General features: G+C 43.4%; 2 protein-coding genes across 6 annotated transcripts; both read right to left on the bottom strand.

Annotated features, from left to right (window-relative positions):
- Positions 1-31,143: 31,143 nt before the first annotated feature.
- On the bottom strand, positions 31,144-100,637 carry LOC124001362 (probable E3 ubiquitin-protein ligase RNF144A-A). 5 transcript variants are annotated; one of them, XM_046308096.1, is made up of 8 exons: positions 100,523-100,637; positions 66,858-67,008; positions 64,348-64,452; positions 52,713-52,773; positions 48,137-48,356; positions 40,369-40,516; positions 39,710-39,799; positions 31,144-31,567 (listed from the first exon to the last, which is right to left on the bottom strand). In XM_046308096.1, the coding sequence occupies exons 2-8, from the start codon at positions 66,990-66,992 to the stop codon at positions 31,301-31,303; spliced, it is 1,026 nt and encodes a 341-aa protein (XP_046164052.1). In that variant the 5' UTR covers positions 66,993-67,008; positions 100,523-100,637; the 3' UTR covers positions 31,144-31,300. The 5 variants fall into 5 exon arrangements, with proteins under 5 accessions (XP_046164052.1, XP_046164053.1, XP_046164050.1 ...); XM_046308097.1 differs by lacking the exon at positions 100,523-100,637 and adding an exon at positions 99,878-100,046; XM_046308094.1 differs by lacking the exon at positions 100,523-100,637 and adding an exon at positions 72,801-73,039.
- An 11,700-nt stretch (positions 100,638-112,337) lies between these two features.
- Positions 112,338-118,519, bottom strand: LOC124001864 (radical S-adenosyl methionine domain-containing protein 2-like). The gene is made up of 6 exons (XM_046308991.1): positions 117,912-118,519; positions 117,597-117,758; positions 116,354-116,583; positions 115,863-116,012; positions 114,266-114,298; positions 112,338-113,764 (listed from the first exon to the last, which is right to left on the bottom strand). The coding sequence occupies exons 1-6, from the start codon at positions 118,255-118,257 to the stop codon at positions 113,600-113,602; spliced, it is 1,086 nt and encodes a 361-aa protein (XP_046164947.1). The 5' UTR covers positions 118,258-118,519; the 3' UTR covers positions 112,338-113,599.
- Positions 118,520-144,179: the final 25,660 nt, after the last annotated feature.

Genomic DNA, 144,179 nt, shown 5'->3' with positions numbered 1-144,179 from the left:
AAACTCAATTCATCATCTCCATCATTCATTGAAGTTGATAGGTCATTTATAACAACAAAAAAACAGCCTGAAGGAGTGTGTGTGTACACAGGCGTGGAAGGAAATGGAATTAATTCCACTGTCTAAAAATAGTAAAGCACCCTTCGCTGGCTCTTACAGCAGCCCAATCCGTTTGCTGCATATTCTTAGTAAACTGATGGAGAGTATTGTGTTTGACCAAATACAATGCTACTTTTCAGAGAACAAGTCAACTACTTCAGCACGCATATACACTGAGTGTACAAAACAGTATGAACACCTGCTCTTTCCATGACAAGGACTGACCAGGTGAATCCTGGAGAAAGACAGTACCTCAGAAAGGCATTCTAAATAGTGTTGTTTTACAGCCTGAAATTGATTGACAAATTGACAATACCACATAATGACAAAGTGAAATGTATTGAAAGTGAAGTACAAACATGTAATTTGCATAAAAACATATTTAAAAAAGGTTTTATTCAATAACAAAAAACACATTTATTCAGCCCTGAGTCAATACTTTGTAGAAACACCTTTGGCAGAAATTACAGCTTGTGAGTCTTTTTGGGTAAGTCTCTAAGAGCTTTCCACACCTGGATTGTGCAGGATTTGCCAATTATTATTTTTAAAATTCTCTAAGCTCTATCAAATTGGTTGTTGATCATTGCTAGATGATCATGTTCAGGCTTTGCCATAGAAGTATACTGAGCAAAAATATAAATGCAACATGTAAAGTGTTGGTCCCATGTTTCATGAGCTGAAGTAAAATATCTCAGAAATGTTCCATACGCACAAAAATACTATTTCTCTGAAATTTTGTGCACAAATGTGTTTACTTACCTGTTACTGAGCATTTCTACTTTGTCAAAATAATCCATTCACCTGACAGTTGTGGCATATCAAGAAGCGGATTAAATAGCATGATCATTACACAGGTGCACCTTGGGCTGGGGACAACAACAGGCCACTCTAAAATGTGCAGTTTTGTCTCACAACCCAATGCCACAAATGTTTCAAGGTTTGAGGGAGTGTGCAATTGGCATGCTGACTGCAAGAATGTCCACCAGAGTTGTTGCCAAAGAATTTAATGTAATTTCTCTACCATAATTCACCTCCATTGTAATTTTAGAAAATTTGGCAGTACGTCCAACTAGCCTCACAAACTCAGACCACATGTATGGGGTCATGTGGGCATGCAGTTTGCTGATGTCAACGTTGTGAACAAAGTGCCCCATGGTGGTGGTGGGTTTATGGTATGGGCAGGCATAAGTTACGGACAACGAACACAATTGTATTTGATCTATTGCAGTTTTAATGCACAGAGATACCGTGACGAGATCCCATTGTCGTGCCATTCATCCACTGCCATCACCTCAAATTTCAGCATGATAAAGCACGGTCCCATGTTGCAAGGATCTGTACACAATTTCTGGAAGCTGAAAATGTCCCAGATCTTCCATAGCCTGCATACTCACCAGACATTTTCTGGATTGGGATGCTCTCGATTGACGTGAATAACAGGGTGTTCCAGTTCCTGCCAATATCCAGCAACTTCACACAGCCATTGAAGAGAGTGGGACAACATTCCACAGGCCACAATAAACAGCCTGATCAACTCTATGCAAAGTAGATGTCACTCTGTATGAAGCAAATGATGGTCACACCTTTTAAAGGTATCTGTGACCAACAGATGCATATCTGTATTCCCAGTCATGTGAAATCCATAGATTTGGGCCTACTTCATTTATTTCAATTGACTGATTTCCTTATATGAACTGTAACTTCAAATCAAATCAGATTTTATTTGTCACATACACATGGTTAGCATACACATACATATGGTAAAATCGTTAAAATTGTTGCATGTTGCATCTCTATTTTTGTTCAGTCAAAACTAACGCGGCCACTCAGAAACATTCAGTGTCTTCTTGGTAAGCAACTTCAGTGTAGATTTGGCCTTGTGTTTTAGGTTATTGTCCTGCTGAAAGGTGAATTCATATCCCACTGTCTGGTGGAAAGCAGACTGAACCAGATTCAGGATTTTACCTGTGCTTTGCTCCATTCTGTTGATTTTTTTTATCCTGAAAGACTCTTCAGTCCTTAATGATTACAAGCATACCCCTAACATGACCACTATGCTTGAAAATATGGAGAGTGGTACTCAGTAATGTAGGATTTGCCCCAAACATAACACTTTGTATTCAAGACTGAAAGTGAATTGCTTTGACACATTTTTTGCAGAATTACTTTAGTTTTTATTCTCTACAGGCTTCCTTCCTTTGTCAATTAGGTTAGTATTGTGGAGCAACTACAATTTTGTTGATCCATCCTCAGTTTTCTACCATTAAACTCTGTAACTGATTTGAAGTCACCATTGGCCTCATAGTGAAATCCCTGAGTGGTTTCCTTACTCTCCGCCAACTGGGTTAGGAAGGACGCCTGTATCTTTGTAGTGACTGGGTGTATGTTCTCAAAGTGTAATTAGTCATTTCACCATGCTCAAAGGTATATTCAATGTATTTTTTTAAATGTTTACCAATCGATCAATAGTTGCCCTTCTTTGCGATGCATTGGAAAACCTCCCTGGTCTTTGTTGTTGAATCTGTGTTTGAAATTCACTGCTCGACTGAGAGACCTTACAGATAATTGTATGTGTGGGGTACAGACATGACGTAGTTATCAAAAAATATATGTTTAGTCCATGGAACTTATGTTACTTGTTAAGGACATTTTTTCTCCTGAACTTATGTAGGCTTGCCAAAAACAAATGGGTTAAATACTTATGTACTCAATATGATTCCACTTTGACATTATGGGGTAGTGTGTGTAGGCCAGTGATATATATATATATTTTTTTTTTAATTGAATCCATTTTAAATTCCGTCTGTAACAACAAAATGTGGTAAAAGTCCAGGTGTGTGAATACTTTCTGAAAGCACTTTATGACCCCTTATTGATGTTACTTCAATCAGTTTAGATGAAGGGGAGGAGACAGGTTAAGGAAGGATTTTTAAGGCTTGAGACAACTTAGACATGTATTGTGTATGTCTGCCATCCAGAGTGTGAATGGGTAAAACAAAATAGATAAGCGCCAGGCGCTCCCGTTTGTGTCAAGAGCTGTAACTCTACTGTGCTTCACACGTTCAACAGTTTCCCATGTGTTTCAAGAATGGACAACCACCCAGAGGACACTCAGCCAACTTGACAACTGTTGGAAGCATTGGAGTCAACATAGGCCAGTATCCCTGTGGAACGTTTTTGGCACCTTGTAGAGTCCATGTGCTGACAAATTGAGGCTGTTCTGAGGGAATAAAGGGGGGGGGGGTGGTGCAACTCAATATTAGGAATGAGTTGTTCATGTTTTGTACAGTACACTCAGTGTAGAGAAGGGAACTCAACTTGTACTGCACTGACTCAGATGACAGATGATTGGTTAATATAAATGGATAATAAGATACCAGCTGGAGCTGTATTGTTAATTGGCATTCGGTCCCGAGTTATTGGCCACCTTACTATTTTGTTAAATTACAAGATATGTCCGTTTAATTTTGTTTAAAAAAATAGACACCAACCTCTTATCCGAATGTTTACTAGATAGCTGACTAGTTGGCTAACTTCCAGGAATAGACAAACACTTTCCTGTCAACTTTCCATTGCATAGCCCGGTGCGCCCTCCTGTAGACTGTTAAAAATGGTTCATCACCAACATCTTCAGTGTTGCAAACTAATAATGTCTCACTACTTGTTTTACAGATTCATCTTATGTTTTGAGAAAGTAGATAACAGTTTAATAATTTAGGTAAAACGTTGGATATTAAATGATGTGTGGTCTGTCGCGCAGTCAAATTTGACAATATACAGAGTCCCACAAAATGTGAACATATATTACTTTTTTGAAAACTTAACTTAACTTATATAAACTGCAATGAAAATCGGGGGTCAGCTAGCTAGAGGGTGTCTTTAGTCGCAAAACATACCATTATTTTCCAGTCCCTTTAAATGTTGAGCTGGAGGAGATTTAATCCTCCAACCGCAAGAGAGTATCCGAAGTTGGGGGGTGTCCGATGTTGGGGGAAAATGAGCTTCTGTAAATAAATGTACACTGATCATGCCAACCTGCCTTCTGCTGATGTCATGCTCTTACAACTGATACAAGGTCCCTATTTTACAATTAGCCTACCCAGGCTAATCCAAATGTATGTGTTGTAGACAAAATTATAAAAAGGATTGTCTGGTAGCTTCAATGAATAGACAAAGATTTGAAGATTTGAACAAGTCATTGTTTTTACTTGACTTGAGACTTAACTTGAAAATAATGTATGACTCGACTTGCTCTTAGAATGCAAGACTTGGACTTGACACATTCTACTTGTGACTCGACTTGAGACTTGGACCTTGTGACTTGACACTTGCTTGTGACTTGAATAATAGTGACTTGGTCCCACCCCTGACTGTCTGTCACCTTGATTACTCAAAAATTCTCGACCTGTGCACCTACGTTGTCAACTTTCATTCATAGGCTAGGTTGCAGCAACCTTATGATGGGTACAGGAGAAAAATGTATGTAGTAAGCTAAACATATCAACAGTACATTGAGCTGGGTCAATGGTATATGAATGACAGTCATCCAATAAGCTGTAATAGAAATAAGGCCATAAACAAAATGATCATCCTCCCTCATCTTAAACGGCATTGACCGCCACTGATTTAGTTTGGGGGAAAAGTCAATACAAAACATTGGAATAATAGCTGCTGATTCTGCCATAGCTAATGGGGATTAAAATAAAGAAACACACACACACACACACACACACACACACACACACACACACACACACACACACACACACACACACACACACACACACACACACACACACACACACACACACACACACACACACACACACCCTCCTGTCTGGCAAAAGCCAACATTTATAGAGAGTGAGGGGAGGGACAGTTGGGATTTGCACATGGAGAAAGAACTACAAGTCCCAGCAGACTTGGTGGTGAAAATTAACCAGCTGTCCATGGTTTGTAGATCAGATCCCATCCCCTTGGTTACCATCTCACAAAATAATGAGGACCAAAGTGGTAGGCATGCCGTGGTTCTCCTTTGTTGTTTCCCTGCGACAGAAGTTATTTTTCTTCCATTGCCTCCGAGCTGGGTTTGGTTTGTGCCAATAATTGGTGTGCTGTGCTACATTTGTTCTCTCTCACACACACACGCTCAGAAAAGTAGAAGACTTGTGCCCTGCCCCTCTAAAGCTGTCATCCAACTCCCGCCTTTTGTTTCATTTACACTTGAGCGTGGTCCATAAATTCTACTCACCAACTGGCTTTATCAAACATGCATAGATCAGACACATTTTGGGGGTTGAGGAACTTTTTTTTCAAAGAAATTTTGGTTGCGCCAACATCTCACATGTAAGGCCCGATGCTATGGACTGGTTCATAGGATTTCTTGATTTACTTTACAGGGTAGGAAATAGAATTATGTTCCACTCATGTTACCCACACACCAACACAATAACACGTATGAAATGAAGCACAGCATGTTAAAAAAACACTCCTCTTTTTAAACACATTCTACAGAAACAAAGTGGGTAGCAACACATACCTGCTGCCTGCCTTTCAGTGGGTTGAAACTACAGGCCTGCCTGCCTTTCAGTGGGTTGAAACTAGAGGCCTGCCTGCCTTTCAGTGGGTTGAAACTAGAGGCCTGCCTGCCTTTCAGTGGGTTGAAACTAGAGGCCTGCCTGCCTTTCAGTGGGTTGAAACTAGAGGCCTGCCTGCCTTTCAGTGGGTTGAAACTAGAGGCCTGCCTGCCTTTCAGTGGGTTGAAACTAGAGGCCTGCCTGCCTTTCAGTGGGTTGAAACTAGAGGCCTGCCTGCCTTTCAGTGGGTTGAAACTAGAGGCCTGCCTGCCTTTCAGTGGGTTGAAACTAGAGGCCTGCCTGCCTTTCAGTGGGTTGAAACTAGAGGCCTGCCTGCCTTTCAGTGGGTTGAAACTAGAGTCCTGCCTGCTTTTCAGTGGGTTGAAACTAGAGGCCTGCCTGTCTTTCAGTGGGTTGAAACTAGAGGCCTGCTTGCCTTTCAGTGGATTGAAACTAGAGACCTGCCTGCCTGCCTTTCAGTGGGTTGAAACTAGAGACCTGCCTGCCTGCCTTTCAGTGGATTGAAACTAGAGACCTGCCTGCCTGCCTTTCAGTGGGTTGAAACTAGAGGCCTGCCTGCCTGCCTTTCAGTGGGTTGAAACTAGAGGCCTGCCTGCCTGCCTTTCAGTGGATTGAAACTAGAGACCTGCCTGCCTGCCTTTCAGTGGGTTGAAATTAGAGGCCTGCCTGCCTGCCTTTCAGTGGGTTGAAACTAGAGGCCTGCCTGCCTGCCTTTCAGTGGGTTGAAACTAGAGGCCTGCCTGCCTTTCAGTGGGTTGAAACTAGAGACCTGCCTGCCTGCCTTTCAGTGGGTTGAAACTAGAGACCTGCCTGCCTGCCTTTCAGTGGGTTGAAACTAGAGGCTTGCCTGCCTACCTTTCAGTGGATTGAAACTAGAGGCCTGCTTGCCTTTCAGTGGATTGAAACTAGAGACCTGCCTGCCTGCCTTTCAGTGGATTGAAACTAGAGGCTTGCCTGCCTACCTTTCAGTGGATTGAAACTAGAGACCTGCCTGCCTGCCTTTCAGTGGGTTGAAACTAGAGGCTTGCCTGCCTACCTTTCAGTGGATTGAAACTAGAGGCCTGCTTGCCTTTCAGTGGATTGAAACTAGAGACCTGCCTGCCTGCCTTTCAGTGGATTGAAACTAGAGACCTGCCTGCCTGCCTTTCAGTGGATTGAAACTAGAGGCCTGCCTGCCTTCCTTTCAGTGGATTGAAACTAGAGGCCTGCCTGCCTGCCTTTCAGTGGATTGAAACTAGAGGCCTGCCTGCCTGCCTTTCAGTGGATTGAAACTAGAGGCCTGCCTGCCTTTCATTGGATTGAAACTAGAGGCCTGCCTGCCTGCCTTTCAGTGGATTGAAACTAGAGGCCTGTTTGCTTTGTGTGTGTTTTTGTGAGAGGCATCAGTCTCTGTGATTAAGAATAGCTCTTGTCAGGACTAAAATAAATCAACACAATCAATGACATAAAAGCTTTAACAGATATGGATTGAGGTCGTTATGGCAGGAGTGTAGTGGCAGGCACTACTGTATAATAACTATATTGTGTGTGGGTTTATGTATGATGTTGTGTTCAACATGTTCTATAGGTCCATTGTGAGGTGACTGTATACAGTAAGTCTGTATACAGTAAGTCTGTATACATCAAACCAAACTTTGTCACATGCGCCAAATACAAAAGTGTAGATCTTACCCTGAAATGCTTACTTACAAGCCCTTAACCAACAGTGCAGTTCATCCAGCTGGATGGTCTTGTGTGAGGATGAATTTGGCTAAAAAAAATGTTGAGTCATTTAGCAGACGCTAAAGCATCTTACAGTAGTGAGTGCATACATCGTTGTACTTCTACATACTCGTCCCCCATTGGAATAAAACCCACAACCCTGGCATTGCAAGCCCCATGCTCTACCAACTGAGTGCTGTAGGCTAAAGATGAATGTCTTTCAAAGCCTCCTCCTCATATTACTGTTGACTGGGAAACAGTGATTTCTGCACCAGTGATGTTGTCAACTCATTAGAACAGGTTAGAATGTCTCAGACTCATTAGAACAGGTTAGAATGTCTCAGACTCATTAGAACTGGTTAGAATGTCTCAGATTGTTACTGTACTTAATTTTGAGCAAGTGATGCACTTTTGGCAGGTCTCAGGTTGTGATATTCTCAGATTATACTTTTATTTCACAACATTTCATTTCACACATCCTACTTTCATACAACTGAGATACAGTGTATGATAATCAACTAACTTTTCACACCTTTCCATGTTACGGGGGACACAAAATGAGCAAACAGCAGAGTGTGGTTTGAATGTACTGCAGGTGAATGAAAAAAAGATGTAAAAAGCTGACAAAATTAATAGGAGAACCAAAAGTAGAGTGCAACCTGGCAGTCAGTCAAGTCCTGCACCTGCACTTTTCCCTAACAAGCTCTCCTGTGATTATCTGGCTCCGACTCCCTCTGCCATTTCCATTCTCCTCCGTGTGCTGTGGCTCGAGGGCGTTGTCATCGTTGTGGTGACCTCCGTGTGCTGTGGCTCGAGGCATTGTCATCGTTGTGGTGACCTCCGTGTGCTGTGGCTCGAGGGCGTTGTCATCGTTGTGGTGACCTCCGTGTGCTGTGGCTCGAGGGCGTTGTCATCGTTGTGGTGACCTCCGTGTGCTGTGGCTCGAGGCGTTGTCATCGTTGTGGTGACCTCCGTGTGCTGTGGCTCGGGGCGTTGTCATCATTGTGGTGACCTCCACGTGCTGTGGCTCAGGGCGTTGTCATCGTTGTGGTGACCTCCACGTGCTGTGGCTCGAGGCGTTGTCATCGTTGTGGTGACCTCAGTGTGCTGTGGCTCGAGGCGTTGTCATCGTTGTGGTGACCTCCGTGTGCTGTGGCTCGGGGCGTTGTCATCGTTGTGGTGACCTCCGTGTGCTGTGGCTCGGGGCATTGTCATCGTTGTGGTGACCTCCGTGTGCTGTGGTTCGGGGCGTTGTCATCGTTGTGGTGACCTCCGTGTGCTGTGGCTCGAGGCGTTGTCATCGTTGTGGTGACCTCCGTGTGCTGTGGCTCGAGGCGTTGTCATCGTTGTGGTGACCTCCGTGTGCTGTGGCTCGGGCGTTGTCATCGTTGTGGTGACCTCCGTGTGCTGTGGCTCGGGCGTTGTCATCGTTGTGGTGACCTCCGTGTGCTGTGGCTCGGGCGTTGTCATCGTTGTGGTGACCTCCGTGTGCTGTGGCTCAGGGTGTTGTCATCGTTGTGGTGACCTCCGTGTGCTGTGGCTCGGGGGCGTTGTCATCGTTGTGGTCACCGCCATGTGCTGTGGCTCGAGGCGTTGTCATCGTTGTGGTGACCTCCGTGTGCTGTGGCTCGAGGCGTTGTCATCGTTGTGGTGACCTCCGAGTGCTGTGGCTCGAGGCGTTGTCATCGTTGTGGTGACCTCCATGTGCTGTGGCTCGAGGCGTTGTCATCGTTGTGGTGATCTCCGTGTGCTGTGGCTTGAGGCGTTGTCATCGTTGTGGTGACCTCCGAGTGCTGTGGCTCGAGGCGTTGTCATTGTTTTTGTCATCGTTGTGGTGAACTCCGTGTGTGTTCATTGTGTGCGTGCGGGGGGGGGGGGGGTGATGCCAATGAGGAGGACCTGCTTGAGAGCAGTCATGCCAGGTTCTACCGATGACACGGTGTGGAGCTACAGCCACCTGGTCTGCCTGAAGGGCAAACGGAAGACCTCCCTCTCCATCTCCCTTTCACTCTTTTCACTAGGAGAAAACAGCTGCTGTTCAGCCGCTCACACACAGCTATCCCTCCATACCGTCCTAACATATCCCATCAACCCCTCTGCTGTGGATAGTGGCAGATAGACCAGTGGTTAGGCGTGTTGGGACAGTAACTGAAAGGTCACTGGTTTGAATCCCTGAGCCAGCAAGGTGGAAAAATCTACCATTCTGCCATTGAGCTAGACAGTTAAATAACTGGGCCATGGGCATTGATTAAGGCAGCCAGCCCCCTGCACCTCTGATTCAGAGGGGTTATGTTACATGAGACACGTTTCGGTTGAACACATTCAGTTGTGCAACTGATTAGGCATCCACTTCTCTTAAAGTTAAAAAAAAATGTGTGAAAAGTCATTTCATGAACTAATATATGGAGGACTTTTCCGCTACATTTAATTATTTTTGTGATAGAAGTTGAAAAGCCGTGAGCTAGTGACTGGATGGTAGTTATAACTGAGGCAGGAATGGTTTGGCTGTATCTGTATCATCATCCACATCATCAAATACTCTGGTCATTCAACCATCTACGCTTAGGGACAAATCTAAGATCAGCCTACCTTCCTCATATCCCAACCGTTTGGGGAAAGTACACTAAAACTGACCTGGGTTTATTGACTACAGCAGAGCTGGGCAACAGGTGACTCTTTTTGGGCTATATCGAGGTTTCAAAATTCAATGGAGAACAGATTATTTGGTCTTAGACGATCCTGCAGGTGAAGAAGCCAGATGTGGGGGTCCTGGGCTGGCCTGGATACATGTGGTCTGCGGTTGTGAGGCCGGTTGGATGTACTGCCAAATTCTTTAAAACGACGTTAGAGGAGGCTTATGGTAGAGAAATTAACATTAAATTATCTGGCAACAGCTCTGGTGGACATTCCTGCAGTTAGCATGCCAATTTCATGCTCCCTCAAAACTTGACACATCTGTAGCATTGTAATGTGTGACAAAACTGCACATTTTAGAGTGACCTTTTATTGTCTCCAGCACAAGGTGCACCTGTGTAATTATCATGCTGTTCAATCAGCTTCTTGATATGCCACACCTGTCAGGTGTGCTTTGGGTCATTGTCCTGTTGTAGGAGGAAATTGGCTCCAATTAAGTGCTGTCCACATGGTATGGCATGGTGTTACAAAATGGAGTGACAAGCCTTCCTTCTTCAAGATCCCTTTCACCAAATATAAATCTCCCACTTTACCACCACAAAAGCACCCCCAGACCATCACATTGCCTCCACCATGCTTGACCGATGGTGTCAAGCACTCCTCCAGCATATTTTCATTTTTTTCTGCGTCTCGTGAATGTTCTTCTTTGTGATCCAAACACCTCAAACTTAGATGTATCTGTCCGTAACACTTTTTCCCTCTCTTACTCTGTCCAGTGTCTGTTCTTTTGCCAATCGGAGTCGCCTCTGCTGACGTTGAGACTGGTGTTTTGCGGATACTATTTAATGAAGCTGCCAGTTGATGACTTGTGAGGCGTCAGTTTCTCAAACACTCTAATGTACTTGTCCTCTTGCTCAGTTGTGCACTAGGGAGTCCCACTACGCTTTCTATTCCATTTAGAACAAGTTTGCGATGTTCTGTGAAGGGAGTAGTACACAGTGTTGTACGAGATCTTCAGTTTCTTGACAATTTCTCGCAAGAAAAAGCTTTCATTTTTCAGAACAAGAACAGACTGACAAGTCTATAAAGATATTTGTTTCTGGACATTTTTAGCATGTACTCAAACCCACAAATGCTGATGCTCCAGATTCTCAACTAGTCTAAAGAAGGACAGTTTTATTGCTTCTTTAATCAGAACAATCAGCTAACATAATTGCAAAACGGTTTTATAAAGATAAATGAGCCTTTTAAAATGATAAACTTGGACTAGTTAACACAACGTGCCATTGGAACACAGGAGTGATGGTTGGTGATAATGGGCCTCTGTACACGTATGCAGATATTTCATTTAAAAAAAAAAATCTGCCGTTTCCAGCTACAATAGTCATTTACAACATTAACAATGTCTACATCAATTTGATGTTATTTTAATGGACCAAAAATGTGTTTTTCTTACAAAACAAGGACATTTCTAGGTGACCCTAAATACCAAGTCCATAAATTAGTATTTGGTAGCATTGGCTTTAAATTGGTTTGACTTCAAACGTTTCAGGTCGCCTTCCACAAGCTTACCACAATAAGTTGGGTGAATTTTGGCCCATTCCTCCTTACAGAGCTGGTGTAATTGAGTCAGGTTTGTAGGCTTCCTTGCAGGCACACACGTTTTCAGGATTGAGATCAGGGCCTTGTGATGGCCACTCCAATACCTTGACCTTGTTGTTCGTAAGCCACTTTGCCACAATTTTGGAGGTATGCTTGGGGGTCATTGTCCATTTGGAAGACCCATTTGTGACCAAGCTTCAACTGATGTCTTGAGATGTTGCTTCAATATATCCACATAATTTCCCCACCTCATGATGCCATCAATTTTGTGAGGTGCACCAGTCCCTCCTGCAGCAAAGCAGCCCCAAAACATGTTACTGCCATCCCCAGTACTACACGGTTGGGATGGTTTTCTTCGGCTTGCAAGCTCCCCCTTTTTCCTCCAAACATAACAATGGTCATCATGGCCAAACAGTTCTATTTTTGTATCATCAGATCAGAGGACATTTCTCCAAAAAGTACAATCTTCGTCCCCATGTGCAGTTGCAAATCGTAGTCTGGCTTTTTTATGGCGGTTTTGGAGCCGTGGCTTCTTCCTTGCTGAGCGGCCTTTCAGGTTATGTCGATATAGGTTATGTCGACTCGGTTTACTGTAGATATAGATACTTTTGTACCGGTTTCCTCCAGCATCTTCACAAGGTCCTTTGCTGTTGTTCTAGGATAGATTTGCACTTTTTGCACCAAAATAAATTCATCTCTAGGAGACAGAACACGTCTCCTTCCTGAGAGGTATGACTGCTGCATGGTCCCATGGTGTTTACACTTGCGTACTATTGTTTGTATATATGAACGTGGTACCTTCAGGTGTTTGGAAATTGCTCCCAAGGATGAACCAGACTTGTGGAGGTCTACAATTTTTTTTCTGAGGTCTTGGCTGAATTCTTTTGATTTTCCCATGATGAGTTTGAAGGTAGTCCTTGAAATACTTCCACAGGTGCACCTTCAATTGACTCAAATGATTTCAATTTGCCTATCTAAAGCCATGACATCATTTTCTGGAATTTTCCGAGCTGTTTAAAGGCACAGTCAACTTAGTGTATGTAAACTTTTGACCCACTGGAATTGTGATACAGTGAATTATAAGTAAAATTGTCTGTAAACAATTGTTGGAAAAATTACTTGTGTCATTAACAAAGTAGATGTCCTAACTGCCTTGCCAAAACTATAGTTTAACAAGAAATGTGTGACTTTTAATCACTCCAACCTAAGTGTATATAAACGTACGACTTCAACTGTACAGTATTTACATATACAGAGTACCAGTCAAAAGTTTGGACACACCTACTGATTCAAGGATTTTTATGTTTTACATTGTAGAATATTAGTGAAGACATCAAAACTATGAAATAACAGTTATTATAGAATCATGTAGTAACCAAAAAAGTGTTAAACAAATCTAAATATTTTAGATCCTTCAAAGTAGCTACCCTTTGCCTTGATGACCGCTCTTGACATTCTCTCAACCAGCTTAATGAGGTAATTACCTGCAATGCATTTCAATTAACAGGTGAGCCTTGCTAAATGTACAATGGTGGAATTTCTTTCCTTCTTAATAGGCTTGAGCCAATCAGTTGTGTCGTGACAAGGTAGGGGTGGTATACAGAAGATAGCCCTATTTGGTAAAATACCAAGTCCATATTATGGCATGAACAGCTCAAATAAGCAAAGAAGTGCAGAAAATGTGAAGAACATTGAAAGTTTCTTCAATTGCAGTCGCAAAAACCATCAAGTGCTATGATGGAACTGGATCTAATTAGGACTGCAACAGGGAAGGAAGACCCAGAGTTTTCTCTGCGGTGGAGGATAAGTTCATTAGAGTTACCAGCCTCAGAAATTCCAGCCCAAATAAATAATTCACAGAGTTCAAGTAACAGACACATCTCAAATCAACTGAGGAAACTGCAAGAATCAGGCCTTCATGGTTAATTGCTTCAAAGAAACCACTACTAAAGGACACCAATGAAGAAGAGACTTGCTTGGGCCAAGAAACACGAGCAATGGACATTAGACTGGTGGAAATCTGCCGATTCCAAATTTGAGATTGTTGTTTCCAACCGCCGTGTCTTTGAGACGCAGAGTAGATGAACGGATGATCTCTGCATGTATGGTTCCCACCTTGAAGGATGGAGGAGGTGGTGTGATGGTGTAGGGGTGCTTTGCTGGTGACACTGTCAGTGATTTATTTAGAATTCAAGGCACACTTAACCAGAATGGCTACCACAGCATTCTGCAACGATACGGCATCCCATCTGGTTTGCACCTCCAGGCTGTGTAAGGGCAATTTGACCAAGAAGGAGACCTGGCCTCCACAAATCACCCGACCTCAACCCAATTGAAATGGTTTGAGATGAGTTGCACCGCAGAGTGAAGGAAAATCAGCCAACAAGTGCTCAGCATATGTGAGAACTCCTTCAAGACTGTTGGAAAAGTATTCCTCTGGCTGAGAGAGTGCCTAGAGAGTGCAAAGCCAACAAGGCTGCTTTGAAGATTCTAAAGTACGAAATATATTTTGATTTGTTTTACACTTTTTGGTTACTACATGATTCCATTTGTGTTATTTCATAGTTTGTCTTCACTATCATTCTATAATGTTGAAAATAGTAAAAAATAAATAAAGGAAAACCCTTGAGTACACACACAAACCTCCCACAGGCCGGATTGAATCAGCTCTGATTCTGGCTCAGTTTGCCCACTCCTGGTCTCGAGGCAACTTCCTCCAACTCCAGCATGCAGTCAAACATTTAGACTTAAGTCAAACAACAGCTTGCCTTCTACTTTTAACTCCCATCTCTTTTCCTCTAAAACACACGGCCTTTCTAGTCAACTCCTCAACTCTCGCCCATATATGCACATAGAGGTTGAGCGCTGAGAGAAAAGTTGGTGTTCCAAATTCACGTCCCTGACATATTGAATAATGGAAAGTTGCTCGTGGAGTGCTTCTGGGCAGAGCCAGTGACATACGGGCATACACACACACACACACACACACACACACACACACACACACACACACACACACACACACACACACACACACACACACACACACACACACACACACACACACACACACACACACACACTTGGTCAGCACAGATGCGTTCTGGGAAAACAAGCAGCTGCAGGAGGAAGAATGGACCATAAGGTTGGATTGCTTGCCAAATTTCATCATCTATTATAGATTGCCTAAGAAGCACAGTCCTCTGCGACCGGGGGCATGATTCTGAATCACATGCAATCACAAATGTGTATACTTCGCGCAGACAACCAGTCTCTTTTTGAACAAAACATTTCATTTTTAATTGTATTGTATTTTATTTTGTATTGTGTTGTTTTATAAAGGAATATGCTGGCAAGTAATGTATACCCTAATGTAATTACAAGTAATTAGAGAGTATAAAATTGGGAATAAATGACTACCATTATAATCATAATGGATCATGAATAACATATCAATCGGAGTGCATCATATTTACAAAATAACAACCGTTATCAAACCATGAATTCATAACACAAATTCCTTTAATTGTTTAATTCCTTTAAACAATGTCAATTTCAACACAGAGCCTAATATCAAGAGAAAGTTCAAAATGTCTGTGGATGGCCCTTGCATTGGCCGTAAGGTAATGGTGCCTCCCTCTTTGGGAGGCACCATTACCACTCATCAGTCAAATGCATTGTAAATTACAGGGCCCGGGTAATAAAACCAGATTTGTACATCACCAGGACTGGAGACTGTCCATCTTGTAAATTTAATTAAACAGCAGGTGCAAAATCAGGTCATATGGCTTTGATGTGTCCCATGTGAGAATGACAAGCAGACAAAGATTCTAATATGGGAAGCATTTACATATTTTTGCATGTGCACGCGTGTACGAGGGGAGCTGCCGTCACCGTGTAGAGTATTCCAGTTCGCCCAAATTAAGAGAGATTCAAATTAGCTGTCACCTTCAATTTCAATAGCTCGTCGCCAAAATAAACGGTTAAGCTCTTCAAAAGCAATCCCTGCTCGTCAAATGCAGAGTAAACACACATATTACCAACAGCTTGTCGAGACGGGAAGATTTGCACTAATCAGGTCTTATAGCAAATAAAATAAAATGTTATTGGTCGCATACACATATTTAGCAGGTGTAGCGAAATGCTTGTGGAGCCATGAACAGGACGACCATGTCAATCAGTGCCATCTTGTCAAGTCTGTGCACGACAACACAGAAAACCTACCTAAAGAAAACACAGTATAACAGTATAATCACATTTGATTTTCCAACCTACTAGTCAGCTCTTAATATAGACTTGATCCAGAGTGATGCGCATCCTCTTATGGACGAGTGTGACCTGTGACACCGTTCTCTCGCCGTCTCCATGGCAGAAGACAGACATCGATTGAAGTTGACCAGCGAAATGTCAGCTGCCTGACCTGATGGCAACACCTTTGCTTGTTTTTGGGAAGAAGTGGTTGATAATTACCACCTAGAATGTAGCCATCTGTCCCGCTCTTTCATGACCTGTTAAACTCGCTTTTCAAAAAGTGAGTGTGCACTCAAGCCAGAGCGAAGGAGCTCGTAGAACCTGCTGTACTGTAGATACAGCAAACGGCTCTAAGACACTTGAAGTTATTTTGGGAAAACAAGGAAAGCAGAAGAGGAAAGAAAAGATGTTAGAAAATATTAAATGTGAATTTGAAGTAATATGCTTACGGGAATAAGAACCTAATTCTGTTGAACAGAACAAATAACTCAACCAAAGCCAACAACCTATTGTCACCATGAGTTAATCATGGGTTGCTTTCAATTTCTCCCACACATTGCCAATAGTTTGACATCTACTCTCATTCCAGAGAAAGTCAGCGATTTTGCAACTTACATAAAACCGACTATCAGCATTGTCAATTACATCTGGGTTTTTCCCCTAGTCTTCAGAGACACCTGTGTTTTCACAGTAAGGAATCTGCTATCAACAACATGTTTGTCCAACATGTTTGTCTATTTATCTGTCTTTGTGGAAATCCTCACTTGTCAGAACTATTTCTCTCACGTTTCACTGAGTTTTTAATGAGAAACACCAGGCAAAATCCACAAGCAACACGAGAGCAGAAGGGGTGGGACAGGGGACAGGTGAATAGCTGGGAGCTTCGGTATAACTGAACATCATGTGGTATACATCTCTTTTGATTACTGCCACATCCAATCACACTAATCAAACACGCATCAAAGAGCAGAAGTTATAGAGCGATGACTGAATGACACAATGTAAAGACTGGTGCCGTGTGAAATCTGCCAAGACTATCACTGGTGGTTTCAAAACCATGCACAGTGTCCACCCACTCTGCCAAGACTATCACTGGTGGTTTTCACAGTGTCCACCCACTCTGCCAAACCATGCAAAACAGTGTCCACCCACTCTGCCAAGACTATCACTGGTGGTTTCAAAACCATGCACAGTGTCCACCCACTCTGCCAAGACTATCACTGGTGGTTTCAAAACCATGCACAGTGTCCACCCACTCTGCCAAGACTATCACTGGTGGTTTCAAAACCATGCACAGTGTCCACCCACTCTGCCAAGACTATCACTGGTGGTTTCAAAACCATGCACAGTGTCCACCCACTCTGCCAAGACTATCACTGGTGGTTTCAAAACCATGCACAGTGTCCACCCATGCACAGTGTCTGCCAAGACTATCACTGGTGGTTTCAAAACCATGCACAGTGTCCACCCACTCTGCCAAGACTATCACTGGTGGTTTCAAAACCATGCACAGTGTCCACCCACTCTGCCAAGACTATCACTGGTGGTTTCAAAACCATGCACAGTGTCCACCCACTCTGCCAAGACTATCACTGGTGGTTTCAAAACCATGCACAGTGTCCACCCACTCTGCCAAGACTATCACTGGTGGTTTCAAAACCATGCACAGTGTCCACCCACTCTGCCAAGACTATCACTGGTGGTTTCAAAACCATGCACAGTGTCCACCCACTCTGCCAAGACTATCACTGGTGGTTTCAAAACCATGCACAGTGTCCACCCACTCTGCCAAGACTATCACTGGTGGTTTCAAAACCATGCACAGTGTCCACCCACTCTGCCAAGACTATCACTGGTGGTTTCAAAACCATGCACAGTGTCCACCCACTCTGCCAAGACTATCAGTGTTTCCACAGTGTCCACCCACTCTGCCAAGACTATCACTGGTGGTTTCAAAACCATGCACAGTGTCCACCCACTCTGCCAAGACTATCACTGGTGGTTTCAAAACCATGCACAGTGTCCACCCACTCTGCCAAGACTATCACTGGTGGTTTCAAAACCATGCACAGTGCCAAGACTATCACCAAAACCATGCCACTCTGCCAAGACTATCACTGGTGGTTTCAAAACCATGCACAGTGTCCACCCACTCTGCCAAGACTATCACTGGTGGTTTCAAAACCATGCACAGTGTCCACCCACTCTGCCAAGACTATCACTGGTGGTTTCAAAACCATGCACAGTGTCCACCCACTCTGCCAAGACTATCACTGGTGGTTTCAAAACCATGCACAGTGTCCACCCACTCTGCCAAGACTATCACTGGTGGTTTCAAAACCATGCACAGTGTCCACCCACTCTGCCAAGACTATCACTGGTGGTTTCAAAACCATGCACAGTGTCCACCCACTCTGCCAAGACTATCACTGCCAAGACTATCACTGGTGGTTTCAAAACCATGCACAGTGTCCACCCACTCTGCCAAGACTATCACTGGTGGTTTCAAAACCAAAACCATGCCAAGACTATCAGTGTCCACCCACTCTGCCAAGACTATCACTGGTGGTTTCAAAACCATGCACAGTGTCCACCCACTCTGCCAAGACTATCACTGGTGGTTTCAAAACCATGCACAGTGTCCACCCACTCTGCCAAGACTATCACTGGTGGTGGTTTCTGCCAAACCATGGCAAAACCAGTGTCCACCCACTCTGCCAAGACTATCACTGGTGGTTTCAAAACCATGCACAGTGTCCACCCACTCTGCCAAGACTATCACTGGTGGTTTCAAAACCATGCACAGTGTCCACCCACTCTGCCAAGACTATCACTGGTGGTTTCAAAACCATGCACAGTGTCCACCCACTCTGCCAAGACTATCACTGGTGGTTTCAAAACCATGCACAGTGTCCACCCACTCTGCCAAGACTATCACTGGTGGTTTCAAAACCATGCACAGTCCACCCACTCTGCCAAGACTGGTGTCCACCCACTCTGCCAAGACTATCACTGGTGGTTTCACTGGTGGACTTCACTGGTGGTTTCAAAACCATGCACAGTGTCCACCCACTCTGCCAAGACTATCACTGGTGGTTTCAAAACCATGCACAGTGTCCACCCACTGGTGGTTTCAAAACCTGCCAAGACTATCACTGGTGGTTTCAAAACCATGCACAGTGTCCACCCACTCTGCCAAGACTATCACTGGTGGTTTCAAAACCATGCACAGTGTCCACCCACTCTGCCAAGACTATCACTGGTGGTTTCAAAACCATGCACAGTGTCCACCCACTCTGCCAAGACTATCACTGGTGGTTTCAAAACCATGCACAGTGTCCACCCACTCTGCCAAGACTATCACTGGTGGTTTCAAAACCATGCACAGTGTCCACCCACTCTGCCAAGACTATCACTGGTGGTTTCAAAACCATGCACAGTGTCCACCCACTCTGCCAAGACTATCACTGGTGGTTTCAAAACCATGCACAGTGTCCACCCACTCTGCCAAGACTATCACTGGTTTCAAAACCATGCACAGTGTCCACCCACTCTGCCAAGACTATCACTGGTGGTTTCAAAGCCATGCACAGTGTCCACCCACTCTGCCAAGACTATCACTGGTGGTTTCAAAACCATGCACAGTGTCCACCCACTCTGCCAAGACTATCACTGGTGGTTTCAAAACCATGCACAGTGTCCACCCACTCTGCCAAGACTATCACTGGTGGTTTCACAAAACCATGCACAGTGTCCACCCACTCTGCCAAGACTATCACTGGTGGTTTCAAAACCAAAACCATGCATCAGTGTCCACCCACTCTGCCAAGACTATCACTGGTGGTTTCAAAAAGCCATGCACAGTGTCCACCCACTCTGCCAAGACTATCACTGGTGGTTTCAAAACCATGCACAGTGTCCACCCACTCTGCCAAGACTATCACTGGTGGTTTCAAAACCATGCACAGTGTCCACCCACTCTGCCAAGACTATCACTGGTGGTTTCAAAACCATGCACAGTGTCCACCCACTCTGCCAAGACTATCACTGGTGGTTTCAAAACCATGCACAGTGTCCACCCACAGTGTCCACCCACTCTGCCAAGACTATCACTGGTGGTTTCAAAACCATGCACAGTGTCCACCCACTCTGCCAAGACTATCACTGGTGGTTTCAAAACCATGCACAGTGTCCACCCACTCTGCCAAGACTATCACTGGTGGTTTCAAAACCATGCACAGTGTCCACCCACTCTGCCAAGACTATCACTGGTGGTTTCAAAACCATGCACAGTGTCCACCCACTCTGCCAAGACTATCACTGGTGGTTTCAAAACCATGCACAGTGTCCACCCACTCTGCCAAGACCAAGACTATCACTGGTGGTTTCAAAACCATGCACAGTGTCCACCCACTCTGCCAAGACTATCACTGGTGGTTTCAAAACCATGCAGAGTGTCCACCCACTCTGCCAAGACTATCACTGGTGGTTTCAAAACCATGCACAGTGTCCACCCACTCTGCCAAGACTATCACTGGTGGTTTCAAAACCATGCACAGTGTCCACCCACTCTGCCAAGACTATCACTGGTGGTTTCAAAACCATGCACTCTGCACAGTGTCCACCCACTCTGCCAAGACTATCACTGGTGGTTTCAAAACCATGCAGAGTGTCCACCCACTCTGCCAAGACTATCACTGGTGGTTTCAAAACCATGCAGTGTCCACCCACTCTGCCAAGACTATCACTGGTGGTTTCAAACCATGCACAGTGTCCACCCACCTCTGCCAAGACTATCACTGGTGGTTTCAAAACCATGCACAGTGTCCACCCACTCTGCCAAGACATCACCAAAACCACTCTGCCAAGACTATCACTGGTGGTTTCAAAACCATGCACAGTGTCCACCCACTCTGCCAAGACTATCACTGGTGGTTTCAAAACCATGCACAGTGTCCACCCACTCTGCCAAGACTATCACTGGTGGTTTCAAAACCATGCACAGTGTCCACCCACTCTGCCAAGACTATCACTGGTGGTTTCAAAACCATGCACAGTGTCCACCCACTCTGCCAAGACTATCACTGGTGGTTTGCCAAGACTATCAAAACCATGCACAGTGTCCACCCACTCTGCCAAGACTATCACTGGTGGTTTCAAAACCATGCACAGTGTCCACCCACTCTGCCAAGACTGTCCACCCACTCTGCCAAGACTATCACTGGTGGTTTCAAAACCATGCAGAGTGTCCACCCACTCTGCCAAGACTATCACTGGTGGTTTCAAAACCATGCACAGTGTCCACCCACTCTGCCAAGACTATCACTGGTGGTTTCAAAACCAAAGTGTCCACCCACTCTGCAAGACTATCACTGGTGGTTTCAAAACCATGCACAGTGTCCACCCACTCTGCCAAGACTATCACTGGTGGTTTCAAAACCATGCACAGTGTCCACCCACTCTGCCAAGACTATCACTGGTGGTTTCAAAGACCATGCACAGTGTCCACCCACTCTGCCAAGACTGGTGGTTTCAAAACCATCACTGGTGGTTTCAAAGCCATGCACAGTGTCCACCCACTCTGCCAAGACTATCACTGGTGGTTTCAAAACCATGCACAGTGTCCACCCACTCTGCCAAAACTATCACTGGTGGTTTCAAAACCATGCAGAGTGTCCACCCACTCTGCCAAGACTATCACTGGTGGTTTCAAAACCATGCACAGTGTCCACCCACTCTGCCAAGACTATCACTGGTGGTTTCAAAACCATGCACAGTGTCCACCCACTCTGCCAAGACTATCACTGGTGGTTTCAAAGCCATGCACAGTGTCCACCCACTCTGCCAAGACTATCACTGGTGGTTTCAAAACCATGCACAGTGTCCACCCACTCTGCCAAGACTATCACTGGTGGTTTCAAAACCAAAGTGTCCACCCACTCTGCCAAGACTATCACTGGTGGTTTCAAAACCATGCACAGTGTCCACCCACTCTGCCAAGACTATCACTGGTGGTTTCAAAGCCATGCACAGTGTCCACCCACTCTGCCAAGACTATCACTGGTGGTTTCAAAACCATGCACAGTGTCCACCCACTCTGCCAAGACTATCACTGGTGGTTTCAAAACCAAACCATGCAAGACTATCACTGGTGGTTTCAAAACCAGTGTCCACTCTGCCAAGACTATCACTGGTGGTTTCAAAACCATGCACAGTGTCCACCCACTCTGCCAAGACTATCACTGGTGGTTTCAAAACCATGCAGTGTCCACCCACTCTGCCAAGACTATCACTGGTGGTTTCAAAACCATGCACAGTGTCCACCCACTCTGCCAAGACTATCACTGGTGGTTTCAAAACCATGCACAGTGTCCACCCACCTGCCAAGACTCACTGGTGGTTTCACTGGTGGTTTCAAAACCATGCACAGTGTCCACCCACTCTGCCAAGACTATCACTGGTGGTTTCAAAGCCATGCACAGTGTCCACCCACTCTGCCAAGACTATCACTGGTGGTTTTAAAACCATGCACAGTGTCCACCCACTCTGCCAAGACTATCACTGGTGGTTTCAAAACCATGCACAGCGTCCACCCACTCTGCCAAGACTATCACTGGTGGTTTCAAAACCATGTGCCAAGACGCACGTTGGTGATGAAATTTCACTTCCTTATATTATCAAATACATTCTACCAAAACAAATATGATTATTCATGTCTGAATCATTCAGTGGGGTCTTTATCATATCATTAGCATTATATCCAAAAAGTTGGATTTTGTCATCTAATACATGCGCTAATAAGCACCAAGATCTGTTGACATCGTGGTACAGGTTTCTCATAACTTCTAAAGATGTTACATTTTGAGGTCATTGTCTTCCAAGTAGTTAACAGGTCGCAAAAAGCAAATTAGAAATGAATTAAATGTAAAAGACTTGGTTAATAAAAAGCTTGGAATGCTCAGCGTTCATTTTATAGAGATTAAATCATTTCTTACAAACAAGCATAAAAGAACAGGAATTTCCAATTAATATGAAAAGTGTGTACTAAAATATGAAAATACGTCATGTCTCAAAATCGATATCAATCTAGCTCTATATTGTTTTATGTCCTGCGGGTTCGAGAAGAAAGATGACAAGTTCAATAGGGAAGTGAGCCTGTCAGGTAGCCAATAGCCTTAATTCTTCCACAGAATCCAGCCTAGTTGACACAATGCAATTTTCCACATTTTTTTACCACATTTTTTTTCTCCGGCCTCCATTGATTTAGTCACCCAAATTCTGACCATCCCACAAGGGTAAAGACTCCAATAACTTGAACGGATTATGATAGACACGAGGTTTGGACCGTTGGAATTCATAGAGGATTATCTACAGAATTAACATACTATTTAAAACACTGCTTGAAAGATACATTTTTGATTGGAACTTGTGTGATTTTTTTTTCTCCAGTGCCTGAATATCACGACCCAGGATAAGACCCATATGCAGACAGTTCGAAACACAGATATTTATTGACAAAACAGGGGACAGACAAAAGACAGGTCAAGGGAAGGCAAAGGTCAGTAATCCAGGGCAGAGTCAGTAAGGTACAGAACGGTAGGCAGGCTCGGGGTTAGGGCAGGCAGAGGTCCGTAATCCAGGGCAGAGTCAGTAAGGTACAGAACGGTAGGCAGGCTCGGGGTTAGGGCAGGCAGAGGTCAGTAATCCAGGGCAGAGTCAGTAAGGTACAGAACGGTAGGCAGGCTTGGGGTTAGGGCAGGCAGAGGTCAATAATCCAGGGCAGAGTCAGTAAGGTACAGAACAGTAGGCAGGCTTGGGGTTAGGGCAGGCAGAGGTCAGTAATCCAGGGCAGAGTCAGTAAGGTACAGAACGGTAGGCAGGCTTGGGGTTAGGGCAGGCAGAGGTCCGTAATCCAGGGCAGAGTCAGTAAGGTACAGAACGGTAGGCAGGCTTGGGGTTAGGGCAGGCAGAGGTCCGTAATCCAGGGCAGAGTCAGTAAGGTACAGAACGGTAGGCAGTCTTGGGGTTAGGGCAGGCAGAGGTCAGTAATCCAGGGCAGAGTCAGTAAGGTACAGAACGGTAGGCAGGCTTGGGGTTAGGGCAGGCAGAGGTCAGTAATCCAGGGCAGAGTCAGTAAGGTACAGAACGGTAGGCAGGCTTGGGGTTAGGGCAGGCAGAGGTCAGTAATCCAGGGCAGAGTCAGTAAGGTACAGAACGGTAGGCAGGCTTGGGGTTAGGGCAGGCAGAGGTCAGTAATCCAGGGCAGAGTCAGTAAGGTACAGAACGGTAGGCAGGCTTGGGGTTAGGGCAGGCAGAGGTCAGTAATCCAGGGCAGAGTCAGTAAGGTACAGAACGGTAGGCAGGCTTGGGGTTAGGGCAGGCAGAGGTCAGTAATCCAGGGCAGAGTCAGTAAGGTACAGAACGGTAGGCAGGCTTGGGGTTAGGGCAGGCAGAGGTCAGTAATCCAGGGCAGAGTCAGTAAGGTACAGAACGGTAGGCAGGCTTGGGTTTAGGGCAGGCAGAGGTCAGTAATCCAGGGCAGAGTCAGTAAGGTACAGAACGGTAGGCAGGCTTGGGGTTAGGGCAGGCAGAGGTCAGTAATCCAGGGCAAAGTCAGTAATCCAGGGCAGAGTCAGTAAGGTACAGAACGGTAGGCAGGCTTGGGGTTAGGGCAGGCAGAGGTCAGTAATCCAGGGCAGAGTCAGTAAGGTACAGAACGGTAGGCAGGCTTGGGGTTAGGGCAGGCAGAGGTCAGTAATCCAGGGCAGAGTCAGTAAGGTACAGAACGGTAGGCAGGCTTGGGGTTAGGGCAGGCAGAGGTCAGTAATCCAGGGCAGAGTCAGTAAGGTACAGAACGGTAGGCAGGCTTGGGGTTAGGGCAGGCAGAGGTCAGTAATCCAGGGCAGAGTCAGTAAGGTACAGAACGGTAGGCAGGCTTGGGTTTAGGGCAGGCAGAGGTCAGTAATCCAGGGCAGAGTCAGTAAGGTACAGAACGGTAGGCAGGCTTGGGGTTAGGGCAGGCAGAGGTCAGTAATCCAGGGCAGAGTCAGTAAGGTACAGAACGGTAGGCAGGCTTGGGGTTAGGGCAGGCAGAGGTCAGTAATCCAGGGCAAAGTCAGTAATCCAGGGCAGAGTCAGTAAGGTACAGAACGGTAGGCAGGCTTGGGGTTAGGGCAGGCAGAGGTCAGTAATCCAGGGCAAAGTCAGTAATCCAGGGCAGAGTCAGTAAGGTACAGAATGGTAGGCAGGCTTGGGGTTAGGGCAGGCAGAGGTCAGTAATCCAGGGCAGAGTCAGTAAAATACAGAACGGTAGGCAGGCTTGGGGTTAGGGCAGGCAGAGGTCAGTAATCCAGGGCAGAGTCAGTAAGGTACAGAACGGTAGGCAGGCTTGGGGTTAGGGCAGGCAGAGGTCAGTAATCCAGGGCAGAGTCAGTAAGGTACAGAACGGTAGGCAGGCTTGGGGTTAGGGCAGGCAGAGGTCAGTAATCCAGGGCAGAGTCAGTAAGGTACAGAACGGTAGGCAGGCTTGGGTTTAGGGCAGGCAGAGGTCAGTAATCCAGGGCAGAGTCAGTAAGGTACAGAACGGTAGGCAGGCTTGGGGTTAGGGCAGGCAGAGGTCAGTAATCCAGGGCAGAGTCAGTAAGGTACAGAACGGTAGGCAGGCTTGGGGTTAGGGCAGGCAGAGGTCAGTAATCCAGGGCAGAGTCAGTAAGGTACAGAACGGTAGGCAGGCTTGGGGTTAGGGCAGGCAGAGGTCCGTAATCCAGGGCAGAGTCAGTAAGGTACAGAATGGTAGGCAGGTTTGGGGTTAGGGCAGGCAGAGGTCTGTAATCCAGGGCAGAGTCAGTAAAGTACAGAACGGTAGGCAGGCTTGGGGTTAGGGCAGGCAGAGGTCAGTAATCCAGGGCAGAGTCAGTAAGGTACAGAACGGTAGGCAGGCTTGGGGTTAGGGCAGGCAGAGGTCAGTAATCCAGGGCAGAGTCAGTAAGGTACAGAACGGTAGGCAGGCTTGGGGTTAGGGCAGGCAGAGGTCAGTAATCCAGGGCAGAGTCAGTAAGGTACAGAACGGTAGGCAGGCTTGGGGTTAGGGCAGGCAGAGGTCAGTAATCCAGGGCAGAGTCAGTAAGGTACAGAACGGTAGGCAGGCTTGGGGTTAGGGCAGGCAGAGGTCCGTAATCCAGGGCAGAGTCAGTAAGGTACAGAACGGCAGAAAAAAACCCGATGGTATGCTTGACGAGACAAGACGAACTGGCAACAGACAAACAGAAAACACAGGTATAAATGCACAGGGGATAATGGGAAAATGGGCGACACCTGGAGGGGGTGGAGACAAGCACAAGCCAAGTGAAACAGATCAGGGTGTGACACTAAGGCTATGCAGCAGTTTGATAATGTAGAATGTGTTTGTTTTTTAAAACTCTTGAGATCAAGGCCACATAGATCCATAACCAGGTGTGGTGTTTAGTGGTGTTTCGGGAAGGTGGGAGCTAGATACAGTCTATCCAACATGCTTTTTTGTGACTATGAACATTAAGGTGTAATTGAGCTTTGCAATGTAACTCGACCCCTTTAAAGAAAAATACGCAAATGTTGAGAACTAAAGCTAAACCAGTCAAAATCCCTCTACTGTAGTTACGTCATTTGCCTTATCACACATGCAGTAGTTACAACATCTGCATTATCCCACATGCCTTCTCTTGTCCTACATTCTTGTCCTACATTCTTGTCCTACATTCTTGTCCTACATATAATCAATCTTCCCTTGAAACAATCTAAGTCATAAGATATGAGTTTGCTGATTGACTCTCCGATACACATTTCAAACATGTTTGTGCATCTGCATTCGCCTGCATTCACTACCAACACATTCCTCGAGCCTGCTCAGGTCTGAGGGTGTCAGAACAGATACAGAGAAACAGCTATTTCTTCACCTGCAGCAGAGAACATCTCCACGGAGGCCAGCAGCAGCAGATATGTCATAGCGAGAGAGACAGAGCAGTTGAGAAGGTGAATGACTGCAGGCGGTCCTCAGAGGGAGAGGTGGAGGGTGGAGCCCCATGGGTTGGAACAACCCCATGGAGAGTAGACATACCAGCACTATTGAGTTGTTACACATCTACTGTAGGTCATGAATGCACTACCTCTGGTATTTTAACATGAACTGGAAAGTTTAGAGGCTCGGTATGAGGTTGATATGAGGTGATTTTGGTGCAACACAAAAGCAAGAACTTTACAATTTAGTCATTTAGCAGAAGCTCTTACCCAGAGTGACTTATAGGAGCAATTAGTCTTAAGTTCCTTGCTCAAGGGCACAACGAGAGAGCCTTGTTGGCTCAGGGATTCAAACCAGTAACCTTTCAGTTAATGGCCCAATACTCTAACCACTACCTTCCCCCCCAATCAATCCAATCAGTACTTGGACTGGTAACTGGAAGTTTATGGCAGTAAAACATACATTCGTGTTTCTCTGTCAGAATATTCAATTGAATTACTAGTTAATAACAGTCTTGTAGCACAGGAGCATTTTTACCTTAATTTATACATCAATCCCAGAATTTAACGATTGGTGTGACGTGCAGAATATCTTGTCAAGGGCGCAAGAAGACGTTTGTAAAACCACAAATAAGTGCATCCTTTGTCAGTCGGAGGCCAAAGAGCCTCTTTTTCTTCTGCTAGTGTCACACAACGCGGGAGGACCAAGGCCACATCAAACCACAGGAAGTTAATAGGTGTCATTGGTGGTGTGGACAAAGAGCAGCACTGTAGCATGCTGGGAGAAAACTGATGTCAACTGATCACAACATGTCAACTGATCACTTAGTGATGCACAATGGCCTCTGGTCACAGCTTGAGTCACATCACCGTTCTCATTATTAACCTTTCACCTTTAGGTGGAATCCCCAATGGCAACATGTGTTTGCTCCATTCATCTGTGTGGGAAACAAACAACCCCTGTCAACGCATCATAGAGGCCTGTATGCCTCCAGTGTGTTGGCTGTGGATACCGAGCAATATATGGGTATATGGTTGAGGAACGTTGAAGCGTTACCAAATGTTTCTCAGTATGCTGTAAAAGATAGCTCTTGCCACGCAGAATGAGAAATCATTATCAGCTCTATATGTTGCTTGTCAATATGAAACGCTGAATGTTAGACACTCCTAAATAAGCCATTTTGCTATGAGTCGTTCACCTGAAGTACCTCGTGGTCAGGTTAGGTTAGCTCTGTATTCAGATTCTCAGTCACATAATGTGTGTTACTGTGGAACAGCGTTCTGGGAGACGGGGTGGTGGTCGGCATGTTGTCTGAGTCCTGGGAGGTCGGCTGGGTGGTGGTCGACATGTTGTCTGTGTCCTGGGAGGTCGGCGGGGTGGTGGTCGGCATGTTGTCTGTGTCCTGGGAGGTCGGCGGGGTGGTGGTCGGCATGTTGTCTGTGTCCTGGGAGGTCGGCGGGGTGGTGGTCGGCATGTTGTCTGTGTCCTGGGAGGTCGGCGGGGTGGTGGTCGGCATGTTGTCTGTGTCCTGGGAGGTCGGCGGGGTGGTGGTCGGCATGTTGTCTGTGTCCTGGGAGGTCGGCGGGGTGGTGGTCGGCATGTTGTCTGTGTCCTGGGAGGTCGGCGGGGTGGTGGTCGGCATGTTGTCTGTGTCCTGGGAGGTCGGCGGGGTGGTGGTCGGCATGTTGTCTGTGTCCTGGGAGGTCGGCGGGGTGGTGGTCGGCATGTTGTCTGTGTCCTGGGAGGTCGGCGGGGTGGTGGTCGGCATGTTGTCTGTGTCCTGGGAGGTCGGCGGGGTGGTGGTCGGCATGTTGTCTGTGTCCTGGGAGGTCGGCGGGGGCGGGGTGGTGGTTGGCATGTTGTCTGTGTCCTGGGAGGTCGGCTGGGGGCGGGGTGGTGGTCGGCATGTTGTCTGTGTCCTGGGAGGTCGGCTGGGGGCGGGGTGGTGGTCGGCATGTAGTCTGTGTCCTGGGAGGTTGGCTGAGGGCGGGGTGGTGGTCGGCATGTTGTCTGTGTTCTGGGAGGTTGGCTGGGGGCGGGGTGGTGGTCGGCATGTTGTCTGTGTCCTGGGAGGTTGGCTGGGGGCGGGTTGGGGTGGTGGTCGGCATGTCTGCGTCCTGGGAGGTTGGCTGGGGGCGGGTTGGGGTGGTGGTCGGCATGTTGTCTGTGTCCTGGGAGGTTGGCTGGGGGCGGGGTGGTGGTTGGCATGTTGTCTGTGTCCTGGGAGGTTGGCTAAGGGCGGGGTGGTGGTCGGCATGTTGTCTGTGTCCTGGGAGGTTGGCTGGGGGCGGGTTGGGGTGGTGGTCGGCTTGTTGTCTGTGTCCTGGGAGGTTGGCTGGGGGCGGGTTGGGGTGGTGGTCGGCATGTTGTCTGTGTTGTAGATGATGGAACTCTAGTTCCCTCTCATGGCAAACGGATCTATAGCATTCACCTTGGAAGGCTACATGTCCCTTGAATTAAAGCCCAAAAATATCCAAGAAAGACAGAAAAACATAAGTATCAAGTATTTACTGATTTAGATAACATCAGCTGCGTTTAGACAGGCAGCCTAATTCTGATATTTTTTTCTCCACTGATTGGTCGTTTGACCGATCACATCAGATCTTTTCACATCAGATATTTTTCAGTAAAAAAGATCAGAATTGATCTGCAGAAAAAGATCAGAATTAATCAGAATTGAAACACAGCCATCCTAACATTTACCAAGACCAGTGAGGTTAATAACTGAGATTAATAGAACATTTGAATCCTGTTCGATAAAAAAAGCTAAATTCAACACCATCAATTTGTCCAGATGATGACAATATACTGTTCAACAACAGAAAGTGTTAGTAATATCCTGCTGATATTATATGCATTTCTTACAGCTCACTGCTCTGAATCTAATGTGTTATAGGAGGTGGTAAAAATAACAGATCCATGTTAAATTAAACAAATTAGCGAGTTTAAGTGATAATGTTAATTGTAAAAGTTGGATACTGTAAGTAAAGGGACTTTTCATTGCTGAGTTCTGCACCCCTGTAAGTAAAGGGACTTTTAATTGCCAGAGTGCTGCACTCCTTAAATCTTTCAAAGTGAAAGTGGGAATGACAAAAATAACCACTTGCTACTTGTTAATCATATTAATTCATTTCAATACACATTATGGACAATTAAGAAAAACTAAGAAGGAGAAATGGATCATCAGCAACACCTTGAAAGTGAGAACTTTCCGCATTGGGTAATTGATTGAACCATGTGGTGTGAATATGAGGGGGTGTAAAATTATGAACTACTTGCATTGCAAAAGTTAAGTTGTGCTTTCTCACCCCCTTGAATCCTGAAGGCACTGAAACTGTACATGAAGTTAAGGCCTGAGTAAGTAATCAACTAATAAACTGTCATCTGTGTTATTCTGACAGACTTTAGTTGAGGGAGAAAAACATTTTAATACAGTGTATTACTTACCCATTACATTTCATGTAAATCATTCATTGGTATATTCAAATCAGTCATCACTGACAAACACATTGCCTGAACATGGGTTGACAATTAACTGCCATTCAATGTGACATTCTTATCTCAAGTTCCAACATAACTCAGTGCCATTGATGACCAAAAAGGAGCTCTTTGCTTACATTATTTTCAAATCAAAGCTTTGCTCATAGGGTTCACATCTCCGAGATGGGCTCACTCAAATACCAGCTGGGCAGCACCTGGGGCCTGTTTTACAATATCAAATCGCTTTCAAGACATTTTAAGGGCTACCCCTTCAAGTCGCAACTTGGAGAAGATGAGAAATTCCAACATCATACCATCACCATTCCAGTCCAGTCCCTAAACAGCCAGGTCTACAGCTGCCTCCCAGTCCCAGCAATCTGTTACAAACCACGGAAGAGGACCTCTGAGAGAACAGGCAGGTTCTGAAGAGCATCATATCTAAGGTAATATGCACTGAGTGTACCAAACATTCAAGGACACTTTCCTAATATTGAGTTTAACCTGCCTCCTCAACTTCATCTACACTGATTGAAGTGGATTTAACAAGTGACATCAATAAGGGAACATAGCTTTCATCTGGATTCACCTGGTCATTCTATGTCATGGGAAAGAGCAGGTGTCCTTAATGTTTTGTTTACTCAGTGTAAAATATATCAGGGATATGAAGAGGTTTGGGTTAAGTACATATGTGTGTACATAAAAATATTTAAAAAACAAATTAAGACCTTAGGAACCTACCTGCCTGTAAATTAGCACATTCCAATTACTATGCAGGTTCACTCTAGAGACTGTACAGCGTTTTATTAGTGGAACATTTCACAGAAAGACACAAGGACAAAGAAGTCACCTCTCTTTACACCAAAGATTAAGTACAGGCGAGAGCAGAGGAAGGCCTTGGCAGAGCAGTGGGTAAACCCCAGCCCTGCGGCCCACACCTGTGATGTTAGGACTCTGTGTACCATACAGTACAGGTGTGAGGGCCTGGCTCTGGCTTCCTCTCTTCATTCGCTCCAGATAACCCATCAGCCTCAGCACCCGGAACCCTGTCGCCATGGAGCCCACAGATGGTGCTTCCTGCGGCCGGACCCTGCGATTGGCGGAGACATTCCAAACAGAGAACAGCTGCTGGGGGATGATATATCACTGGGTTGTTATTTGGCGTTAGCGCTTTCATTTCAGGCTCGTCTGCTTGACACTCCCAGACCCACATCTGGCAGGAAATGGAAGCACAATGAGAGAGGGGGAGAGAGAGAACGAGAGTGATTAACAAAGAGCTGAAGAGCAGGTGTTGGTTTGACAGGGCTACAATGTGTGAAGAGAAGTAGAGATTGATGCAGAAGGCTTTTCAATAGCTTTAGTGAGCATATACAGTGCCTTGCAAAAGTATTCATCCCCTTGGTGTTTTTCCTATTTTGTTGCATTACAACCTGTAATTGAAATATTTTTATTTAATTTAATGGACATAAAAAAAAGTCAAAATTGGCGAAGTGATAATTTTTTTTTTGTATTCACCCCCTTTGCAATGAAGCCCCTAAATAAGATCTGATGTAGACAATTACCTTCAGAAGTCACATAATTAGTTTAAAAAGTCCACCTGTGTGCAATTTAAGTGTCACATGATCCCAGAATGTATACATACATACACACACACATAGACATACATATAGATACACACATACATTTATAAATATAGATATACACACACACACATATATATATACAGGGTAGCCTAGTGGTTAGTGTTGGACTAGTAACCGAAAGGTTGCAAGTTCAAATCCCCGAGCTGACAAGGCACAAATCTGTCGTTCTGCCCCTGAACAGGCAGTTAACCCACTGTTCCCTAGCCGTCATTGAAAAAAAGAATTTGTTCTTAACTGACTTTCCTAGTTAAATAAAGTTTTAAAAAATATATATACACACACACATATATTTAGAAATATATATATGTACACAAACACAGAAAAAAATACATACACATACATATGTACACACACATAAACACACACACACATCAAACGTACCATCCATCTTTCAACACCAGTGGGTGCACTTACACCAGTCATGTTCCTGGGACTGATGAGGACTAGTGAGCACTTCCGTATGAGCAAGACGTTGAAAATACAACTTTCTGGTTAAAAAGAAGTTGAAAATACCACTTTCAAACGTTGTGCTCATCGTATTCCCTTATTCACATCATACGGCCAAACCAAGTCAAGTTGTACTGGTCTGCTTACACGTCCCTCATTGTTGCTGAAAAGGACCAGCGCCGTACGATTCTGGATGACCATACTGTGAATCAGACAATGTGAATATGCTTGACGCATTTATGTCCAAAGGAGACACGAGTCACAAAAAACAACCACATTTATTCCATGTCACAGTGTCAGTGAAACTGTAGATACATGGGAGAAGTACAATGTTGCTTTATGGAAGGACATCCACACATGCCAATTTACAAGGTACCATCTTTTGAAAAGTTGAAAATAGTTGAAAGTAATTAAATGTAAGATTAACTGCATCAAAGCCAACAGAACAAGTATAACACAAAGGTAACCTACATACAGTGTCTTAAGTGTAAAAGGCAAACTTCAAAAGCCAGGATAGAGTATGTCATGACAGAAATTTAAGGACTTGTTTCAGTCCCTAAAATGAAGAGGCATAGTATGGGTTCTTAAAACGCATAGTAGTGGTAGAGTACAACATGCATTTTAAAAACAAGAGCAATGGAATTTTTTGGACAACCTACATACATCTCAGTAGAAATGTGGACAAAGCAATAGAAGTATCAAATCTTAGAAAATAATTGTGCAACATGCATGGCATCACCTCAAGGTGAACGGTCCTTGGGAGTTTGATTGGTAGATACTGTGTAACCATATGAAAAGCCAGCAACCTAAATCAGTTGAGTCAGAGGACAAATATTCAGGATTTCTTCTCAGCTCAACATCCCAACTATACCAAATGGATGATAAGAGAAGTGGAAACAAGTTGAGTGTTACATTTCCTATAGTCCTGCAATGCCATCCTTCCAAGTATCAGAGTTGAGGAAATCTGGAAATAGCGTCTACATTTCTTCTGATCTCCAAACCCATTCAAAAAAACTCAACAATTCCAGAAAAACTACAGTATTTAATGAACATACTACATCTTGAAAACCAAAATAATAGTACACGTCACACCATAGAGTATTCTAAGGCTCAACCTCCAATATAACACCCACACCATACGGAAACAAGATCGCAGATTTTATTTTTTAAATTCTTAAGACGCTTCAAACTATTCACTCTCTACACCATTCAATTTCACCATTGCCACACACGAGAGACCTTCTTGGCACGATTGTCATACAAAGACATGGTCAGCTCAGTGATCCACATGTTCAGTTGAAACAGGCTTTGATGCATTAAGGGTTAGAAGAAAATGAGGCTACAGGCGAGGTGTTCAAACATTTAGGCTAACGTCATCTTTGTTTTTAAAGGAATGGCTACCATGAGGTAAGGTGATTGCTGATGATGGTTCCATTAACTGCCATAGCCCCTATTTGAATGCTACGAGGAGAGCAACATTAAAAATCAAGGACTTCTGAAGAGTTTCTCAGTATTCTGTATGTGTTCCAAAGTAGCTAACTGATGGACGTAGTGATAATGACTCATCTCTTGAGTTTAGGGTCAATCTTCAGTTCAAGCAATAAAAAGAGTGGGCACCCTGCCACTGTTTTGGTAAACAATAGATGTAGAAATTCATAAAACAGCTATGGATGCAAGGACTGACCATCCATTAAATATCAAAAGTATAGTTAACCATTTTGAGGCTATACAATTATTAGTGTTTACAAATGAGTAAAACAAGCTTATAGTTTGGTTTCTAATGAGTTTATACAGCTCATGAGACCGTTATATTCTTCATGAATCAATGGCTATATATTATGAATTTAAAAGTCAAAAAATGGATGCAGCAGATTGCCCTTTTCCATGTGTTTGAGTGAGAAACGGTGTAGCTATATGCATCCTCAGCACACAGTCTAATGGAACAACATGAGGACAAATGACGGTGATTAACTCATGTATGGCTTCTCAGATAGCTCAAATCAAACCCATGTTACATCTGATGCAAGTCAACCCCCCTGTTGTAAAACACTACCGCATGAAGAGATGGCACAGGGAATCTGGTATAACATACTGGACCACTTGATATAATATGACCACACTATTAGCAAGACCTAGTAAGATTGGAAACGCACAAACTTGCATAGATACAGTGATGTGTAGAGCAGCTTTGGGATGTGTCCAAAACAGTCTAGTGAAGTTCTTGACATTTTGATAGCCCTGCAAAGGTTAGCTGCATGTAGAGAGAGTGAGCTCTCGACTTTCTCCCAATGAAAACATTGACAACCATACCACTAACATATGCAAGTTTTCCACTAGTTCACACAACAAAAAACATTTGTATAAGATTATTGTTCATTACAGTAGTTGGATATATATGACCAACATCAATGTGATATGGATGATATGAAGAGACATCTTTTATCAGAGAGACATGAATTCATCTCTTATGTTCTACCTGACAATACACAGGTTTTAATGATTGATTGTGATGCATTAAACAAATTCATTATTTAAGTGTGCTTTCACAAGGACGGAACTGGACAAAAGCCATGGTTTTTTTTCTTCTTCAGGAAACCAAAGGTGGCTTTTTGGCTACTTTTCAAATTTATTTAAAACCATTTGTTCTATTTGGCTAAGCAATATGATTATCTGAGTTCAGAGGAATTCGGAATGAAAACGGCAGGACATCTATATTCAGGTATTCCATTTGACAACAGAAGTCTCTTCTATTGATTCCAAATGGTTTGTTTCCGTCTGTGTGGATGACGACACTAAGGATCAGGGCCTGTATTCACAAAGCGTTTCAGAGTAAGAATGCTAACCTAGGATTCGTTTAGTCTTTCCTAGATCAGCAGTCCTACTCTGAGACTGTGTGAATACAGGCCCATGATTATCTTATTGGGACGTGAGAGTGAGTTTGGGACACCGTCACAAATACCTGTAGACACATAAGAGTTCAAATTCAGTTTGTAAAATTAATACTTTCTTGCTGATAGTTGGAACAGAGCGAAAGATTACAAAAACACTGACATCAACAAGAGAACGTGCTGTACAGGGGAGTGAGAAAGAAAACGTCCCAACTCTCACCCTGGTCCTTAAAGTGACAAACTGGAGTCTCATGTGCAAACAGAGTGAACACAAAACGTGGGTCATCACGTAACTCCAGTGCTACTTCCTGTATGTTGACAGCTACACAGAGAGTGCTACTTCCTGTATGTTGACAGCTACACAGAGAGTGCTACTTCCTGTATGTTGACAGCTACACAGAGAGTGCTACTTCCTGTATGTTGACAGCTACACAGAGAGTGCTACTTCCTGTATGTTGACAGCTACACAGAGAGTGCTACTTCCTGTATGTTGACAGCTACACAGAGAGTGCTACTTCCTGTATGTTGACAGCTACACAGAGAGTGCTACTTCCTGTATGTTGACAGCTACACAGAGAGTGGGGGGGAGCTTTGTGTTTGACAAATGAACAAAACTTGATTAAAAGTGAGTTCAAGTGAAAGGTCCTCTGATTCAAGCTGTTCCTGCATGAAAATGTCCCGAGGAGAGGATCTAGAACAGGGAGGCTCAACTCAAATTGAAGGCAGTCAATTCATGGAAGTGGAAGAAATTTAAATTCTGAAATGTAAAAACTTTTGAAATAAAAAGTTTACAGTTAAGTTTATTGAGATGTAATTTAAAATAAATGCAATTTTATCAATTATTTAATTTTAGTTCAATTCCTAAATGGACTGCCTTCAATTAGAATTGAGCCCAACCATGACCAAGACATCCTAATGTGTTTATCCTTCATCTTGATAAAACACCCTCCTCCTGTCTTGTACTGCCTGAAGCACAGCAGAGGCCTCAGAGTGGCCCTGCTACAGTATACTTACACAAGCCCCCAAATCCACAGAGGGGCATCATTGTCCTCCTCAAAGTCTGACCTGTGACCTTTGATCGCGTCTACCAGGCCAGTGGGCATGGGGTCAACTCCTTCTCCACTCCCACCATGACACTGTGGAGTGATGGATTGGGAAGTGGCTAGGCCTAAGTCTCATTAAATAAAGCAGCACTCCAAGGTTGGAGGGAGGCAATAGAGGAAAAAAAAGAAAAAAAAATGGTCCATGGCGGGGGAGGGGGGGGCGGACTCTTCACCCGCCTGTGTTGGTGGGGTGAGGTTTAGGTGGGAAAGGGGTCATCATCTCCTTTGCTGCACTTGCACTTGCAGCAGAGGATGAATGGTGTGGCCAGGAGGAGGAAGGGAGAGGCCACCAGCAGGAGCAGGCCAAAGCCAGCGAAGATCCCCACCACCTGGAGAAACAGAGGGGGAGAGAGAGAAGAGAGGAGGGAGCGAGAGGCGGAGGAGGAGGGGGAGGAGAGAAAGTAGAGAGGGGGAGAGAGAAAGTAGAGGAGGAGGGGGAGGAGAGAAAGTAGAGGAGGAGGGGGAGGAGAGAAAGTAGAGGAGGAGGGGGATGAGAGAAAGTAGAGGAGGAGGGGGATGAGAGAAAGTAGAGGAGGAGGGGGATGAGAGAAAGTAGAGGAGGAGGGGGATGAGAGAAAGTAGAGGAGGAGGGGGAGGAGAGAAAGTAGAGGAGGAGGGGGAGGAGAGAAAGTAAGAGGAGGGGGGGGGGAGAGAGAGGAGGGGGAGAGAGAGGGGGAGGGGGGAGGAAAGAAAGTAAGAGGGTGAGAGAGGGTGAGAGAGGAGGAGAGAAAGTAAGAGGGTGAGAGAGGGGGAGAGGGGAGGAGAGAAAGTAAGAGGGGAGGAGGGTGGGGGAGGAGAGAAAGTAAGAGGAGGGGGAGAGAGAGGGAGAGGGGGAGGAAAGAAAGTAAGAGGGTGAGAGAGGAGGAGAGAAAGTAAGAAGGTGAGAGAGGGGGAGAGAGGAGGAGAGAAAGTAAGAGGGTGAGAGAGGGGGAGAGGGGAGGAGAGAAAGTAAGAGGGTGAGAGAGGGGGAGAGGGGAGGAGAGAAAGTAAGAGGGTGAGAGAGGGGGAGAGGAGAGGAGAGAAAGTAGAGAGGAGAGAAAGTAGAGAGGAGAGAAAGTAAGAGGGTGAGAGAGGGGGAGAGGGGAGGAGAGAAAGTAAGAGGGTGAGAGAGGGGGAGAGGGGAGGAGAGAAAGTAGAGAGGAGAGAAAGTAGAGAGGAGAGAAAGTAGAGAGGAGAGAAAGTAAGAAGGTGAGAGACTGCAACAAGACCAAAGCACCAGCAGATAAGACACTGTTTGTTTAGATACATAGCAAACATATCAAAAGGACAACACATGCCACACTATAGAGAAACCACTTTGAAGAGGATCTGCAGAATCCCTTAACATGATAATTACACTTCAAGCCATTTCCACTTTTCTTCTCAAAACATTTTCTCGTTTGGCCTTATTGAACATAAACCCCTGTGTGAGTGCTGGGCATCCCTTTTATTTTCAATCTTTGTTGTGCAAGTCACCTATCCCACCACATGGTGGCATCTGATTCCAGCCCAACATCTCCTCAGCAACAAAATGGCATACAAAGCATGCATTTACAGGGAAGACCTCCTTAGAATAACATAATGCAATTCTGCCAGTTTCAGAGCAAGAGTCATTTTGGGGATCACCTCAGGGTAGGTCTGTGAAGGACAAGACGGCAGAGAGTGAGATATAGATATATCTAAAAATAACTGCAAACGGACCATTTTGACAGTCAGCTAGATGGTTTAACATAATATAATAAACATAATAAACATTTTAATTAAATACCACCAAGCATGGATAAATATCATAGTTGAGATCCACTCCTGGGTGTTTCAGTTCCTCTCGTGGAGGTATTAATATTTACATGAATTCCCCAGACTAGCACCACAACCTTTAGTTGTGCCGGTATACCTGTATGAACATGATATCCTGTGTGCCCATATGAACAAACCCTGACAATGCCATCATATAGAATATACCATGTCTGGTCTGAGAACAGTAAGCCTGGAGAGGTGACCTTCATTCCTCTTATGGCATCCCTAGTGGACACAATCCAATAACTGATCTGAAGTTAGAGGCTGAGCTTTCATCAAGGCAGGATTTGCCTTATCAGATCAGGGCCTTTATTCATAAAAAGTGCTGATCTATGATCAGTTTTGCCTTTTAGATCCCAAGATCAGCACCCCTTTTGTGAATAAGGGCCATGTGTTAGGTATTCATGAGGAGTTCGAGAGAGCGACAAGGTCCTTGGAAGCAGTGAGGTTGTACGGGCTGCGTAGGAAGCAGTGAGGTTGTACGGGCTGCGTAGGAAGCAGTGAGGTTGTACGGGCTGCGTAGGAAGCAGTGAGGTTGTACGGGCTGCGTAGGAAGCAGTGAGGTTGTACGGGCTGCGTAGGAAGCAGTGAGGTTGTACGGGCTGCGTAGGAAGCAGTGAGGTTGTACGGGCTGCGTAGGAAGCAGTGAGGTTGTACGGGCTGCATAGGAAGCAGTGAGGTTGTACAGGCTGGGTACAGGAGGTGCAGTACACGAGCTGTAACCATGCTCAAATGATTCAGCCTGTCCCACTGGGCAACAGATGTCAGTCAGTGTGTAAGCTAGCAGTCACAACACTATTAAAACACAGGAAACATGCTCGTCTATGAATAGATATGTGTTTGAAGTTACTGTACTTATAGCTGAAAAATGACTTGGTGATGTAAGATGAAATTGTTTTGTTGTTGCATTAAATGAATATTAAAATAACAATTCTAAAGGACGCATGGACTTTCATTTGATTTCCCAACGTATGGCAAGTGTTATGTTTCAACTTTTATTTAACTAGGCAGGTCAGTTAAGAACCGGTCATACCCGGACGACCCTCGGCCAATTGTGCACCGCCCTATGGGACACCCGATCACGGCGGGTTCTGATACAGACTGGATTCGAACCAGGTTGTCTGTAGTGACGCCTCAAGCACTGAGATGCAGTGCCTTAGATCACTGCGCCAGTCGGTTACAACATGGTTATGCATGTTGTAACGCAAGATATTAAGCAGCCGGTCACATTTGTGCCAAACTAAAAGCTTTACTATTACCCATTGACTAGTAAATGTACACATACAAAGGAAATTACCTAGAAGACAGCAATGTCAGACATGTTCTCACAACATCTAGAGCACATGAACCAACCTGTGCTCTCCTACCGACCAGTGTTTTTACATAGCACCGTCCATGTGTATTCATGTTGAACACGTGAAGTCCAGTGTGTGAAAGAGAGCAAGAGACAGAAAGCTATGAAGGAGAACAGTGAGTGTGCTAACATACTGTAACTCACCTGTGTTCTGTGCCAGATGACAGACGACCTGGAGTGGCCTAGTTTGTTTCGACAGGGTCCTTTGTCAAAGTGGATCAGGAGGAAGTCATCCTGTCACACACACACACACACACAAAACATGCAGACAGAGAGAGAGAATAATGATCTATCATTAGTACTCAGAGGCAGCTGCTGAGAGAAAATTGCTTTTAAATGACCACTGCAGTCTAAATTGCCTGTGGTCTGAAATTAGGATTTACTTAAGACACTGCCAGTAAAGCCTCCTAGCTTCCTACAAGCACAGATAACACATAAATAAAAACTGTTGTTTCAGTTCCATTGCCTTGTATCAAACGTCATGGATTTGGAAAGACATTGGTCTGCAGCCTTATCACTCCTCCTGTAGTGCTATTACTCCCCATGTAACACATTGAATCACTGCTAACACCAAACGGAGTGAATTCTACGCAGATTTCAGACTGCTGTATTGCAGTCAGGTGCAACATTCTCTGTACAGCATTCTATGTTGTAGCAGCATGCGCGCAGAGGTGTTTCAGGCAAACATTGAGACAACGTTCTTCTCAAGTCCAGGAACTCTAGAAAGTACCAGCAGAAAGGTGTGTGTGAGTGGGTGAGTGGGTGAGTGAGTGAGTGAGAGAGACAGGGTTCTTTATACTCACGTCCAGTGACTCCAGGCAGTACCAGCAGAAGGCATGTTTGCAGTTCTTGCACATCATCTGGGCACAGCCCTCGTCTCTCTCGATGTACACCTTACACTTGGGACAGCGCTTGATGGGAACGTCATCGTCGTCACTCTTGTAAAAGGAGCTGAGGAGACAGTGAGAGCAACGTTCAGTGTGTGCTACATTTCTTAAACAAATTCTGTTTGAAACAAGTGTTTATTCTGAATAATGCTTACACAAAGACCATGATACATCAGAGACCCAGAGATGTTCCACCCATACAGTTTATCATGCCACAGAGCTGTTATAGCCTTTGTAAGTGCACAATAGACCCAAGCTTGCTATAAACTGGACACAGAACAAGCACATTAATTTCTTGAGCCAATTATCCAGCTATTGATCACATACAGCCAGAGTGAATTAAGGCACACCTCTTACTTCCTCCTTAATTTGATACCCTGACAGCCATTTTGTAACAAAAAAGGGCTTTTGATTCTAGCATCCACTTTGGAAGGAACGTGATGGAGGCCTTAATGTAATGTAATACAGGTGCAAGATCAGAAGGTAAAATACATGGATCGCTGTGAGGTTAGAGGAGAGTGTCTGTTTCATATGAGCAATGGCAACAGAGAGAAACTAAAACAAATATCAGTGAAAGGCAGAAAGCTCCGTGCAAAATGGGATCGGTCCACTGAGGATAACATTTGCCCTTTGTGATAATGCCTTCATATGTCAGCTGGTTGCAGAACGGGCTAATAGTGTAAGAAGAGGAGGCCATTCAAATAAGGAGACTAATTTCCCCTCCCCCACTATTCAAGGAGAGAGAGAAGGAAGAATGTACTCCAGAGCTCTCTGTTGAGACAACTGAAGCATCACAGTAAGAGCCATACAAGCCATAATTGAAGTCTTGACAGTGGGGAGAGAGGAGGCTACAGAGTAAAGGGGCAATCTGCAGCTCCTACATCCATTTTGGGATGTAGAAATGAATTATATGTACCCCTTTGAGTAATATGAATTATAAATGCCTCATGAAATTAGTACCCCATGAGAAACCAAAATATGCCTGTTTAACAATGTAAAGCCTCAAAACGTTGTTAAAACTTCCATTTTGAAATCATGGATGGTCAATCCTTGCATCCATAGCGCTGTCTATGAATATGAGAGTGGCTAAAGGTCTCCAGCCCCATTCCTCAGCTTTTTACCCAAACAGAGGCGGGGAGTACGATTTGGTATTATTCAACAGCTGATTGCCACGTTAAAAGATTAATTGTTCAGGATTTTACAACTGGATGTTAGTAGGTTCCTCATCCTTAAGTCCATGGGAAACTGTAATCCATGGTTTTCCTTAAACAGACAATACAAACAATACAACCATTAGCTGACTAGCTAACAAATGGTTAAATAAAAGTGTGGCAAATAAAACATACCAATTTCATTTAAGGACCAAAAAACTGACAGCTGTATAAATTGCAAAATAGTTGGTAAGAGATTTGATGTACCCATTCCATGGCACATGGTTAAATGAATTGACACACAAAACGGCGGATTCAAAGCCTCAAATTACAACCAATAGAATAGTCCAGGAATGGCTGAAGCATTGCAACATTCGCTTAGAACTAACGCTGCAGATAGCAATACTGGGTGATTTCAAAAGCCATAATCAATCAATAAATAATACAATCATTATTTTAGCAAAAATGTTAATTTACAATCTGTAGAAGCTATGAGAATAGAAAGGTTCAGTACTTTTGTGAAACATCACGTAAAAAAAAATATATGTCAAATTGAAATCCAAAATGGATGGTGTTAAGAGATAGGAGGGGTTGAATGGAGCTGAAGGTTGGGACTAATAACAAGATGTAAAACATACGAGGTCTGTAAAATGTACATAGGTTCAGAAATGTTGTGAAATAGTAGTTACAAATAGAAATCAACTGGATGGACATCAGAAATAGAGGTAGGACAAAAAACAAACAAAAAAATAACTATTGTAAAATGTGTACAAACTGAAGGTAGAAGCCTAGGTGTAATTGTTAATTAGTTTACTCCAATTGGGGGAAGGGTGGTAGAATTTGCAGGGAATAATAAAGGTATAATCTAAAAAAAGTATGTATGTCTATATAGGTACGTGTGTGTATGTATGTGTGTATGTATGAATGTTTATGTATCCATATGTATGTACGTGTATGTACAGTCGTGGCCAAAAGTTTTGAGAATGACAAATATTAATTTTCAAAGTTCGCTGCTTCAGTGTCTTTAGATATTTTTGTCAGATGTTACTATGGAATACTGAAGTATAATTACAAGCATTTCATAAGTGTCAAAGGATTTTATTGACAATTACATGAAGTTGATGCAAAGAGTCAATATTTGCAGTGTTGACCCTTCTTTTTCAAGACCTCTGCAATCCGCCCTGGCATGCTGTCAATTAACTTCTTGGCCACATCCTGATGGCAGCCCATTCTTGCATAATCAACGCTTGGAGTTTGTCCGAATTGGTGGGTTTTTGTTTGTCCACCCGCCTCTTGAGGATTGATCACAGGTTCTCAATGGGATTAAGGTCTGGGGAGTTTCCTGGCCATGGACCCAAAATATTGATGTTTTGTTCCCGAGCCACTTAGTTATCACTTTTGCCTTATGGCAAGGTGCTCCATCATGCTGGAAAAGGCATTGTTCGTCACCAAACGGTTCCTGGATGGTTGGGAGAAGTTGCTCTCAGATGATGTGTCGGTACCATTCTTTATTCATGGCTGTGTTCTTAGGCAAAATTGTGAGTGAGCCCACTCCCTTGGCTGAGAAGCAACCCCACACATGAATGGTCTCAGGATGCTTTACTGTTGGCATGACACAGGACTGATGGTAGCTTTCACCTTGTCTTCTACGGACAAGCTTTTTTCCGGGTTGCCCCAAACAACCGGAAATGGGATTCAGAGAAAAATGACTTTACCCCAGTTCTCAGCAATCAAATCCCTGTACCTTTTGCAGAATATCAGTCTGTCCCTGATGTTTTTCCTGGAGAGAAGTGGCTTCTTTGCTGCCCTTCTTGACACCAGGCCATCCTCCAAGTCTTCACCTCACTGTGTGTGCAGATGCACTCACACCTGCCTGCTGCCATTCCTGAGAAAGCTCTGTACTGGTGGTGCCCCAATACTGCAGCGGAATCAACTTTAGGAGACGGTCCTGGTGCTTGCTGGACTTTCTTGGGTGCCCTGAAGCCTTCTTCACAACAATTGAATCGCTCTACTTGAATTTCTTGATGATCCGATATTTAGGTGCAATCTTACTGCAGCAATATCCTTGCCTGTGAAGCCCTTTTTGTGCAAAGCAATGATGACGGCACTTGTTTCCTTGCAGGTAACCATGATTAACAGAGGAAGAACAATGATTCCAAGCACCATCCTCCTTTTGAAGCTTCCAGTCTGTTATTCGAACTCAATCAGCATGACAGAGTGATCTCCAGCCCTGTCCTCGTCAACACTCACACCTGTGTTAACGAGAGAATCACTGACATGTCAAGCTGGTCCTTTTGTGGCAGGGCTGAAATGCAGTGGAAATGTTTTTTGGGGATTCATAACATTGATGGAAGCAACAATCTTCCCGCAATATTGAGCTGATCCACCCCTAAGAAGAATAAAAAAAAAACATTAACTAACTTTAGCCACCACTAGCTAACAATCAATGGACGTGATGGGGCATGTTTTTTATATTTTTTATTGTATGGGGAAATGATGTTTAAGTAGCAACTAAATGTGGAGTTGATGAGAATTGATTTGGCCATGGCGAAAGTTGGTTGTGGCTGTTAAGAGAAAATCGAACCATGGATCAGTTTCTCCTGGCCCACAGACTAAAGTTGTCAAATCCTGAACAGTCCCTTTAACACTGGGGCCTTTCGTGACATCTGAGGACAACTCAACAACTCTCCCCTTCACTCTACTTTCAGATGGCTTTAATACTGGGCCACCATATCCTATAATTTCAAGTAGACAACTCATCCAAATTGGCTATGAGTTACGATCATAAATTGATCTACTTGCTCCCGGTAGAACTTTCACCAGGTGACTTTAGTCAACCCCGGCTAGCCTTAACTGACCCCATGGGTCCCAGCACTACCGTCAGGCAATCTGCTCCAGCCAATACACTCGGTCATATTAAATACCCACAAAAATGTACTAGATGACTAGAGACTACTACATGATTCATGCCATAGTGTTACGCATGAGAGCAGCAGGCTAGGCTGGTATCCAGAAACAGAGCTGGCTGGATTGTAAATACAGGTTCCCACAGGGACCAGAGGTTGTGTCCTCACAGTGTCTTCAGTAGAGAGGACAGAGGCTGTGTCCTAGGTAGAGGACAGATCATCAACATGAGATACAGGGACCAGAGGTTGTGTCCTCAGTGTCTTCAGTAGAGAGGACAGAGGCTGTGTCCTAGGTAGAGGACAGATCAACAGCATGAGATACAGGGACCAGAGGTTGTGTCCTCAGTGTCTTCAGTAGAGAGGACAGAGGCTGTGTCCTAGGTAGAGGACAGATCAACAGCATGAGATACAGGGACCAGAGGTTGTGTCCTCAGTGTCTTCAGTAGAGAGGACAGAGGCTGTGTCCTAGGTAGAGGACAGATCAACAGCATGAGATACAGGGACCAGAGGTTGTGTCCTCAGTGTCTTCAGTAGAGAGGACAGAGGCTGTGTCCTAGGTAGAGGACAGATCAACAGCATGAGATACAGGGACCAGAGGTTGTGTCCTCAGTGTCTTCAGTAGAGAGGACAGAGGCTGTTTCCTAGGTAGAGGACAGATCAACAGCATGAGATACAGGGACCAGAGGTTGTGTCCTCAGTGTCTTCAGTAGAGAGGACAGAGGCTGTGTCCTAGGTAGAGGACAGATCAACAGCATGAGATACAGGGACCAGAGGTTGTGTCCTCAGTGTCTTCAGTAGAGAGGACAGAGGCTGTGTCCTAGGTAGAGGACAGATCATCAACATGAGATACAGGGACCAGAGGTTGTGTCCTCAGTGTCTTCAGTAGAGAGGACAGAGGCTGTGTCCTAGGTAGAGGACAGATCAACAGCATGAGATACAGGGACCAGAGGTTGTGTCCTCAGTGTCTTCAGTAGAGAGGACAGAGGCTGTGTCCTAGGTAGAGGACAGATCAACAGCATGAGATACAGGGACCAGAGGTTGTGTCTTCAGTAGAGAGGACAGAGGCTGTGTCCTAGGTAGAGGACAGATCAACAGCATGAGAAGGAAACAATGACGGCTAAATACAATGCATGTATGTACGTGTATCACCAGGATTTCCAAAATAAGAACAAACTTATGTTCATGCTCTCAACAAAACAATGCTTACAGTGTCATTTATTGGGGAAAGCCAGTTAACCTCTTGAACCTCTGGGGGAAGTATTTCATTTTTGGATGAAAAACGTTCCCGTTTTAAACAAGATATTTTGTCACGAAAAGATGCTCGACTATGCATATAATTGACAGCTTTGGAAAGAAAACACTGACGTTTCCAAAACTGCAAAGATATTGTGTGAGTGCCACAGAACTAATGCTACAGGCGAAACCAAGATGAAATTTCATACAGGAAGTGAGCCAGATTTTGAATGCGCTGTGTTCCAATGTCTCCTTATATGGCTGTGAATGCGCAAGGAATGAGCCTAGACTTTGTCGTTTCCCCAAGGTGCCTGCAGCATTGTGACGTTTTTGTAGGCATATCATTGGAAAATTGACCATAAGAGACTACATTTACCAGGTGTCCGCTCGGTGTCCTCTGTCGAAACTATTGTGTAATCTCCAGGTGTGTGCATTTTTCCATTTTGTTCAGAGGACAAACTAAAACTGCCACGAGTGATTTATCATGGAATAGATATGTGAAAAACACCTTGAGGATTGATTCTAAACAACGTTTGCCATGTTTCTGTCGATATTATGGAGTTAATTTGGAAAAAAGTTCGCCGTTGTAATGACTGAATTTTCTGTTTTTTTTTCTTAGCCAAACGTGATGAACAAAACGGAGCGATTTCTCCTACACAAATCATCTTTTTGGAAAAACTGAACATTTGCTATCTAACTGAGAGTCTCCTCATTGAAAATATCTGATGTTCTTCAAAGGTAAATGATTTTATTTGAATGCTTTTCTTGTTTTTGTGAAAATGTTGCCTGCTGAATGCTAGGCTTAATGCTATGCTAGCTATCAATACTCTTACACAAATGCTTGTATAGCTATGGTTGAAAAGCATTTTTTGAAAATCTGAGATGACAGTGTTGTTAACAAAAGGCTAAGCTTGTGAGCCAATATATTTATTTAATTTCATTTGTGATTTTCATGAATAGTTAACGTTGCGTTATGGTAATGAGCTTGAGGCTATAACTACGCTCCCGGGTACAGGATTGCTCGTCGCAACAGGTTAAGCAGGTTTATTGAATAAGGCCCCATGTGCTGCTTTTTGGGATGAAATGTCATTCAGTTGTCACGACTGTAACCCTATTCAACTAGTTTGAGGTGATGGGAAGGAGAGTAAGTTAAAGTGGCACTAGTCTCTTTTTCACTTCATTTAACATCCGATTTACTTAAAAGGCGGTCCAGCTAAGTCATGACAGAGCAGGGGGGGGGGCACGAGCCTTCCCTCTTTTGTTCTCGATTGCTCAAACAAGGGGAAGGCTGATGACATCACGACTTGCCATCAGACCAACTCAGGCTTGAATGCCCTATACACCTTGAAGTCTGCCGTAAACCTTTTGCACAAAACAGTTTTTTTTAACCCTTTAGTGTATGTACTTTAATGTATTTATACTTGGGATATCACTTTTCAACAGTAAAAAGTTAAGATGGCTGGAGGGCATCTTAAAGATGGTGAAAACAGGAGGAAGAGGACAAAACTCCAGCTCTATACCTGGTCTCTTACGGGTAGGAAGGATGTGTCCAGGAGGATAGGAAGTGATTGAGATGAAGAAAAAAAGAAGACTCTTGGGTGGTATCTAGATGGTCATACCTTCATACAGACTTTGTGCCATACTGGGATATTCAGTAATACCGGCACTGAACACAAGGTTCACTGATATTCTGTAATCCAAAAGGTTAGCAATGCTAACAAGCACATGTCAAATTCCATAGAGAAGGTTAACTACATGCTAACAAACACATTGCAAACACTTTGTGCAGTTTCTGACCTAAACGAGTAACAAACAAATTATACTCAGTCTTTTAGCACGCACAAAACAAATATTAGCCTGCAAAGATCCTGATCAAGGAGGGGATTCTCTGCGGTTACCAAGCGAATGCTTAATTTTGGAAGAAGCTAACCACTTAACGTTAGCTAGATAGCTAACTACCTACTAAATGAGCAAACCAAACGCACAGCTGCAGAGCATTTATCACATTTTAGACAGTTAACTTAAAATAGTTAAGATTTCTAGCTGGCAAACATTTAGTTGTGAATTCCATACCTTAACTAGATCACCTGGTGCATGCCGCACAACAATTAATGACTCAAAAGGCTCTGGTCTACCGTCGTTGTGTGCTTGTAAACAGGCGCCACGTGACTGGAGTCTACCATAAGCTTCCTAACAATGTGACAGGTGAAATGAAGAACGCGATGTTCTTTATCTCCGAACATATTGCACAAGTTGACATCATATATTTACTTAAAAAGCAGCAAAAATTCCCATTTATTAAAACGGTATTGACAAATTGTAAAAGCTTCCCGTGGCTTCTTCCAAATACGCTGGTACACCGCAAAGGCTAGAGAAGACCGTCTAGTTCCATACCTGGTCTCTCCAGGTAGGAAGGCAGTGATGGGTAGGTTGTTCTCCGGTGGTGGGCAGGCCTGCCCGGGGTGCCAGTTAGCCTTGCAGGCAGAGCAGAACTCCAGGGTGCACACGGCACACTGCACCAGCTGGGGAAGCGCCACCTCAGTCTCCTTCAGCTTGCACACTGCCTGGCACGACGACGACGGGCACCACATCAGACACGGGTCCAGAAGCACCTCTGTGGTGGCACAAAACAAGGTGTCACCAAAAGACTGTACTGTAACCCCAGCCCGCCTGTGTGGTAGTGGCATGGTGACCTGAGTTCTTAAGTGATTGTAGTGCCTATGTCATTACATGTGGTAACACACATTCAATGCAATTACTTTTTGCAGATATTAATGATAGCAAAAACAATCCAAATACTATAATTCCATGTATTTTTTTATACTTTACTATTGACTGTCATCTTTCATGTGTGTGTATAGTGAGATTGTATGTGTACCAAACCAATCGCAATTGTGACTGATGTAAACAAACTCCCAATCATGTCTAATTTGACATTCACAAAATCACCTTCAGTTGGTCCATAACAGGGCAGATAAATGCACTTCTATTTTTCTCTATTTAAATGAGCATCTACCGAACAAAACTGGCAGATGCTCAATGTTTGGTCTGTCGCTACAAAACAAACCTGACCATCCTGTCCCAATCAAAAACACACAATGCTTGTGTCCAATGCAACAGCCTCTTGCTTGCACACAATTCCACATACAGTCTTAGGCTCTGCCAAATATGGAACGGTTTCAGACACTATTCTGACTCGCTGGCCTGGAACGTTGATGAGATGGCTGACTGCCTTTACCCACTTCTCCCTGGCTTTTCTTAAAATATTTTTTACCCATTTATGGGGATCTAATGTGGCCACGGTCACCATATTGTGTGTGTGTTCTTGTATGTGTAAGCATGCACACTAGGGTTGAATATTCTCCTGACATTTTACAAAGTGTTCCATCCTGAGAAAAAATCCCTTTTCTCCCGAGTATTTCCAGACAAAACCGGACGTGTCATTCCAAAGCAATGGAGGACTTATGTAATTGTAAAACATAAAATAAAACATTTACTTTGCTCTGTTCATCTTTCCCTTAATCTGGACTAATCTCCCAGTCCCTGACAATATGTTTTTGCACTAGTTGGCTGTACCTGCACAAAAACTAGTTTTTTTCATTCATAAGTTTTCAGCCAACTTGTTTATAGCACTTTTATTTTGATGACTGATCAAAACTCATTTTCACATGTCTCTCGTGTCCCTCTGCAGCACATACATTTGTAAAAAAAAAAAAGTCTAAAAAACGTTTTTCACTTAGTCATTATGGGGTATTGTGTGTAGATTGATGAGGAATATTTTTTATTTAATACATTATAGAATAAGCCTGTAACGTAGGACCGGACGATATGGAAAATAACTTATCACGATATATATATATATTTTTTAAATTCGATAACGATAATTATCACAATAATCAAATAATGTTTAAAAAAGGTTCATATCTGCTTCAGACTTCAGAATGCCTGAACAAACCAAAGGCTTTAATGTTTCTTATTTATTGTCAGAAGTAGAACTCACAAATAACATTTTAACTCCACTTTTTCAAAAGTTGTAAACCCTTACAAGACTTGAGAAAGAAAAATACTGCAAGTCAATATGCATTATAACTGTTAGCCTAATGGCACATCACAGTTGATGTTGGGGTAGTTGTTGTCTTACAAGTTACACGCAAGAAGGACAAGTCTGTCTACGGTCTCTGGCTTTAAAGCTGCCTTATGGCAGGTCACTGTTTCCACCGGTGCTAAAAACACGCTCTGAGGGGGGAGCTGGTCGCAGGAACGCACAGGTAGCGCTTTGCCAGGTGACTGACTTTGGGAAGGTTTTTTGGGTGGATCTTCCACCTGTCCAGTGGATTGGTTTCACCGTCAGCATTAGGAGACTGAAGGTAGCAGTTGAGTTCCTTTTCCACCAGCTGGATTTCAGTAAAAACCTGTGGTGGTGGAGCATGGCTTTTTGAAAAAACTTTTCAGCTGGCAGTTGTGGTGAAGCAGCAGCAACGTCTCCCTGTGCTGGGCTTGGGTTTTCATGTCCCTCATTGACCATCTCTGAGACAGCTCTTGCTTTTACGTGGCCCACCTTCTCCTCTTTGATGTAATGCATTTTAAACCGAGGGTCGACCAAGGAGGCCATGTCCAGGAGGTCATCTGTGGCTAGGTCATCATATTTCTCGTTTCGATGGTTTGGGTGAGCTCTGTTTCACCATCATCAGGTTTCATGACCTCTGTATTGAACAGGTGTAGTACTGGCTCCAGGTAAGACACACTGACATAATACTCCCCAGACAGAGCGGGGTCAATGCCTGGTTGATGGACTCCAGAACATCTATATAGGTGGAAGTTAAGTGTCGGGTGTTCTGGTCACTGGACATGACCTGTGAAATGTCTTTCTCCTGCTCCAGTACTCTTTGCACCACCTTTTGACGTGTCCCCACCCGGTAGGCAACTCTGTCACCAACTTGTGCTGGGTTAAGTCGTGTTCTTTTCGAGCAACTGTCAGGTCTCTTCTTTTTCCATGAATAGGAAAAGAAACCTACCACTTTCCTACACACTCCAATTGCTCAATCCACCCATTTGTCTCTACCCACTAAGATAAATCAAATGTTAAATCACAATAATCCCTTTAGCTACGTACAAATGTAATATTTAACTTAATCAGTTGATGAAAAAAAATGCACATTTAGTTTCATCTAACCAATCATGCCAATATACACAATTGACAAGGTTACTTAGGAATGGCCAAGTGCAGACGATGTTCAAAACATTGCAGTCGGGTCCATTTGTTGATCTGAGCGGCCTTCACCACATTCGCACCACTATCCGTTGTAATGCAGAACTGTCTGTCTTGACTGAGTACCCTCTGCTATATGAGCCCCGTCAATGAGCCACTCTGCTATTGCTTCACCCGTGTGGTTGTCGGGAAAGTATGATGTTTGAAGCATTTATTTGGAAGATTCCAGTCTTTGTCAATATAGTGGATAGAGGAGGCTATTATAAGGCTCTGACGTGCGACTAGACCACAGATTGGTAGAAGTAGCAAAATACATCAAATCGGTCTTGAGCTGTTCCTCAACATTTTCTCTACACTCAGCGTCGAGTTTAGGCAGTGCTGTGTGAGAGAAATGTTTGCGGCCAGGGGGCACGTACCTGGGGTCCATTAAATTGATAAGCCTCTTGAAACCTTCCTTTTCGACTGCGCTAATTGGTCGCATGTCCTTGGCAATGCAATGCATAAGAGATTTTGCGATGTCCTTGTGTCTTTTAGATGTTTGCTCGTAGGGCATAAACGCTGTCAGTGTTGACTGCTTGGACGAACATCCCTAGATTGGCTGATTCTTGAGGAGTTTATCAATCCGTGGCGCAAACTCAAACTTTCTGCATGTGCCAAAGAGTGATTTTTCTTCAGATGGTGAATTGGCAGCCACCTGTCTACGGCACAATTGCACCGAACATTGCTCTGCTCTTCGTCGGACTTCAAAAAGCCAAACCACTTCCAAATAACTGAAACAGTTATTTGGAATCAATCATTATCAATCATTTCTATGATGGAAGCTGTTCCTTCTCCATGGCTATCACTGCCACTGTTTTTGCCTACATAACACATTTTGTGGTTAATAGTGGCTACTTCATCACTCCAGGTGCTAAGTGGTTTTTAGTCGGCGTACACCTCTACGTACATAGTCACTTCTCCGCCGCATGTTCCTGCTGCGTCAGAGGTGAAATGGACTGCTGTACCTAATTATTCTATATCAATATTATTTAAAAAATTATCTAAATGTTTTTATATCGTTAGAGGGATGTAATTACCTCGATAATTATTGATATATCGCCCAGTCCTACTGTAACGTAACAAAATGTGGAAAAAGGAAAGCGGTCTGAATACTTTCCGAAAGCACTGTAGCCCTCTCTTTCCTCTCTTTGATAGCGGCTTGTGTTCAACTGATTGGGACAGAGACAGGCTCGAAGCCAGGACACGATAGGTCAGCCAACAGGACAAACATACACACACTCGGCCGGGCGGGCGAGACACACACACGCGGCCGGGCGGGCGAGACCGACACACGCGGCCGGGCGGGCGAGACCGACACACGCGGCCGGGCGGGCGAGACCGACACACACGGCGGGCGGGCGAGACCGACACACACACACACACACGGGCGGGACCGACACACACACACACACACACACACACACACACACACACACACACACACACACACACACGGCCGGGCGGGCGAGACACACACAAATGGCCGGGCGGGCGAGACACACACACACACGGCCGGGCAGGCGAGACACACACACACGGCCGGGCGGGCGAGACACACACACACGGCCGGGCGGGCGAGACACACACACACACGGCCGGGCGGGCGAGACACACACGCGGCACACACACACGGACGGGCGGGCGAGACACACACGCGGCACACACACGGACATCAGGCTATGAGTGGTGAGGCGGTCACAGATCGTTTCCTCTCCCACTCACCCCTTTCAAACTGTAGCTTCTTGTGTCTCTGCATAACCTCTGAAGCCACCATGCACTCGATCTGAATGAGGAAGAGAAGATGAACAGTTAGGAACACATGCTTTTGATAGCGAATATCAGACAGGATGCTTTCAGTTAGACCACAATATTTTCAATTACTAAACCCCACTCAATTCCAGCATCATTAGAACTAGCCCACCTGTTTTAAAGAGGAATATATGCATACTGGCTAGCTATATGGAGAGTTAAATGTGGTCATTAAAAGATTATGAAAATAACATTTGGTGGTGGGGGGGGGGGGGTTATCAAAGACGTAGCTGTCATAGCAGCTGGATGAGTACACAGTCTGACTTGAGTTACAAGCCAGGTTCTATTAAAGGGCCAGTGACTGATTGATTGGAAACATACAGCCGTGCCACCAACCTCTGAGACAGAGTGAGTCCATCAAGCAAACTACCTGGAGAGGCGAGGAGCGGTGCCCTTGGATTGACCTCAAATTGGAGGGATGCAGGAGAGCAGAGCCCATCCACTTTGTATAAGCACGATGACACGTTTAGAGGGGGAGCAAGAGCTAGGCCAGATGATTGCTGTGGTGCGAGGGAGCCGGAGCTAGGGCAGATTGCCGTGGTGAGAGGGAGCCGGAGCGAGGGCAGATTGCCGTGGTGGAGAGGGAGCCGGAGCGAGGGCAGATTGCCGTGTGGAGAGGGAGCCGGAGCAGATTGCCGGAGCGGAGCGAGGGCAGATTGCCGTGTGGAGAGGGAGCCGGAGCGAGGGCAGATTGCCGTGTGGAGAGGGAGCCGGAGCGAGGGCAGATTGCCGTGTGGAGAGGGAGCCGGAGCGAGGGCAGATTGCCGTGTGGAGAGGGAGCCGGAGCGAGGGCAGATTGCCGTGTGGAGAGGGAGCCGGAGCGAGGGCAGATTGCCGTGTGGAGAGGGAGCCGGAGCGAGGGCAGATTGCCGTGTGGAGCGGAGCGAGTGGCAGATTGCCGTGTGGAGAGGGAGCCGGAGCGAGGGCAGATTGCCGTGTGGGAGAGCCGGAGCGAGGGCAGATTGCCGTGTGGAGAGGGAGCGGAGGGCAGATTGCCGTGTGGAGAGGGAGCCGGAGCGAGGGCAGATTGCCGTGTGGAGAGGGAGCCGGAGCGAGGGCAGATTGCCGTGTGGAGAGGGAGCCGGAGAGGGCAGATTGCCGTGTGGAGAGGGAGCCGGAGCGAGGGCAGATTGCCGTGTGGAGAGCGAGGGCAGAGCCGTGTGGGAGCGGAGCGAGGGCAGATTGCCGTGTGGAGAGGAGCCGGAGCGAGGGCAGATTGCCGTGTGGAGAGGGAGCCGGAGCGAGGGCAGATTGCCGTGTGGAGAGGGAGCCGGAGCGAGGGCAGATTGCCGTGTGGAGAGGGAGCCGGAGCGAGGGCAGATTGCCGTGTGGAGAGGGAGCCGGAGCTAGGGCAGATTGCCGTGTGGAGAGGGCAGATTGCCGTGTGGAGAGGGAGCGCTAGGGCAGATTGCCGTGTGGAGAGGGAGCCGGAGCTAGGGCAGATTGCCGTGTGGAGAGGGAGCCGGAGCTAGGGCAGATTGCCGTGTGGAGAGGGAGCCGGAGCTAGGGCAGATTGCCGTGTGGAGAGGGAGCCGGAGCTAGGGCAGATTGCCGTGTGGAGAGGGAGCCGGAGCTAGGGCAGATTGCGTGTCGAGACAGCTTCGGGGAAGGCTAATGTCTGCTCAGCAGGAAACACCAATTAAACAGTCCTTCTGCAGCTTCAGATCTTAGGAATGGATGTGGAGATCTTTGAAAGACATGTGAACAAATGTAATTAATCCAAACTCACATACTTATCTATGTTAATAGTAAGTGTTGTTCAAAAGGACTAAATATCAATAAAAGTTGGGCCATGAAAGAAAACAATTTCAGTGCCATTTAAAACCTGTCCCCTTCACATCCAAGACACCACCTTCACTTCCATTGTTTTTGATCAATGCTAATATCAGCAGTTAGCAGGAGTTACAAAATCAAGTCAAAATCAAGCAAAAAGTTGCTTGCCCACAGGCTAAGTGTCAAGGTACAGAGACATTAACTATGTGAGTGAGTGATCGGTATCTAAGAAACATTATCTATAAATGCACATCTTACCTGCATGCTTATATTGTGCTTTGTTACTTTATTTTTATTGCATACATTTTTATCTGTGCCAACGTACTCTGTGCATGTGGCAGTCATCTTTGCTGGAATTCCCCTCCCACTTCCTGCTTTATAAATCGAAATGCAGTTCCCCATTAGGCCATAATCATTCCTGCCTCAAGAGTAAGGATGTCATCTCTGTCTGTGGCAAAAAGGTTTTCCTTGGATCTCTTCCCAGTTGAGGGTGACATCCATCACAGGTTCAGAAAACTCTTGTCTGTGCTGAACAAAGGAGGGAGCCCCATGTGCACGGAGCCTGGCTTAACGCCTGTAAGGAGACCAGTCTGTAAGGAGACCAGTCTGTAAGGAGACCAGTCTGTAAGGAGACCAGTCTGTAAGGAGACCAGTCTGTAAGGAGACAAGTTTGCTGAGGCATTTCTCAGTGAAACCAAGTAGTACAACGGTGCAGAGTTGGAGTCTGTCACCTTCAAGTCCAGTGCAGAGACTGCTAGGGTGAACAGCTAGGTGGAGAAAGAGGGGGAAATCAATAACATGGTGGGAGGGAACTGTAAACTAACACAAATAGTGTTGGTGAGTGCCATCTACTTCAAGGGCCAGCGGAAAGAGGAATTTGAGTAGGCCAAAACCAGAGAAGCTCAGTTCAAAGTGAGCAAGATTGCCGTGGAAATGATAACACACTCAATGTACAATTTCCAATTGGCAGTCATCCCTGAGGCCAACTGCCAGACTCTGAAGATTCTCAGATCATTCCCATCATAGGGCATGCTCATCATGCTCCCTGATGAGGGCTGAAAAAGCTGGAGTTTCACCAATGGGGTTGAGAAGCTGAAGAAGAATCTCAAGAACTGTGAGACGTGGACAGAGCCAAAAAGGATGCAAGGGGTAAATCTGCCAAAATGTACCTACAACCTGAAAGTAGTTAAGTCCAGCATGTGCATAGTGAATAACTTCAACTCATCCAGGAGCGATTTCTCAGGCATGTCGCCCAACAACAACTTGGATTTGCCCAAGGCATTTATAGAGGTGCACGAGATGGGCGCCGAGGCAGCTACCACCACCACGCTTGCAGAATATGACTTCATCTGCTCCTTTTTGCAAACCTAAAAACACACCTTCAAAGCGGACTACCCCTTTCTGTTCTTAATCCACACAACAGCACCCAGGACATCCTCTTCTGTGGACGTTACTCCGCCTTAAAGGGATAGTCCACCCCCAGAAAAAAATTATCATGAAACTTGTCAATTTAGTGAAAGCCTATTTTCTATCAGTGGGTAAATAAAAATCTCCCCCATGAATTAACTTCTACGTGAGCCATCTGTGAAAATCTGGAAATCGCGTAGGAATATGTCAAAGTGCATTCAGAAAGTATTCAGACAGCTTGACGTTTTCCACATTTTGTTTCGTTACAGCCTTATTCTAAAATAGAGGTTTTATTTATTTTTATAATGCCCTTCTCAATCTACACATAATACCCCACAATGATAAAGTGAAAACCGGTTTCGAAATTTTGGCTAATGTATACATTTTGTTAAATTAAAAAATAGTTTGTATTCACACTCTGTACAGAGACTCGAAATTGAGCTCCGGTGCATCCTGTTTCCATTGATCATAATTGACATGTTTCTTCAACTTGACTTGATTTGGAAAGGCACACACGTGTATAAGGTCCCACAGTTGACAGTGCATGTCAAAGCAAAAAGCAGGCCTTTGGGTCGAAGGAATTGTCTGTAGAGCTCCGAGACAGGATTGTGTCGAGGCACAGATCTGGGGAAGGGTACCAAAAAATTTCTGCAGCAGTGAAGGTCCCCAAGAGCACTGTGGCCCCCATCACTTATAAATGGAAGAAGTTTGGAACCACTAAGACTGGCTGGTGCTGGCTGCCCGGCCAAACTGAGCAATCGGAAGAGAAGGGCCTTGGTCAGGGAGGTGGCCAAGAGCCCGATGGTCACTGACAGAGTTCCTCTGTGGAGATGGGAGAACCTTCCAGAAGGACAACAATCTCTGCAGCACTCCACCAATCAGGCCGTTATGGTAAATTGGCCAGATCCTATGTAAAAACAAAAAGCCACTATGTAAAAACAAAAAGCCACTATGTAAAAACAAAAAGCCACTATGTAAAAACAAAAAGCCACTATGTAAAAACAAAAAGCCACTATGTAAAAACAAAAAGCCACTATGTAAAAACAAAAAGCCACTATGTAAAAACAAAAAGCCACTATGTAAAAACAAAAAGCCACTATGTAAAAACAAAAAGACACTATGTAAAAACAAAAAGCCACTATGTAAAAACAAAAAAAGTAAAAACAAAAGCCACTATGTAAAAACAAAAAAAGACACTCCTATGTAAAAACAAAAAGCCACTATGTAAAAACAAAAAGACACTATGTAAAAACAAAAAGACACTATGTAAAAACAAAAAGACACTATGTAAAAACAAAAAGACACTCCTATGTAAAAACAAAAAGACACTCCTATGTAAAAACAAAAAGACACTCCTATGTAAAAACAAAAAGACACTCCTATGTAAAAACAAAAAGACAAAGACACTCCTATGTAAAAACAAAAAGACACTCCTATGTAAAAGGCACATGAATGCCCACTTGGTGTTTGCCAATAAAGCACCTAAAGGACTCAGACCATGAGAAACAAGATTCTCTGTCTGATGAAACCAAGATTGAATTATTTGGCCTGAATGCCATGCGTCACGTCTGGAGAAAACGTGGCACCATCCCTACGGTGAAGCATTGTGGTGGCAGCATCATGCTGTGGCGATGCTTTTGAGCAACAGGGACTGGATGATTAGCCAGGAAAGCTGAACGGAGCAGAAATCCTTGACGGAAACCTGCTTCAGAGCGCTCAGGACCTCAAACTGGGGGAAGGTTCACCTTCCAACAGGACAATGAACCGAAGCACACAGCCAAGACAACGCAGGAGTGGCTTCGGGACAAGACCTTGAGTGGCCCAGCCAGAGCCCGGACTTGAACCCTTCTGGTCCTTCTGTAGCTCAGTTGGTAGAGCATGGCGCTTGTAACGCCAGGGTAGTGGGTTCGATCCCCGGGACCACCCATACGTAGAATGTATGCACACATGACTGTAAGTCGCTTTGGATAAAAGCGTCTGCTAAATGGCATATATATGAACCCGATCGACTTCTCTGGAGAGACCTGAAAATAGCTGTGCGGCAACGCTCCCCATTCAACCTGACAGAGCTTGAGAGGATCTGCAGAGAAGAATGGGTGAAACATCCCAAATACAGGTGTGACAAGCTTGTAGCGTCATACCCAAGAAGACTCAAGGCTATAATTGCTGCCAAAGGTGCTTCAACAAAGTACTGAGTAAAGAGTCTGAATACTTATGTAAATGTGATAGTTTCTTTTTTTTCTACAGTACCAGTCAAAAGTTTGGACACACTTACTCATTCCAGGGTTTTTATTTATTTGGACTATTTTCTACATTGTAGAAAACTATGAAATGACACACATGGAATAATGTAGTAACTGTGTAAAAAGAGTTAAGCAAATCAAAATATATTTTATATTTGAAATTCTTCAAAGTAGCCACCCTTTGCCAAGAGTGTGCAAAGCTGTCACCAAGGCATTCTATCAACCAGCTTCATGAGGCATTTCAATTAACAGGTGTGCCTTCATAAAAGTTCATTTGTGAAATTTCTTTCCTTCTTAATGCATTTGAGATAATCACTTGTGTTGTGAAAAGGTATGGGTGTATACTGAATATAGCCCTGTTTGGTAAAAGACCGAGTCCATATTATGGCAAGTACAGCTCAAATAAGCAAATAGAAACAGCAATATAGTATTACTTTAAGACATGGTGTTTTCAATTCAGTCTCCTCCAGCTCCACTAACTGAAACTAATTGTATGGATTTTTTTCCTAATAATAACATCTGTACAGAAAGACTCATGGCCAGATTACAGAGGCGGAACTTCTTGATGCAATTAAAGACTTTAAGGCTGGGAAAACTCCAGGGCTGGATGGCATACCAGTGGAAGTATACAAAACTTTTTTTTATATACTCAGAACACCATTATTAGCATGTTTTAACCACTCCTATATAAACGGTAGCTTATTGGACACTCAACAAGGTCTGATATCATTATTATTGAAACAGGACCCTAGTGGTATATATAAAGATCCAGTCCATTTAAAAAATGGGAGACCTCTTACACTTCAGTGTTGTGATGCAAAAATCCTGGCGCATAGAATTAAAGTATTGTCAGATATTATTCATCTTAATCAGACAGGTTTTTTACATGGACGATACATTGGAGATATTATAAGACAAGTACTGGAAACAATAGAACACTGAAAACCCGGGGACACCAGGCCTGGTTTTCATAGCCGATTTTGAAAATGCTTTTGATAAAGTACGACTGGCGTTTACATATAAATGCCTAGAATATTTCAATTTTGGGGAATCTCTTATAAAATGTGTTCAAGTATAGTAACCCTAGGTGTAAAATAGTAAACAATGGCTACATCTCAGAAAGTGTTAAACTATCTAGAGGAGTAAAACAAGGTTGTCCACTATCGGCATGTATATTTATCATTGCTATCGAAATGTTAGCTGTAGATCAAACAATAATATTAAGGGATTAGAAATCAGTGGCTTAAAAACTAAGGTGTCATTGTATGCTGATGATTCATGTTTTCTTTTAAAAACACAATTAGAATCTCTCTACGGCCTCAGAGGATATAGATACTTTTGCCATCCTCTCTGGATTAAAACCAAATCAAAATTAAGTGCACTAGATTACATATTGGATCACCAAAAAAAATGCCAATTTTACATTAACGTGTAGTTTACCAATTAAATGGTCTGATGGATATGTGGACATAGTCGGTATACAAATCCCAAAAGAAATGAATCATCTCACTCCCATAATTATTTATAGAAAGTGAACAAAAATAGGTAAGATCTTGCAACCATGGAAAGGAAAACACCTGTCTATTTGTTGAAAAATAGCCTGATTAACACTTTAGTCATATCACAGTTGACCTATTTGCTTATGGTTTTGCCTACACCTAGTGACCTGCTTTTCAAATTATATTAAAAAACATATTCAAATTTTATTATTTGGAATGGCAAGCCAGACAAAATCAAAAAGGGCCCATTTAAAATACAATGTGATTTTCTGGATTTTTTTCCCTCATTTTGTCTGTCATCGTTGAAGTGTACCTATGATGAAAATTACAGGCCTCTCATCTTTTTAAGTGGGAGAACTTGCACAATTGGTGGCTGACTAAATACTTTTTTGCCCCACTGTATATTCAAGAATGGCCTTTATTCAAATTACTTCTGCTGAAATAAAAATATATCTATTTTTTTAAGTATAATTTTAGCGAATGATATCATAAATAGGACTGGTGGAGTTGTCACACATGCAGCTAACACAGACATATGGAAATGTCTGCTCTACCCAAGATTACAACCAACTAATTGCAGCATTACCACAAAAACGGAAGAGGCAAGTAAGAAGGGGAAAAAAGTAAGGAACGTGTCTGTCGGCCCTGTATTAAAAGAACATAAATGGTTAAAGAAAAGTGTGGTAAATAAAACATATACCAATTTAATTTAAGGACCAAAAAAACTGACAGCAGTATAAATTGGAAAATAGTTGGGAAGAGATTTGCGATGTACCCATTCCATGGCACATGGTTTATGAATTGATGCGCAAAACGCCGGATTCAAAACCTTAAATTTTTAAAGTACTATACAAAATTCTTGCAACCAATAGAATTGTATATATAAATCCAGCTCTGCAGATTTTCCTGTGAGAAGGCAGTCATTAGATCCTTTATTTTGGTACTGTCCATATGTAGCTCGTTTTTGGTCACAGGTCCAGGAACGACTGAAGCATTGCAAGATTTGCCAAGAACTAACGCTGCAGATAGCAATACTGGGTGATTTGAAAAGCCAAAGTCAATCAATAATATATATATTTTTTATTTATGCCCCCTTTTCTCCCCAATTTCATGGTATCCAATTGTTAGTAGTTACTATCTTGTCTCATCGCTACAACTCCCGTACGGGCCCGGGAGAGACAAAGGTCGAAAGCCATGCGTCCTCCGAAACACAAACCAACCAAGCTGCACTGCATCCAACCCGGAAGCCAGCCGCACCAATGTGTCAGAGGAAACACCGTGCACCTGGCGACTGCGCCCGGCCCGCCACAGGAGTCGCTAGTGCACGATGAGACAAGGATATCCCTACCGGCCAAACCCTCTCTAACCCGGACGCCGCTAGGCCAATTGTGCGTCGCCCCAGCGACCTCCTGGTCGCGGCTGGCTGCGACAGAGCCTGGGCGCGAACCCAGAGTCTCTGGTGGCACAGCTAGCACTGCGATGCAGTGAAACTAATACCAAGATAACCAATGTAAAACATACGGGGTCTGTAAAATGTATATAGATTCAGAAATGTTGTGAAATAACAGTTAGAAATAGAGGAAGGAGATAAAAAACAAAAAATATAACTATTGTAAAATAGATTGTCTGTAAAATCTGTATAAATCTGTATAAGATGTTTGAACTAAAGCCTAAGTGTTATTGTTTATTAGTTTTCTCCAATTGGGGGAAGGGTGGTAGGGTTTGCGGGGAAATAAAGGTATAATACAAGTATTATCTAAAAAAAATGTATGTATGTATGGCTATATAGGTATGTGTATGTATATATGTGTATGCATACGCATATACATACATTTACCCCCCAAAATATATGGGAGATTGGAAATGATGCTGACAATTACATTGTTGCTTCTATCAATCTTTCCGCAATACTAAGCTGATCCACCCCTTAAAAAAAAGACATGAAGGTCAGTCAATTCAGAACACTTCACAAAAACCATCAAGCGCTATGAAATGGGCTCTCTTGAGAACCACCACAGGAAAGGAAGAGCCAGAGTTACCTCTGCTGCAGAGGATAAGTTCATTGTAGTTAACTGCACCCCAGATTGCAGCCCAAATAAATGCTTCAAGGAGTTCAAGTAACCGACACATCAAGACCAACTGTTCAGAGACTCAATGAAATCAGGCATTCATGGTTGAATTGCTGCAAAGAAACCACTACTAAAGGACACCAATAATAAAAACATGAGCATGAGTCCAAATTTGAGATATTTGTTTCCCACTGTGAAGCATGAAGGTGTGGGGGGGCTTTGCTGGTGACACTGTCAGTGATTTATTTACAATTCAAGGCACACTTAACCAGCATGGCTACCACAGAATTCTGCAGCGATACACCATTCCATCTGGTTTGTGCTTTGTGGGACTCAAATTTGGTTTTCAACAGGACAATGAACCAACACACCTCCAGGCTGTGTAAGGGCTATTTGACCAAGGAGGAAAGTAATGGAGTGCTGCATCTGTTGACCTGGCCTCCACAATCACCCGACCACAACCCAATTGAGATGGTTTGGGATGAGTTGGACCGCGGAGTGAAGGAAAGGCAGCCAACAAGTACTCACCATATGTGGGGACTCCTTCAAGATTGTTGGAAAATAATTCCAGGTGAAGCTGGTTGAGAGAATGCCAAGAATGTGCAAAGCTGTCATCAAGGCAAAGGGTAGCTACTTTGAAGAATGTCAAATATTAAACATGTTTTGATTTGTTTAACACTTTTTTGGTTACTACATGATTCCATATGTGTTATTTCATAGTTTTGATGTCTTCACGATTATTCTACAATCTAGAAAATAGTAAAAAAAAAAAACTTGAATGAGTAAGTGTGTCCAAACTTTTAGCTGGTACTGTACATTTGAAAAATGTAAAAAATAAATAATAATAAACTTTGTTTGGTCATTACGGGGTATTGTGTATAGATTGAGGGGGAAAAAACAAATTTATTCCATTTTAGATTAAGGCTGTAACGTAACAAAATGTGGAAAAATTCAAGGGATCTGAATACTTTCCAAATGCACTTTATATATTTATTTTTTTACTCGTCAGACAATCACAATTCATAAAGCTTTTAAAACAATTACTGCACACCAGATCACTTTGGTATTATTGTATGTTGCTATGTTTCTAGCTAGCTACCTAGCCCAGAGAGGGCGATAGAGAACATTGCATTGTGGGTTTTGTAGTAGACTTGAGCTGCAACAGATTTCCCAAAAAGATTTTCACATTTCTACCAATCTCTTTTAATTTTGTCCTTATAACATTAGTTCATAAAAAAAATTTTTTTTAAATACATCGGTTTCACATAGTGTTATTTAACACTGTTAATAATAGGAATTTGTGTTTTGGACTTCCTTGATGATCTTTTTTTATTTTTTATTTTTTTATTTCACCTTTATTTAACCAGGTAGGCTAGTTGAGAACAGGTTCTCATTTGCAACTGCGACCTGGCCAAGATAAAGCATAGCAGTGTGAACAGACAACAGAGTTACACATGGAGTAAACAATTAACAAGTCAATAACACAGTAGAGAAAAAAGGGGAGTCTATATACAATGTGTTCAAAAGGCATGAGGAGGTAGGCGCATAATTACAATATTGCAGATTAACACTGGAGTGATAAATGATCAGATGATCATGTACAGGTAGAGATATTGGTGTGCAAAAGAGCAGAAAAGTAAATAAATAAAAACTGTGGGGATGAGGTAGGTGAAAATGGGTGGGCTATTTACCAATAGATTATGTACAGCTGCAGCGATCGGTTAGCTGCTCAGATAGCTGATGTTTGAAGTTGGTGAGGGAGATAAGTCTCCAATTTCAGCGATTTTTGTAATTCGTTCCAGTCACAGGCAGCAGAGTACTGAAATGAAAGGCGGCCGAATGAGGTGTTGGCTTTAGGGATGATCAATGAGATACACCTGCTGGAGCGCGTGCTACGGATGGGTGTTGCCATCGTGACCAGTGAGCTGAGATAAGGCGGAGCTTTGCCTAGCATGGCCTTGTAGATGACCTGGAGCCAGTGGGTCTGGCGGCGAATATGTAGATCTGATAGTATGCATGCAATGCATTTTGCCTCACTTATGAAATAGTCAGTTTCCCTACTTTGTAATGTCACCATAGACAGGTGCCAGATCAGTTTGTTCTTGCCAACTTCATTGCTCATTGTCATAACAATGAGTGATATAGAGTTGGAATGATAGCACAAACAGACTGCCATTCCGTCTAGTTTCCCCATCATCCATCACGACTGAGTTGTGTTATGTCTGTGTAACCTACCTTTTGTCTTCTTGATATGAACACATTTTACTTAAGATACTTCTGTCAATTCTGCATGTATTCTATTTTGCTGAAAACAGCAAGCAACAAGTCCAGTAAAATCAAATGGCATTATCAACTTACCACAACTTTGATCTTGAATTCACTCACATGAATTCTGGTGTGTGTAGATGTAATATCTTATTCTTAAAAGTAAGCAACTGTACACTGAAAAGTACAAGCTGAAAGATCATACAATACATTAGGCTCTGGCCCCTTCAATATCTGAATTGCATATGTCCCTGATACAAATTATACAATTAAACATTTTTGTAAATAATACCTCATTTTCCAGTAAGTGTCCTCTTTCTGGACAGGCAGAGTCTGGACAGCTAATAGCAGTTTCGAGCCCCTCTTTGATAAGGAGTTCCACATACTGCTTCAGGCACTGAAATAAAAACCAAGAGTATGAAATTGACCTCACTTCTTGGCCATGCAGTCAATCAGAAAATGTGCAGGCATACTGTAGGGATGGGCAACTCGGGTCCTCAGGGCAAAAGTGCATCATCAATCAGGATCCCCGAGGACTGGAGTTACCCATCCCTGGCATACTGTATGGTGTGACAGTATGCCAGGGTGTTGGGGAATAATCAGAATGTCTACAATTCTTTTCTGAGGTCTTGGCTGATTCCTTTTGACTTCCCCATGCTGTCAAGCAAAGAGGCACGGAGTTTGAAGGTAGGCCTTGAAATACATCCACAGGTACACCTCCAATTGACTCAAATTACGTCAATTAGCCGTATCAGAAGCTTCTAAAGCCATAATTTTCGAAGCTGTTTATAGGCAGTCAACTTAGTGTATGTTAACTTCTGACCCACTGGAATTGTGATTCAGTGAATAATAAGTGAAATAATCTGTCTGTAAACAATTGTTGGAAAAATGACTTGTGTCATGCACAAAGTAGATGTCCTAACCAACTTGCCAAAACTATAGTTTGTTAAAAATAAATTTGTGGAGTGGTTGAAAAACAAGTTTCAATGACTCCAACCTAAGTGTATGTAAACTTCCGACTTCAACTGTAGGTATGAACGGTAGCTTTGACATCGGTTTTTAACATCACCATTAAACTTGACATCGATATGTTCACCGATATATCATGCATCCCTAAGACAGCCAGACAGTTATTGTTCCCACTGTTTAAATATATGAATGATAGCGGACTGGTTTGAGATCCCCTACCAAACCATTACAGTACATTCAGTCTCTTGCTACTGAGTTTATATTCAATATGTCAATTACAGACAAAACACAATACATTTGATGTCGGCCCACTGACTGGAAGACACCTAACTAACTAAGATATGTTGCAGTTATTTACTTTTAATGCATCATTTTCTATGGTTCGGCAAACAAATTGTTTGCCATGTTTTGACTTTCTCTCACTCCAAAAATACTGAGGGGCGAGTTGGATGCTGCTGAATTTCTAAGTATCCTCAGGCTTTCACATGCTGGGAAAGTCGTGGCCGTGGTCCCAGCTTGTGGAGAGGTCAAAAGGCAATGTGCCTCTCCTCTGTGAATTCAAGCAACTGGACAGTAGTCCACAATGACTGTAGGATACATTTGTTAAGTTAAATTACGACCAGTATCGTATTTCTGTAGATACATTACAAACAAAATTGCAAGATCAAGAAGGGAGTTGAGGTCTCATTGAGGTTTCAGTGTTTGACCCAGGTAGAGGAATACCATGGACTGACATGTATAAGAGTTGCTCACTCCTAGATCTAGGTATGCAATGCATGTGCTCACAACCTCCAGCCATGTAAGAATTCCTTTCACTTTGTTGACGGTTATATTGTTACATTGATCTGTGCATTCAAAGGCAGTGGTAAACACTGGATCTATATGGAAGAAACAATTGCATAGTATTCACTGCAAGTACTTCACTATCCACATATTGAGGTAGAAAGCACATGACTTCTTAGGCATAACATCGTGGGTGAACAAACACTATTCTTCAGGACGTTAACATGTGCAACACGGATACGGCTCTTTCACAGAGGACATATTGACAAGGACGGTGTAAAACACAACACATACACACTACGGTGCACACAGAGGACATATTAACAAGGACGGTGTAAAACACAACACATACACACTACGGTGCACACAGAGGACATATTGACAAGGACGGTGTAAAACACAACACATACACACTACGGTGCACACAGAGGACATATTCACAAGGACGGTGTAAAACACAACACATACACACTACGGTGCACACAGAGGACATATTGACAAGGACGGTGTAAAACACAACACATACACACTACGGTGCACACAGAGGACATATTAACAAGGACGGTGTAAAACACAACACACACTACGGTGCACACAGAGGACATATTAACAAGGACGGTGTAAAACACAACACACACACACTACGGTGCACACAGAGGACATATTAACAAGGACGGTGTAAAACACAACACACACACACTACGGTGCACACAGAGGACATATTAACAAGGACGGTGTAAAACACAACACACACACACTACGGTGCACACAGAGGACATATTAACAAGGACGGTGTAAAACACAACACATACACACTACGGTGCACACAGAGGACATATTGACAAGGACGGTGTAAAACACAGCACATACACACTACGGTGCACACAGAGGACATATTGACAAGGACGGTGTAAAACACAACACACACACACTACGGTGCACACAGAGGACATATTAACAAGGACGGTGTAAAACACAACACATACACACTACGGTGCACACAGAGGACATATTGACAAGATCGGGAACAGATGATTTAAGTGCACTCACCAGTGTACAGAAGACACAGTGACACTGAGTGATGGTGGTCATCTGCTCCAGGGGAAACTCTCCAAGGCACAGTTTGCAGGAGACCAGCGGGTCCAGTGCCAGGTCCCAGGTGGGCCGATACCTGGCTGTGGTCATCTTGCCTGGCACAGAGCTGAGAGCAAGAGAGAGGAGCCCTGGTTAAAAACATTTCCTGAGATGAAGCAGAGAATTTGATGCTCTTCCAGCTCTGCAACTGGTATTTTTAATGATAGGTTTACGACACAGAATGGCTAATGTTTGTCATTTCACAGACAACAGAAAACTGATATTGGATTCAATGTGTGAATGAAGATAGCTCAGTAATGAGCATCTACATGATCTGTCCCCATGTCCCAGACATGCAGTTATTCGCTGTGTCATTCTGCATTGGTCAGAAAGGCTGTGTGACACAAGCTCGTTGCCTAAACGCACCTTGTCAGTAACAATCACTTCCCTTCTGGATGCTTTCAGACAGAATAAATGCATCTCTAATCCTGCAGCGAGCGTCTTGTTGCTTTTTGCCCCGAGATAAAAGCAGTCGTATTAAAAGAACACTTTCCCTTCGCCGTCATCTCCTCTTCAATTTCTGAGAAAGGGTTTATTTTAGGCCTTCTCAACTCTGATTCTGACTGCCTTTCATCCACCCTGGCTGAGACCGAAGAGGAAGAGACAGCAGTCACTTATTGTCTCTGAGTGTTTACAGGAACTGCCCCCGTGCAGGAAATGTCAACACTGTCAAACTCTCCCATCGCTGCTAGGCAACTGGGGAGAGACGAGGGAGAAAAGGAGGGGCCGGGCAGATACATAGCTTTCACTTGTCTGAGCAGTGAGCACTAACACAATAGCTTCCCTCTCAGAGACCAAAAAGTGGAAGGAGGCAGAAAGGATGAGTGGCTAGTTAACTAATGTAAAATGTACCGTGTCTGTAAAATGTATAAGCTGGAAGTAAAAGCCTAAGCATTGTTGTCCATTAGTATATTTCAATTAGGGGAGGGATGGTAGGGTCAGGAGAAAATAAGAAAAACATATGGGGGATTGGAAATAATGCAGACAATTACATAGATAGAACCCACAATCTGCAATATTAAAGCTGATCTACCTACCCCCCCCCCAAAAAATACAAAAGGAGGGGCTGCTATAGGGACTAAGAATGAGTCAATGCTGTCTACACATGCTTCAGGGAGAGAACATGTCCTGACCTGTGCTAAGGCTGCCGAGCTGACAACACACTGGCCAGTGTGAGTCGTTTATAGGAACAGTGTTGTTTGTCTGGTTGTGTCAAGGTCAACGTGCTGCATGGGGAGTCACCAAAACCACCCTGTGTCAAACAGACAGGGAGAAGTCCTGGGAATCAGATGTGGTAAATTATTAATCTAGTGACAAAGCAACTGAAATGGGCACCTCCTGACTATTAAGTGATTCCCCTTGATTTGTGGACTGTCTTCCCTTCAGCTCTTCAGTGGCGGCAGGCAGGTTGAGGGGACGCGAGAGAGGCAGAACGAGAGAGAGCGAGAGGAGAGCCTCCTATCCATTAGTGTAGTACACTGGGCCTGCTTTCATCAGGCCAAGCAGTGGGAGGCTAGCCAAGAGCGCTAAAAGCCCGTCTACTCTACACCAATCAAACATGCCAAGACAAGACTCACTGGCTGCCAAGTGAAAACCTGCCAGGGCCAGCCATCACAGCAGCAAGTGGAATCACATTAGCACTATAGATCGCCATATGATTGTTGAAATGGTATGTGCATTATACGGCTGTCTTTACAACGAGAGCCTCATTGAAGATGTTGTGATTTTTGTCCAACAGTAGTACAAGGTGGATAGACCACCATAATACAGACCATGTACACTATAAAGCTCCCTCTATGCATTGTGGATTGGTTAAGCTGGGGTAAATAGAATCTCTCATTTGTCTTTGATTCTTAAGGCGAGCCGGAGGAGAGGAGAGCGCAAAGTTCTCATGACAAAAGGTGGTGCAACTCAAAAAGGTGCTCTTCCGTCGCTGCATTATTTACCAGGTGGTCCATTATCGCTCCGTGACACACACACACACCAGATTTTAAAAATAGACCTACTGCATGTCTGGCACGACACATTACGGCAGCAATCAATATGCTGGAGGCCGTAAATCAACGTGGTTAACCACGGCTACAGACAAGGAAGTTTGCATTCTTATCTTATAGATTAACTAACAAATAAGTGGAAGTGCCGGAGTCTGGCCTTCCGAAGTTGCAGTCTATGCTCCCGACAACATACAGGGTTAGAGCCTGTCAATAATAATACAAATATATGTAAATGGTGTCAGAAAACACTGTGTGTGTGTGTGTGGTATACTGGGGGATTTGAGAGCAGTTCTAGCATTATATTGCTATAACTGCACAGAATGTATACATCCATCTATGAATGTACAACATTGAACTATTCCATAACACATTACGTGAGCAACCTAGATAGTGAAAGTGTACAGTAGAGAGTAGGGCTGTATAGAAAGTGGGGCAGTGGTACTTTGAGGAGCTAGCCAAGTAACTATAAATGGACATATCCTGTATACTACGGTATATCTACATAATTAATCTTCCATCAGAGGAAATGGGTAATCTTTAAGGCAAGCCTAAGTTAAAAATAAAAAAAATCTGAATAAATCACATAAGTTGCATGGACTCACTGTGTGCAAAAGTGTTTATGATTTTTGAATGATTAACTCATGTACTGTATGTACCCCACACGTACAAATATCTGTAAGGTCCCTCAGTCGAGCAGTGAATTTCAAACAATGATTCAACCACAAAGACCAGGGAGGTTTTCCAAGGCCTCACAAAGGGCACCTATTGGTAGATGGGTAAAAAAAAAAAGCAGACCTTGAATATGGAGGCCACTGTGTTCTTGGGGACCTCCAATGCTGCAGACATTTGGTACCGTTACCCCAGATGTGTGCCTCAACACAACCCTGTCGTGCAGCGCTACGGACAATTCCTTCGACCTCATGGCATTGTTTTATGCTCTGACATGGACTGTCAACTGTGGGACCTTATATAAACAGGTGTGTGCCTTTCCAAATCATGTCCAATCAATAGAATTTACCACCGGTGGACTCCAAGTTGTAGAAACATCAAGAATGATCAATGGAAACAGGATGCACCGGAGCTCAATTTAGTGTCTCATAGCAAAGGGTCTGAATACTTATGTAAATAAGGTATCAATTCATTTATATATTTGCAAACATTTCACTTTGTCATTATGGAGTATTGTGTGTAGATTGATAAGGACTTGTATTTATTTAATACATTTTAGAATAAGGCTGTAACATAACAAAATGTGGAAAAGGGGAAGGGGTCTGAATACTTTCCGAAAGCACTGTAAGTATCGTGACAATATCATATTGAGGTCCCTGGCAATTCCCAGTCCCACTCGTCATCAAAAAGGCCTAGACAAGCCTCTCTCCCCGTCTGTCACTGCACCCTACCGCTCAAATGACACCATAGCCGAGCCCTGCATTAAATCGCTGTGATAAGCACTGCCATCACTCGTTAATATCAACATTCAACACATCCTGGGCTACGATGCAGACAGAGACTCTGGTCAAGAACGGCTCTCATTTGAACCTGGTCTAGCAGCTCTCTCTGTAATTACATAATGTCATATCAAACTTGATTACGTAAGACCTATTTATAGTCTACCGAGGCTCCTCTCGGAGCGGATGCACTCTACTAGGTTAAACGAATATTCGGATAGCCGAACAGACGTTAGTGTTCAATTTTTTTTAGGCCGATTTTAACAATGAAAAAAACTTTAAACTAAATGATCCTTGTGACATTTCAAATGCTTAATTTAATAAAACCAACTTTTGAATGTAGTTTTTATAACGTTGAGTTAAGCTACTGGTGCACATTTAGCCCTCTAGGCGGCCTTGACATCGGTATGCTATTTCTCCCTACTTTAAATAGCAATTACAGATGCTCATCTAACAAGAGTTCCACAATATGACACAAATGCAAAAAGTCCCCAGAAAGTATTTTTTTGCAACAGAATCAGTCCTATCATGGCAAAAATGTCTTCTTTTGCTGTTGCTACCGGAGAAAAAGCAATCAGAATGACGCAAATACACATGGTAGAGGTTAACAGCGGACATTCTGCTATTTACTCTCAACCAATTAATTTTCTGACAAAATGTCTATTTGAATAGTAAATAAATGTCAAACGCCCATCCCTACATTCTGTTTTCCACACTCCAAAACACAGGTTCCCTTTTGTGAAGTGGCCAAACCACGAGTCGTCCTTGTGTGTTAGTGCAAAATGCAGGGGCTGTGATGGTGGACAGGGTTTACCTTTCTCAAAGAGACAAAAGCGCTGTCAAACAACTGATGACTTGTCCCTGGTCAATTCAACCTTTGAAAGTTTGAAAGCTTTTTGTGAAGAAACAAAAATAGAAAGGGGAAAAAAATGGGTCAGAGATGTGATACAATTGCTGCTGGAAGTGCTTCCTACTAAAGTGAACACTGGAGCAATGCATGTAAGATGCATCTAATCCTGTGAGGAAAGCTGTCATTCTGAGGGGAGTGTTTCATTGACTTCCACTGCAGAGGGGATGGTGAAGAGGCAACTCAACGTTGGTGTGCATTCAGTCAGAAGAGAAATGAATGGCAGTTGAAATGGTTGGAACCATGGTGAAGACCCAACCTTCAGGGAAATGGTTTCACAAATATTCCTACAGTGAAATCATAAGACATTTTTTTTAGCTATCTATGCAAATGCAAAGCTCAAGGACCGTATCAATGAAGCACTAAGAAGACCAGAGAGGCTGACTGCTGAGTCAATCAAACCACATGCTGGCCAACCAAAAGCTGCCACACTAATCTCATTGAACATTTAGCCTCCTTAAGCTTTCACTTACTGTAAGTTCCTCAAAATGACACACAGACTGATCTTAACCTAATAGAAGTTCAAAAGTCCAAACCACAAATCAAAAGTTACAATGCTAATAGGCAAAGCTAGGTTAACCGACTAGGCTACCAGGGTAATTGAGGCTAAAAGGCTAGGCTAACAATCGCAACACTATTTTGTCCACAGGGTGATTAGTCTGATCAAGGCCTCTAATGGACGTGCTTTGTGGGCCTGCCATCATCATGTTTCTCCCTCGCTGCACTCCTTGCTCTAGACAGGTAATTAAGAGGCTTCGGCACTCATTTGTGTCACGTCTCCTTGGCGTCCAGTGTTTCCGTCACACCGTGGCCATCTGCCAATATCCTCAGTCTCCTGTGTCACCTGGTTTTTGGCAGCGCTGCCGTTTGTCACCTTGTTGTGTAGCTCCCACTGGACAGACGCTGTACGACAGACGGAGCACACGTATACCCCTGTTAGCAGTCAAGCCCTTCAAACAACAAGACAGACACCATTATATTTCTAACAGTTGATTTGAAGCCTGCATTTTCTTTGACATATGGCTGTGAACATTCTCAAATGACAAGTGTTTTTCCATTATTTACAAAACTGACATTGCCATAAAAAGGAACGTGCCCAACTGTAATGTCATGGAATCATAAAAGAACAAGATGACAGCAGTGTTGACAGATTGAAGTAGAACAACTACTTCTCTGAGAGGCAGTCAGAGTATGACATCCTTGATGTTGCAAGCTAGACAGAGGACAAGACAATGCTATTTCATTGTCTTAGCCAAGGAATGTTTTGTATGCAAGGATTTAAAAACATCCTAATCCCAAATGGAGACATCCCAGCTACATCACGAAGACCTGAGAAACGTTGCTTCATTTCTAGCCTGGGCGTACTACAAAAGAAAGGATGTAATCTTGTGTTTTCCCTCAACTACAATTAACCATAATACATTTTGACAGGAACTACCTATTGTAGGCTGCAAGCCTATTCACAAAGGAAATGAATTAACACAATATATTCAGATATATGTTTACTAACCGTGCTAAATGCTGTCCACGGTGCATTAGTTATTCAACACGAGCAGATGAAGAAGGAATATTCTCCTGATTGAGTTCATCAAATGCACCATAACCTAGAGGCCTCATTCTCATGCAGCCTGCATGGCCGTGTGCATAATAGTGTCCGTTCATGTGTGTGCGCCATGCTGGTCTGAGGGCCAAGGGCCACCGGCCTGGTGGACTCAGCGTGGTGTCAAACTCCTCCTAATCTCTCTCTCTGTGAAGGTCACCCCTGGCCCTGTGCCAAGAACACAATGATTCATTAACCTGTTACTCCTACCCCCTACTTTTTCAAACATTGTTAAAAATCACACAACATTTCAGCACCCTGCTACTCATGCCAGGAATATAGTATATGCATATGATTAGTATGTGTGGATAGAAAACACTCAGACGTTTATACAACTGGTTAAATCACGGCTGTGACTATAACAGAATGTGTGTTTCATCGAAAAGTGCAGGAAAATCTGATCGCTGAAAATGGGAAAATATATCCATGCGCCACTTCAACCAATTGTTAAACGTGAACCACATTAAATGGGGCAGAGGTTGCAATACCTACAGCTTCCACACGATATCAACAGTCTTGTCATTTGCCTACTATTTGTTTCTTGGTCAAACCGAAACAAGGCAGCGCAGTTCTTCCGGTCTCCGACCGGATATTTTGGTTGAGATTTACCCGGACATTATTTTCAGACGTACACCTATAGAATATACATCGCCTCGTGATCAATTTGATCGATTATTGACGTTTACTAATACCTAAAGTTGCATTACAAAAGTATTGAAGTGTTTTGTGAAAGTTTGTGTCGACTTTTCATTTAAAAAAATGACATTACGTTATAAAACGCTATTTTTTTCATTGATCACACAGTCTTCATAGATCGATATCTAGGCTATATATGGATCGATTTAATCGAAAAAAAGACCCAATAGTGTTTATGGGACATCTAGGAGTCCCAACAAAGAAGATGGTCAAAGGTAATGAATGTTTTATATTTTATTTGTGCGTTTTGTGTAGCGCCGACTATGCTAATTATTTTGTATACGTCCCCTGCGGGTCTTTTGGGGTGTTACATGCTATCAGATAATAGCTTCTCATGCTTTCGCCGAAAATCATTTTAAAACTCTGACTTGTTGCCTGGATTCACAACGAGTGTAGCTTTAATTCAATACCCTGCATGTGTATTTTAATGAACGTTTGAGTTTTAACGAGTGCTATTAGCATTTAGCGTAGCGCATTTCCAGATGTCTAGATGGGACGCCTGCGTGTCAGGTAGGAAGGAGCAAGAGGTTAACTTCTGGTTGCCATGGAAGTCATGCATTCACCGTTTCTGGATGAGTGGGAAACCGTGACTAGGAGCAGGTGAAAAGCACGTTGCAATGTGCGACAGTAACACTGACAGTATTGTTCTAAATATTTTCAGGTAAATCAAGACTGATTACTCGATTTCTCTACCCATCTCCCCCCAACATGCACACACCAAAATGTTAGCTCAAGATTCACAATGGCACAAATGATTCAACACAACATTATGAAAGCAATAAAATAATCCAAAGAATGGAACACTGTTGCTGCTAGTGACCCATGCAAATAATACGTTCGTGCCAGGCCCGGCCGTTATCGAAACAAAATGCTGTGACTGAAAAGCTGCGTATTACGAACGTCTGCCTCACCGGTCACAAATTTAGAATGTAGGACATTGGTTTCCATTCCACAGTCACCAATGTTTCTGTGATATAGAGCCAGTGATCTCAGGAGGCCACACTTCTTCACCGCTCTCCAGTTCTCTTCTGCCCCAGCCAACTGACCTAAATTCATAACCCAGAGGGATCCAGAGGTCCTTTATTTGGGGCACACTGTCTTTCCCCTCAATGAGGATCTGAAGTGACATGCCGAGAGTAGTGTAGTATAGTGAAGGGCGGGCCCAGACATCAAACAATTGGTTTTCTGTCCTTACAAGGAAAGGTTCACCCACTTTGAATGTTATATTGTTTTTGTTTCTCTCTGAGTGATGTTCTATCAGTTCCCTGGGTCATTTCATGTTTATCTGAGTTATTGGCGTTCAAGCAGGCAGAAAACCAGGCTGGTATGATGTAGCACTGTGATGAAGTCGCTCTCACTACACTGGAAGATAATAGGAATACAACTTTTAGATCACAAAAACCATCATAAACAGTTTTCAATACTGGCCAAACTCATAACTCGGGAGGATGTATTCTCACGAATGAGAAAATGGATCATATTTTGCAGATATTCCATACCTCGAGAAATTTGCAATTGAACGTTTTTGGGATAGGGGACAGCATTTTCACTTTTGGATGAAAAGTGTGCCCATAGAGAATTGCCTCCTACTCTGTCCCAGACGCTAATATATGCATATTATTATTAGTATTGGATAGAAAACACTGAAGTTTCTAAAACTGTTTGAATGATGTCTGAGTATAACAGAACTCATATGGCAGGCAAAAACCTGAGAAAAATCCAACCAGGAAGTGGGAAACCTGAGGTTTGTAATTTTTCAAAGCTTGGTCTACCGAATACAGTGTCTATGGGGTCAAGTTGCACTTCCTACTGCTTCCACTAGATGTCAACAGTCTTTAGAAACTTGTTTCAGGTTTCTGCTATAAAGGAGGGGGGGAATGGGAGCTGAATGAGTCATGGGTCTGGCAGTGTCTCAGGCTCGTGATGCACGATCCCGACAGAGTTGTTCGACTCGTTCCAGTGCTTTTCTTCAGACAATGAAATTCTCCAGTTGGAACTTTATTGATGATTTATGTTAAAAAACATCCTAAAGATTGATTCCATACATCGTTTGACTTGTTTCTACGACCTGTAACGGAACTTTTAGTCTGGAAGAAGTGCTCATGCCTCATGAAGATGGATTACTGGGTTGAACACACTAACAACAAGTGGCTATTTAGACATAAATTATGGACTTTATGGAACAAATCACTCATTTGTCGAACTGGGATTCCTGGGAGTGCCTTCTGATGAAGATCATCAAAAGGTAAGTGAATATTTATTTCTATCTGTTGACTCCAACATGGCGGATATTTCTTTGGTTGGATTGGGTTGAGGACTATACTCAGATTATGCTTTTTCCGTCAAATCTGACACAGCGGTTGCATTAAGGAGGAGTCTCTTTAATTCTGTGAATAACACTTGTATCTATGTGTATGAGTATTTCTGCAAAAATCTCCAGATGTTTTGGAATCAAAACCAGAGAGCACATTGCATTGTGGATTTTGTAGTTGACTTAAACTGCAGATTTTCCATGTTTCTCACAGTTATTTGAAACTTTATAATTGAAAGGAATGACTAGTTTTGGGTGGATTTTTTCTTTTAATGCTGTGGAGGTACTGAACTGGATGATTAGTTAAGTGTGACAGCAAAGGTATATTTATTCAATGGCTGTACAGACAGACCACCCTCTAGATGTAGTTGTAGCTTTGATAGCAGAAGGGTAGACTAAGCTAAGTGTTGTGCTGTTTGGGATGGAGGCAGTCAGATAGGCTTCATGCCCGGGTAACTAGGACACAGCCAGTCTCATGCCTACTGGGCACGTCGCCATCCCTCTGCAGAGCAGTCATCGTGTCTTTTCTCTCTTCTCGAGACAAGGGGGAGGACAGGAGGTGGTAATGAATGTTGCCATAGTCCCCGGTCCAGTTTCAACACCTTGCTAAACCTCCTAAATGTGCCATTAGCCAAACGAGCCAAGGTTTAGGCAGCGCTCAATGACACAGCGTAAATATTCATGAGATTGTGGTGCTTTAAATAGGGCTCTAAATTCCTTTCAAATCCCCAAAAGGTTGAGGCAGGGACACGATGCATATTCCATCAGCTGTGTCTGATTGAAATCCTTCTTGGTTTTGGTTGGCGGTGTGCGACAAGTTTCCGTTCTTTTTATAGTATAAACTTTACATTTCACTAATGCCAGGAGACTTCTATGCATTGAAACAGTTTTTCTTAAACACTCCACAATGATACATTACACACATACAGTACCAATCAAAAGTTGACACCTACTCATTCCATGGTTGTTCTTTATTTGTTTTATTTGCTAGATTATAGAATAATAGTGAAGACATCAAACCATGTAGCAACCAAAAATGTGATAAACAAATCAAAATATATTTTATATTCTTCAAAGTAGCCTTGATGACAGCTTCACACTCTTGGCCTTGAATTGTAAATAAATCACTGACAATGTCACCAGCAAGGCTTACAACGTCATACCTCCTCCTCCATGCTTCACGTTGGGAACCACACATGCAGAGAGCATCCGTTCACCTACTCTGCGTTTCATAAAGACATGGTGGTTGGAAGCAAAAATCTCACATTTGGACAGATTTCCACCGGTGTAATGTCCATTGCTCGTGTTGCTTGGCCCAAGCAAATCTCTTTGTATTATTGGTGTCCTTTAGAAGTAGTTTCTTTGCAGCAATTCAACCATGAAGGCCTGATTCACAGAGTCTCCTCTGAACAGTTGATGAGATGTGTCTGTTACTTGAACTCTGTGAAGCATTTATTTGGGCTGCAATCTGAGGTGCAGTTAAATATTTTATCCTCTGCAGCAGAGGTAACTCTGGGTCTTTCTTTCCTATGGTGGTCCTCATGAGAGACAGTTTCACCAAAGCGCTTGATGGTTTTTGCGACAAAGTTTCTTCAAGTGCAAAGTTCTTAAAATGTTCCAGATTACTTTAAGACTTGAAGGTCAATCAGGACTGTCATTTCTCTTCACTTATTTGAGCGGTTCTTGCCATATTATGGACTTGGTCTTTTAGCAAAAATGGCCATCTTCTGTATACCCACCCCTACCATGTCACAACAACTGATTGGCTCAAACACATTGAGGAAAGTCATTCCACAAATTAACAAGGCACACCTGTTAATTGCGATGTGTTCCAGGTGACTACCTCATGAAGCTGATTGGGAGAATGCAAAGAGTGAGCAAAGCTGTAATCAAGGCAAAGGGTGGGTACTTTGAAAAATCTCAAGTATAAAATATATTTTGATTTGTTTAACACTTTTTGGTTACTACATGATTCCATGTGTTATTTCATAGTTTTGATGTCTTCACTATTATTCTACAATGTCAAAAATAGTACAAATAAAGAAAAACCCTGGAATGAGTAGGTGTGTCAACTTGACTGGTACTGTATATACAGCACATTCAGAAAGTATTTAGACCCCTTCCCTTTTCTACATTTCGTTACAGCCTTAATCTAAAATGTATTACATTATTTTTTCTACACACAATACCCCATAATGACAAAGCAAAAACAGGTTAATAAATGGTTGCAAGTTTATTTACGTAAGCATTCAGAAACTTTGCTATGAGACTCGAAATTGAGCTCAGCTGCATCCTGTTTCCATTGATCATTTTGAGAAGTTTCTACAACTTGGAGTCCACCGGTGGTAAATTAAATTGATTGCAAATGATTTGGAAAAGGCACACACACCTGTTTATAAAAAGGTCCCACAGTTGACAGTGCATGTCAGAGCAAAAACCAAGCCATGAGTTCGAAGGAATTGTGTGAGACAGGATTGTGTCGAGGCACAGATCTGGGAAAGGGTACCAAAACATTTCTGCAGCACTGAAGCGCCAAGAACACAGTGGCCTCCATCATTCTTAAATGGAAGAAGTTTGGAACCACCAAGACTCTTCCTAGAGCTGGCCGCCCGGCCAAACTGAGCAATCGGGGGAAAAGGGCCTTGGTAATTGAGGTGACCAGGAACCCGATGGTCACTCTGATAGAGCTTCTATGGAGATGGGAGAACCTTCCAGAAGGACAACCATCTCTTTAGCCCTCCATCAATCAGGCCTTTATGGTAGAGTGGCCAGATGGAGGCCACTCCTCAGTAAAAGACATGTGACAGCCCACTTGGAGTTTGCCAAAAGGCACCTCAAGGACTCTCAGACCATGAGAAACAAGATTCTCTGATCTGATGAAACCAAGATTGAACTCTTTAGCCTGAATGCCAAGTATCAAATCTGGAACAAATCTGGCACCATCCCATCCCTACTGTGAAGCATGTGGGGATGTTTTCAGCAGCAGGGACTGGGAGACTAATCAGGATCGAAGGAAAGATGAACGGAGCAAAGTACAGAAAGATCCTTGATGAAAACCTGCTCCAGAGCATTCAGACAATGACCCTAAGGACAAAGACAATGCAGGAGTGGCTTCAGGACAAGTCTTGGAAAGTCCTTTAGTGGCCTGGACGAACATCTCTGGAGACACCTGAAAATAGCTGCGCGGCGATGCTCCCAATTTAACCTGACAGAGCACCCTGCAGAGAAGGGGAAAAACTCAAAATACAGCAGGTGTGCCAAGATTGTAGTGTCATACACAAGAAGGCAATAATCGCTGACAAAAGGTGCTTCAACAAAGTAGTGAGTAAAGGGTTTGAATAATTATGTAAATGGATTTTTTATTTATTTTTTATATAAAATCAGCTCTGCCTTCAGACTCAGTATCCTCTCAGACCGCAGCAGACACACTCTCCCAGAGCCCTGAGACACATACAGGCTGGAAAAGCCAATATGCTACACTAGGCCACATGCTGATGCCAGAGAAAAGTGCTAGATGAGACTGGATCCACAAGAGCAAAACACATTGGATTAAGGCAATTGGATCAAGATACAAAGTCCAGAAATAGCCATACTAGGTCCAGCGTTCAGAACTGTATTTGAGATGCATAGTGTATGTCAAATTCAACTAATATTTTCTTACACCAATTTGTCATGTGGTGCTGCAGATTACTTAGCATTTTGCCAGCTAGAAATCTGCCTATATACAACCAAATCTCTCTGGCCTAGCTTCTTAACGGGGTCCCGAGAGAGAGGCTCTCATCATGCCTAGGCTCAGAGACCAAGAAAGGGACAGAACTGGTTACATCATCAACACCTGGATTCCACAGGTGCCTGACAGCCCGGAACACTGAGCTAGCTATTCTGGTGCAGGGCTGAAGGAAGTACCCTGGCGGACAGGCATGCACTATGCTACTTTACCATCGCCAGAGCGATAGAGGGGGGAGACGGAGACAGAGCAATAGAGGTGGGGTGGGACAGAGCCAGAACAATAGGAGGGGAGAGAGTGTGAGAAGGAGGGGGTGTGATCACTTACTCAAATCAGAGCACTGATTAACCTAGAGGACTACCCTGACTGCACGTAAAGCTCTAGACAATGGTGACTTCATGACCACTTTGAGGGAGGGAGGGTTACTGACAGACACTGATGGAGTCTAATCCGAAGGTCATGGCACAGGGTTATTTCCTCGAGTGTAATGCAGTTTAGTAAATTGACAAGAATTTTAAGATTTCTAACTTCTAGAACTGCAGTGACAGTGAAAGCCCTCTTAAACAAAGGACACAGTCTCTCCATGTGTCATCCCGGCACAAGGGCCCGCCACTTAAGGCATTTTCTAAATCCCTGCAGCAGCACTTGAGGGATAATCAGTGTGCAGACAGACTATGGGCAGAGTGTGACTGAGCTGTCCCTTCTGCTAAACACATCCACGTGGTCTGAATAAGATTCAGCAAGGCCACACCAGGCCATCAAGTCAAGAACTACTTAGCAGTTCTGGTCAGCAACACAATTCAACGGCAAAGTAAAAGGTCTTTCTTTCAGATAGCAGCAGAGGTGCAGACTCCTCAAGTCATGTGACTCGGATTCGAGTCCGACTCGATTCACAAATGTGAGGACTCGAGACTCTACTTAATAGAAAATAAAAACTTGAGTTGATTTGGACTTGGAGCCTCAAGGCGTTTTATCACTCATTTTGTGGCAGATTCTCCATAGATTACTCACCAAGCAGACAGAGAAAAGCTGCAATCAGCAGCACCCATGCAAAGAAAAAAAACTTGTAACAGATTGGCTAGTGAAATGCACACTCTGCCCTCTGATTGGATCATCAAACTGTCAATCACAGGTCCAGTAAGCTGGTGCAGTATTTCCCAAAGTGTTAGTTCTATCCGGAATCCTAAACCCTTACCATAAAATGTTTAAATAGAGTTGGGCCGTTCTTAAAGTGGAGAATAAAAGGAGTATGAAACTGAATAGGAAAAATATACTTTTTAATATAATATAATACTACATATGCATACCATTTGTATTTTATATATTTCTACCTTTGTCTATTTGATCTGGTTTCTAGCATAGGTCTACGGTATTGCAACAAATTGTCTAAAAAACCTAATCTGTGCTTCAGCACCAAAAAGTTGCATGTCTTGTTGGTGACCAGTGACCAGTTGTCTCGCAAAGGCGAGCGAGCATATCCAGAAAGCACACATTTAATTTTCTATGATTTTTCCTGATAAGAGTATGCCTACTTTTATATTATCCATACATACAGTTTTGCAGTCTACTACAGACTGCCAAAACAATAAGGTTATGCTACCTGGCAAGTTCTTTGATCATTTACATACATTTCAGATAGCCACCCAAAGCAGGACTACTGGCTATATGTGACCGACTGGCTCAAAAAAACTAAATAAAATACAAATTCGGTCTTATGTAGCAAAATTGTTTTTTTACATTGGATAAAAGTAGAGACTCAGAGCTACGAAATGGTATATGAAGTCATTTTTGCTTTGAAAGTTGATTAACTTGTAAACTCACTGTGGCCTTTGAATGTTTTGGTACTACTACTGGAGAGCCCTTCTACACCCATTCAGCATCATTCACACCCTCTTAAGCTTTAGACCGACCCATCTCTTTAGGTCCCAATCATCTCTTTAAGGGTTGATCCAAGCATTCTGTACTAACAGCAGCAGTCAAGCACTCCTGTAAAGACCTTTATTATACACAGATTCAAAATAGCGATTCTTAAATCTGTATTTGTGGATGTGACAGAGACTCTTGCCCATTGATTTTGGGACTGTTCTTATGTCCGATTGGAGCGAGATAGTAGTTTTTTTTTTTAAAGAAAATAAATCTATTAATGTTAATTTGAAATACTTATTTTGATCAAAATTATATGGACCCCGATTGAACTTTTGTTACATTTTTAATTTTTCATTGCAGATTCTTGATCCATAAAATAAAGTGGGTGGAGAACAAAACCCCTCTCCGCATTTTTAAGACAGAATTAAAACATTATTTTGAAAGATCAGAAAGTGCTAAAACAAAGCAGCAATACGTACCATACATTTTCAATTTGGCAAAGTCTTATCTCGATATGTAATACCCAGTCTGTTAGGTTTATGTACTCGTTTGTATATAATAATAAAAAAATGTAAAATAACAGTCAAGCACCCAAGCTAACTTGCTAGCTACTTCCAGACACAAATGAGAGAACAGATCACGGAACATTACTCACCCTAGCAGAGCTGGTTCGGCTGTTATGTTATCCAAAGCATTGGTGACTAACTGTACTGCTGGCAACAATTTAAATCACGTTTTTTTTTGCCGACGTAAATCAGTTATTCTGCACTCTGGAACACTCAGACGAGAGTGCTCTGAAATCGTAATGGATGGTCAGACTGATTTTACGAACGCACCCCGAAATGGTTACTTACATAGTAGAGTCTTCTGTTAAGACATGTAGCTAGGTAGCTAGCTAAATAATGAACAACAACTCATGATGTTACTACCCTGCATGAATCTGCAGGTATCTAACCAACGTATATGAACAGTTGTCACAGTGACATTCTATTGAAATGGATACTTGCATAGGGGAGTCTTTTGTTCAAACTTGTAGATAACTAGCTAAACAATGAACCATAATTCCAACTCATTACGTTACTACCCCTCTTGGAATCTGCAGGTAGCTAACCAACCAACAGATTCAATGTTAGCTACCCAAGCAAATGGCTCTGACATACAAATAATAAGATCATACACTTAACGTTAGCTAGCTAACAGTACACTAACTTGAAACTACATCACTTTCTTAACCGTATACATCATAGATGGACGTGTCTCCTGTCACGAATGCCATGGTTGCCCTTAGTTTGAAGATGTAATCCAAAGACAGGTGTTTTCTCCATCTCCTTAGATATCATATTCAAATTCCACTGAACAAGAATGTGGAGTGACACTTATGCAGTTTTGCTACGTGATACATAAAAAAAGCTGCGTTAGTATGTGTTGGTAATTCTGTCTAACTAGCTCAAATAGACAGAAGTGTGCTATATGGTAGACCAATCCAAACTCATCTCTCAGCATGTCCAGCCCACTAATTATCTCAGCCAATCACGGAGCTCTTCAATATTATGGGATAAGGTAATACATTAGCAAGAATATGTTACGATATTTGTGAGGAAAAAAAGGGTCTACACAGTTGGCAAAAAGCATTCTGCAGGCAGACAGTGTGGTGACAGACCATGCTTTCCATTTATCTTCTGCAACAACCTCTGCATACAGGTAGGGTAGGTATTACCCTGCTTGCTCTCAACTCCAGAGAAGTGACAATGTGACATGACATTGCCTGCTAACATGATTGACTTTTTTCTCAAAATGCAGGTGTAAAACAGTGTATTTCTGTGTGGTGTGTTTTGAAAATACTTCACTGTTTATGGCTGTAATGACAGGTTACATTTACGCAGCAATTTTGGGTGCACGCATGTGTGGGGATCGCGGGTCAAAAAGTTTGAGAACCATTGAACTACAGTGCCTTGCATAAGTATTCATCCCGCTTGGCATTTTTACTATTTTGTTGCATTACAACCTGTAATTGATGGATTTTTATTTGGATTTCATTCAAAGGACACACAAAATAGTCCAAATTGGTGACGTGAAAAAAAATTACTTAAAAAAATGTAAAAACGGAAAAGTGGTGCGTGCATATGTATTCACTCTTTCTTGGTATGAAGCCCCTAAATAAGATCTGGTGCAACCAATTACCTTCAGAAGTCACATAACTAGTTAACTTTAGGGATAGGGGGCAGCATTTTCACTTTGGATAAATTGCGTGCCCATAGTGAACTGCCTCCTATTCTATCCCAGATGCTAATATATGCATATTATTATTACCATTGGATAGAAAACACTGACGTTTCTAAAACTGTTTCAATGGATGTCTGCGAGTACAACAGAACTCATATGGCAGGCAAAAACCTGAGAAATCCAACCAGGAAGTGGAACATCTGAAGTTTGTAGTTTTTCCAAAGCTTGGCCTACCGAATACACATTGAGATATGGATAAATTTGCACTTCCTAAGGCTTCCACTAGATGTCAAACGTCTTTAGAAACTTTAATGAGGATTCTACTATAATGGAAGGGCTCATCAGACCTCTGAGTCAGTGGTCTGGAAGAGTGCCTTGGTCTCATGACGCGCGCTCACGACTGAGTTACCTCTCGTCCCAGTGCTTTTCTGAAGACAAAGGAATTCTCCGGTTGGAACATTATTGATGTTTTGGGTTAAAAACATCCTAAAGATTGATTCCATACATGTTTTGACTTGTCTCTAAAGGACTAACGGAAATTTTCAAGTTTTTGTCTGGACGAAGGGCCTGCGCCTCATGAAGATGGATTACTGGGCTGAACAAGCTAACAACAAGTGGCTATTTGGACATAAATTAGGGACTTATGGAACAAAGTCGTTTATTGTCGAACTGGGTTTCCTGAGAGTGCCTTCTGATGAAGATCAAAGGTAAGTGAATATTTATGGTGTTGTTTCTAACTTTGTCGACTCCAAAATTGCGGATATTCCTCTGGCAGTTTTGGGTTCTGAGCGCCGTTCTCAGATTATGCTTTTTCCGTAAAGATTTTTTGAAATCTGACACAGTGGTTGTATTAAGGAGAAGAACATCTTTAAATCTGTGAATAACACTTGTATTTTTTATCAATGTTTATTATGAGTATTTCTTCAAAATCACTGGATGTTTTGGAATCAAAACATTACTGCACGTAACGCGCCAATGTAAACAGATTTTTTGATATAAATATGCACATTATCGAACAAACCATACATGTATTGTGTAACATGATGTCCTATGAGTGTCATCTGATGAAGATCAAAGGTTAGTGATTCATTTTATCTATATTTCTGCTTTTTTGACTCCTTTCTTTGGCTGGAAAAATTGCTGTGTTTTTTCAACTTGGCTATGACCTAACAATCATATGTGGTGCATTCGCTGTAAAGCATTTTTGAAATTGGACACGATGGGTAGATGAAACTATTGAGTGTACAGGGCAGTATTTTGATGATTGGATGAAAAACATAACAAATGAAACTGCATAGAATTGTCAGATTAGGATAGAAAACACTAAAGTTTCCAAAACTGTCAAAATATTGTCTGAGTATGACAGAACTGGTATTGCAGGTGAAAATCTGAGGAAAATCCAACCCGGAAGTGCTGTTTTTCCTGAATGCTCTCTGTTCCATTGCCTGCCTACACTCCATTTAAAGGGATAGCAACCAGATTCCTTTTCCTATCACTTCCTCAAGGTGTCAGTCTTTAGACATTTTCAGGCTTTTATTTTAAAAAATGAGCGAGAAAAGATCACATCGCGTCATTGGATGGCTGGGTGCCAGCAGCGTTTTGCATGCGCAACAGCTTGGAGCAGACATTCTCGCTCTCTCCCTCCTAATGAAGAAGCTACAGTCCGGTTTAAATATTATCGATTATATGTTGTAAAAACAACCTGAGGATTGATTATAAAAAACGCTTGACATGTTTCCACGAACTTTACGGATACTATTTGGAATGTTCGTCTGCCCGGTCGTGACCAGTCGAGCCTGTGGATTTCTGAACATAACCCGCAGTGACAGTGCTCACCGAGGGAGAGAAGCAACTTGTGTCATCGACAGGTGCAGTACTGCTGGTAGTAGCAGTACTACCAGAAGAGCAGGTACGTGGCTCTATGGACGCGGGCCTTACTAAATGGACTGTGTGAATGTGAAGATTTTTTATACATACCATACATACAGCTCAAAGAAATAAAGGGAAAACTAAAGTAACACATCCTAGATCTGAATGAATTAAATTGTTTTTTCTTTACATAGTTGAATGTGCTGACAACAAAATCACACAAAACTTATCAATGGAAATCAAATTTATCAACCCATGGAGGACTGGATTTGGAGTCACACTGAAAATTAAAGTGGAAAACCACACTACAGGCTGATCCAACTTTGATGTAATGTCCTTAAAACAAGTCATAATGAGGCTCAGTAGTGTGTGTGGCCTCCACGTGCCTGTATGACCTCCCTACAACGCCTGGGCATGCTCCTGATGAGGTGGCGGATGATCTCCTGAGGGATCTCCTCCCAGACCTGGACTAAAGCATCCGCCAACTCCTGGACAGTCTGTGATGCAATGTGGTGTTGGTGGATGGAGCGAGACATGATGTCCCAGATGTGCTCAATTGGATTCATGTCTGGGGAACAGGAGGGCCAGTCCATAGCATCAATGCCTTCCTCTTGCAGGAACTGCTGACACATTCCAGCCACATGAGGTCTAGCATTGTCTTGCATTAGGAGGAACCCAAGGCCAACCGCACCAGCATATGGTCTCACAAGGGGTCTGAGGATTTCATCTCGGTACCTAATGGCAGTCAGGCTACCTCTGGCGAGCACATGGAGGGCTGTGCGGCCCCCCAAAGAAATGCCACCCCACACCATGACTGACCCACTGCCAAACCGGCCAGCTGGAGGATGTTTTAGGCAGCAGAATGTTCTCCACGGCGTCTCCAGACTCTGTCACGTGTGCTCAGTGTGAACCTGCTTTCATCTGTGAAGAGCACAGGGCGCCAGTGGCGAATTTGCCAATCTTGATGTTCTCTGGCAAATGCCAATCGTCCTGCACGGTGTTGGGCTGTAAGCACAACCCCCACCTGTGGACGTCGGGCCCTCTACCACCCTCATGGAGTCTGTTTCTGACCGTTTGAGCAGACACATGCACATTGTGGACTGCTGGAGGTCATTTTGCAGGGCTCTGGCAGTGCTCCTCCTGCTCCTCCTTGCACAAAGGCGGAGGTAGCGGTCCTGCTGCTGGATTGTTGCCCTCCTACGACCTCCTCCACGTCTCCTGATGTACTGGCCTGTCTCCTGGTAGCGCCTCCATGCTCTGGACACTACGCTGACAGACACAGCAAACCTCCTTGCCACAGCACGCATTGATGGGCCATCCTGGATGAGCTGCACTGCCTGAGCAACTTGTGTAGGTTGTAGACTCAGTCTCATGCTACTACTAGAGTGAAAACACTGCCAGCATTCAAAAGTGACCAAAACATCAGCCAGGAAGCATAGGAACTGAGAAGTGGTCTGTGGTCACCACCTGCAGAACAACTCCTTTATTGGGAGTGTCTTGCTAATTGCCAATAATGTCCACCTGTTGTCTATTCCATTTGCACAACAGCATGTGAAATCTATTGTCAATCAGTGTTGCTTCCTAAGTGGACAGTTTGATTTCACAGAAGCGTGATTGACTTGGAGTTACATTGTTGTTTAAGTGTTCCCTTTATTTTTTTGTTTTTTGAGCAGTGTATTTCTTATGTGAATCACATTTGTTTTGGCGCACCCCCGACGGCATTGCGCGTACCCCAGATTGGGAATACCTGCTGTAGAGGTTAAAACGGCATTGTTAGTTAAGGACTTGTAAGTAAGCATTTCACTGTAAGGTTTTATTCGGTTGCATTCAGTATGTGACAAATAAAATTTGATTTGGAGCAGTGGAAACGCATTCTTTGAAGTGATGAATCAAGCTTCACCATCTGGCAGTCCAACGGATGAATCTGGGTTTTGCAGACTTCAGGAGAACACTACCTGCCCCAATGCCTACTGCTAACTGTGAAGTTCAGTGGATGAGGAATAATGGTCTGGGGCTGTTTTTCCATGGTTCGGGCTAGGCCCCTTGGTTCCACTGAAGGGAAATCTAAAATGCAACAACATACACTAACATTGTAGATGAGTCTGTGCTTCCAACTTTGTCGCAATGCTTTCCTGTTTCATCATGTCAATGCCCCTGTGCACAAACCAAGGTCCATACAGAAATAAGTTGTCCAGATCGGTGCGGTAAAACTTGAATTGCCTGCACAGAGTCCCAACTGCAAGCCAAGCCTAATCGCCCAACATCAGTGCCCGACCTCACTAATGCTCGTGACTGAATGGGGGCACATCCCCCAGCAATGTTCCAACATCTAGTGGAAAGCCTTCCCAAAAGAGTGGAGGCTGTTATATTTATTTTTTATTTCACCTTTATTTAACCAGGTAGGCCAGTTGAGAACATGTTCTTATTTACAACTGTGACCAGGCCAAGATAAAGCAAAGCAATGAGAGAAACAGAGTTACGTGGAATAAACAAACATACAGTCAATAACACAATATAAAAATCTATATACAGTGTGTGCAAATAAGATTAGGGAGGAAAGGCAATAAATAGGCCGTAGTGGAGAAGTAATTACAATTTAGCAATTAAAACACTGGAGTGATAGATATGCAGAAGATGAATGTGCAAATAGGGATATTGGGGTGCAAAGGAGCAATAAAATAAATACCAATATGGGGATGAGGTAGTTGGATGGGCTATTCACAGATGAGCTATTTACAGATGGGCTATGTACAGGTGCAGTGATCTGTGAGCTGCTTTCACAGCTGATGCTTTAAGTGAGGGAGGTATGAGGCTCCAGCTTTAGTGATTTTTGCAATTTATTCCAGTCATTGGCAGCAGAGAATTGGAAGGAAAGGCTGCCAAAGGAGGAATTGGCTTTTGGGGTGACCAGTGAAACATACCTGCTGGAGCGCGTGCTACGGGTGGGTGCCACTACGGTGACCAGTGAGCTGAGATAAGGTGGGGTTTTACCTAGCAAAGACTTGTAGATGACCTGGAGCCAGTGGGTTTGGCGACGAATATGAAGTGAGGGCCAGACAACGAGAGCATATAGGTCGCAGTGGTGGGTAGTATATGGGGCTTTGGTGACAAAACAGATGGCACTATGATAGACTGCATCCAATGTGTTGAGTAGTGTTGGAGGCCATTTTGTAAATTACATCGCCGAAGGGAAGGATCGGTAGGATAGTCAGTTTTACAAGGGTGTTTGGCAGTCAAAGATGCTTTGTTGCAAAATAGGAAGCTGATTCTAGATTTCATTTTGGATTGGAGATTGGAGAGTTTAGGGTCTAACCAGACACCTGGGTGTTTGTATTGTCCACATATTCTAAGTCAGAACCGTCCAGAGAAGCGATGCTGGATGGGCAGGTGCAGGCAGCGCTCAGTTGAAGAGCATGTATTTAGTTTTACTTGCATTTAAGAGCAGTTGGAGGCCACGGAAGAAGTTGTATGGCATTGAAGCGCGTCTGAAGGTTAGTTAACAGTGTCCAAAGGGCCAGAAGTATACACAATGGTCTCGTATGCATAGAGGTGGATCAGAGAATCACCAGCAGCAAGAGTGATATCATTGCTGTATACAGTGAAAAGAGTCGACCCGAGAATTGAACCCTGTGGCACCCCCATGGAGACTGCCAGAGGACCGGAAAACAGGCCCTCTGATTTGACACACTGTACTCTATCAGAGACGTAGTTGGTGAACCAGGCGAGGCAGTCATTTTGGATTCGAAATGGTCGGTGATCGGTTTGGTAACTTGGCTTTCGAAGACTTTAGAAAGGCAGGGTAGGATAGATATAGGTCTAGAGTAGAGGTTGACCGATTATCATTTTTCAACACCGATGCCGATTATTGGAGGACCAAACAGGCCGATACCGATGAATGGGCCGATATTTATTTATTATTTATTTGTAATAATGACAATTACAACAATACTAAATGAACACTTATTTTAACTTAATATAATACAACAATAAAATAAATTTAGCCTCAAGTAAATAATGAAACATGTTCAATTTGGTTTAAATAATGCAAAAACAAAGTGTTGGAGAAGCAAAAGTGCAATATGTGCTATGTAAGAAAGCTAACGCTTCAGTTCCTTGCTCAGAACATAAGAACATACGAAAGCTGGTGGTTCCTTTCAACATAAGTCTTCAATATTCCCAGGTAAGAAGTTTTAGGTTGTAGTTATAGGAATTATAGAACTATTTCCCTCTATTCCATTTGTATTTTAAGTCGCTCTGGATAAGAGCGTCTGCTAAATGACTTAAATGTAAATGTAAATGTATTTCATTAACCGTTGACTATTGGATGTTCTTATAGGCACTTTACTATTGCCAGTGTAACAACAGTATAGCTTCCGTCCCTCTCCTCGCTCCTCCCTGGGCTCGAACAAGCAACACAACGACAACAGCCACCCTCGAAGCAGCGTTACCCATGCAGAGCAAGGGGAACAACTACTAGAAGGCTCAGAGCGAGTGACGTTTGAAGCGCTATTAGTGTGCGCTAACTAGCCAGCCATTTCACTTTGGTTACACCAGCCTCATCCCGGGAGTTGATAGGCTTGAAGTCATAAACAGTGCAATGCTTGACGCACAACAAAGAGCTGCTGGCAAAACGCACGAAAGTGCTGTTTGAATGAATGTTTACTTGTATGCTCAGTCAGATTATATGCAACGCAGGACGCGCTAGATAATATCTAGTAATATCATCAACCATGTGTAGTTAACTAGTGATTATGATTGATTGTTTTTTCAGATAAGTTTAATGCTAGCTAGCAGCTTACCTTGGCTTACTGCATTCGCCTAACAGGCAGTCTCCTTGTGGAGTGCAACGAGAGAGAGAGAGGCCGGTCGTTATTGCGTTGGACAAGTTAACTGTAAGGTTGCAAGGTTGGATCCCCGAGCTAACAAGGTGAAAATCTGTCGTTCTGCCCCTGAACCCACCGTTCCTAGGTCATTGAAAATAAGAATGTGTTCTTAACTGACTTGCCAAGTTAAATAAAAAAGGTATATAAAAAAAATATATATATATATTTTTTAATCAGCAAATGGGCGCCCAAAAATACCGATTTCCGATTGTTATGAAAACCTGAAATCGGCCCTAATTAAAATCGGCCATTCCGATTAATCGGTCTACCTCTAGTCTAGAGTGTCTCCCCCTTTCAGGAGGGCGATGACCGCGGCAGCTTTCCAATCTTTGGGGATCTCACACGATACCAAAGAGGTTGAACAGGCTAGTAATAGGGGTTGCAACAATTGAGGTGGATGATTTTAGAAATAGAGGGTCCAGATTGTCTAGCCCAGCTGATTTGTCAGGGTCCGGATTATGCAACTTTCACAACATCAGCTATCTGGATTTGTGTGAAGAAGAAATGAGAGTTTGTGCTACAGGATGCAAATTTCTGCTTGAAAAAGCTAGCCTTTGCTTTCCTAACTGCCTGTGTATATTGGTTCCTAAATTCCCTGAAAAGTTGCATACCGTGGGGGCTAGTCGATGCTAATGCAGTACACCAAAGGATGTTTTTGTGCTGGTCAAGGGCAGTCAGGTCTGGAGTGAACCAAGGGCTATATTTGTTCCTGGTTCTACATTTTCTGAATGGGGCATGCTTATTTAAGACTAGAAAAGCACTTTTAAAGAGCAACCAGGCATCCTCTACTGACAGAATGAGGTCAATATCCTTCCAGGATACCCGGACCAGGTCGATTAGAAAGGCCTGCTCACTGAAGTGTTTTAGGGAGCGTGTGACAGTGATGAGGTGGGTCTGACTGCAGACCCATTACGGACGCTGGCAATGAGGCAGTGATCGCTGAGATCAAACAGCAGAGGTGTATTTAGAGGTTAGGTTGGTCAGGATGACATCTATGAGGGTGCCCATGTTTACAGATTTGGGGTTGTACCTGGTAGGTTCATTGATAATTTGTGAGAATGAGGGGATCTACCTTAGATTGTAGGATGGCCGGGGTGTTAAGCATGTCCCAGTTAGGTCACCTAACAGTATGAGCTCTGAAGATAGCTCAATTCACATATCAATTCACATATGGTGTCCAGGGCACAGCTGGGGGCGGAAGGTGGTCTAGAACAAGCGGCAACAGTGAAAGACTTCTTTCTGGAAAGGTACAGACCTAGATAGTATGACATAACTCTGCAGGCTAACTCCACCACCTTTGGCAGTTCTATCTTGTTGGAAAATGTTAGTTAGGGATGGAAATTGCAGGATTTTTGGTGGCCTTCCTAAGCCAGGATTCAGACAAGGCTAGGACATCCAGGTTGGCAGAGTGTGCTAAAGCAGTGAATAAAACAAACTTAGTGAGGAGGATTCTAATGTTAACATGCATGAAACCAAGGCTTTTAAGGTTACATGTCCCTGATTGAAACTGTATTACCAACATGTTTCAAGCAGACCACCATAGTCCCTGTGCCCAAGAACAAAGGCAACCTGCCTAAATGACTACAGACGCGTAGCACTCATGTCCGTAGCCATGATGTGCTTTGAAAGGTTGGTAATGGCTCACCAAGACAGTCGTGAAGTGGGCACGACAAAGCCTATTCCTCCTCAGGAAACTAAAAAGACTTGGCATGGGTCCTGAGATCCTCAAAATGTATTACAGCTGCAACATCGAGAGCATCCCGACTGGTTGAATCACTGCCTGGTACGGCAATTGCTCAGCCTCTGACAGCAAGGTACTACAGAGGGTAGTGTGTATGGCCCAGTACATCACTGGATCTAAGCTGCCTGCCATCCAGGACCTCGACACCAGGCGGTGTCAGAGGAAGGCCACCCCAGTCAGACTGTTCTCTCTACTACCGGAGTGCCAAGTCTAGGACAAAAAGGCTTCAACAGTTTTTACCCCCAAGACATAAGACTCCAGAACAGGTAGTCAAATGGCTTACCCAGACTATTTGCATTGTGTGCCCCCCCCAACCCAACCCCTCTTTACCGCTGATGCTACTCTCCGTTTATCATATGCATAGTCAATTTAACTATACATTAATGTACATACTACCTCAATTAGCCCGGTTAGCCAATGTGCAGGCACTGGTTGGTTGGCCTATCTGCATTGTGTCCCGCCACCCACCAACCCCTCTTTTATGCTACTGCTCCTCTGTTCATCATATATACAGTCACTTTAACCATATCTACATACTACTTCAATCAGCCTGACTAACCAGTGTCTGTATGTAGCCTCGCTACTGTATATAGCCTGTCTTTTTACATTTTTTTTCTTTACTTACCTATTGTTCACCTAATACATTTTTTGCACTATTGGTTAGAGCCTGTAAGTAAGCGTTTCTCTGTAAGGTCTACTACACCTGTTGTATTTGGCGCACGTGACAAACTTTGATTTACAGAAGTCAACAAACGAGCACCTGGGGAATGTGAGGAACTAGGCACTGCAGGGCCTGGATTAACCTCTACATCACCAGGAGAACAGAAGAGGAGTAGGATAAAGGTACAGCTAAAGGCTTTAAGAACTGGTCGTGTAGTGCGTTCGGAACAGAGAGTAAAAGGAGCACGTTTCTGGGTGCAGAAGAATAGATTCAAGGCATACTGTCCAGACAAGGGTATGGTATGATGGGAATACAGTGGAGGTAAACCTAGGCATTGAGTGACAATGAGAGGTTTTGTCTCTAGAGACAACATTTAAACCAGGTGAGGTCACCGCATGTGTGGGAGGTGGAACAAAAGTTCTACAGTGAAATAAGACAATCACTAACCAAAATTGCAATGGACAAGGCATATTGACATCAGGGAGACTCATGCATAGCCAAGTGATCATAGGGACCAGTGAGTAACTAGGCGAGCTGGAGACACGGTGATTCAGACAGCTATCGGGCCGGGGCTAGCAGAAGGGCCTTAGGGGGACGGCACGACGGAAGAGTCTGTTGTAGCCCCCTCGGACGGTTATGTCGGCAGACCAGTCGTGATGGATCGGCAGGGCTCCGTGTCGGCATTAAAAGGGGTCCAGGCCAATTTGCAAAATAGGTATTGTAGCCCAAGAAATTGGCTGATGGACCTATTCAGCTAGCCGGGAGATGGGCCTAGCACGAGGCTAGTTCCAGGCTAACTGGTGCTTGCGTCGGGACAGAGACGTTAGTCAGTAGTAGCCACTCTGATAGTAGCTAGCTAGCTGCGATGACCCAGGTGAAAAGGTTCAGAGCTTGCGGTAGGAATCCCGAGATGGGGAGATTTGGTAGAGAAAAAGCAGTCTGATATGCTCTGGGTTGAATCACTCTGGGAAGACTGGCAGTTGACAGGCTAAGGTTAGCTGATGACCGCTAGCAGTGGCAAACTGACTACTAGCTGGCTAGCTTCTGTTGGGGGTTCCGGTTCTAAAGTATAGAAAATAGCAGATCCATACCACATTGGGTGAGGCAGGTTGCAGGAGAGTATTTTGAAATTGAAGCTAAAAATAAATAAAAACATCTATAAATATAGTAAATATATACACAAAGAAAAAAGTATCTATACACTGGACTCGGCAAGGCGTCTGAACTGCTACGTTATCTTGGAAAAAAACAGCCCAAAGGGGGGGGGGGGTGAGACCAACTCCATATTAATGCCTATGATTTTGGAATGAGATGTATGTGGACACCTGCTCATCAAACATTTGGTCATGTAGTGTACCTAGGAAAACACTCACGTCCTGTTTTGTTTGATGCACTGAAAAGTGAGGCCCTAGACTAGATAGAACCCACTTACGGTAAGGAACACTCAAACGAGTAAGGTATGCGACTTAGCATATCAAAAAGGAGAGAGAAAACACCATGGGGACTGGCTTAATAGGAAGCGAGTATGGGCTTTAAGACCAGTTAATGACTAATGCATGCACTTAAAGCATTTTCACCCTTTTCTTCAGTGAAATTACATAAGCGTACAGTATGCTGCTCACTACAGGATGGCTGAACCCCTTAATGGGTCTTTATCATTACCCAGCCTACAGAGCTGCAGGCCTATGACCTTTTGCCTCGAATCACAAGAATCAAAGCCTATATGGCTATCATGTTCTAAAGGTCTGGGTTTATAGTTCTACTGATCATACGTGTAAAGCGTGTATCCATTTTTAGAGGTACTATTACTTTACACTATACTGCTGCAATGTTTGTCAGGCCAGCCCGAGGCTTATTGACAGAGATTAATGTTTAACCTTTGCAGAGCACAATTTGATCAGGGATTAAACATACTGTCGATGTGCTATAGAGTTAGGCCTGGAGGGTATTCATGGCACTGCACACGATGTTCTCTATTTAAAACACAAACCTAGAGATGCGAGTGAGCTCTGTGAGCGAGGAGCGAGCTCTGTCGAAAAAAGTAATTACAGTACAATACCATTAGGGATGCCTCGAAATACTGTTATGATTGTTGGGCTGGATGCTGGCCATTAGGCAAAGCGTCCCTCGGAGCAATAAACATTTCAGGAACCATTCAAACACTCAATCATTTGTTTCCCGACTCGCGCCACGATCCCCACCACTTGGACCCGGCAGTCTGCTGAACGAGAATGACACTGAAAACGATTAGGTAACCTAACCTCATAACTTGAACGAACAATTTTAACCCCACCACAGAGTCATATAACGGCAAATTATTATAACATCTTGCCAGGAGTGACAATAGATTTTCTCCACATTTCCAATGCAGCAAAACGCAGACTTTGAGAGTGACACACACATCCCTGAGAAGCTACCCTAACTGGATTTAAAAGGTAAAGAGTAAGCATTCATTAACGGGGCAAGTGCGTCTGGTTAAACTGAATGGGTGTTACATTTCTGGCATGGTCATGCAGTCACAAGCAGTCTGAGCTACTTACATGAGTAACTTGTCATGTTTAACAAGTTCAATGGCGCTAGACAGATTCATCGCATTCTAAAGCCTTGTTCACACTGCAGGCCTTAATGGTCAAATCAGTTTTGGAATACTGACTGTCCAAACAGCAAGTTAGAAGTTACGCTAGTTGTCATAGTAACGATAGGTGTGCGTGTACAGTGGTGTAGGTTGATTGGTGGTGGTGCTCATGCTTCCTATCATTCAGAAGTTATGTAGCAAGCTAAGGAGACAACAATGCCAGCCATGGACATTTACCAGTTGCTTTGAATGTTCAAAATCACAATTCCTTTTTGGCAAGCCACAACAATCTAGCTAGCTGTCACATTCACTCATTTGTAAAAAAAAAAAATAATAATAATTAAAAAGCTAGTTAGCTACACATGTTCTTGTCAAAACTGTCAGAGTAACAAGAAACAGGATATGGCAAATAAGTCTAAAACTACTTGAGGGCAAATAAGTCAGATTTGACCATTCAGACAAGTCACATGGCCAGGAATCTCATTTGTATCGGATTTCAAACCATCTGCGAATGTGAAATGTTGCTTGAAATATCTGATTCTATGTGCTTTTTGGCTGTTTAGACTGTAGGAAAAATAACATATTCGAGTCAGATAAAAAAAAAAGATATACATTTCAGTCACTTCAAACTGCCAAAGTGAGAAAGGATTAACGGTGTCAAGGCGTGAGCAGTATTTTTAAGTTACTCCCACCTCCATACTTGTGCGATTACATTGTGATCAAATGTGGCAACCTTAAAAACGACTTAGGGTAGGGCAGTGCATGGCATAAGCTTACCAACAATTTCAACATGCTGGAATTGCCCAGTCATGTATAACATCAACATTGCATATCTTTATAGAACTAGCCTACCAGAGGAGATGGCAAAGTTGGCCCTAATGTTTATTTAGTGACAATGATCAATACATTATGATTGAGTAGCCTAAATGTACAGCAGCCAAGAATCCCTTCATTCAATAAAATACCATTAGGAGTAGAGGTCGACCAATTATGATTTTTCAACGCTGAGACCGATTATTAGAGGATCAAAAAAGCCAATACCGATTTTTTTTTTAAATGGCAGATTTTTTAAATGTATTTATTTATTTATTTGTAATAATGACAATTACAACAATACTGAATGAACACTTATTTTAACTTAATATAATACAACAATAAAATAAATTTAGCCTCAAGTAAATAATGAAACATGTTCAATTTGGTTGAAATAATGCAACCGTCGTTTGAGTTCCTTGCTCAGAACATGAGAACATATGAAAGTTGGTGGTTTCTTTTAAAATGAGACTTCAATATTCCAAGGTAAGAGGTTTTAGGTTGTAGTTAATATAGTATTTATAGGACTATTTCTCTCTATACCATTTGTATTTAATATACCTCTGACTATTGGATGTTCTTATAGGCACTATAGTATTGCCAGTGTAACAGTATAGCTTCCGTCCCTCTCCTCGCCCCTACCTGGGCTCGAACCAGGAACACATCAACAACAGCCACACTCGAAGCAGCATTACCCATCGCTCCATAAAAGCCGCGGCCCTTGGAGAGCAAGGGGAATAACTACTCCAAGTCTCAGAGCGAGTGACGTTTGAAACGCTATTAGTGCGCACCCCGCTAACTAGCTAGCTATTTCACATCGGTTACACCAGTCATTAGGCTGATAGTCATTAGTCTTGAAGTCATAAACAGCGCTGTGCTTGCGAAAAGCTGCTCGCAAAACGCACGAAAGTGCTGTTTAAATAAATGCATACGATTCTGCTGCTGCCTACCATCGCTCAGTCAGAATGCTCTATCAAATTATAGACTTAATTATAACATAACACACAAATATTAGCCTTTGGTCATTAATATGGTTGAATCTGGAAACGATCACTTCGAAAAAACAAAACTTTTATTATTTCAGTGAAATAGGGAACCATTCTGTATTTTATCTAACGGGTGGCATCCTTAAGTCAAAATATTCTTGTTACATTGCACAACCTTCAATGTTGTCATAATTACGTACAATTCTGGCAAATAAGTTCACAATGAGCCAGGCAGCCCAAACTGTTGCATATACCCTGACTCTGCGTGCAATGAACGTAAGAGAATTGACACAATTTCACCTGATTAATATTGCCTGCTAACCTGGATTTCTTTTAGCTAAATATGCAGGTTTAAAAATATATATACTTATATGTATTGATTTTAAGATAGGCATTGGTGTTTATGGTTAGGTACAGTCGTCCAACGATTGTGCTTTTTTCACAAATGCGCTTTTGTTAAGTCATCTCATCCATTATATGCAACGTAGGACACGCTAGATAAACAAGTAATATCATCAACCATGTGTAGTTATTGATTTCCGTGACAAGGTTGCCTGCTGCTAGCAAGGCATAATGCTAAGCTAGGCTATCAATAAACTTACACAAATGCTTGTCTAGCTTTGGCTGAAAATCTGAGATGACAGGGTGATTATTTTTTTATTAAAATCGGCTAAATCAGAGCCCAAAATACCGATTTCCAATCGTTATGAAAACTTGAAATCGGCCCTAATTAAAATTGGCCATTTCGATTAAAATCAGTCGACCACTAATTAGGAGGTTCCTTTCTCAAATCCAAGCAACTTTTCATTCAATAGCATATTAAAAACCACAGCAGTTCATGTTACATGCCAAGCCACGCCCCCAAACATAAAATGCTTAGAGGCACATTGTGAAATGCCAAAGTATTTATTACAGAAAAGGGGGATGGTGGTGTTTGACGCCACCACAATACACACTCCTACACCCAGGTACATTCAATGCCTGTTTAAATTAAAATAAATACTCAAGGCTGCAGTCAGTCAGTATTATTCACTGGGGCTTTCTGATGGTACAGGTGGATGTTTGAGCAGGACTCACAGTTCTGAGGGATTGTGGAGTGTAATGTTGATTGTGTTCCCAAGAGGCTGGCAGGTACACCGTGTTCTCAGCCTGCTTCATTACCAGCATATCACATGAATTGAAAAATGTTCTTCCCCTCATGCAAATCCAGGTCCATTTCCCCTCATGCAAATCCAGGTCCATTTCCCCTGAGTGGCTTGTCACTCTGTGAATTCATTTTCACAGAAAAATCTTTTGGCCATGTATAGCTAGAGTAGGATATGTTTTGTTTTGTTCCCTAATGGGAATAATGCCTGCCTCATCCCTTGAAACTCCATCCCTACTGCATGCCTGTCTGACTGCCTGCCAGGCTCTATTCACCTTTCAAGTGTGAGATCTTCCCAGCACGCTATTACAGCTCACATGTAGTTCAGCGAAACAGAATCAAATTGTACAGTATGGGCAAGATGAGTAAGTGGTGACGCGACAGAGAATGGGTATGTATGCATCACTACATGGGTCCTCAGCTGTGAGGGTGACTGTGCAGACATGCTCTTTGTTCATGTCTAGGCCTAAACTTTACCTGAGGGGAGGCTGCTTCAAATGGAAATGCCATGGCAAGGTACCATATGACATTTAAGAGCTCAGAGAGAGAGAGCAGTCAACCAGTCCAAACAGGTTGAAATTAATATTGAGATGTACTCATGTATTATATGGTGTCATCTTTTGTTTTGTTGCAATATATTTTCCTTGATGAATGTCATGGATTCACATTACCTGGAATCATTGATATTCATATGTATAGTATCACTACACAGTGCTTACATTTCCCTTATTCTGGTTGATGACTCACTAGAACAGTAGCCTAGGGGGGTAATCAACTCTCAATGTTTTAGGGTGTCACCTTGCTGTGCATCATATATCCAACATGAACACTAGCAGCCTATCTGACAACAGCACTGCATCAGTCCCATGGTTGCTGAAGAGCCACTGTTCTTGAATAATGATAACGTGGTTGCAGTGTCAGCAACACAAATAGCAGAAGTTCATTAAATCAACACTGTTGTACACCTGAGTTGATGAACATATAGTCTTGGCAAAACAATTTGGAGAACTCTTGAGTATCAACTAGACGACAAACGACAACTAGACGAAAACAACAAAATGCAAAACAGCTTGCTACTGACAACAGGTAATTCCAGAACTACAGCCAATCATGTTGGCACCCTCCTATAATGCCTCCTGTAATTTTCAGTAGGCCTAATATTGTAACAAAAAGCCTACAGTAGGCTGCAACACTATTTTCCTGCTCCAAAAAGTGTCACAGCAGCCTACCTGTACAATGTAATGGGTGAGGTTTAGTTCATCTGAAATTGTGACATCTTGCACACCCTGACTGGAGGGCAGATGACAATATCAGCCTGTATTTCACAAAGCAAATCCGTTCTAATTGTCCTTCTCAGCTTAAAACAAGATACAACAACGTTATAACAGTGTAGACTCGACTGTATGGGAAACGCAGTTAGTGTTAAGGTTCTCAGACAGAACTGTCATGTGAACGACTCGGTGGTGCACATATTGGAAATAAACCAAATTACCTGGCGTTTTGTGACAGCGCCGTGTTCTTCGTTATAAAATAACCCCAGGAGCGATGCAAGCAGAACTTCAGAAGGTTATCAACTAGATCAAATGTAAGTGGCTGATTGCTGCTACTCGAGAGACATTGTGACAGACAGAGTATCGTTATGGGTGTATATTCATTACGTCAATTATGTTGCAAAACGTTTCTTAAAGGGAAGCAAACTGAACGAAACGGGGAGGGACCAACCTGCATTTGTCAACTAGAAACTCTCGTTTCAGTCCGTTTTGCAACTGCTTGGACTAATGATTACCCGTGGTTACAGATTGTTTTTGGTAGTGACTTCTAAACGTATCCGTCCAAAACGAAGAGGCTAAAACATTCGACCATGTATCACCTGGAAATAAACGAAGAGGATATTCAATAAAATATAAGACTACGTGGATAACGAAAGCAGGCGAATTAAAACCACAGCTAACAAGCAGTATCGAATGATCGTTACAGTAACGTTAGCTGCATGAGGAAATCATGAAAATAATGTCTGAGGACTCCTTTGCAACTAAGCAACGTCCCCTTTCACCTGCCTCGAAACCGGTGATTCACAAGACACAAACCGAGCTTACATCTGCATAACATTGTAAATATCCCAAGGTGATGTGCCTACCTTGAAAATGCCTAGCAACTACACGGGGAAAATCAGCTGCTCCGCGCGACGCACTGGAGAGACGCCATTTGTCAGGCGAACGTTTTTGTTGAGTTATGCGCCGCCTTCTTCTTATTCTTCTTCTTTAAGGCTTTTTGGGAGTTTACACCCATAATGTGTATTACTGCCTCCTACTGTACGGGGTACTATGAGTGAACATTCCCTATCAAATGTACACTTATCAATGGCCTGGTCGGAAAATAACTATTTATATTATGCAAGTTCAGCAAGGACAAAAGCTAAATTACATTTCATATGAATGCCATTACAGACAAAGCTTTAAGGCAATAGGCCTATTACATGTCTATACAAATGTATCCAGGCATTAACTGTGTTCAATTCCTTTGTAATTAATGGCCTGGTCGGAAAATAACTATTTATATTATGCAAGTTCAGCAAGGACAAAAGCTAAATTACATTTCATATGAATGCCATTACAGACAAAGCTTTAAGGCAATAGGCCTATTACATGTCTATACAAATGTATCCAGGCATTAACTGTGTTCAATTCCTTTGTAATTAAGGAGATGCATTTCACAATTTTACATTTGTTTATTGACATTATGGCCCAATATCAATAAATGGAAAATGATTGTTTACTGTAGAAAAGCACAAAGTTTGACAGCTTTGCACCACAGGCAAATAAACAGGTCAGAATACTACTACCAAGAAAGGCGTATGTATTAGCTTTCATTTTCTTCTGTGTTTTCTATGTTGGCTTTACTTGATACACATTCAGCTTCAGTAGCAACATATGTAGGCATATAAGTCTTCTCTATATAAGATGGTTTATCAGGGGACTGGCTATTGGCCTATTGACGATCTCCAGATCTAATGAGACAAAGATCGAGATGATGACAATATACTGTAGGAAACATAAAATTTATGTCAGTTCCAAGGGAACCCCTCATCATAGGGCTCCAGGGAACAATCCTTTTTGGAGTGGGGATTGGAGTGAGCCCATTACACATTTACTGCACATTTACAGCTACCAACAGGCTCAGAGACCGTTTCTATCTACATGCCATCAGACTGGTAAACATTTGAACTGTACTGACCACCTGCACTGACTCTGCACCTTAGCACACATGTACTCACTCATGCACACACCTATACAGTGCATTCGGAAAGTATTCAGACCCCTTGACATTTTCCACATTTTGTTACGTTAGTCTTACTCTAAAATGGACTACTAACATGGTGGTGGCAGCATTATGCTGTGGAGATGTTGTGTAATCCATTTTAGTTGACAGAGCATGTCAGAGCAAAAACCAAGCTTCCAGGTTGAAGGGATTGTCCGTAGAGATCCGAGACAGGATTGTGTCGAAGCACAGATCTGGGGAAGAGTACCAAAAAATGTCTGCAGCATTGACGGTCCCCAAGAACACAGTGGCCTCCATCATTCTTAAATGGAAGAAGTTTGGAACCACCAAGACTCTTCATAGAGCTGGCCGCACGGCTAAACTGAGCAATCGGGGGAAAGGACCTTGGTCAGGGAGGTGACCAAGAACCAGATGCTCACTCTAACAGAGTTCCAAAGTTTATCTGTGGATATGGGAGAACCTTCCAGAAAGACAACCATCTCTGCAGCACTCAACCAATCAGGCCTTTATGGTAGAATGGTCAGATGGACGCCACTCTCTCATAAAAGGCACATGACAGCCAGCTTGGAGTTTGCCAAAAAGCACCTAAACAACATTCTCTTGTCTGATGAAACCAAGATTGAACTCTTTGGCCTGAATGCCAAGTGTCACATCTGGAGGAAACCTGGCACCATCACTATGGTGAAGCGTGGTGGCAGCATCATGCTGTGAGGAAGTTTTTCAGCGGCAGGGACTGGGAAACTAGTCAGGATCGAGGGAAAGATGAACGGAACAAAGTACAGACAGTTCCTTGATGAAAGCCTGCTCAGGACCTCAGACTAGGGTCGCTGCTGTTTAAGATGAGGGAGGACAATAATTAATTCCATGAGCGTGGCCTTATTTCTATTACAGCAAATTAGATGTAATTCATATTCCATTCACCCAGCTCAATGTAACATCGATAGGTTTAGGCTACTATATGATACACAAATTTTCCCTCTACCCATCGTGAGGTTTATACAACCTAGCTTATGAATGAAAGTTTACAACGTAGGTGCACAGCTCGGGAGAAATTTGAGTAATCAAGGTGACAGACATTAACACATTCAATACCGCTGTAACGTCGTTCTTCGTTTGTAGAAAGAGAGTCGGACCGAAATGCAGCGTGGTGGTTACTCATGTCTTTAATGAAGGAAAAAAGCGATACATGAAATAACTAAACAAAAGCAAAACAACAAACGGAACGTGAAACCTAATTACAGCCTATCTGGTGAAACTACACAGAGACAGGAACAATCACCCACGAAATACACAGTGAAACCCAGGCTACCTATATACGGTTCCCCATCAGAGACAACAAGAATCACCTGACTCTGATTGAGAACCGCCTCAGGCAGCCAAGCCTATACTAGACACACCCCTAATCAACCACAATCCCAATGCCTACAAAACCCCAATACGAAATACAACAACATAAACCCATGTCACACCCTTGCCTGACCAAATAATATGACGAAAACACAAAATATAATGACCAAGGCGTGACAGAACACCCCCCCCCCCCCACCTCACCCAGAACCCCACTGAACTGAGGAGCAGCTCGTGACTGAGGGGCAGCTCGAGACTGAGGGGCAGCCCGGAACTGAGGGGAAGCCCCATACTGAGAGAAAGCCCAGTACTGAGAGGAAGCCCAGTACTGAGAGGAAGCCCAGTACTGAGAGGAAGCCCAGTACTGAGAGGAAGTCCAGTACTGAGATGAAGCTCAGGCAGGTAGTAGGCTCCGGTAGATCCTGGCTGGCTGGCGGATCTGGAAGATTCTGGTTGACTAGCAGATCTGGAAGAGACTGGTTGACTGGCAGATCTGGAAGAGACTGGTTGACTGGCAGATCTGGAAGAGACTGGTTGACTGGCAGATCTGGAAGAGACTGGTTGACTGGCAGATCTGGAAGAATCTGGTTGACTGGCAGATCTAGAAGATCATGGCTGACTGGCGGATCTAGCTGCTCTATGCAGACTGACAGCTCCTTGCAGACTGACAGCTCTGGCTGCTCCATGCAGGCTGACAGCTCCTTGCAGACTGACAGCTCCTTGCATACTGGAAGCTCTTTGCAGACTGACAGCTCTGGCTGCTTCATGCAGACTGACAGCTCTGGCTGCTTCGAACAGACTGACAGCTCTTTGCAGACTGACAGCTCTGGCTGCTCCATGCAGGCTGTCAGCTTTGACTGCTTCATACAGACTGACAGCTCTGGCTGCTTTATGCAGACTGACAGCTCTGGCTGCTCCATGCAGGCTGACAGCTCTGACTGCTTCATACAGACTGACAGCTCTGGCTGCTTTATGCAGACTGACAGCTCTGGCTGCTCCATGCAGGCTGACAGCTCTGACTGCTTCATACAGACTGAGGCATTAATATATGTCACATACCAGTTTGCAAACAATGGAGAAACAAATGATCATTGAGCTAATAAAGCTGCATATAAACATGGTCTCCTTTTTGCTGTTTTGAGTAAGACAGCTCCAAAATGCAGGTGTTCAGCCTAACTCAGTACTTTCTGTGGTGGTAGGGCAGCAAGTTGAAAATACAGAGCGTAGGGTTTGGTAATCTTCTATATTTGCGCCGTAATTGGCTAAGTGTTCCCTCACTCATGGGGACACTTCGTCTCCTCAAAATCTACAGGGAGAGCTAGAAAGATCAAGCCCCCTTGGGTGCTGCCATAGAGTTACATTAGAATTGCCCATCCAAGAAGGCTCAATGTCAAATTAAATCAAAGTTTATTTGTCACGTGTCAAATCAAATCAAATTTTATTTGTCAATACAACAGCTGTAGACCTTCAGTGAAATGCAGTGATAACTTACAGGCTCTCCAAAACTACAATGGTAAGGGGGGAAAAATAAGAAAAAAAGGTATGTGTGTGTGTAGGTAAGTAAAGAAATAAAACAACAGTAAAAAGACATTTGTAAAAAGAGTAGCAAGGCTATATACAGACACCTGTTAGTCAGGCTTATTAAGGTAGTATGTACATGTAGGGATCATTAAAGTGACTATGCATATATGATGAACAGATAGTAGCAGAAGCGTAAAAAGAGGGGTTGGCGGGTGGTGGGACACAATGCAGATAGCCCGGTTAGCATTGGTTGGTCGGGCCAATTTAGGTAGTATGCACATGAATGTATAGTTAAAGTGACAATGCATATAAGATAAACACAGAGCAGCGTAAAAGAGGGTTTGGGGGGGCACACAATGCAAATAGTCCGGGTAACCATTTGGTTACCTGTTCAGGAGTCTTATGGCTTGGGGGTAAAAACTGTTGAGAAACCTTTTTGTCCTAGACTTGGCACTCCTGTACCGCTTGCCATGCGGTAGTAGAGAGAACAGTCTATGACTGGGGTGACTGTGGTCTTTAACCATTTTAAGGGACCTTCCTCTGACACCGCCTGGTGTCGAGGTCCTGGATGGCAGGCAGCTTTGCCCCAGTGATGTACTGGGCCTTATGCACTACCCTCTGAAGTGCCTTGCAGCCGGAGCCCGAGCAATTGCCATCCCAGGCAGTGATGCAACCGGTTAGGATGCTCTCCATGTTGCAGCTGTAGAACCTTTTGAGGATCTCAGGACCCATGCCACATCTTTTTAGTTTTCTGAGGAGGAATAGGCTTTGTCGTGCCCTCTTCATGACTGTCTTGGTGTGTTTGGACCAATATATAGAGAATACACTACTTGTCATTTCCGGTGACAACTTGCAGACTTGCTTAAGTCTTGCTGTGAGTTTTGTTGCCAACCTTACTTTGCTACCTGACAACTTTACGTTTTTTACTTTTTAATTATCGTTAATGTTTTTAGTTTTTCCCTCACTCAACTTATTTTTCATTCAACTTTTTCACTCCGGACGCTTTATCTGGACATGGTTCGTCAGGACCTCCAACAGCCGAAGCTAAGTAGTAACATTAACATGATGCCTTCTAATTGCAGTCACTTTACTCATAATATACAGGAGAACGATCGCCTTACGGCGAGGATAGCTGTGCTGCAAGCCCAGCTTCAGACGCAATCGTTAGGCAAGGGTAATTTCAGTGTAGGAAAGGATGAAACAGCGTCTGTGCCACCAGTAAGCACAGATAGGAACGTTAGAATAAATCCCCTCGCACGTTCCCTTGCACGTTCCCCTGCAGCCGGACAACTTTCTCATGGCTTCTGGAAGGAAATGCTGTAGGAATGCTTTAGGAATGCTGTAGGAATGCTCAACTGGTGTCGCTTATTCAGCTGAAAGAAACTTTCAACCGGTTTTCCCCATTAAGCAGCAAGTCGGAGTCTGATGCCAAGCCTTCTCTTGTCTCTACTCCTCTCCTTACGGGGTCTGAGACGCAGAAGCTTCCCACCATTAGTTCTGACAAATTGAAAACCCTAGTCACTGGCGACTCCATTACCCGCAGTATTAGATTTAAAACGAATCATCCAGCAATCATACACTGTTTCCAGGGGACAGGGCTACCGACGTTAAATCTAATCTGAAGATGGTGCTGGCTAAAGCTAAAACTGGCGAGTGTAGAGAGTATAGAGATATTGTTATCCACGTCGGCACCAAATATGTTAGGATGAAACAGTCAGAGGTCACCAAGCGCAACATAGCTTCAGCGTGTAATTCAGCTAGAAAGATGTGTCGGCATCGAGTTATTGTCTCTGGCCCCCTCCCAGTTAACTGGAGTGATGACCTCTACAGCAGAGTCTCACAACTCAATCGCTGGTTGAAAACTGTTTTCTGCCCCTCACAAAATATTGAATTTGTAGATAATTGGCCCTCTTTCAGGGACTCACCCACAAACAGGACCAAGCCTGGCCTGCTGAGGAGCGACGGACTCCATCCTAGCTGGAGGGGTGCTCTCATCTTATCTACCAACATAGACAGGGCTCTAGCTCCACAATGAAATAGGGTGCAGGCCAGACAGCAGGCTGTTAGCCAGCCTACCAGCTTAGTGGAGACTGCCACTAGCACAGTCAGTGTAGTCAGCTCAGCTATCCCCATTGAGACCGTGTCTGTGCCTCGACCTAGGTTGGGCAAAACTTAACATGGCGGTGTTCGCCTTAGCAATCTCACTAGGATAAAGACCTCCTCCATTCCTGCCATTATTGAAAGATATCGTGATACCTCACATCTCAAAATAGGGCTACTTAATGTTAGATCCCTCTCTTCAAAGGCAGTTATAGTCAATGAACTAATCACGGATCATAATCTTGATGTGATTGGCCTGACTGAAACATGGCTTAAGCCTGATGAATTTACTGTGTTAAATGAGGCCTCACATCCTGGTTACACTAGTGACCATATCCCCCATGCATCCAGTGTTGAGGATCAGTGTGACAGATGTGTTGCTACCTACCCTCACCATCTGGGGCCGGCCTGTCAGGAAGTTCAGGATCCAGTTGCAGAGGGAGGTGTTTAGTCCCAGGATCCTTAGCTTGGTGATGAGCTTTGAGGGTACTATGGTGTTGAACGCTGAACTGTAGTCACTGAATAGCATTCTCACATAGGTGTTCCTTTTGTCCAGGTGGGAAAGGGCAGTGTGGAGTGCAATAGAGATGGCATCATCTGTGGATCTGTTTGGGCGGTATGCAAATTGGAGCGGGTCTAGGGTTTCTGGGATAATGGTGTTGATGTGAGCCATTCCCAGCCTTTCAAAGCACTTCATGGCTACGGACGTGAGTGCTACGGGGATGTAGTCATTTAGGCAGGTTGTCTTTGTGTTCTTGGCACACGTTCTGGTAATCCGTCTGGCCCCGCAGCCTTGTGTATATTGACCTGTTTAAAGGTCTTACTCATGTCGGCTACGGAGAGTGTGATCACACATTCATCTGGAACAGCTGATGCTCTCATGCATGCCTCAGTGTTGCTTGCCTCGAAGCGAGCATAGAAGTGATTTAGCTCGTCTGGTAGGCTCATGTCATTGGACAGCTCGTGGCTGTGCTTCCCTTTGTAGTCTGTAATAGTTTGCAAGCCCTGCCACATCCGACGACCGCCGGAGCCGGTGTAGTATGATTCTATCTTAGCCCTGTATTGACGCTTTTCCCAATTGATGGTTCGTCTCAGGGCATAGCAGGATTTCTTGTAAGCTTCCGGGTTAGAGTCCCGCACCTTGAAAGCGGCAGCTCTACCCTTTAGCTCAGTGCGAATGTTGCCTGTAATCCATGGCTTCTGGTTGGGGTATGTACGTACAGTCACTGCTGGGACGACGTCCTCAATGCACTTATTGATAAAGCCACGGACTGATGTGGTGTATTCCTCAATGTCATCGGAAGAATCCCGGAACATGTTCCAGTCTGATAGCAAAGCAGTCCTGTAGTTTAGCATCTGCTTCATCTGACCATTTTTTTATAGACCGAGTCACTGGTGCTTCCTGCTTTAATTTTTGCTTGTAAGCAGGAATCAGGAGGATAGAGTTGCGGTCAGGGAGAGCTTTGTACGTGTCTCTGTGTGTGGAGTACAGGTGATCTAGAATTTGTTTTCCCTCTGGTTGCACATGTTGATAAAGATTTGGTAGAACTGATTTAAGTTTCCCACATTAAAGTCTCCGGGTGTTATGCACGTGAGTGAGGACCCAAAAGCGGTTTAACAGATACAGAGTCTTTTAATGTCAAATCACAGGGAAGACATAGATCCTCTTCAGATGTATAAAAATGGCAAAATAGACAACCCGCAGAGAGGGCGACAAAAGAATAATAAAGTCCCTCTGAATATTACAGAAGAGTCCCCTTCTTGCAACAGAGGACAGTAGCTGGGTTAGAGTCCCCTTCTTAGCAGCCGAGGATAATAGCTGGGTGAGCGGCGACAGACTGCTGGTCTCTCTGGGTAGGCGCGGGTCGTAGAGGACAGAGGTACCTGATCACATGTAGCATCAGAAGAACAGGTAGATTCCGACAGGACGGGACAAGGGTGAAGCAAACAAGACGATAGTTTGGTTCTGGCATGAGAAACTCAAACGAGAATCTGACAAAGACAGAAGCAGGAACAGAGAGAGAAATAGAGACCTAATCAGAGGGAAAAAGGGAACAGGTGGGAAAAGGGTGAACGAGGTAGTTAGAGAAGATGAGGGACAGCTGGGGGAAGGAAAGGAAGAGAAGGTAACCTAATACGACCAGCAGAGGGAGACTGAGTGAAGAGAAAGAACAGGAACAAGACATAATATGACAATACATGACACCGGGCTACTAGGAGCGCCACCTCTGTGTGAGTGGTTTCCTGTCATTGGCCACAGATAAAAAGGCATCAAATCACGTTATATCTACAGTAGCTTAGATTGGACTGATCATACTTTCAAAATCATAGCTAGCAAGCTAGAGAAGCAGTCATCATCATGAATCAAGTCGACAATCTACTGGCAAATCCTTTACAATCCTTGTCATATGAAGATAAATTATAGATAAAACGTATCAGTGCTCATCGGCCATTGGACATAAACTTTCACAACAAGTTTGAAATCTCAAATTCAACAATGAGGGGTTTTGAGGTAATCAGTGTCTAACTGCAAGCGTTGCAAAGCACTCATTAGCCTGCTATTCAGTGGAGAGGGTGTGTTGTCTGAGTTTAAGAGTCTCTTTTCCAAGCTTAAAAGTGTAAACAATCACATGCAACACCATGGGCCAGAAAAGGTTGAATACATTGGCCATGCTGTCAATCCAGCATGATTTCTGCGGCTTTCAAAACAACTGTAAACTCAGAACTGGGAAATCTCAGACTCCAGCCAGTTCAGAAAAACTGGGATCCCGTGGAAGAATTTGCTCCGACTGGGAAAATAACGTTTTGAACAGTCATCGAACTCGGAATTCCATGTTGGGAAATCAGGCCTATTTCTAGACCTCCGACCTGAAGATCACTGACGTCATGATTGAACCTTATTTTTTTCTGAGTTCCCAGTTGTCTTGAAAGCACTATAAATCCAGAGAATACCAGACTTTGATGAATACCAGACTTTCCTGTTCAAGTGAGCACCTCACAACAAGGTGAGTCCAAAAATGTCTTGTATGCTGCTGCAGAAAGGATGTAATATGCCAGGGAGATATGCATTCTGTAGCTAAGAAAGTAATACTAAGTGTATGTTGTGTAGTAAGTTGTTAGTAGCCCATGTACCTCACCCTAATAATTTGGTCCCTTTCCCCTTCATAACTTAGCCTACTGTTCTGACTTGGTGGTGCACATGTAGCCTATAGCCTGTTTTAGAGAAAATGTTATCATAAAATATTGTAAGAGCTTTCATTGTCTGCTTATATGCCCCATTTATTATTATTTATCCTATGGTTCTGACTTGGTGTCCAGGGAGAATACTGTGAGAACGGCCCATGTTCTGAATTCTGTCGCTGTTCATTTCAAAAGTGCTGAACAAATAGTTATATTGACTACGTCCGTCCTAGCTCGCTCATTAATGTCTTAATCGAAATTACAGATTGCGTCTTATCCGCTTGTCATCCCCTTATGCCATAGTTTGTACATCTCAATTGTCAGTAGAAACCACATTTGTTTAAGCAAGTCAGCCATATCAGCTATGTTTTTTTTAACCCTTGTATGGTGTTCATGTTTTTGTTATTCACCCAATGCTTCTTCTTGTTGCTACCGGCTACAATCAGGAATTTTACTAACAACTCACTCACTCACAAATTTAGTTACAGCGGGCTAAGGTAGGAGAGTCAGACACACACACATGCAACAAAATTACACACACTTGCTTCCGGCATTGGAGTTGTTGTTTCTGTGGGTCAGGCGGATGGGCCACCAGCATTCTCCTCCTGAATCCTCCTCACCATGGCTGCAGAAGCTGGGGTCCTAGGGATATGTTGCCTCTGCTGGATTTGAGGTCTTACCAACGCTTTGCCCAGCTCCTTGAGAAAAAGCAGTCTCCTCTGGAGTTGACCTCTTTTCCAATCTGGGTTCAATGCCATCCAGATGACAAACACGTTGTTCACCGAGATGTCCAAGATGGTGAAGAATATCCCAAGTGGCCAGCGTAGGATTCTTCTTTTGCAGCTGTAGCAAGTCACCAGCTTGTCTAAATTGTCCACCCCTCCTTTTGTGGCATTGTAATCCATTTAGAGATCTGTGTTTTGATGTTCCTGGCCACAGATTATCCTATCTCTATGCAGCGTACTCCTGAGTACCACATGTTTGCCTTTTTTGGGCACGTGTCGGCAGTGAACACAAACTTAGAGGAATATGGAATTCAACAGCTGAGGTGGGTGCTCTGGCTTGTTTTTTCGTACTGTTCCTACCATCGTCAACTTCCTCTTGAGGAGCTCCTGTCCCAGCTTGTGCGAAGTAAAAAAGTTATCGCATGTGATTGTCACGCCTTGGTCATTGTATTTTGTGTTTTTGTTATATGTTTGGGTAGGCCAGGGTGTGACATGGGTTTATATGTTGTTTTCGTATTGGGGTTTGTATTATTTGGGATCGCGGCTGATTAGGGGTGTTGTTAGGCTTGGCTGCCTGAGGCGATTCTCAATCAGAGTCAGGTGATTCTCGTTGTCTCTGATTGGGAACCGTATTTAGGGAGCCATAGTTTCGCTTTGTATTTCGTGGGTGATTGTTACTGTCTTTGTGTAGTTTCACCAGATAGGCTGTAATTAGGTTTTCGTTCCGTTTGTTGTTTTCGTCTTTCAGTTATTTCATGTACCGCATTTTCATTCATTAAAGTCATGAGTAACCAACACGCTGCATTTCGGTCCGACTCTCTTCTTTCAACAGACGAACGCCGTTACAGTGATGTTGTGGCCACGGAGTCCTTGTGTCAAGTCCAGGACAACCCGCATCCCTTGGTTCTTCTCACGGACTTCTCCCTCTGGCTTCCCCGTATACACTTCAAGTTCCACACATATGATGAAGCATCATCACAGGCAGCCCAGATCTTCATTCCATATTTTGCGGTATGTACTGCCTGAAGGGGCAGAGGCCCCTAAATGTCATAAGCTGCTCATCAACAGTAGCGTTGGGCCCAGGGTTGTAAAGCAGGGGAAGGCGGTCCACCCACTTGTCCCACACTGACCTGATTGCAGCTAGCTTGTCTCTCTGCACTGACCTGATTGCAGCTAGCTTGCCTCTGTGCCGCCGAGCTGGTCTGGTGCCTCGGTTATCGAAGCGGATAATCCTGGAAATAATGAGGAAGTTTTCCAGAGACATTGTTGCAAAGAAAAGTTCTCTGGCAGTTTCCTGGAGCTGGCTGCTGATGGGATGGTCCTGGGGCTGGCTGAGGGTCAATCTCAACCTCCTCTTCCATTTCACTGTCAGACTCCGAATTGACATAGAAGACGCTCAATCCACACTAGCTTCTCTCTGCAAAAAAAATGTCTAAGTCCCCCTTCACACACTACAAAGGGTAAAGAGTGTGAGAAAAGCGGGAGACAGACTGGTACTATGTTGAAACAACACGCCCAAGGAGGAGGAAGACAAGAGTGATGGCACACAGCACACATTTTTGTTTCAATTTGACTTGTTTTCACCTACACATACACACTTTTACACACTTTCATTACCCTCGGGTTCAGTAAGACCAGAACAGCACATATGTAATATAAATGTGTGGGAGGGTGCACAGTGTGCACTTAATGAAAAAGTGTTATTTTACATGTTCTTCACAGAAAATGAGCCAATGAGTCTCAGGTTGAAAAAATAATTCATTGTATCACTTTTATTTTAGTAAACATTGAAAATGGGTCCCCCAGATACAAACACCACACAAGGGTTAAAGGTAATAAATGAGGCTGAATGAACTGTTTCGTTGCCAGACAAGGCTCTGCTGATAGCTTCAGTAACAAAATAACACCATGGTTGTAATAATACTTTAAACAGGTCATTTGTGAATGTGTAGAATGTGTTTGTTTTGGGTCCAAATTGGTAAGCTAACATATGTGAATTAGACAGTCACAGAGGATTTTCTTCTGAATAACTGGTCAGAGCATAGCACTTTCCATTCAGCTTCAGGCAACTTTGATGTAAGGCTTGATCACACCTGTCGTGACTACTTCTATCTGTCACTCCCATTGTTGCTCATCCATTGTTCACTAGATACATCCATGTAATTACACCTAACACAATGTTGAAAAACAGAATGCTTTCAAAAGATTGTTCCTGAAGTTTGCCTGCCATAAATGTATTTTCCTATGAATTAGGTCACACAAAAATGTGTATTTTCACAGGAATTAAGCCACAGAAAAAAGCATGAAATCTGATTAAATACTTTTCGGACATATTTGCATGTGAGATTGTGTTGTCCAGACACATGCCAGCGTCGACATGGGTTCGAATCCGGCCAACTGTCATTTGACTCCGCCTACCCCTATCTTCCCCATCTTTCCAACACTGTTCTGTCTTCAATGAAAGCAAAAAAAATACAAACGGAGTGAGACTGTCAATTTAATAAAGAATAATAATAGGCTTGAGTAATATAATGATCATATGTACTGTATGATTCAGTATGATGACGATATAGGCCTAATAATATGCCAGTTAGCAGTGGGAGGAAGATTTGAACTTTAACTCAATGGTTGCGGCAAAGTGCCAGATTCTTGAATGATAATGACCAAATCATTATCGCACGATTAAAGAGACCGAGTTGGCGCAAGTTGCAGGACTGGGGATGATGAAATAGGCTGTTCAACTAGCTGTCAATCAACTTATGGCCCAAATGATCTCATTAGCTCAGCCAGGGAAACTGTTATCATTATGTGAGAATGGATAGACTAATGAATGGATAGCCTAAAGAATGTATTGGAATATAATCAAATAACAAGGGGTCTATTGCACCCATCGACGTCACTGGATTATCACCAGCTATCAATATGTTCTAAATTGTTGGTGTAGCCTAATTTTGTTATTTTATTTGTTTTCCTATTTATGTTATCCATTAAATACATCTGTCTATACAAATAAAAACACACACAAGTACAAACAAAAAGTGGAATTGATTACAATGTGTGGATCACCACTCGAGCCGCATGTCAGCTTTGCTCCACACATATTTCCCTCCTCTCTTTAGGAACATCTTCTCATCAAAGCCACTGAACTGAATGGCCTCCTCCACGCCAACATCAAGGATGGACTTGGATGGATCCTTCCTCCCCTCTCTGCAATCCAGGAAACGCATCTAAAGAAAAGCACATCCAAACATATAATTCATAAGCATTTAGAAAATGTATAATCATTTATAAAGAATGTATAAGCATTTATAAAGGCTTATCAAGGAAAGTTATTATGAAGTGTTACCAACGGGTCAGAAAAGAGAATCTTAACACGGTGGTTCATTATCAAAGTAATTCACTACTATGAAACCTCATGTCTAATACTAACATAAATATCTGTAAATCCACATCCACCTTTCACCCATCTCAAAGCCTGTACATCCCCTGATTAAAGATTGAAGTCATAGACTACCCTGGGACTTAATATGGGAAGGTGCATGTCTTTACATCTCAATCGATGAGAGCATTTAGATGGCTGTTCAATAGTTCTGATGGATGAGGACTGATGGATGAGGACTGATGGATGAGGACTGATGAATAAGGACTGTCTACTTTAAAGGGCTTGTTAAGACTTGGAAGGTAGTGTGGGTATCACATAAAATAACAGATTGATGAAAAGGACTTACATATTCATCCAGGATGAGGTAGGAATCTCTCATCTGACAAGATAAGACAACAAGGAAACATGTTAATGTCACAACTATTCTGTATTATGTACAATATTGTCACAGACTATCGTTTTTTTTGTGGACAATATTGCATCTGATAGGTCTGATATACAGTGCATTCGAAAAGTATTCAGACCCCTTGACTTTTTCCACATTTTGTTACGTTACAGCCTTATTCTAAAATGGATTAAATCAATCCTCATCAATCTACACACAATATGCCGTAATGATGATGCAAAAACAGGTTTTTAGATTGTTTTGCGAATTTATAAAATGAAATGAAACATCACATTTATATACGTTTTCAGACCCTTTACTCAGGACTTTGTTGAAGCAGCTTTGGCAGTGATTATTTCCTTGAGTCTTCTTGTGTCTTACGCTTCAAGCTTGGCACACCTATATTTGGGGAGTTTCTCCCATTCTTCTCAGTAGATCCTCTCAAGCTCTTTCAGATTGGATGGGGAGGGTCACAGCTGTTTTCAGGTCTCTCCAGAGATGTTTGATTGGGTTTAAGTCATGGCTCTGGCTGGGCCACTCAAGGACATTCAGAGACTTGTCCCGAAGCCACTCCTGCATTGTCTTGGCTGTGTGCTTTGGGTCGTTGTCCTGTTGGAAGGTCTGAGAGTCTTTATGAGCATTTTGACAAACTCCAAGTAGGCTGTCATGTGTCTTTTACTGAGGCGTGGTTTCCGTCCGGCCACTCTACCATAAAGGCCTTATTGGTTCAGTGCTGCAGAGATGGTTGTCCTTCTGGAAGGTTCTCCCATCTCTACACAGGAACTCTGGAGCTCTGTCAGAGTGACCATTGGGTTCTTGGTCACCTCTCTGACCAAGGCCCTTCTACCCCGATTGCTCAGTTTGGCCGGGCGGCCAGTTCTAAGAAGAGTCTCGTTGGTTCCAAACTTCTTCAATTCAAGAATGATGGAGGCACTGTAATCTTAGGGACCTTCAATGCTGCAGACATTTTTTGGTACCCTTCCCCAGATCTGTGCCTCGACATAATCCAGTCTCTGAGCTCTAGGACAGTTCCTTTGACCTCATGGCTTGGTTTTTGCTCTGACATGCACTGTCAACTGTGGGACCATATATAGACAGGTGTGTGACTTTCCAAATCATGTTCAATCAATTAAATTGACCACAGATGGACTCCAATCAAGTTGAAGAAACATCTCAAGGATGATCAATGGAAACAGGATGCACCTGAACTCAATTTCGAGTCTCATAGCAAAGGGTCGGAATACTTATGTAAATAAGGTATTTATTTTCTAAAAACCTATTTTCTTTTTGTCATTATGGGTTATTGTGTGTAGGTGAGGGGGAAAAATGATTGAATCCATTTTAGAATGAGGCCGTAACCTAACAAAATGTGGAAAAAGTGAAGGGGCCTGAATACTTTCCGAATGCTCTGTACGTGATTAATTGAGTTAGTAGATTACACTAGGCCTACTCTACACATTAATAGCATTCTGAAACTACAAGGAATAGTAGTAGTTCAATCATCATAATATCAATAACAGACCATTTTTTGTGTGTTGTCTGTAGTTCAGTCCCATACCTTCTGATTGGATTCAGGTACCAGGCAGCTGATGGTGCTGTGTCTATCCAGGAAGTCCTGAAACTGCTGATCGCTGATGACAAACCTCTCTGCCTCCCTCAGACTGTTCTCCCCAGCATTCTCCCCATCGATCAGTAGACACTGGAACACCTAGACACAGTACACACACACACACACACACACACACACACACACACACACACACACACACACACACACACACACACACACACACACACACACACACACACACACACACACACACACACACACACACACACACACACACACACACACACACACACACACACACACACACTCACACACACACACACACACAACACACACACACACACACACACACACACACACACAAAGTCAAGGCCATACAACTAACTTCTTACTTATCTATGGTAGGAGAAGAAACCACTATTCACAACACAGATACAGTATTACTGGTGAGTAATGTAAATGCATTGGAACACCCTTACCTTCCAGCGTACAGGGTTGAGCTCAGAAATGTTTTCTCTCATGTCTTCATTCACATTAAATGTGTTGATCACAGAGTTAATTTTGAATGCCACTTTGTAGTCCCGGCACCACTCCCGGACTTTGAAGAGGTTGTCAAGGTGGCTCTTTCTGCCCTGGGCTCTGCCTATAGTCTGGTTCGTGTCCTCATCAAAGCTGTCACAGGAAATGGCCAGAATGTCCAGGTATTGGCCTGTGAGGACAAGAAGAGTTCTGATATTAAAACTGACATAATCTCAAATAATTTTATTTTGAAACACCCATGTATTCAAAATGTATTAACATCTAGACATACGATTTATGACATAGCCTAGAACATGTGATAGTTAAGATTTATTGAGATAAAAATGAACAAGTAGTTTTAATAACACTGTGATGATCAAATCATGCATTTGAAAATGTGTCCAAACATTTTATAACTCAACTGGGAAACGTTTTAAAGAGAGAAATGTTTCTCTGAGTTGTGACATCATATCAAAACTAACCCGGTGCTGACATCTAGTGTAAATAAAATGAACTTATTTACCAGACTTTGCATGAGAATAATGAAGATTCAAGCAAAGACAGTAAAGTATGAAGATTGGCTAAAACTGCTTCTCCGATAGAAATCCCTGATCACACTTGCAGGTGACGTCATGGCAATGTCGGCTAACAAGGCTCTTAATAGAAACACGTCATCGTGCAACAATCGTGACACGATTGCAACGCGCCAAACTGCGCATGTACGTTGTCACACACCAAACTGCGCCTGTTGTTTTCGAAGAAAATTAAAACGTGTCAGTTTGACACTTTCACGAGGTAAATAACATGTTAAACTACTTAAGTACACATTGGCTCGAATCTAGGTTGTGCCTTTAGAATTGTTTTCTTCCCGGCCTCGGGGTTCCGGGAAGTCTTGCGATGTTGCGCCTCTGGGTTTAAAAACGGTGTGTTTTTTATTTAACTAGGCAAGTCAACAAATTCTTATCTTCAACGACGGCCTAGGAACAGTGGGTTATAACTGCCCGTTCAGGGGCAGAACGACGGATTTGTACCTTGTCGACTCGGGGGTTTGAACTTGCAACAGGTTACTAGTCCAACGCTCTAACCACTAGGCTACCCTGCCGCACCGCGTTTATTATGGTGGCTGTTCGATATAATGACGACCAGTAAGTAGCGTAATGTTGGTACTATTTATTTATTTATTTCAAAAGAAAACCCTCTTACCATATTTCTGGAACCACTTCTCTCTGATCAGGCTGCCATTGCTGACAATACTGACACTTGGGAGATGGAGGTCTTGTTTGCAGTACTGGACTAATTTACCCAAGAAATCCCCTCTGTCCTGTAAGAAAGGCTCTCCACCAGAGAAGTTCATCTTTTCCAGTCCTGCAAGAAAATATGAAATTCAGAATTCTAAACACTGAATAAAAAAGTATTAGTTTGAAATAGGATGTAATAATAATGTAATAACATGTCATGTGAATTTATGTAGGGATTTTGCGGTATCATAAATACATTGGCTAATTTTGGCAAATGTACCTGATTGCTTCAGAAGCTGTAAACCTCTCTTTGCTTCCTCAATGGGAAGGACAAAAGACGTTTTTGCCGTGTGGAAACAAAAACCGCATTTATAATTGCACTGTCGAGTAAAATGATAATTGACACTGCTTGGAGTTGTCGCTGTTTGAGATATATTATTTTGCAACATCTTGACAAGATTGACTTTTCCTGTAGATGTCAACCGCACCTGCGGACCGCGCACACCTATCCATGCCAGGACAGTTGCAAAGATGTGCTGGATGTTACTTATGCAAAGCTGCAGGGACATCTTCACAAACACGACTTGAGTAGAGAACGACATTGCTAGTCTCCAGCTATCTGTCATGTTGAAACTTCTGATGTAGGATTAGCGTGAATCCCTTTTTACCGCAATGGCCTAAGTGACGCGTCTCATGACGTTTGGTCAACAGTTTCTATTTGCAAATAAGGAAAACGAAAGTTACAATGTTGAATATAAAATCCTAACCTTATTCATATGCAGTCCTACATGCCTACATGGAAAAAGGCTGTCATGTCCTAAAGTTCCATGCAAATAAGGTGATCCTCTGTGTTTGCTTAATGTATGTGACCGCATCGAACAGAACGTGACAGCTACAAGCGCACTTATGCCGCGTTCATGTCCTGACGGAAACCCGGTAATGTCCGACCTTGTAACATAGACGGAAGACTCGGATCCCAAGTTTTACATTTGGGAAGTATCCGAATCAAACAATAGGAAGCTCAATACAAATCATTAATTTTATAATGCCGCGTTTAAATGCTAGTCGGAACTAGTCAACTCTGAAATGTTCGACCTGCTAATTCGTTGAACGTAGCATGTGTATTACCACAACTAGATAGCAAATCGGACATTTACGAGTTTCCTAGTTCAGACTAGGTCTCGGACGCGGCATAATTTCGTAGGTCCCAGTTTCCGACTTTATGAGAACGTAAGATTATCTCCGTACGACATTGCATCAAGTTTCAAATTGGCTAAAGTTTCGGATTGCTTGTCCAGCACTTCAAGTTTCATTTCCCCCTCAGTTTCCAAAATCATTAGCCGTGCGCGTGAGTTGCGATTCACCTGAAATGCACTTTGCTCGGCCTTTGATTAAATATTGCAAGAAGCATAATGTCCGGGTTTGGTTAGTGGTTGGTATTTCTATGCGTTAGCAGTTTAATTCGATACGAAATCGGACCCAATCTATTTCGCACTACAAGCCGAGCATTGCAACGAGGTGCCACAAATGTTCAGAAATGTCCTCGCTTCTGATGAAAGATGCTACTCACTCCATGTCCACAGCGATAACACAATTCAAAGAGCAAAGGAGAGCAAAAATAAATTATCATAAAGGTTACCAAATGTAAGGTTTTGAAATGTCAGCATTTCAGCCTGAGGTAAAAGATACTGTTATCAAATGATCATTTCCTAAATATTTTCTGTCTTAATTTCTGACACAAAAAAGCAAGGTTTGGAAGAAATTGTACGTGGATGAAGGTATTGCTTTGGCTTAAACTATAAAGGCAAAGAATGGCTACAGTTGACACTTTTTTTAGTTCTTTCATGTAATGCTGTTTTTTTGAAAAGGGACGTTTTTTTTAAAGAACTGGGGTAACTGCCACCCCCCATGGGATAACTGTCCCCCAGTGGTGCCAGTTACCTGAATATGATGGCTTAAGGGTTCTTTAACAGTGTAACATCAGCTGTAAATATATCAGTCATTAGTAGAAACATTTCTAAGTTATGTTATCTTTTTTACGTATTTTATCTCATACGATCGATCTGGTAGTAAGGTTGCTAGCTAGCACTCCTAGCAGCTTATGCTAACTTGCTAACTGGCTAGCATTTACTGCTAGTGAAGTTGTCAGCTAGCAAGTTAGCACAAACTAGTGCTAATTGGGCTAGTTATTGTCTATATGACAGGTAGAAACACATTCATAACCATAAGGGGGGGTTGCCCCCAATTATAGATATAACTTCATTGGAATATATCAACAACTTTATTTAATTTTTATATCTCCAAAAGTTGTGATGACAAAGAGGACATTTTGTTGAGCAAGAGTAGTGGCAGCCAAGGAAAGTGTTGGGGAAATCATTTGGTGACATCTTATGGTCTTCATGTGTATTACCGGGGGGGGGGAGGGCAGTTACCCCATGGGGCTAGTTACCCCCTGGTACCCTACGCATCTAAGTCCTCAGTGACTGAAGGATTATTGGGCAAGCTGTTTCATATTGACCCAGTCTATTGCCGTGTTCAAAACAACTTCGAACTCAGAAATCTCGGACTTCCGACTTTAGTGTGTTCAAGACAACTGGGAACTCAACAAAAAAAATATGGGCTCCGACTGGGAAAACCATTTTTTACAATACTGAATGCTGTCACAATACTCAGGACATACAATACTGAATGTTGTCACAGTAATCAGGACATACAATACTGAATGCTGTCACAATAATCAGGACATACAATACTGAATGCTGTCACAATACTCAGGACATACAATACTGAATGCTGTCACAATAATCAGGACATACAATACTGAATGCTGTCACAATAATCAGGACATACAATACTGAATGTTGTCACAGTAATCAGGACATACAATACTGAATGTTGTCACAGTAATCAGGACATACAATACTGAGTGCTGTCACAGTAATCAGGACATACAATTCTGAGTGGTCTTTCAGCCAGTTACAATGCTTCAGTTTTCTCTCTTCTGTAGGAGGCCCTGGAGTCCCTCCCCAGGCTCCAGGCTCTGTCCCCATGGAGGGCCGCTTCGATGCTGAGCCCCCCCTCTCCCTCCCCTCATCCGCAGGGCTTTCTACACCCTTTGGAATTACCTGACAGCTGGACAGGTAGGCCAGGAGGCCAAACAAGCACCTGTCATTGTAGAAAGGTGAGGACAGCATCAAAGAGTTTTGGTGTTGGATAAAGTTTGCTGAGTTGGGATATGTTATTCTTTCTGAAAGATATGTTATCGTTTCTGTATGGTAGGGATCATGTGCATAACTTCAACTCATGTGCATGGTTCACGTTGTTCAATGACATTAATGGATCATTTATTTAAAATGTGAAGTGCTCCCCGTTTGTAGCACTTTGTCCAAACACTGGCTCATATTATGTCACTATTTTATTCAAATGCATTTCATCAGGGAATCCCATTGAGACCATGGCCTCTTGCAAGGGAGCCCTGCACACAATCACATTCACAATTGCAACGCAATAAAAACGTGCAATATGAAGAAAAGTAACTTACAAAACACATCATGAAAATAAACACATTCCTCAGTAAAAGTCATCAATCAGCTGTCTGAACTGTCCTAGAGGCACGGAGACATCCAACCTTTGAGAGCTCTGGAGATCATTCAACAAGTAAGGTGCAACAAAAAATCTATATACAGACCTACTTAACTCAGTTGAGACTGAAGGGTTATCCTGAGTTGGCCATCCCTGTGATCAGGTCTGGAGTAATTTAACAATGAAGTAAGGTATGGCAGAAGTTTGCACAAGAGGGCTTTAGTAACAAAACGAGAGCAGCACCTTGATCTACGGGACTTTAGAGAGGGCCAGCCTACTTTCTGATATAGAATGTGGTGATGTGTACTTAACCTATCACCCGTATTTAAGCGTATTGCAAAGGCAGTTGTATTCTTATAGACCATATCACCATAGTCTAAAGCCGGAATGAATGTTGAGTGAATTATTTGTTTTCTGCTATTTAACTGGAACGAAATGAAACCTGAAGTTGGTAAATATAGCTGTCAATAACCACCAAACACCACAAGTAGTCACCAGGTGTCGTCGCTGGTCTTTGAGGCTCACTATAACCCACTACTTCCCTATACTCTCCATTCTCCCAGGTACTGGCACTGTGGCACAGAGCAGCCTATGCCATAGCCATGGCGGTCATGGCAGTAACTACATATGAGCACACCGAGTTCCGGACCTCTGTAATGTTGTATAATTTGAAAAAATAAATAATAATGCAAAATATATGTTTTGTACAAAAATATGGTAAACATTTCTCCCAGCGTTGATCAAAGCTCAGAATGCTTATATTCTCAATCTGACTGAGTTCTAATCGCGTCTACCTCTGCGAATGAGTGGAATCGTAAACAGTGGTTTGTTCATTATGTTCACCTGTGTCCTCTGAATTAGCCTCCCGGATTTGCCTTTTTAGCAGCAAATGCACCTCTCTTGCCATCTCGTGGTAGTGGCCAAGGGCCTGAGAAAGGAATTACCGCAGCTCACAGTCGGCTCAGTCAACTTGAGATGCTGAAGACAGTGTGTTTGCGAGATGCCAGACAAAAGGCCATTTTAAAACCATCTAGTGACTCCTGCAGTGTCTGCAGATATCTCCCAAACAAACAAAAAACAACTCTCGGAGAATGAGTGCATAACTGGTAAATAGTTGCTTATAGACCCCCCCCCCCCTTCCGGACCTCACTAAAACTCAAACCCAAGTTATGGCCCTGGACAAAAAAACTAGTCACAATAGAATTCTGCTCTGGCATTAAATGTTCTGCATTGTTTCTCTGACAACAATAAACGTCGCTGATTGATGTGCTGTTGTGTTGCTTTTTATCACGTATTTTATGGTATGGTAGCCAGCTGAGTTTTATTTCTACTAAATGTCTTGGTAAATCACGGTATTTAACTAACTTTAAAGTACTTTTTTTAGGAGAGATTGGTCTCTGCCCAGACAGCAGGGAGACAATCTGCGAGCAGCAGCTCAAGATTATTTGATGTGCTGGTCGTCTAGTGATGATTGTTTGTCCCGCTTCAGCAACCTCATTCCTTTACTGACATGTAAAATGCCCTTTCATATCTCCAGAGAATGTTCCGTAGTGTAGCCTACCCTAACAGACAGGCAAACAGATATGCCGTAGGCGAGTCGCTTTCAAGGGGCCACATTCCAAAATGTCTGAAAAGGGTAATCCATTTTTATTTTTTTTATTTAACCTTTATTTAACCAGGTAGGCTAGTTGAGAACAAGTTCTCATTTACAAGTGTGACTTGGCCAAGATAAAGCAAAGCAGTGCGACACAAACAACAATACAGAGTTACACATGGAATAAACAAGCGTACAGTTAATAACACAGTAGAAAAAAAAGAAAGCCTTATATACAGTGTGTGCAAATGGCTTGAGGAGGAAGGCAATAAATAGGCCATAGTAGCGAAGTAATTACAATTTAGCAGATTAACACTGGAGTGATAAATGAGCAGATGATGATGTGCAAGTAGAGATACTGGTGTGCAAAAGAGCAGAAAAGTAAATAAATCAATATGGGGATGAGGTAGGTAGATTGGGTGGCTATTTACAGATGGACTATGTACAGTTGCAGCAATCGGTTAGCTGCTCAGATAGCTGATGTTTAAAGTTAGTGAGGGAAATATAAGTCTCCAGCTTCAGAGATTTTTGCGACTCTTTCCAGTCACTGGCAGCAGAGAAGTGAAAGGATAGGCGGCCAAAGGTAGGTGTTGGCTTTGGGGATGAACAGTGAGATATACCTGTTGGAGCACGTGCTGCGGGTGGGTGTTGTTATCGTGGCCAGTGAGCTGAGATAAGGCGGAGCTTTACCCAGCATAGACTTATAGATGATGACTTATAGATGACTACTACATATTCTGGCGACGAATATGTAGTGAGGGCCAGCCGACTAGAGTATACAGGTCGCATTGGTGGGTGGTATAAGGGGCTTTGGTAACAAAACGGATGGCACTTTGATAGACTGCATCCAGTTTGCTGAGTAGAGTATCGGAAGCTATTTTGTAGATGACATCGCCGAAGTCGAGGATCGGTAGGATAGTCTGTTTTAATAGGGTAAGTTTGATGGCGTGAGTGAAGGAGGCATTGTTGCGAAATAGAAAGCCGATTCAAGATTTGATTTTGGATTGGAGATGTTTAATATGTGTCTGGAAGGAGAGTTTACAGTCTAGCCAGACACCTAGGTGTTTGTAGTTGTCCACATATTCTAGGTCAGAACCATCCAGGTAAGTAATGCTAGTTGGGCGGGTAATTGAACCCTGTGGTACCCCCATAGAGACTGCCAGAGGTCCGGACAACAGGCCCTCCGATTTGACACACTGAACTCTGTCTGCGAAGTAGTTGGTGAACCAGGCGAGCCAGTCATTTGAGAAACCAAGGCTATTGAGTCTGCCGATAAGAATACGGTGATTGACAGAGTCGTAAGCCTTGGCTAGGTCAATGAAGACGGCTGCACAGTACTATCTTTTATCGATGGTGGTTATGATATTGTTTAGTACCTTGAGCGTGGCTGAGGTGCACCCATGACCAGCTCAGAAACCGGATTGCACAGCGGAGAAGGTACGGTGGGATTGGTACGGTGAGGTAGCCAGGAGGAAAGCATGGCCAGCCGTAGAGAAATGCTTTTTGAAATTTCCGATTATCATGGATTGTTTGGAGGGTAATAAAGACTACCGGTAATGTAGTGTAATTTCATATGAGGCAAAAATGAAGAGTAGGCTACCCCGTGTTCGCTAGACTGGCCCAAAGATCCTCTCTATCCCACCGACATCGGTGCCATGAATAGACTAGGACATTCTATGTGCCACAGACCGAAGATTGAACACACACTTGCATCATTAGCAAAGAGACAGAGCAGGCCAGCGGGAGGGAGAGGAGAGGGACAGGCAGAAACCTGCTCATATGTGTTGGTAATCTGCATCTCGCAGTTCTTGTCTTGCACGCCTTCCAAATTCACCAAGCAGCCTAAAGCCCGCCTCTTCCTCTCTGGTTTTATTTGAATTACACAACATTCCAAGGCCTTTATAGCCTATTGGCTATAACACAGAAAGTAATAGGCTTTGTGAACATTTAATTTAATTGGTTAGAGATTATTTTGAACTTTTTTGTATGTCCTGAATTTTCTTAATTTAAAATGATCCCAATTTAGTTAAAATGTTTTAATGTTTAAACATTCACACTCTTACTGGTAACACATGTTGACCCCCAGAGGCCGGGGTTTGATCCCTGTGTCCAACCTTCCTACAGTGTTTCCTCATCTATCCCCCCTCTACTTCAACCAAAAGAGTAAGATTACTGAAATTCCGACCAAACTGTACTTCAGTTAACAACTGTAACAGAGTATGATACAGCAAGGGTGACACTACTGCACTGATGTGAGTAGACATACAGTTGAAGTCAAAAGTTTAAAAATATATATATTTTTTAAAATATGATTATTTATTACAAAAAACACAAGAAAGGGGTAACATTAAAGTATTAGAACATGAAGGACAAACAATACAGCATCAAGACACTATCAGACATGTATCAGTCTTTCTGCAACAGAGCCATCCTTATGTGTGAGTGTGGGTGTGCATGATAGTGATATAAAATATATGTCATCATTTCCTTTTACATGATCACAATCTTGTGAAACCTGAACCCTCCAAGATCCCCCCACAGTTACCCAATAGCTATCCCTCAACCATTCTAGACCCCTGTCACAGTCCCCCCCTGTCAGGGTTTTCCTGTGGTGAAGTAGAGGAGGACCAAAACGCAGCGTGGTTATATTGACTCATGTTTAATCAAAAATGGATAAACATGAACACTACAAAACAATGAACGTGGAAAACCAAAAACAGCCCTATCTGGTGCAAAACACAGAGACAGGAACAATCACCCACAAAACCCAACACAAAACAGGCTACCTAAATATGGTTCCCAATCAGAGACAATGACTAACACCTGCCTCTGATTGAGAACTATATCAGGCCAAACATAGAAATAGACAAACCAGACACACAACATAGAATGCCCACAAAGCTCACGTCCTGACCAACACTAAAACAAGGAAAACACATACGAACGATGGACAGAACGTGACAGCCCCTGCCTGGAAGAAAAAAGAAAAAAAACAATGAATTCCATTCCCCACCCCCAAGAACCCCCCAATGCACCAACAACCAAGAGAATGAACTAAAGAGAAAAAAGGAAAAGACAGAAGAAAACAGCAAACAGCAATGCAAAAAAATAAACAATAATAATAACAATAAATTTAAATCAAAGGACATGAAGGACACCTGAAATCATAACAGCAATAACTACTTTATATGTTTGTGTGCATGTCTGGCACTATTACATGTATGTGTTCTTGTATGTGTTTATTTGAATGAGAGTTTGTATATATGCATTTGTACAAACACCTGCACGGCATCAGCCTCTGGCAAACCAGCATTAGTTCTAAAAACACTGCCACTTAGTGTCATTCAAATGTACTTTAATTATGTTTTATTTTGACTTTTTTTCCCCTTTATCTTTTGACAATCATTCTCTCACACAGCAACTTCACTCCCACTTGTCTCCAATTCCACATACCACCCCTCAGCTTCCCTCAGTCCATCCCATCTATCTCTGCTGACCACCCTCTTCGTGTTTCTACACAACACATATCTTTCAACTATGCTATGATGTTTAACGTACAATTTGAATCTATGTATTAGAATCTACAGATTGCGTGTTGAAGATACAGTGCCTTGCGAAAGTATTCCCTTGAACTTTGCGACCTTTTGCCACATTTCAGGCTTTCAGGCTTCAAACATAAATATATAAAACTGTATTTTTTTGAGAAGAATCAACAACAAGTGGGACACAATCATGAAGTGGAACAACATTTATTGGATATTTCAAACTTTTTTAACAAATCAAAAACTGAAAAATTGGGCGTGCAAAATTATTCAGCCCCCTTAAGTTAATACTTTGTAGCGCCACCTTTTCCTGCGATTACAGCTGTAAGTCGCTTGGGGTATGTCTCTATCAGTTTTGCACATCGAGAGACTGAAATTTTTTCCCATTCCTCCTTGCGAAACAGCTCGAGCTCAGTGAGGTTGGATGGAGAGCATTCGTGAACAGCAGTTTTCAGTTCTTTCCACAGATTCTCGATTGGATTCAGGTCTGGACTTTGACTTGGCCATTCTAACACCTGTTTATTTTTGAACCATTCCATTGTAGATTTTGCTTTATGTTTTGGATCATTGTCTTGTTGGAAGACAAATCTCCGTCCCAGTCTCAGGTCTTTTGCAGACTCCATCAGGTTTTCTTCCAGAATGGTCCTGTATTTGGCTCCATCCATCTTCCCATCAATTTTAACCATCTTCCCTGTCCCTGCTGAAGAAAAGCAGGCCCAAACCATGATGCTGCCACCACCATGTTTGACAGTGGGGATGGTGTGTGTTCAGGGTGATGAGCTGTGTTGCTTTTACGTCAAACATAACGTTTTGGCATTGTTGCCAAAAAGTTCAATTTTGGTTTAATCTGACCAGAGCACCTTCGTCCACATGTTTGGGTGTCTCCCAGGTGGCTTGTGGTAAACTTTAAACAACACCTTTTATGGATATCTTTAAGAAATGGCTTTCTTCTTGCCACTCTTCCATAAAGGCCAGATTTGTGCAATATACGACTGATTGTTGTCCTATGGACAGAGTCTCCCACCTCAGCTGTAGATCTCTGCAGTTAATCCAGAGTGATCATGGGCCTCTTGGCTGCATCTCTGATCAGTCTTCTCCTTCTATGAGCTGAAAGTTTAGAGGGACGGCCAGGTCTTGGTAGATTTGCAGTGGTCTGATACTCCTTCCATCTCAATATTATCGCTTGCACAGTGCTCCTTGGGATGTTTAAAGCTTGGGAAATCTTTTTGTATCCAAATCCGGCTTTAAACTTCTTCACAACAGTATCTCGGACCTGCCTGGTGTGTTCCTTGTTCTTCATGATGCTCTCTGCGCTTTTAACGGACCTCTGAGACTATCACAGTGCAGGTGCATTTATACGGAGACTTGATTACACACAGGTGGATTGTATTTATCATCATTAGTCATTTAGGTCAACATTGGATCATTCAGAGATCCTCACTGAACTTCTGGAGAGAGTTTTGCTGCACTGAAAGTAAAGGGGCTGAATCATTTTGAATGCCCAATTTTTCCGTTTTTGAATTGTTAAAAATGTTTGAAATATCCAATAAATGTCGTTCCACTTCATGATTGTGTCCTACATGTTGTTGATTCTTCACAAAAAAATACAGTTTTATATCTTTATGTTTGAAGCCTGAAATGTGGCAAAGTTCAAGGGGGCCGAATACTTTCGCAAGGCACTGTAAATACTTTTACTAAGACTATTCGTATATTAGTAATTGACTGACTCCAGATCTCCTAACAGCACTATTTCCAGTGTCAATTTGAGATTTTCAGCCATTCCTGAACCTGAGACCAGAAACAGGCTACCTGAGAGCAATACCAAAATAAATGGTCTATTGATTCTGTATCCTCACAACAAAATCCGCAGAGCTTCGATGATTTCATGCCCCAAATATTCAACATTTTGTTGGTGGCAAGAATTCTATATAATAATTTTAGCTGAAAAGCATGAAGTCTTGAATTTTGCGTTGTTTTATATATCAACTCATATGGAATCGGACATCAAAAATCTCTTCCCAACTATTTTACAATCTGTATGGCACAGTTGTCAACATCCTGGTCCTCAAATGAAACTGGTATACTTTCCTATTCATGCTATTTTTTTCCTCCGCCAGTTTTGATCCATTATATTGAGCAGACCGACCAGTTCCCTACCTCCTCCCGCTGCCACCAGCCTCCTCCAGTTTTGATCCATTATATTGGGCAGACCGACCAGTTCCCTACCTCCTCCCGCTGCCACCAGCCTCCTCCAGTTTTGATCCATTATATTGGGCAGACCGACCAGTTCCCTACCTCCTCCCGCTGCCACCAGCCTCCTCCAGTTTTGATCCATTATATTGGGCAGACCGACCAGTTCCCTACCTCCTCCCGCTGCCACCAGCCTCCTCCAGTTTTGATCCATTATATTGGGCAGACCGACCAGTTCCCTACCTCCTCCCGCTGCCACCAGCCTCCTCCAGTTTTGATCCATTATATTGGGCAGACCGACCAGTTCCCTACCTCCTCCCGCTGCCACCAGCCTCCTCCAGTTTTGATCCATTATATTGGGCAGACCGACCAGTTCCCTACTTCCTCCCGCTGCCACCAGCCTCCTCCAGTTTTGATCCATTATATTGGGCAGACCGACCAGTTCCCTACCTCCTCCCGCTGCCACCAGCCTCCTCCAGTTTTGATCCATTATATTGGGCAGACCGACCAGTTCCCTACCTCCTCCCGCTGCCACCAGCCTCCTCCATTTTTGAAGTCGGAAGTTTACATACACATAGGGTGGAGTCATTAAAACTAGTTTTTCAACCACTCCACAAATGTCTTGTTAACAAACTATAGTTTTAGCAAGTCGGTTAGGACATCTATTTTGTGCATGACACAAGTCATTTTTCCAACAATTGTTTACAGACAGATTATTTCGCTTATAATTCACTGTATCACAATTCCAGTGGGTCAGAAGTTTACATACACTAAGTTAACTGTGCCTTTAAACAGCTTGGAAAATTACAGAAAATTATGTCATGGCTTTAGAAACTTCTGTTAGGCTAATTGACATCGTTTGAGTCAATTGGAGGTGCACTTGTGGGTGTATTTCAAGGCCTACCTTCAAACTCAGTGTCTCTTTGCTTGACAGCATGGGAAAATCGAAAGAAATCAGCCCACACCTCAGAAAAACAATTGTAGACCTCAAGAAGTCTGGTTCATCCTTGGGAGAAATTTACAAACGCCTGAAGGTACCACGTTCATCTGTAAAAACAATAGTACACAAGTATAAACACCATGGGACCACGCAGCCGTCATACTGCTCAGGAAGGAGATGAGTTCTGTCTCCTAGAGATGAACGTACCTTGGTGCGAAAAGTGCAAAACAATCCCAGAACAACAGCAAAGGACCCTGTGAAGATGTTGGAGGAAACAGATACTAAAGTATCTATATCCACAGTAAAACGAGTCATATATCGACATAACCTGAAAGGCCGCTCAGCAAGGAAGAAGCCACTGCTCCAAAACCGCCATAAAATAGCCAGACCACAGTTTTCAACTGCACATGGGGACAAAGATTGTAATTTTGGGGAAATGTCCTCTGGTCTGATGAAACAAAAATAGAACTGTTTGGCCATAATGACCATCGCTATGTTTGGAGGAAAAAGGGGGAAGCTTGCAAGCGGAAGAACACCATCCCAACCATGAAGCACAGGGGTGGCAGCATCATGTTGTGGGGGTGCTTTGCTGCAGGAGGGCCTGGTGCACTTCACAAAATAGATGGCGTCATTAGGGAGGAAAGTTATGTGGATATATTGAAGCAACATCTCAAGACATCTGTCAGGAAGTTGAAGCTTTGTGTCAAATAGGTCTTTCAAATGGACAGTGACCCCCAAACATACTTCCAAAGTTGTGGCAAAATGGCTTAAGGACAACAAAGTCAAGGTATTGGAGTGGCCATCACAAAGCCCTGACCTCAATCCTATAGAAGATTTGTGGGCAGAACTGAAAGCGCGTGTGCGAGCAAGGAGGCCTACAAACCTGACTCAGTTACATCATCTCTGTCAGGTGGAATGGGCCAAAATTCACCCAACTTATTGTGGGAAGCTTTTTGAAGGCTACCCAAAACATTTGACCTAAGTTAAACAATTTAAAGGCAATGTTACCAAATACTAATTGAGTGTATGTAAACTTCTGACCCACTGGGAATGTGAGGAAAGAAATAAAAGCTGAAATAAATGATTCTCTCTACTATTATTAATTTCACATTTCACGACAATTCACATTCTTAAAATAAAGTGGTGATCCTAACTGACATCAAACAAGGAATTTTTTACTAGCAATACATTTCAGGAATTGTGAAAAACTGAGTTTAAATGTATTTGGCGAAGGTGTATGTAAACTTCCGACTTCAACTGTTAAGTAGTACATGTTATTTCATTACAGTAAATAGACAGAGCACATTCCACTCCAATGCATTGACACATTACCCACTGCTTCAATCTACTGTGTGTATAGATACTGGAACAGAGGCTTTACAGCCGTTTATTGACACACAGTACCTTACACACTGCTGTATTGAAATGGTGAGATGAGCAGAACTAACCGTGGACTGTATATGTGCACACACACACACACACACACACACACACACACACACACACACACACACACACACACACACACACACACACACACACACACACACACACACACACACACACACACACACACACACACACACACACACACACACACACACACACACACACACACACACACACACACACACACACACGTGTAAATACACACACACGCGTAAAAACACACACACACACAACTGTACCTCATTGAGTGAGTATATCAGGTCCGCTTGGTTTTAGGCCTGACCCATCAAACATTTTATAATCATTTACCATCCCTAGGGCAACCAGCTGATGAGGAAAGAACAAGTGATTAGTTGCTGAGCTGGTCTGCTCCATTAAGCTGGTCTAAACGCACTGCTACTAGTCAGACTGGTCGATGACAACTTTCATTCATCCTCCCCACTGACATCATGGGCTTCATCCCAAATGCCACCCTATTCCCTACATAGTGCACTTCTTATGAGCAGGGCTCTGGTCAACATTAGTTGACTATATAGGGAATAGGGTGCCATTTGGGACAAATGCTTTCCACATGGGCTCACCAGATGTTCTACCAGCAGTAATTATCCTCAAGGAAGACCACTGTTGATCACTCTTGACAGTCTGGACTCTGGGACTCAGTCTATCACCTGTCCATACCCTATAATATGATTGTGTATTTGTGTGCTATAATCTTGTGGACTATCGTTCTTACTGTTGCTCAATGTCCACTTGGGCTGCCATATGTTTTGGTACTTATTGTGTGAAATTTATTACATTATGTAGATGGACTAGGCAAAGGCATATAAATTTGCAGTCTAAAATGGACATACAAGTATAAAACACCATTGTGACCATAATTTTACAGCATTACTCATCCAAAGGGCCCTGAGTTTTTCATTTTACCAGGTAGGGTCATGTGATCAGGAAAAACAATTAATTTGGTACACCATCTCAAAAGTTCTGCTGATCCAGTTTGTAAGTGCTGTGGTGATTTGTGGGACATACTGTAATTGCTTATTCACATCGTCTGCAGAGTGGAGGAGGCTTGCCACCAGATTGTGGGCTTTGCCTGCGTCATAGTGGATTCCAGTCCTTTTGCAGACCAAGTTGTGCTTTTAATTAGGGCCAAATGCCACTTGTAAACAGCTCCTCTCCTCCTCTCCCAGTCTTGCCCCGGGTGGCTGCTGTTCCATTGTGTTTCACTAGGTGGTAGTAGAGTGCCATTGATTTGACACAGACATGCAGAGCTAGTGAGATAATGAGGGTCTAGACCAGGGATCTCCAACCCCGTTCCTGGAGGAGAACCCCCTAGTAGGTTTTCACTACAATCCCAGTTGTAACTAACCTGATTCAGCTTATCAACTAGCTAATTAGTAGAATCAGCTGCGCTAGATTAGGGTTGGAGTGAAAACCTGCAGGACGGTAGCTCTCCAGGAACAGTGTTGGAGAACCTTGGTGTAGAGTGTATGGACTGGGGATAAGCCTTATATGGCAAAGGGCCAGTACTACACACTCTCTCTCACACACACACAAGCATGCCTGCACACGTACACACGCACAGAGCCAAGACCCCGACCAGAGTGTCATGACATGTCCTATTCTGTCCGACTGCCATCAGTGAGCTGAGGAGGAACGTTATTATGAATGCCCTTGTAATCTGTCAGTACTGATACTTAGGGATATGCAGCCAGACTGCCCACAGTGACAACCATTTTTATTAGACCTGAAATTCAGGAAATGAAAGGGAGGGTTTGTATTTTCATCAATCACTTCTATTTCATTTAAACAGGCCGCCACAGCTAGTTCTGTTTTTTCCCTTTGAAGTATCGATATGGACCCAGGAATTAAAACACAAGACAACCATCTCTCTCTCTCTCTTTCTATCACCCATGCACACACCCACCCACACTTAAACACATACAGGTACATTAACTCATTTATATAGTAGGAAGCTGTATTTGGCCGGTGATGGGAAGATTAATTAGAGGTTTTAGTAATTATGAGCTTGGCAAGGCTATGGGCCGGAGAAGACAGAGTGACCCATCTCTTCTACAGGGATGCATCAGCAGAGAGGCAACGGCTGTGGACCTTATTCATATGGCAATTAATGGAGCGCTCTATATCAATGTCATTCCTTGCTCCAGCACAGCACAAGCCACATGTATGGGCATCTTCTTCCAATTACTGTAACTCACTGTTTCCAGTGACCCGAGAGGTTCTATCATTAGGGATATATAATATATCCATGGAATTACGTTGTTTGTTGAAATTATTCAAATTAGCCAAGGGTGTCTACAATAGGCCAAATCAATTTGCTTTACAATGAGTGAAAATTAAATGTCCTTGGCTAAAATCCTGATGAAGTGAGAAATGTATCAGCATCCATGCATTTTATATACAGTATCACTAGGGTGTAGATATGGTAAGGTTTCCACTTATTTACTGTAAGTCTGACTAAAAGTTTCTTGAATATAAGCCAGTAATGCCACGGGCCAGTAATGCCACGGGCCAGTAATGCCACGGGCCAGTAATGTCACGGGCCAGTAATGTCACGGGCCAGCAATGTCACGGGCCAGTAATGTCACGGGCCAGTAATGCCAACGGGCCAGTAATGCCAACGGGCCAGTAATGCCAACGGGCCAGTAATGTCACGAGCCAGTAATGCCACGGGCCAGTAATGCCACGGGCCAGTAATGTCACGGGCCAGTAATGCCACGGGCCAGTAATGCCACGGGCCAGTAATGCCACGGGCCAGTAATGCCACGGGCCAGTAATGCCACGGGCCAATCTCTACTTTGGCATTATGTACCATAGGCTCGAGGCAGAAAGTTCAAGTGATGTGGTACCAGCACGATGTCTAACATGTTTCTTGGACAAATGTGATCATGTCTTTTCATTCTGCACAGCAGAACATTTCAGAGTGACATATCTAAATGTTCTACCCTAAGGCTTAATGAAGTCCCACAGTTGTAGGATCTAAATTTGAGGCAGTTTGCTACAACAGGAGAATAATCCTGCAGAAACTACTTTGTCAAGGTGAACACAGTCCTTTGTCAAAAGGGCCAAACCAATTGCCCATTCTTTCCTCTGCAATATTGACAGACTGGTAGGGTAAATGTTGACAGACCGGTCCGGTAATTGTTGACAGACCGGTCCGGTAATTGTTGACAGACCGGTCCGGTAAATGTTGACAGACCGGTCCGGTAAATGTTGACAGACCGGTCTGGTAATTGTTGACAGACCGGACCGGTAAATGTTGACAGACCGGTCTGGTAATTGTTGACAGACCGGTCCGGTAATTGTTGACAGACCGGTCCGGTAATTGTTGACAGACCGGACCGGTAAATGTTGACAGACCGGTCCGGTAATTGTTGACAGACCAGTCCGGTAATTGTTGACAGACCAGTCCGGTAATTGTTGACAGACCGGGCCGGTAAATGTTGACAGACCGGTCCGGTAATTGTTGACAGACCGGTCCGGTAAATGTTGACAGACCAGTCCGGTAAATGTTGACAGACCTGTCCGGTAATTGTTGACAGACCGGTCCGGTAATTGTTGACAGACCGGTCCGGTAAATGTTGACTGACCGGTCCGGTAATTGTTGACAGACCGGTCCGGTAATTGTTGACAGACCGGTCCGGTAAATGTTGACAGACCGGTCCGGTTATTGTTGACAGACCGGTCCGGTAATTGTTGACAGACCGGTCCGGTAATTGTTGACAGACCGGTCCGGTAAATGTTGACAGACCGGTCCGGTAAATGTTGACAGACCGGTCCGGTAATTGTTGACAGACCGGTCCGGTAAATGTTGACAGACCGGTCCGGTTATTGTTGACAGACCGGTCCGGTAATTGTTGACAGACCGGTCCGGTAATTGTTGACAGACCGGTCCGGTAAATGTTGACAGACCGGTCCGGTAAATGTTGACAGACCGGTCCGGTAAATGTTGACAGACCGGTCCGGTAAACGCACGTAAATGAGAGCTGACACATGTCAGCATTAAGTGCAAACAATCCAAACAAGATGACACAATAGCAAAAAAAGTCTAACATTTGTTTGAGAAATAAGTTAAGAAGTAAATTCAAGGGGACATTATCAATCCATGAAGGTAGCACACTGAAGGGTTAAGATCAAGGTGAAGCTCAGTGCCCACCTTCTGGATAAAGGAAGGAGAGGTCTGTCTGAGAAGAACAGCTATAGCCCAGCATTGGCCCTTACCTCACCCTGCATGGAGGCCCTTTCCACTACACTACTCCCTTCAATATTTCATCTGCACAACAGAGACCCAGCCGGAGAAAACCCTCCCTGAAATAATGAAAGATCCAGACGGGACGCGGCAGCACAGCAGCCCTGGTCCCATTCTAAGTAATAGATCAAATGAAAGCTGTCGCTCAGAACATGAATAATGAGTGTGGAGAGGAGGGATGGGGGCAGCAGGGTTTGGAGGGGAGTGGGAGGACATGGGGGTGGTAGTAGGGGGGAGAGGAGGGATGGGGGCAGCAGGGTTTGGAGGGGAGTGGGAGGACATGGGGGTGGTAGTAGGGGAGGGAGAGGAGGGATGGGGGCAGCAGGGTTTGGAGGGGAGTGGGAGGACATGGGGGTGGTAGTAGGGGGGGAGAGGAGGGATGGGGGCAGCAGGGTTTGGAGGGGAGTGGGAGGACATGGGGGTGGTAGTAGGGGAGGGAGAGGGGATGGGGACAGCAGGGTTTGGAGGGGAGTGGGAGGACATGGGGGTGGTAGTAGCGGAGGGAGAGGAGGGATGGGGGCAGCAGGGTTTGGAGGGGAGTGGGAGGACATGGGGGTGGTAGTAGGGGGGGAGAGGAGGGATGGGGGCAGCAGGGTTTGGAGGGGAGTGGGAGGACATGGGGGTGGTAGTAGGGGAGGGAGAGGAGGGATGGGGGCAGCAGGGTTTGGAGGGGAGTGGGAGGACATGGGGGTGGTAGTAGGGGGGAGAGGAGGGATGGGGGCAGCAGGGTTTGGAGGGGAGTGGGAGGACATGGGGGTGGTAGTAGGGGAGGGAGAGGGGGATGGGGTCAGCAGGGTTTGGAGGGGAGTGGGAGGACATGGGGGTGGTAGTAGGGGAGGGAGAGGGGGAAGTCTGGTGCCCTGGCATGGACCCTTCCACTGGGTGTGACTTGGCTGCCAGAGGAAGTGATATGGAGTCGGGGGGTGGTGAAAGGGGTGGGGCCGAGTTGGCCCATGCAGACAGGCAGGGATGGGCTCTGTTTGTCTGGGTAAGGTGGAAGTGAGGCTGGAACGGGGAGGCGGGACTCCTTCGGTGGTTCCACAATCCTCCAGCTCTCCTCAGACTCCTCCAGCAGGCAGGTAGGCCCTGCCTCCCCCTTCTCTCCTCCTCTTCCCCCACTCTGCCCTCTGAACACAGTGGGAGGGTGGCAGCCACAGCTCCTCCCCCAGCACCAACAGGATCAGTGGGGGACAGCTCCTCCAAACACCTCAATATGGAGAGACAAATAGTGAAGCAGTGGATCAAGGGACAGTGTTTTGACATTGATTGAAGGATAGAAACAAGTGTGTCTTGATATTGTACTGTAAATTACAACATTTTATTTGCGTTTCTAGATTTTGGTCCTACTTTATGGCTCTTTATGACATTGCATTTGCGCTGTACATATAGTCTTTCAGGACAATTCTCAGTTAACCTCTTTTCCTTTCTCAACACATTTGAATACCTTTCACATGAAAAAGCTAATTTGACATTTCTGAATGCATAATTCATCCCTTTACCTACAGCTCTGTGTACATATCATTTCTCAGGTAGAGGGTTGGTGCAAATGATAAATACCAATCTCATTTCCAGACCTAGTCTAGTTTTCATATTTTGTCGGGATGGATGGTGGGGGGTAATGGAATGAAACCTCGTCGGTTGACTTCCCTGTCGGCTGTTGGAGGGGCTACACAAGGCGTTGTTAAATATTTAAACACGGTGTGAGATCTCATTAAAAGCTTCACGTCGGCTCACTTTAGGCCCCACACACAGACGGTGTTCCCTCACACACATGCACACAGACATTTACACACAGTGCTCACACACACAAACGCTTGCACACAGACGGACAGGCATAGACACATCCTCTTTCACTGTCAAATGAGGAAGTCTTCGCTACAGCGGAGCTCTGACATCAGCCGACAAGTAGAAAAACACTAAACAAAAACATGACAGACCGACTGCGCTAATATTTCCATAACACAGACACAAAAGCAAGACAGAGAATAAACTTTGGCTCTCTAGAGTCTTCTCCGTGTTCTTGCGCTCTCTCTACAAAATCTGGGCAATTAATTCTGCGTATTGTTAGGGGCTCCCTATTTTTAGTTCAGGCTGCCCTCTCAAATAAAAGGATTTCCTGTGGTGAGTAGTGAATGTTCCCTGTGCACTGTGGAGTTTGTTCTTCTTCTTTCCACACATATCGTCCTGCCTCTCCCAGAGGGATAAATCAAAGACAACGTTGCCGTCTTCTCTCCTCCGTAGCTGTGTGTGTCTCATTTTATACTTGGAGATGGTTTATTTTGGTTTCAGTGCCATTAATGCTTAGGCATGTCTCCAAATTCATCAGTGTCAACTGTCACCAGAAAGCAGAGGAGCTCGCTACTTGTTTGGATACTTTTGATCTCTCTCTCTCTCTCTCTCTCTCTCTCTCTCTCTCTCTCTCGCTCTCTCTCTCTCTCTCTCTCTCTCTCTCTCTCTCTCTCTCTCTCTCTCTCTCGCTCTCTCTCTCTCTCTCTCTCTCTCTCTCTCTCTCTCTCTCTCTCTCTCTCTCTCTCTCTCTCTCTCTCTCTCTCTCTCTCTCTCTCTCTCTCTCTCTCTCTCTCTCTCTCTCTCTCTCTCTCTCTCTCTCTCTCTCGAGTGTCTGTGAGACAAGCCACCCTGATGGCGAGGTCAAAACAAACTAAGCTCTCAGATAGCGAAAATATTTAAAAATCCACCACTACACCTAAATAAAAGTAGAGCAACCCGATCCCAGATTCTTGTAACAGTGTCAGGGGAGAGACTCCTCTCTGATTAATTCTCTGTAAGAGGCTGCTACTACCACAGTGGTTTCGGGGGTGGGGGCGTGGGGGGGCAGACTGCTTTCAGAGAGAGAGGAGAAGAAATGACAGTGCACAGAGTAACAGAGATCTTCAAAGAATACTGCACAATATGAATCAATCACTAGAGATAATGTTTGCACACGCAAAACTCCACCACATACATGAAACTTGTACTCAATTATTACACTATAACTTCTGCATAAGGTGAGGCAGCATGTTTACTGGCTGCTAAGGTGCTGAGCTACATGTACATGTTTATTGAGTACAATTTATCGTTCCAAATGACCTGGGATTGTGCGTATAGATCACATTTCACTCTCGCTCTCTCACCGCCTTTGTCGCAGACTGTGAAAATTGTGAGAGAGAGCGAGAGAGAGCTAGAGAGAGAGAGAGCTAGAGAGAGAGAAAGAAAAGCCCCAGGGCTGTGGAGAAAAAAAAATATCTCCACTGCTAGATTTTAGTTCCTTTTCCTGACTAACCCGTTTGAATCCCCCTCCACCCATTTACCTGGCTCACTCTGCAGCTTTCCTGAGCAAGAGAGCAGCTATTTGCCTACTTTACAGTCCTCTCACCGCTCCCTCTGAAAATATTGAGTTTATAGCTGTTCATCTCAATAATCAACAGCTCCATATACCCACCAGCCTTTACCTCTGGGAGCTCAGCATGAAGAAGCTAGGCTTTCCATCCTCTTCCTCCTCTACTACTCTTCAGAAGCAACAGTCAAGAAGTGAACAGCCCTTGGAGGCGTTCTGGAAATATACCTCCCCGAGTCTGACTCCCTCTTCGCATTGCTGCGAGTGCTGTCAATCTCAGATACATTTTCATTTAAAAACATTTTTTTCCAGATGAGTCTGTTGCCAAAAAACATTGTCAAATAATAAACAAGTATATAACATTCTAGGTTTCCTAGATACAGTATCTTTCCACACGACACCCAATAACACTTCCCTAGAATGTATGTACACCTGTAAAAAGAATCCCCAACTTGCCTTCCAAACATCCTTTTATGCATCAATGATAGAGCGTTTATCCATCTCTCCTCGCCGGTGCACTGTCAGAGTGCAGAGATACTGAAAGCGCTGTAGAAGGTGTAATAAATATGGATTCCGCTGGGAGATTGGGCACGTGCTGTAGAAGGTGTAATCAATATGGATTCCGCTGGGAGATTGGGCACGTGCTGTAGAAGGTGTAATCAATATGGATTCCGCTGGGAGATTGTGCACGTGCTGTAGAAGGTGTAATCAATATGGATTCCGCTGGGAGATTGGGCACGTGCTGTAGAAGGTGTAATCAATATGGATTCCGCTGGGAGATTGTGCACGTGCTGTAAAAGGTGTAATCAATATGGATTCCGCTGGGAGATTGGGCACGTGCTGTAGAAGGTGTAATCAATATGGATTCCGCTGGGAGATTGTGCACGTGCTGTAGAAGGTGTAATCAATATGGATTCCGCTGGGAGATTGGGCACGTGCTGTAGAAGGTGTAATCAATATGGATTCCGCTGGGAGATTGTGCACGTGCTGTAGAAGGTGTAATCAATATGGATTCCGCTGGGAGATTGGGCACGTGCTGTAGAAGGTGTAATCAATATGGATTCCGCTGGGAGATTGGGCACGTGCTGTAGAAGGTGTAATCAATATGGATTCCGCTGGGAGATTGTGCACGTGCTGTAGAAGGTGTAATCAATATGGATTCCGCTGGGAGATTGTGCACGTGCTGTAGAAGGTGTAATCAATATGGATTCCGCTGGGATATTGTGCACGTGCTGTAGAAGGTGTAATCAATATGGATTCCGCTGGGAGATTGGGCACGTGCTGTAGAAGGTGTAATCAATATGGATTCCGCTGGGAGATTGGGCACGTGCTGTAGAAGGTGTAATCAATGTGGATTCCGCTGGGAGATTGGGCACCTGAAGCAAGTTGTTTCCTCTCTTACCTGGCTGGCTTTCCAGGGTATAATGCCTGCCAGCCAGCCAGCCAGGCAGGGTTTGTCTGATGTCTCCTGGCAGAGCTATCCCATAACAAGCCCACTGATTCATCCCACTGTGAAATAATGCATATTGCAGTTTGGTGTTTACATTATAACAGCTGTACTACTATATCAGACTGGGGTGGTTCATTGTCCTATTGTGTTAGAGAGAGAGAAAAGGTGAATCAGATTGGTGTTTCTGTGTGTGTGTCTTTGTGTGTATGTGGGCGAGCATGCGTGTGTGTATATTCATCAGGCTTGCAGTGTTATAAGTGGGGCCGTGAATCCTTCCCGAACCCGTGACCTTACAATTACCTGAGAAGGAAAAGCTGGGCCCAACGTTCACAGAAGATGGTGCAGTTATTAGCTACTTACAGTATGTGCTACTATGTAGGACATGGACTACATGGACTCTGATTTTGTTTCACAAAGTTAAAGGTCAATCTTGTGTGAGTAACCCAATGGTAATGATGTTAAGTGGTTTCCTACACACTATTCACCTCTGTAGGTGTAGACTTCCTCATGTCATTTAAAGGAACCTGTAAGCATAGCAACAGAAGAGAATAAACAGCCAATGGAGGATAACCTCCCATTAGAATGACTTGTTGTTCTGAAATGTTTTAAGGGTATTTGTGGAGGAGTAATTTAAATGCTGAGATAATGTTTGCCACCAAATTAAGAATTGTATGCATTTGCATGCATAGAGTGTTCTCATTCCGTTTAACCATTGGTGTACTGGAATAGCAGTATGATGGAGATCCCATAAACGTTAAAAGTGGGGAGTCTTTGTTACATTTTTATTCAAACCTTAATGACCAGAGGACATACAGTTCATCTTGCAATTGTCTTTTAAACTTTGATTGACTTTTATGTTTGGAAGCCTGACATAATGAGAATGTATCGTGAGGAAAGGATCTTGAACATTCCGTATACATCCCATTGAGATGTAATCAAATGATAACCATTGTTTACAGTTTTACTCAAATGATGTCTTCAATGCCAGTGTATTAACTCTCACCCGAAAAGAGACGCCACAACTGCCAAATCTCAAAAACATCTGACAAACTGTGACCTATAGGTCCCCCCTTAAGGAGAGTTAGCGACAAAAGCTGAAGATATTATTACAAGGTTATCCTACACAGCACTTCTGAGTCAGTGAGAGCCCCACAACCCATGACATCGATAACATTGTTGAGACTGAGTGAGGAGGTAAAATGGTCAAAGACAATAGGAGAGCTGAGCTCCCCAAAAACAAACTCCACTAGAGTGGAATAGTTGGCTGACTTGTGTGATGAATATGTACAGCGCAACATTGTAATATGAAACAAGTCTACTCGGCTCTCTTACTGTTCTATCGGTCCGTTTCTGTTACTGACTGACTGCTCAGGGACAACACTGCTGTCAGAGAATCTGACACCGTGATCCTGGTGAAAACACACTGTGACTCTCTCTGTCTTTCTCATCTCGCTCATGGACAGATGGGTCAGGTTGTCTGAGACTCCTGTCCCCTGTCTCTCTTTTCTATCTATCTATGTTTAAAAGACAAAATACAAACAACAACCATCTCTCTCTCTCTCTCTCTCTCTCTCTCTCTCTCTCTCTCTCTCTCTCTCTCTCTCTCTCTCTCTCTCTCTCTCTCTCTCTCTCTCTCTCTCAAATCTCTCTCGCAAATCTCTCTCGCAAATCTCTCTCGTCCCCAACCCCCATGCTACGCTCTGTCTGAACTTCAATCACTCTTCCTCTCGCTGAGGTCTCCTAACTAGAGTGACAGCTCAGGAAATCATTTAGGAGATGAGATATAGACATCCAAAGTGGATGGATAGGATGGGAGACTGTATCCTGCCCAGTCACCCACCACTTAAGTTAAGGCCGTGCTGCTGCAATTGACTGACAAAAGGATTCATGGCAGGACTTCCTACAAACACCCTCTTCATAATGTTTTACAAGTGTCTTTACAAGTATCTAACTCATAGATTAATTTTTCGTCGTCTCCCAGGTCATTTCAGTTCGCTTGGCAAGTGTCAAGTGATATTCAAGTTTGTATGATACTGTAGGCAGAGCATTTGTTATGATACTGTAGGTAGAGTAGTTGTTATGATACTGTAGGCAGAGTAGTTGTTATGATACTGTAGGCTAGAGTAGTTGTTATGATACTGTAGGGTAGAGTAGTTGTTATGATACTGTAGGTAGAGTAGTTGTTATGATACTGTAGGCAGAGTAGTTGTTATGATACTGTAGGCTAGAGTAGTTGTTATGATACTGTAGGCTAGAGTATGTGTTATGATACTGTAGGTAGAGTAGTTGTTATGATACTGTAGGCAGAGTAGTTGTTATGATACTGTAGGCTAGAGTAGTTGTTATGATACTGTAGGCTAGAGTATGTGTTATGATACTGTAGGTAGAGTAGTTGTTATGATACTGTAGGCTAGAGTAGTTGTTATGATACTGTAGGCTAGAGTAGTTGTTATGATACTGTAGGCTAGAGTAGTTGTTATGATACTGTAGGCTAGAGTAGTTGTTATGATACTGTAGGCAGAGCATTTGTTATGATACTGTAGGTAGAGTAGTTGTTATGATACTGTAGGGTAGAGTAGTTGTTATGATACTGTAGGCAGAGTAGTTGTTATGATACTGTAGGCTAGAGTAGTTGTTATGATACTGTAGGCTAGAGTAGTTGTTATGATACTGTAGGCAGAGCATTTGTTATGATACTGTAGGTAGAGTAGTTGTTATGATACTGTTGTTGTTATGATACTGTTGTTGTTATGATACTGTATGGTAGAGTAGTTGTTATGATACTGTAGGCAGAGCATTTGTTATGATACTGTAGGTAGAGTAGTTGTTATGATACTGTTGTTGTTATGATACTGTTGTTGTTATGATACTGTATGGTAGAGTAGTTGTTATGATACTGTAGGTAGAGTAGTTGTTATGATACTGTTGTTGTTATGATACTGTATGGTAGAGTAGTTGTTATGATACTGTAGGTAGACTAGTTGTTATGATACTGTTGTTGTTATGATACTGTATGGTAGAGTAGTTGTTATGATACTGTAGGTAGAGTAGTTGTTATGATACTGTAGGTAGAGTAGTTGTTTTAATACTGTTGTTGGTATGATACTGTATGTAGAGTAGTTGTTATGATACTGTTGTTGTTATGATACTGTAGGTAGAGGAGTTGTTATGATAATGTATGGTAGAGTAGTTGTTATGATACTGTAGGTAGAGTAGTTTTTATAATACTGTTGTTGTTATGATACTGTAGGTAGAGTAGTTGTTATGATACTGTAGGTAGAGTAGTTGTTATGATACTGTTGTTGTTATGATACTGTAGGTAGAGTAGTTGTTATGATACTGTATGGTAGAGTAGTTGTTATGATACTGTATGGTAGAGTAGTTGTTATGATACTGTATGGTAGAGTAGTTGTTATGATACTGTACGGTAGAGTAGTTGTTATGATACTGTAGGTAGTGTAGTTGTTATGATACTCTAGATAGAGTAGTTGTTATGATACTCTAGATAGAGTAGTTGTTATGATACTGTAGGTAGAGTAGTTGTTATGATACTGTAGGGTAGAGTGGATGTTATGATACTGTATGGTAGAGTAGTTGTTATGATACTCTAGATAGAGTAGTTGTTATGATACTGTATGGTAGAGTAGTTGTTATGATACTGTATGGTAGAGTAGTTGTTATGATACTGTAGGGTAGAGTGGATGTTATGATACTTTATGGTAGAGTAGTTGTTATGATACTGTATGGTAGAGTAGTTGTTATGATACTGTATGGTAGAGTAGTTGTTATGATACTGTAGGGTATTGTAGTTGTTATGAGACTGTATGGTAGAGTAGAATTTATAATACTGTAGGGTAGAGTAGACCATCACCAGTAATATCATTTGGATGCACTATAAAGAGAAATAGCTTTTGTGCCTTGCAGCTGAAGTCTAAGCACTCTGGTTCTTATTACATCTAGCCATTGTTAGATGGCACCTGTTTAAACATCATGACAACCTAACTGAAATGCTATCGGAGCTTGATAACCATGGAGCTTGATAAGTCCCAAATGACACACTATTCCCTTGTATCATGCACTACTTTTGAACAGGGCCATGGGCAAAAGTAGTGCATGATTTGGGGATTAGGGCGTGTTGGATTGCAAACCATGTGTTTCATGACAGTTCAGCTCACGCCCACACAGGCCATTGAGTCCACC

This window comes from Oncorhynchus gorbuscha, linkage group LG17, assembly GCF_021184085.1.
Source record: "Oncorhynchus gorbuscha isolate QuinsamMale2020 ecotype Even-year linkage group LG17, OgorEven_v1.0, whole genome shotgun sequence".
NCBI classification, from domain to species: domain Eukaryota; kingdom Metazoa; phylum Chordata; class Actinopteri; order Salmoniformes; family Salmonidae; genus Oncorhynchus; species Oncorhynchus gorbuscha.
Note: the sequence above shows the minus strand (reverse complement) of the source record. Positions and strands in the feature narration are given on the sequence as shown.

Excerpts from the sequence above, each read along its gene's own strand:
- LOC124001362 (XM_046308094.1), bottom strand. The coding sequence starts at position 72,826 with ATGCACCGTGGACAGCATTTAGCACG. Across the intron at positions 52,774-64,347 it reads GACACTTACTGGAAAATGAG|ATCGAGTGCATGGTGGCTTC; the intron begins GTATTATTTACA and ends TTCCTCATTCAG. Across the intron at positions 48,357-52,712 it reads GAAGCTACAGTTTGAAAGGG|AGGTGCTTCTGGACCCGTGT; the intron begins GTGAGTGGGAGA and ends GTGCCACCACAG.
- LOC124001864 (XM_046308991.1), bottom strand. The coding sequence starts at position 118,257 with ATGACAGATAGCTGGAGACTAGCAATGTCGTTCTCTACTCAAGTCGTG. Across the intron at positions 117,759-117,911 it reads ACAGCTTCTGAAGCAATCAG|GACTGGAAAAGATGAACTTC; the intron begins GTACATTTGCCA and ends ATTTTCTTGCAG. Across the intron at positions 114,299-115,862 it reads TACCTGAATCCAATCAGAAG|ATGAGAGATTCCTACCTCAT; the intron begins GTATGGGACTGA and ends TTATCTTGTCAG.